Source organism: Daphnia pulicaria, chromosome 1 (assembly GCF_021234035.1).
Source record: "Daphnia pulicaria isolate SC F1-1A chromosome 1, SC_F0-13Bv2, whole genome shotgun sequence".
Lineage (NCBI taxonomy): Eukaryota > Metazoa > Arthropoda > Branchiopoda > Diplostraca > Daphniidae > Daphnia > Daphnia pulicaria.
Window position 1 is genome coordinate 35,842,885 of NC_060913.1, and position 131,763 is coordinate 35,974,647.

General features: G+C 40.6%; 8 protein-coding genes and 7 long non-coding RNA genes across 22 annotated transcripts; 8 read left to right on the forward strand and 7 right to left on the reverse strand.

The window, feature by feature from the left end:
• Positions 1-26,544: 26,544 nt before the first annotated feature.
• Positions 26,545-28,547, reverse strand: LOC124312302. The gene is made up of 10 exons (XR_006910465.1): positions 28,352-28,547; positions 28,166-28,285; positions 28,038-28,085; positions 27,907-27,968; positions 27,632-27,754; positions 27,436-27,572; positions 27,244-27,364; positions 27,116-27,184; positions 26,904-27,047; positions 26,545-26,828 (listed from the first exon to the last, which is right to left on the reverse strand). It is a non-coding gene; the product is annotated as an uncharacterized LOC124312302 (long non-coding RNA).
• Positions 28,548-28,639: 92 nt separating this feature from the next.
• On the reverse strand, positions 28,640-37,957 carry LOC124312329. Its single transcript, XR_006910471.1, has 3 exons — positions 37,948-37,957; positions 28,817-28,838; positions 28,640-28,744 (listed from the first exon to the last, which is right to left on the reverse strand). It is a non-coding gene; the product is annotated as an uncharacterized LOC124312329 (long non-coding RNA).
• LOC124312213 lies at positions 29,819-30,728 on the forward strand. The gene is made up of 4 exons (XR_006910396.1): positions 29,819-29,987; positions 30,048-30,306; positions 30,414-30,574; positions 30,638-30,728. It is a non-coding gene; the product is annotated as an uncharacterized LOC124312213 (long non-coding RNA).
• Positions 32,024-33,777, forward strand: LOC124312163. Its single transcript, XR_006910316.1, has 8 exons — positions 32,024-32,252; positions 32,308-32,475; positions 32,538-32,679; positions 32,742-32,935; positions 33,003-33,216; positions 33,284-33,347; positions 33,491-33,575; positions 33,664-33,777. It is a non-coding gene; the product is annotated as an uncharacterized LOC124312163 (long non-coding RNA).
• LOC124311847 lies at positions 33,816-35,962 on the forward strand. The gene is made up of 6 exons (XM_046776224.1): positions 33,816-33,958; positions 34,019-34,124; positions 34,193-34,226; positions 34,294-34,441; positions 34,506-35,100; positions 35,157-35,962. Exons 5-6 carry the CDS (start codon positions 34,518-34,520, stop codon positions 35,492-35,494), a joined length of 921 nt encoding a protein of 306 aa, XP_046632180.1. The 5' UTR covers positions 33,816-33,958; positions 34,019-34,124; positions 34,193-34,226; positions 34,294-34,441; positions 34,506-34,517; the 3' UTR covers positions 35,495-35,962.
• On the reverse strand, positions 35,492-37,341 carry LOC124311697 (sorbitol dehydrogenase-like). Of its 2 annotated transcripts, XM_046776101.1 has the most exons (8): positions 37,226-37,341; positions 37,070-37,136; positions 36,969-37,002; positions 36,687-36,851; positions 36,273-36,617; positions 36,027-36,202; positions 35,841-35,962; positions 35,492-35,781 (listed from the first exon to the last, which is right to left on the reverse strand). In XM_046776101.1, exons 2-8 carry the CDS (start codon positions 37,121-37,123, stop codon positions 35,625-35,627), a joined length of 1,053 nt encoding a protein of 350 aa, XP_046632057.1. In that variant the 5' UTR covers positions 37,124-37,136; positions 37,226-37,341; the 3' UTR covers positions 35,492-35,624. The 2 variants fall into 2 exon arrangements, with proteins under 2 accessions (XP_046632057.1, XP_046632058.1); XM_046776102.1 differs by lacking the exon at positions 37,226-37,341 and having other exon boundaries at positions 37,070-37,219.
• LOC124311879 (tubulin-specific chaperone D-like) lies at positions 37,829-42,055 on the forward strand. The gene is made up of 13 exons (XM_046776250.1): positions 37,829-38,343; positions 38,401-38,567; positions 38,630-38,768; positions 38,831-39,024; positions 39,092-39,557; positions 39,618-39,723; positions 39,792-39,978; positions 40,040-40,570; positions 40,640-40,767; positions 40,835-40,980; positions 41,045-41,231; positions 41,298-41,561; positions 41,640-42,055. Exons 10-13 carry the CDS (start codon positions 40,904-40,906, stop codon positions 41,943-41,945), a joined length of 834 nt encoding a protein of 277 aa, XP_046632206.1. The 5' UTR covers positions 37,829-38,343; positions 38,401-38,567; positions 38,630-38,768; positions 38,831-39,024; positions 39,092-39,557; positions 39,618-39,723; positions 39,792-39,978; positions 40,040-40,570; positions 40,640-40,767; positions 40,835-40,903; the 3' UTR covers positions 41,946-42,055.
• Positions 42,056-45,281: 3,226 nt separating this feature from the next.
• Positions 45,282-47,226, forward strand: LOC124312076 (tubulin-specific chaperone D-like). Its single transcript, XM_046776537.1, has 6 exons — positions 45,282-45,409; positions 45,470-45,575; positions 45,644-45,830; positions 45,892-46,583; positions 46,651-46,796; positions 46,861-47,226. Exons 3-4 carry the CDS (start codon positions 45,656-45,658, stop codon positions 46,215-46,217), a joined length of 501 nt encoding a protein of 166 aa, XP_046632493.1. The 5' UTR covers positions 45,282-45,409; positions 45,470-45,575; positions 45,644-45,655; the 3' UTR covers positions 46,218-46,583; positions 46,651-46,796; positions 46,861-47,226.
• LOC124323250 (tubulin-specific chaperone D-like) lies at positions 46,229-47,068 on the forward strand. Its single transcript, XM_046784323.1, has 4 exons — positions 46,229-46,385; positions 46,456-46,583; positions 46,660-46,796; positions 46,861-47,068. Exons 1-4 carry the CDS (start codon positions 46,229-46,231, stop codon positions 47,066-47,068), a joined length of 630 nt encoding a protein of 209 aa, XP_046640279.1.
• A 16,370-nt stretch (positions 47,227-63,596) lies between the features above and the next one.
• Positions 63,597-64,862, reverse strand: LOC124323281 (breast cancer type 1 susceptibility protein homolog). Its single transcript, XM_046784324.1, has 3 exons — positions 64,002-64,862; positions 63,689-63,944; positions 63,597-63,628 (listed from the first exon to the last, which is right to left on the reverse strand). The coding sequence occupies exons 1-3, from the start codon at positions 64,470-64,472 to the stop codon at positions 63,597-63,599; spliced, it is 759 nt and encodes a 252-aa protein (XP_046640280.1). The 5' UTR covers positions 64,473-64,862.
• Positions 64,863-68,786: 3,924 nt separating this feature from the next.
• On the forward strand, positions 68,787-82,615 carry LOC124312407. Its single transcript, XR_006910493.1, has 3 exons — positions 68,787-68,983; positions 71,725-71,729; positions 82,604-82,615. It is a non-coding gene; the product is annotated as an uncharacterized LOC124312407 (long non-coding RNA).
• LOC124312283 lies at positions 70,625-71,892 on the reverse strand. Its single transcript, XR_006910462.1, has 3 exons — positions 71,425-71,892; positions 71,128-71,360; positions 70,625-70,981 (listed from the first exon to the last, which is right to left on the reverse strand). It is a non-coding gene; the product is annotated as an uncharacterized LOC124312283 (long non-coding RNA).
• Positions 72,361-74,022, reverse strand: LOC124312247. 5 transcript variants are annotated; one of them, XR_006910454.1, is made up of 8 exons: positions 73,750-74,022; positions 73,569-73,664; positions 73,242-73,376; positions 73,079-73,151; positions 72,840-72,963; positions 72,662-72,774; positions 72,478-72,612; positions 72,361-72,410 (listed from the first exon to the last, which is right to left on the reverse strand). It is a non-coding gene; the product is annotated as an uncharacterized LOC124312247 (long non-coding RNA). The 5 variants fall into 5 exon arrangements; XR_006910457.1 differs by having other exon boundaries at positions 72,478-72,595; positions 73,735-74,022; XR_006910455.1 differs by having other exon boundaries at positions 72,361-72,393; positions 73,735-74,022.
• On the reverse strand, positions 74,328-77,519 carry LOC124311575 (putative inorganic phosphate cotransporter). 2 transcript variants are annotated; one of them, XM_046776089.1, is made up of 13 exons: positions 77,413-77,519; positions 76,880-77,045; positions 76,701-76,770; positions 76,390-76,604; positions 76,067-76,306; positions 75,909-75,996; positions 75,601-75,827; positions 75,396-75,545; positions 75,186-75,318; positions 75,014-75,087; positions 74,905-74,952; positions 74,719-74,838; positions 74,328-74,638 (listed from the first exon to the last, which is right to left on the reverse strand). In XM_046776089.1, the coding sequence occupies exons 4-13, from the start codon at positions 76,570-76,572 to the stop codon at positions 74,474-74,476; spliced, it is 1,428 nt and encodes a 475-aa protein (XP_046632045.1). In that variant the 5' UTR covers positions 76,573-76,604; positions 76,701-76,770; positions 76,880-77,045; positions 77,413-77,519; the 3' UTR covers positions 74,328-74,473. The 2 variants fall into 2 exon arrangements, with proteins under 2 accessions (XP_046632045.1, XP_046632044.1); XM_046776088.1 differs by having other exon boundaries at positions 77,405-77,515.
• A 37,524-nt stretch (positions 82,616-120,139) lies between the features above and the next one.
• LOC124312050 lies at positions 120,140-121,522 on the forward strand. Of its 2 annotated transcripts, none has more exons than XR_006910283.1 (4): positions 120,140-120,644; positions 120,705-120,906; positions 120,992-121,082; positions 121,147-121,522. XR_006910283.1 is itself a non-coding variant. In XM_046776480.1 (4 exons), exons 1-4 carry the CDS (start codon positions 120,560-120,562, stop codon positions 121,242-121,244), a joined length of 366 nt encoding a protein of 121 aa, XP_046632436.1. In that variant the 5' UTR covers positions 120,140-120,559; the 3' UTR covers positions 121,245-121,522. The 2 variants fall into 2 exon arrangements, 1 of the variants encoding a protein (XP_046632436.1); XM_046776480.1 differs by having other exon boundaries at positions 120,705-120,796.
• The last annotated feature ends 10,241 nt before the right edge of the window (positions 121,523-131,763 follow it).

Here is a 131,763-nt window from a genome sequence, read left to right on the forward strand (position 1 = left end):
TTACAGCCAGGATTACCGCAATGCGCCAACGAACAAACCGAGACAGTAAATACTACGCAAAAGTCGAATAATTTAAATACGCAATATAAACTTTTTTATGTACCAGTAAAGATAGATAATATTTTCACATATGCTTTAATAGACACAGTAGCTTCCGTTAGTGCAGTTTCAGAATATTTCTTTAATAGATTGAGAAAAGATGTAAAACAAAATAAAATAAATAATAATGATAACCTTCGCAGCATATGCGGTGACAGTATGGATATTTTAGGAGTATACAAATTAAATATTAGCTTAGATAACAACGCCGAAATAGTAGAGCAGAAATTTTACGTGGTACCCCAATTCACAGAAACGTGTACATTAGGCATCGATTTTATTACGGAAAATGCGCTTGTCCTTGACGGAGAAACCCGTCGGGTGAACTATAAAATAAAAGGGAGAACTTATTCGCTTATAGCAGATACTGGAAATTCAAATTACGCCTACTCGCCCCTTATTCAACTATTGAATGCTACTGTAGCAAACCCTATTAATAAAGGGGAAATTATTGCAGTTAAAGTTGAAACACCTGTATCCAAAGTAAAAATCGATGACGTAAATTCAGAAATGTATAGAAATAAAATAGACAAACTGTTAGAATTTAATAAGGATGTAATTGCAGATAAATTGTGCGAATTAGGCCAAGCCAAGCTAAAGATAAATACCCTATACCAATCGTCGACGAAACAAAAGATTATTTATTAGGCGCTCGTTATTTCTCAACAATCGACCTGATCAGCGGGTATTGGCAGATAGAAATCGAGGAAGCCGACAAGCACAAAACAGCTTTTACAACTAGCCAGGGTCATTATGAATTTAATCGTATGCCATTCGGATTGACGAATGCACCAGCAACGTTTCAGCGTTTAATGAATAATTTATTACAACCAGTTATTCACAAATTTGCACTAGTTTACTTGGACGACGTAATTATTTATTCCAAAACGATCAACGAGCACATCAAACACATTCAATGCGTACTAAATCTGTTAAGGGAGGGAGGATTGAAAATTAAATTATCGAAATGTTTATTCTTGCAAAAAGCAGTAAAATATTTGGGACATATTATATCAGAAGATGGCTTGTGGCCAGATCCGAAGTTAACGGAAGCAATCAAAAACTATCCGACGCCAGAGAATAAGAATCACGTGAAAAGTTTTTTAGGATTATCAGGATATTATCGAAAGTTTATATGGGATTACGCGAATAAAGCGAGAGCTCTGACGATTTTAACGAGACAGAAAGAAGAATTTAGATGGGGCCCCGAAGAAGAAAATACGTTTAAATTTTTAAAAACTTGCTTGTTAGAAAATCCGATTTTACGCTTCCCAGATTTCAACCTCGAGTTCATTGTCCAAACAGACGCATCGGGATTCGCAGTAGGATCAGTTCTAGCGCAACGAAAAATTGTAAATGGAGAAAAAGTAGAATATGCCGTAGCATACGCATCGCAGCAATTAGATGAAACACAAGAAAAGTGGCACACGACAGATAAAGAAGCATATGCAATATATCACGCGTTGAAGACATTTTATCATTATCTGTACGGTACGAAATTTACAGTAGAAACCGATCACGAAGCATTAAAAGGATTCCCCAAAATAACAAACAACATGTAAAGAAAAGTAATTAGATGGGCTTTGTTTGCCAATGAGTTTGTTTTCCAAACAGTTTTTAGGCCTGGTGTAGCTAACCAAAATGCCAACGGACTAAGTAAAATACCAGAACAAAAGGAAACGGTAACAATGTCTGGCCAGACACAAACTATAAAAGCCTTAACAACAGAAATGTTTTTACAAGAACAGGAAAAAGATGAATTTTGTAAGAAAGCGAAGAAAAAGTATGTAAAAAGACAGCAACGACGAATCAAATTCATGGAAGAATATTTAGTAGCTGTAGCCGACGGGAAAGAATATGAAAAGGAACGTAACGAAAACGAAAACAACGAATACGAGGACGACCTCGACGAAGACGAAAAAATAAAAGAATTTCAGAATGGCTTAATCGGCACGGCCGACGGGAAAATATTGGTACCAGAATCATTAACAAGCAATCCACCACTCAACCGCACCAAATCCATGGACCCCCCTATTTTTTCCCATTCCGCTATGGGACTTAAAAATCTGAAATAATTCAAGAATATTCAGTTTTTTGCTCCGGATTCGCCTGTGTTTGCAGAATTTAAATATTCCCTGCCGTTCGGGAGATATTTTATGTTAAAGTTTGGGTTTTTTCAAATTTTAACAATTTTGGGGTGTCTTTGGCATCGCTTTTTGGTTAAATGCTACCCTTTAAAAAAAAAAAAATTCTCACAAAAGTTTGCTCGGCCATCCCTCAATACCAATCCAAAAGGAATTTACATTCCGGATTAGATTGGCCGAGTTATTCCAAATCTAGTAAAGTGTAATTTTGACAAGTTTCCCACCCAGCCTAGTCGCCATTTTTTATCACTCTCCCTCGCGTTCCTGGCGGATGACAGCCGAAGCTACGCTTTCTTGGCCTTCACTTTAGACCGGGGGACATACTGTGGGGCCCTTTCATATAGTCTAGTGGCCAGCAATATGAAGCCCGAGGTGCAGAGAACTCGTATGCTTCGGCTGTCATCCGCCAGGAACGCGAGGGAGAGTGATAAAAAATGGCGACTAGGCTGGGTGGGAAACTTGTCAAAATTACACTTTACTAGATTTGGAATAACTCGGCCAATCTAATCCGGAATGTAAATTCCTTTTGGATTGGTATTGAGGGATGGCCGAGCAAACTTTTGTGAGAATTTGTTTTTTTTTAAAGGGTAGCATTTAACCAAAAAGCGATGCCAAAGACACCCCAAAATTGTTAAAATTTGAAAAAACCCAAACTTTAACATAAAATATCTCCCGAACGGCAGGGAATATTTAAATTCTGCAAACACAGGCGAATCCGGAGTAAAAAACTGCATACTCCTGAATTATTTCAGATTTTTAAGTCCTATAGCGGAATGGGAAAAAATAGGGGGGTCCATGGATTTGGTGCGGTTGAGTGGTGGATTGCTTGTTAAGAGAAAAAATATTAATAAGATTTCATGATAGCCCATTTGCGGGGCATTTTGGTGTTAAAAAGACAACAGCGAGAATTCAAAGACGTTTTAAATGGCCATTAATGGTAAAAGAAATTAGAGATTATATTCGAAAATGCGAATTGTGCGCAAAACGAAAAGTCGGCGGAGACAACAAGTCTCCTTTGAATCCGATTCCTCCCCCAGATCACGTATGGCAATTTATGGCTATGGATATTGTAGGCCCATTGACCCCATCAGGACCCGAAAATCATACGTATATTTTAGTTGTGGGCGAATATTTAACTAGATACAGTACCTACCAGAAGTTTGGAAACGCGCGAGAGAAGCGGAGAGAAGCTTATGTAAAAAGCCGATTTTCACCGCGTTCCCAAAAAATCGGGTTTTTGACCAAAGGTGTTGAAATTTTTTTATGAAGTAGCCATAATGGTTGGCTACTTCCTGAATTTTTTTCAGATTTTTATATCTAAGGGGAGGACAGCTACAAATGGATCTAAAAGTTTGGAAACGCGCTGTAGAAGCGTATTAAAAAGTGGCTACTTTGCTGCTCTCTTATTAGGGAAAAAATAACCCTACAAAGACGCCAAAAAAAGCAAAATAAAGAGCTTCGTTAGTTCAATGACAAGTGTCATTTTCAAATTTTTTGAGTTTCATTTAATATGATGATTTTTAAATTGAAAATGAGATTTCTCATTTTTGCCAATTTCTCCCCTTCTATCCCACCACGCGGTGTTGTCGCGATTTCTCCATTGTTTCATTTTCGGAGGTGGGAAATTTTCGCCTTTGCTCTAGTAGGCGATATTTACCTTTCCTAAGAGAAGCCATTCGAACGTCGGCCTACCGCCCTCAGTGCGACGGTATGGTCGAGCGTGCAAATCGAACATTTGCCGATATAATTTCTTGTTACGCTAAAGATAACCCCCATACATGGACAGACTTTTTAGATGTAGCAGCTTTTGTTTTTAATACCGCAGTCCATTCGAGCACGGGTTATAGTCCTTTTTATTTAATGTACGGAAGAGAGGTGCGAGAGCTAGACGATTTAATGCCGCACGCGCGCAACCGGAATTTAACAGATATTAATATGATTTTCTCACAGCAATGGTACGATGCGATTAAAATAGCAAAAGATAGATTAATCGAAGCGAAAGAAAAACAGAAACATCACTATGATAGAACAGCAAAAAGAGTTGATTTTAAAATAGGCGACAGAATTTTATTTAAACAATTGGCCATCGTGCTGGAAAATTTAACATGCGCTGGGAAGGACCATATACAGTGGTGGAAAAGAAAAGCAACGTAAGTTATAGGATAGGATCAGATGACGGGAAGAAACGAATGGTAGTACATGCCGATCGCATGAAAAAATGCCAAGGCCGAGAAAGCCCTCAGGCGACTAACATTGTAGCACCCGGCAGAGTGACAAAGTCCAAAGCGCGAGTTGCCCCACCGCATAACGTAGTACAACATAGATATAATTTAAGAGAAAAAATCAAAGCACCACAGAGATATAGTAATTAATGTATTGAAATGTTTTAGATTGACAGTAAACTCGCGCTGGGACTGCTGTCGACACTCGCTTTTGCCGCGGTAACAGGAGTAAATATTACTATTTGCGACTGCAAAAATCCTAAAGCAATCGGCTTGCTGGACGCGGAGCTCCCATCGTTTTGTCAAGAAAAAAATACCATCCAACCGATTTTCAAAAAGTACCAATTTTTTATTAAGGAAGAACCTCATGCACATTGGGAGAGATATGTATGTAGAACATGGGCGAAAACTAAAAAGATAGTAGGATATTTCTTTAGATCTTACGATACAACATTTACAACTTTTTCTCGGCCAGTGGCTGAAAAAGAATGTTGGGAAATGGCCCAATATAATCGTTGCGTGAATAACATAATGGAAGGATCAGCGGATTCGTTCTCTTTCACCGCGTCACCAGAAGGCGACGGTGTGTGGATGCAAACAAAAGAATACAGTGTAATTTATTGCATGCTCCTAAAGATAATCATTCGAAAAGACTGCCTATATTGCCCAATCACTTCCCCTTTTGGTCTATTAACTAACAGCTCCGAAGTGTCTTTTGTTCGCCGCCATGACTCTGTCATAGTATGGGACGCAACAATGGCTAATATTTCAGGACAATGTAATTTAAGAGAATTAAAAAGTGGATCAGGATTTGTCTCTGCATATCTAAGAATTATCGCGCAAGATTGGACCCATATTTCAAATGCGGAAACTAAACTTTGCCTAGATAATAATTTGGAAGAAGTAAAATGCACTAGCCAGAAAACACAGGAATTTGTCTTAGACAAAAACGAACTTGCATTAAATCTTACGCACCTAGCGAAAGCGAAAAAGAATTGTTTGATGCCAATTTGGCTACGGATTAGTAAATATCATGGAAAAAACGCAGGGAAAGGAGATGGATAACATACGATATTTTTACGTCATATCAACGGATTGCGAATAAAGCAAGATTTCCACTGGAACAGCGAAACATTCGAATTAACAGCCTACATGCCCAATAGGCGGGAAGGTTGCTTAACAGCAATAAAAGGCAGCCAACCTACCCTAAAAAATTGTACACAAGAGAAAAATCAGAAATTGATATTTTGCCCACCCAAAATTCCTATCAAACGGAAGGCGGAAGATAGCCAGCCTCTTTTACTTCAACACCATCAGTATATGGAACGTCAGGCGACGACCCATGAAAATGTGTTGGAAAAAGAAATAAAGAAAATTTATTGTGGAAACCTTCAAGTGCGTAAATATACATTAATGCTACTAGCGGAGCAAAACGGCCTGTTAGCCGCCCGCGCAAACAAACTTCCTATGTGTCAGCGACTTAAAAATGATGGTAAATATTTTATGGTGCAACAATGTACGGCAATAAACATTTCAGTTGGAATGAAAGAAACGAGATGTGGCCCTGAGCCTATTTACAAAGACTTTACAGTAGTGAAACGAAGCGTCGCTCCGCAACAGCTGAAGATGCTGCAACCTGACGCCGTCCGGCGCCAGTAATATTATAACCACTTTAGAACTAGAGCCACCCATAAATTGTATGTTAATGTGTTAGTTCCCATAGTGTTAGGCCTACCCCAGAATAATATTGACAAGTGATCGTTTCGCACGTCAACGTATTTGGGGGTACCCTTTACACAGGACGATTATTAGTGAATAATGTGCCTTTGTCGCTGGACCAGATGGGCCCAGCTGTATGCAAAGTTTCGTCGCAAATGTGCGACGAACAGTTAGTTAGTCTCGTTCGACTCTCCGATAAGTTCGTAGAGCTCTACCTAATTTCTGATTAGCTAGTTACTTATCGACTCCTTTCGCTTTCCCCATTCTTCTTTCAGTTAACCCAGTTCAGTGCCAATTACGAGTTATCTTTCCCATTTCTATTTCCCTACCTCCGTGTCTGTTTGTGTGCGCATTTTGCGCTTGCTGTGTCGTGTGTGTACGCACGCCTGCCGTCGTGAGATTATCATCTGTGTATTCTTTTGTGCCGTGTTCTCACTCTACTTCCTTTTCCTTTCCGTGTCAACCGCTTCCGGCAATATCGGTATCCGCGTTTAACTCTTTGTCTCGTTTATGTACTCTTAGCTTAGCAATCCAGAATACATTCAGCAATTGTGGGTTGCCCCGAGTGTTATTTATTCGCTTGTGTTATTGGTACGACCCGATCTCCGCGAGATGGAGTGGTCGTTACATAGTGGTGGCAGCGGTTTTTGAACTCTCCCACAATGGTTGATGCTGAAATATTCGGAGCTAAGCCTAAGATTTCCCGCACGCCTACCACCTCTTTTTCAAACCCCGCTTATGAACACCTCGCTACCGAATCTGATTTGCCCAACCCATCGTTGTTAGGCGACAATTTATTTGCCGAGTCTGTCCCCGTTATATCTCCCCGTAATTCAGCACAGGCCGCATAGCCAACCACAGATCTTTTCACAGAGCGCTACGGCGATATTGACGTCCGTTACGCTGCTGAATTTCCCACAGTCGCCAAAAATCCTATAACTAAAGCTAAAAATAGCATCTCGAGTAGACTACGTTCAAATCCGACCTATAAATTAGTTGATCAATTAGACAAAACCCCGCTGCGTAAATCTTGGTTTAAAAATAAAAGCAATCAGAGTGAGAAATCAGCCGCACAGTCTTTTCTCACGCGTTTAGTGTCACGTCTATCACCAACTCTGTCGTCATTTAGTAGCACACCTGTCGGCCGCCTTTCACAGTCGTTTACAAATTACCTTGATAAACGCTCCGCGGATGGGAAATCAAGTCGACGAGCAAATTCTCCGCTTATACCTCGACGTGAAAGAACCTTCGAACAAAATCCTCCCGGATTTGACCAGCCAATTTCCGTTTCTGAATCTTGCATTGCACACGCTGAAAGAGAGACGGAACGATTTCCAATCGGGGGAACGAAAAATTTGGAAACAGCTTCGTTTTACACACTACAGTGCCTGACCCATCCAGTGGAGAGCCAAACCACCCCGCTGACACCTATTATATCGAAGAAGAGCAAGACGATATTGCAGGAGACGAAGGAGATTTTTCTTACATACACGAGGAGGATCCTGACATTCCAGCTAGGGCAATATCTGAGCTTGCGCACTCTCGAAGAGTACGTTCCAAGTCCACCAGCCGAATTTTTGGGTTTCGTCAAGCGGGCAGATATAGCATATCGGGACGAAAGCGGGGACTATCACGAATTCTTACTAAATCAAATCGTGTTCATGTTCGATTTCTTACACGAAACATTCGACACATTTCAGAAGATATTTCTCGAGAACACACAGACTCTGATTCAGTTTCTGAAGAAGCTCCACAAAATCCAATCGATCAACAACTTTCAGCCGGAATTAATACGCCATACCGACTCGACAATCTCCCAAGAATCAACTGGCCGTGCGACAGAGAGGAGGTAGACAACAACAAAACACTACTGGCAAAGACGAAACGGGATCTTCAAATCGTCCTCGATTTCCTCCAAGCACCACCCCCACCGCGCCCATCACAAATAGTACGCCAGGAAGCAACCCCGTGCCACGCCCACTCCCAAACCCGCAGGGCCCAAAGATACCGCCAACCCCGCAGGCACCTTCCAGACGACCGAGTAAGGGAAGGACCGTCTCATTTCCAATCTTTCCGCCAATCAACCCCACTCAGACAAGTACACTATCCGGCAGTCGAAGACGACACTCGCCACAACCTCCTCCACATCAACGAACGGTTCAACCACGTCGTACGATTTTAAAAGTTTTGAAGCCAACTAAACCGTTGACGCCAACTATACCGTTGAAGCCAACTATACCATTGACGCCAACTATACCGTTGACGCCAACTATATCGTGGAAGCCAACTATACCGTTGACGCCAACTATACCGTTGAAGCCAACTAAACCATTGACGCCAACTATACCGTGGAAGCCAACTAAACCATTGACGCCAACTATACCGTTGAAGTCAACCACACTATTGACGTCAACCATACCTTTGACATCGACTACGAGCGCACTAGCGGGGAAAATGGCAACTAATAATTTACAGTCCTCCGCGTACCCAGCCCTTGCAGATTTTCAAAGGGACCTTCACATAAGGGCTAATTTACAGTCCTTACCGTCTTTTACTGGAAATCCACTTTCACGATTCGACACATGGTTAGAATCGTTTGAGTCAATTATATCTCGCTCAGATTTGTCAGAAGATGGCGTAATACTAGAATTACAAGGGAAACTAACCGATAAGGCACATAAAGTAATTAAATACATCGTTGCCAAACATCAAAATGATTACGACTCAATTAGGGAAAAACTTATTGGCCACTTTCATGGGGACGAAACGGTCGAGAAATACCTCAAGAATTTTAAAAAAAAGCTCACAGAAAACCAGGCGAAAAAATTTATGATTTTGCAATTAGATTACAAGAAATTTTTAAACATGCATATCCCGACGTATACACTGAGGACTCATTCAAAGTTATTTTAAAACAAAAATTCATTGACGGATTGGATGAAAAATTACAATTTAAAGTTAAATATAAGGAATTTGATACTTTTGACGAGCTAGTAGCAGCAACAAGAAAATATTTAGCACGAATGGAGGCCATAGAAAACACTAGAGAAAAACACGAATTCGTGAACGCTATCAATCAGACGAGCGAGTCACATAATTTAGAGCTGCAGGAAATGAAACAAATGATTGAGAAACAGAATGAAACTGTCAACGCAATTGCCTCAGGGTTCAGACAAGATAACAGACAGCCAGTAAATACGACCGATACTAACTCATTCTCCGCGTGCTTACAAGAACTAACGAAGGCAGTCAACATTCTACTTTGCCGTGAGAGGAAGTCTTCTGACCCCCCTATCCAGCAACAACAACAAAAAAGCCGTATCGTTTCCTACCCTTCAGCAAAATTTTTCTAACACCAATAATAACCCGCAGCAACCCTTTCAGCCTGCTACACAAAACACAGCAAGTAATTACCAATTCTCATACAATAAGCCCGCTGGACAGCAATTCTATGCACCGCCCTCTCAACCCCATTTCAAACCCCGCCCACCGCAGGTAGTCTGTGAATACTGCAACTATCGAGGCCACGTCAAAGATGAATGCAGGAAACTTAAACGCGACACACTAGATGGCGCCAGACCACCCGTATGTTATGCTTGCAGAGAAATTAGCCACAGATCGTATCAATGCCCGAATCCTCCTCCATCGCAATGGCCTAATAAACCAGGCCCACCACAGCAGCAGGAAAACCAGTAAATATCAACTGTGGCTTCGGGTCAGTTGATAGGGAGCCTCATAATAAATCCCGACAAATAGCTAGATTAACGACGCAAACTAATGAATCGACGCCAAGAATTCCTTTAACAAGCTTTCAGATACCTTTTCAAGCTCTTTTCGACACAGGTGCCGCTGGAGTATTATTCACGAGACATTATTCAAAAAATTACCTTTACAAAGCCGAGATACCTGCAGTACGCTCGACTTCAATTTATACGATGTTCACAACAAGAAATTAAACACATTGGGAAAAGTGATTTTACCTATCAGATACGGAAAGTCAACACTATTGCAAGAATTTATTATCACAGACGGCATTTCAGAAGATTGTATTCTAGGGTGGGACGCAATTCGTAAGCATGGGTTTACTATCGATGGAGAAACCAGCTGCATTTATTTAGCTAAAGAAACGCTTGGCCAAGCAAAATCCCGGGCACCAGACATATCCATTATTTTGCATAAATGGCGCGCTATCTGTCGTCGCACTGCGGTGGTAGTGGAAGCGAAAACGACAGGCTCGATTCCGTATGTCTCCCCGTTAGCTACTTTCATTTTTATCCCATCAGAAAAACTACCCAAGGGAATACACATCCAGCAGTTTATAGGAAGGATCTCAGCAAGTGGGAAATATGAGATCATTATAGAAAATCAGTCCTCGAACGATATTTTTTACCACGAGCTATACAATTAGGCACCATAGAGGTCGTATGCAATGTAATTGGACAGGTTACTTGCAAATCAACAGGGGAAGAAAACACAATAGATGACGAGCTCGATTTGACAATAATTCACGATGTCGACCCACAATTTCAGAAACCAGAATTACAAATTCTCACCGATTTTAAAAAGATGTTTGCAACGAAAAATACACAGCTGGGCAGCACGGATTTAATCAAACATTCAATAGACACGCAAGGGAGAGGCCCTATCAGGCAGCGTCCTTATCGACACCCGCGGAGCCACACAGCAGCGCTGCAGCGGCAGCTCTCAGAACTACAGAAAGCAGGAATAATAGTAGAATCGACCTCAGCTTGGGCCGCATCAGTAGTTTTGGTAGAAAAGAAAAATGGAGAATTACGGGTATGCATTGATTATAGAAAGTTAAACAGTATTACGATAAAAGATTCATTTCCAATGCCCCGTATCGACGAAACTTTGGATAAGTTGTACGGAAAGAAATTTTTCACGACACTCGATCTCGCCTCAGGGTATTATCAGATTGAGCTAGATGAGGATGCAAAAGAGAAAACGGCTTTTGTAGTCGAAAACAATCTTTATCATTTTACAAGAATGCCATTTGGTGTATGCAATGGCCCGCCCACTTTTCAACGATTAATGAACCATGTATTGAAAGACGTTTTGGGAACGAAAGCTTTAGTTTATCTAGACGATGTCATAATTTTCTCTGATTCATTAGAAGATCACATTAGAGATATTCGTGAAGTTTTTGAATAAATTAGTAAAGCGAAATTAAAATTAAAATTAGAAAAATGTCAATTCATGCAAAAATCTGTCAACTTTATGGGGCATGTTATCACTCCAGAGGGCATTCAACCCGACCCCGCGAAAATTGAGAAAATTGTTAATTACAAAGTCTCAGCCTCTGCAGACGAAGTGCGCTCTTTTTTGGGTCTAATTGGTTATTATCGAAGATTTGTTCAAAATTTTGGTTCAATCGCAAAACCGTTGACATTAAAAACACACAAAGACGTAGCAAAGAAGAAATTTGTTTGGACAGAAGAAGATCAGAAAGCATTTGAAAATTTAAGAAATCGATTAATAACGCCTCCGATACTTGCCTACCCGAATTTATTTACGGACGCATGTGACTACGGAATAGGGGCGGTCCTTTCGCAGGTACAAAATGGGGAGGAGCATCCCATTGCGTACGCAAGCAGGCAATTGAAGGACGCCGAAACAAGACATCACACGACGGAAAAAGAAGCACTGGCTATCGTATTTGCAATCGAGCATTTTAAACATTATTTACAAGACAAACCATTCGAAGTTATTACAGACCACGCCGCTTTACAATGGCTACAAAATCAAAAGACGGAAAAGGAAGATTAGGGCGATGGGCCATAGCATTGGCAGGCGTCCCCTATGAAATAAAATATCGACCAGGAAGGGTTCATCAAAATGCAGACTGTCTATCCAGACTGAAAGTGGCGCCCATTAACTTCCTACCAACGCCGGAAAAAGTTAAATTTATCTGTGAGAAACAAAAAGAAGACGAACTGTGTAAAGAAATAAGAAATTATTTAGAAAACGGAGAATTACATGAGAAGTATAGCAATAAAAAGCCAGACTGGGCAAAAGAAATTGGATATTTTGAAATTCAGGAAGGAGTGCTCTACCGGAGAGAGCTAGTAACAATAAAAAGCAGGAGAAATGAGATCAACCACCAGCTGGTTGTGCCCCTATCACTTCGCCCCCTGGTGTTGAAAGAAATGCACGACGGACCGATGGGTGGTCATCTTGCCTTTTTACGAACATATTTGAAAATTAAAAATAACAACTATTGGCCTAACATGAGGAAAGAAATTCATGAATATTGTAAAGCGTGTGAAATATGTACGGTCAATTCCAAATCAACGTTGAAAGCATATTTACATCCGCACGAGCTCGCCAAAGCTCCATTTCAAGTCATCGGGATCGATTTCTTAGGCCCGATAACTCCCGCTTCCAATCAAGGAAATAAACACATTCTCGTGATAACTGACTATTTTTCACGATGGGTGGAAGCAGTAGCGCTAAAAGATCAGAAAGCACTCACGACTGCCCAATGCGTATTTGACACTGTCGTGACACGACATGGAATGCCGACAGCAATTGTTTCTGACCGCGGGACCAACTTCACTTCGAATTTATTTCGATATTTCTGCCACAAGTTACAAATGAAACAGAAATTCACGACCTCGTATCATCCAGCAAGCAATGGCAAAACTGAACGATTCAACCGCACGCTCACGACAATGTTAAAAAAAAGAGCTGGTTGACGGCGCGCATTCAAATTGGGAGGATTTACTCGACCCCCTCCTTTTCGCCTATCGTTCTTCCATACATTCATCAACAAAGGAATCCCCCTACTACATTGTGCACGGAAGGGACCCTAACATACCAATAAATAAATTTCTCGAGGCAGCCCCCAAAACGGACAAATCCCCATCGGACTATGTGGGAGAACTGGTCAACCGCCTCCGCTATTCATTTCAGAGGGTGGCGGAAGAAAGCGGAAAGGCAAGAGAAAGACAAAGAGCGCAATACAACAAACGCGCAAACGAAAACGGATATAAAATAGGAGACAAAGTGTTGTTAGATATCCGTGTAGTAAAAATGGGTGATAGTAAAAAATTTACTTCAAAATATAAAGGCCTTTACAGAATCATTAAAGTGTATGCAAACAAGACAGTAGATATAGCCGATAGTTCATATGTAACCCAACGTGTTCACGTTAACCGTGTAAAACCATTATTCGAAACAATGCTCTGGCAACAAGAGCCATGTCCAGCATTTGAATCCACATTCGATGTCGGCAATTGGTATAGAGCAACTACAGAGACAGACACGCAGACCACGAAAGATCCAAATGAAAATGCGCAGCGCGCCAAAAACAACAGCAGCGCCACTTGCGTCACTAGCGGCGATAAAGAAAACGAATCAGATTGGGAGACTTGCAGCGACTGTAGCACAGACAGTGACAGCGAGACAAATAAAATCATGCGTGGGAAAGAAGATGTAAGAGAAGACGTCACGGAAACGTTACAAGAAAATACGAATGACGAAGAAACAATTCAACCTGCCGAAACCGGAGTCGAAACATCAACATCTGCGTCGCCCAATAAAGTCAAGAAAAAAGTTGGTCGCCCAAAAAAATCAGCCCACCCAGTTAACCCTTCCACCCCACCCGCTCACACAGAGCAGGTAGCCAGAAAGCTCACCCCACCCAACCCACCACCCACCAACGGGGACGACAAATGAAAACTCCAATGAAAATTCAACGCCGGGCAATGAAGCGGAACAGCTGGGAAAAAGAATCTGTCGTAGGCCTGTACGCTACGCCGACGGAGTGGACGAAAAACAGATGGAACAACTAGGAATAGACAAAAACGTGGCACGGCAACGCACCCCATTGGACAAGAAAAAAATGAAAAACCGTATAAAAGCAGGGTCAAGAAAGTAACAAGTACCATTCGTATCTTAACGCCCTCAGAAGATGTTTACCCCTAACACCGCCGCATTCTTTGCCAAGTATGCTCAAACGTTGATGGACAATAGAGCGGCTGGAAAGGTCGTATTCGAAGGTAATCTCCTCCGGGAGGACGGCACCGCCGATTTGCCGCTACTCACCGCGGCACGAGAGGAGTGGTGGAGACAACGGACGCTGCGAACCCCCGACGGACGAGTGGTCGAACTGCCGTCTGAATTGTCGGCGGAGGACTGCCAACAACCGTATGTCCGAGATTTCTACTCCACATACCCGAAAGCGACGTCTATCATCATCCAGCCGGGAGAGAGACCCAAGGACGCCCTGGCACGGCAGACGGAAGAGGTGAAAAACATGCAGACGCTTAACCTGTCAAGGAAACTTCAGCACGTCATCGAGATGCAAGACTGGGACTTCGCCAAGATCATCTTGGAGGAGATACTTGACATAGACCCGCTGTACCACCGAACGCCTTCCCCACCGCCAGAAAGCTGGAATTGCCCGCCAACGAGACCAGAAGAAGACCAAGCCGCGCCCGTCCGCCACGTCGCAGACCCGAATTTTGACTGGGGAACCGTCTAGTTCCCTATCTCCCCCACCATCTCAGATCGGCCAAATCTCTTTTATTTCCACAAGTTTTTTTTTCCTCTCTGTGTATTGCGATCCACATTTGACTATGTTTTTTTTATATGTGTTTCCCCTTCCCAATTTGCTCTCTCGCGCTATTCCTTCCCTTTCATTCTCCTTCAGCCCCTCCTTATCCATCCTTTAAGAAATCCCCGACTGGCCGAGGTAGTCCTCCAATAGATACAATAAAATAATAAGAAAAAAAAAACTTTGTATTTTCCTTTAAAAGTAACCGTATAAGAAAAAAATATAGCAATAAATAAATAACCGAAAGATAAAGTAAAAATAACAAGTCAAATAAAAGAGTAACTAATAAATAAAAATATGGCTGAAGGGGATTCCCACGACTGTGGAGGTTCCCCAGTTTTAAAAAAGGGATATCGCCAAAACAGGGAATTCCCTCCCCTATATAAAAAACACATGTAGTCGCCATTTACGCGCTCATACCAGCGACCATGCCGCAGGCAACTTGTCGCCTCCTCGGCCATTCCACCCACACCCCACACGACCCTAATCCCAAGCCCCCTCCCAGAATTCAAAAAGGACATTTAATTTAGTTTTGCGTTTTCCCCTCCGTCTCACTCAAAACCTAGTTCTATATTATTTTTGCGTTTTTTTATATACAACAAGCAATCATTGTAACTCTCTTTTCTCTCTTCGCCAAATCAAAACAAATAAGCGTGACTTGAAAAAAATAATAATAATAATAACTCCGAACATTCAGATACAAAAATAACAAAAAGAATAAAGAGCAGTATTAAAAACTGGCTCCCCCTCCAGAGAACAAACCCTCCTGCTCCACACGGCCGATAGTCGCCGCTACACAGCCAACTGGCGTATTGTCCTATCTCCCACCCCATACTATCGCTTATCCCCCCTCTTTCAACCCGTGCGCTATCATCCTTATGCTTGCCCCCTTTCCATATATTTTCCGTGCTTTTCCTTTCCATATATTTTCCGTGCTTTCCCTGTCCATATATTTTCCATGCTTTCCTTTCCATATATTTTCCATGCGTTTCCTTTCCATATATTTTCCGTGTTTTCCCTTTTCCTTATTGCTAGAGGCTAGAAATTAGTAAACAAACAAAAAAAAAAACAAACAAAAAACCCACATGCTGAATGCTTAATGTTCTCTTTCTTTTTTTTCTAAATGTTACCTATTCGTGTGTCGTCTTTACCATTACCATATTCCTAAGTTTTCCTCTTCCATCTGTACCGTGCCGCAGCATCATGTTGCTGGCCCAAATCCTTCTATTCTTAGGCCTATGCATACCGTCATCGCTGGCCCTGAATGCAACCGTGTGTGACTGCACCAAGCCATTACACATGGGAATTCTCCAATTCTCGGACGAAGATTGCAGACCAGAGGAAGATCATTCTTCCTCCCTCACGGTCAAATACTCCGTATACACCGAAAGACGAGCCGAGGCAAAATTCCCTGGACAATTATGTGCCCGATGGAAGATCCAAAAACACATATCAGTCGACTTTTTCGGATTAGTAGTGATAGTAATCGACAAAGTGGCGTTAGATACTTCATTCACAGAGTGCCAAATTATGTACGAAAGCCATCGGTGCAATGACCAATTGATGGTGTTAAAAGAAAACAAATATGTGTTCGACGAAGAGCCTAGTGAAAGTGGATATTGGCTGCAAACAATTATAACAGAAAAAGTGAATTGTGTCCTTGAAAAAGTGCTGCTATATCAACAAACGGAAGGCAGTGAATTCTCCACACCAATAGGAACGGCATCAGCGACAACTGGCGGCCTGATGCACAACCACCTGACACTCATATGGGACAAGACATACACGCAAACCTCGGACCCAAAAGCCCGCGTGCTAGAGACCGGAATTGCGGCATTAAAATATATCGGGATTCCCGGAAAATACCGTCTTACCGATGAAGACAACGAACTAGTGTTTCAACTAGTGCTCAACCCGAGGTGTATACCAACGCACCAGCATTGTGCACGAAAAACTGGAGCGTTCGACGTAATCGGTCAGCCGGACATTTACGTTGTGACGGTACCAGTCAAGCCGACCAACATCTCGCTGAAAGAAATCCACAAACATACTCCCGAAATAGACAAAGTGGACATCACAGCAAATCTCCAGTACATGCGTGACAAAATTATTGATCACGAAAACGAGCTCGCTCACGCAATCGCATCTCTTCAGTGCGACTCCCGGAAGGCGGCTCACGAACGAGCAATTTCGACTGCCCAGTACAACGGCTGGTTAGCCGCATCCCAACTCAACCTACCGGCATGTGCCAAACTAAACGCGTTCGGAAAAAACCGCTGTAATGACTACATGCACACCGCTTAACGTGACTTTCGATATCGAGATAACTTCGTGTGGCCCGCAGCCAAAATACCAAAACTTTACCATCAACTTAGACGGTTGGGAACTTGTCCCGTTCTCACCGTGTTATTGGATGAAAGGTTTCGTGAATTTCAACAACAAACCGTTCGGGTACCGCAACAATACCTGGGTTCCGATTGAAGCAAAAATAGTGCTCCCGCTGCAAACATTAGCCCACTCATTTCGATACGACGAAGTCAAATATTTCGACTACGCACATCAAAGCAACCCGGCGTACAGTGACACGATCATAGATCATATGAATATTATGGCCGACATCGCAGCGGCCATGAACGAGCATTCGGCCGGAAATTATTCACTCGCTCACATCCCGAGCACAGCAACAGTGCTAGGAACAGTGGCCGACGCCGCAGCTAAAACATCGTGGCTCGACCAGCTGACTAACTTTCTTTATATCGGAGCCGTTATCATAATAGCCGTCGTCTCAATCCGTGTCTGCATCGCTTGCGGATGCTGCGGCCTTATCTGGAAATTCTGCAGTCTTCTACGGATCCCGACAAGAGCCGCCAGTAACCACGACAACGACATTGAACTTGGCGCCAGTAATATTATAACCACTTTAGAATTAGAGCCACCCATAAATTGTGTGTTAATGTGTTAGTTCCCATAGTGTTAGGCCTACCCCAGAATAATATTGACAAGTGATCGTTTCACACGTCAACGTATTTGGGGGTACCCTTTACACAGGACGATTATTAGTGAATAATGTGCCTTTGTCGCTGGACCAGATGGGCCCAGCTGTATGCAAAGTTTCGTCGCAAATGTGCGATGAACAGTTAGTTAGTCTCGGTCGACTCTCCGACCGGTTCGTAGAACTCTTCCTAATTTCTGATTAGCTAGTTACTTATCGACTCCTTTCGCTTTCTCCCATTCTTCTTCAGTTAACCCAGTTCAGTGCCAATTACGAGTTATCTTTCCCATTCCTATTTCTCTACCTCCGTGTCTGTTTGTGGGCGCATTTGCGCTTATTGTGCCGTGTGTGTACGCACGTCTGCCGTCGTGCGATTATCATCCGTGTATTCTTTTGTGCCGTGTTCTCACTCTACTTCCTTTTCCTTTCCGTGTCAACAGCTTCCGGCAATATCGGTATGTCCCTCGTTTAACTCTTTGTCTCGTTTATGTACTCTTAGCTTAGAAATCCAGAATACATTCAGCAATTGTGGGTAGCCCCGAGTGTCATTTATTCGCTTGTGTTATTTGGACGACCCGATCTCCGCGAGATGGAGTGGTCGTTACAGTAATATTGGATTGCTGATGTTGATTTTTCTGACTTCGCATGGTTTTCAATGCAGAGATTTATACTTAGTTTCTTCTCAAGTATTTCCCAGGGTATTGTGTGAATTTTTGTATGCACTGTATAACATGTGATTTATGGCCGACCATCTGTTTGGTGGCAGTTTGCCCCTTGAGCTTGAAGAAATATTACTGTGTACTGGTATAGGAGGGTGGGAGGAGCTGTAATCCTCCGTTAGATTGCCACACCCATCGGAAAAAGGGGCTGGCCTCGCGACCCTAGTTCTGCATAACTTGAGGCTACTCCTCTTTCGCGATGGCCTTTCCTATTGGCTGAGGCTGGTAAATAGTTGTCGATATTTTGTTATTGGTCGAAATCTTTTTCCATGCTATTTTCTTCTTTCTTTCGTTGTTTGACACGTGAATTTATGCTTGTTTTTCCTGAAATTAAACCCCTTCCACTGCTCTATTAGTCTGCAGCTTAGAGCAAATTCTGTAAGTTCTTTTTGATGCTTTATTTGTTTCAGCCTGAAATAACACAGTGCTAGGCAGGCAAATGCGACTATGGGTACGATAACTGTGGCTGAAATCAAGCTTGTTTTCAAAGAGGTGGTCCAGTCACTTAGGCTCCAAAATCGAGACTCAGCGTGTTTGTTCAGTGTGAGCTCTGAAATTGAGTCGCCCCCTTCTTCATGTATTCTTGTTATGAGCTCGTTCAATACATTTTGCTGCTCAAATTCACTTGTTTCGTAGGCATTATGTTGAAGAAACTGATATTCCAACTCGTTATCGTCAATATTTGGAAACTTTTCTTGTAAATTTATCGTCGCCAGATGGTAAGTTGGGTGCACAAGTGTAAAGTTTTCTGTTGTTTCATTCCATGAATATGACTGACCATTAAGATTTATTATTTGATCTTTCCAAAAACATTCTTGAAATGGGTGGAGAGAAAAGCCGTCCCGGCCGATAGTATAAGAGTCGAATCGAGGCTCATAACCGCACTTTTTTTTCTCTCCTCCAACTGTAACGTTCATTTCTTTACACTGCTGCACAATCAGATGCACTCCATTGGGCTTCAATCGACTGCATCGAGGTAAGTTGTTAGCTATAGCCGCTTGTATCCCATTATTTTCTGCTAGCAATTGTGTAGTGTATTTCCTGTGTTGTAGATTTCCGCAGTAGATTTCTTTTATTTCACTGAGTAAGGCATTTTCTCTTTCAATATTTTTATCCTCTATATATTGATGATGCTGGGCCAATAGTGGGCCGATTTCTTCTCTTGAGCCAATCATTTGGCTTCTGTCTGGCTCAAACATCCATTGATGGTTTGTCTTTGAGTCAGAGCAGTTGACTACTTCTACCCTAAGGTCTTTATAAGCTTCTAGGCAGTGCATTCCGTTTGTTATTTGCTTTGTTTTGGGGTTCCAAACCAGTGGGATGGGCCATGGTTTGTAGTATGGGTATCTTTCCATTATACATTGCTTGCTGGTATGTTGTAATTCAGCCTCAATGAATCCCATGCAAGAAGATGGATATTTAAATGATAGTATGACCATCGTTTGAGAAAGTTTGTACCATTGCTCTTCAACCGGCTGGCACTGAACTAGTTTGAGCGTCTTATAGCTCAAACACATTCCGTGTTGACGATTGAACAAGAGCATAGCTTGTTGGTCAGCTATTTTGGGTAGCTCGATGTATGCATTTATCAGATTTGATAGTTTGAAAAACGTGTGATTGCAAAAATCATACGGTCTTTCTTCATATTGAAATTCTAGTTGATTTAGTTGGTCTATCATTTTGAATGATCCGTCCTCTTGTTTCGTTTTTACTCCAGTAGCACTGATCACTTTCTTTAATTTGCATTTTTCGTCTTTCTGTAGGATTGGGTCCTCCCACGTGATGGTTACGTCGCGTGTTATCACTGTTGTCACTTCTGTTTTGTTCGTTAACACACCAAATGGGGACATCACTAACAACGGCCCGCGTATTTCCAATTTTGTGGGAAACGAGCCTTACTCTACAGACCAAAGATCAGACGACAGCGACCGTAGCATACGTCGTACGGGATGAGGAGATAGGAGCAGCCATCATCATGGGGATGGATTCGATCATCGCACTTCAAGGTACCATTATAATAGACGGGGATGAACACACGAATCCCCTTTTTCCAGTGCCAGGCGACGAAAGAGAACTCTACCCAAAACCGGTGTGGGCCACCGGGCTCGAAGTCTCCCTTGCATCACCGACGTACGCATCCAAATGCGAAACATCGATCATACCGTACGAAGGGCCGGACCGCTATTTCGACTCCGTAACCAAAACAAGTTTCCCATCACAGGAAAAATAATCATCCCCCTCAACGGCAACCCACATTTTTGCGTATTGATCTCAAGAATAACTACACCAATAATTTTAGGCCTGGATTATATACGATGCGTAGATTTAAAATTAAAATTCCCGGAAATGTGCATCTCCTGGCCACGGACACTCGTAGTCCGTCCTTACCGCCCGCCCACAAGAGCACTAGCCGGCCCAACATGCCGACAAGCGGGCCACCTACGCTCGCAGTGCACGGGCCGGCCGCGCCCGGCAAAAAGAAGCCAAGGGGCAAAGATAATTGCCGCACGGCCCGGCCGCGCCCGGCAAAAAGAAGCCAAGGGGCAAAGATAATTGCCGCACGGCCCGAACAATAATGTTTGTTTATCATCTCTCCCATATTATTCCCCTTCGCCCCCTTAACACTTATTTTCTCGCAACTTAATGCAGTTCCTCTGATGTTTTTTTTTTTTTATTTTATTTTTAACTTAAGCGCAGGTTTGATAGTAAAAATTTATTTTTTCCTAAAACTAATTCAGTTCTAGTGCCATTCACCAACTCATTTGCTTGTTTGGCTGTTTACCTATCCAACATCCCCCAGTTTTACATTATCCAACGAAAGTGATGACCGAAGGGTCGAGTTCGAAGACGGGCGGGTAGTATACCTCCCGAACAATATGCCCGATGAAAGGGTTAGGGAATTGCGTAGCAGTCAGCAGGACCTAGAATTTTATCACCGCTACAACGCGGTAGACATTTGCCTAGGTCCAGGTGAGGACCACTGGGAGGCTCTAGGCCGCCGAAGTGAAAACTCAAAAAGATTAATTACAGCAGTGTACATGAACAGGCTCTCGGCGGCCGTCACAAACGACGATTGGGACAAAGTGAGGGAAAATATGAGGGCAATACTTGATGTGGATCCGGCCATGAGACGTTCACCACTGAACTGGAACGTACAGGATCAGGAGCAACATCACTTCCACTACGAGCCCGTTGGCGCGATAGATAGGGAAGTAGAACGAGAAGATACGAAGACTACGGAGTCCCGTTCGTGAGACGACGGGAAGAACGCATTCAAGATTTCAACGACGAACAAAGAGAAGAGAATGATGGCCACGTATCCCCGTTCGTGAGATGGAGACAAGAACAAGTTCAAGGTATCAACAATGGAGACGCATGGGGAGACGAACCAGATGCGTGGGCCATAGCATCACCCAGAAGAAGCCCAGTAGACCCACGCCCAGAAGAGTGGGGAATGTATTGGGACCCACCGACAGCGCCCCAGCTAATCGAAGATATTCCTAATTGGATTCAACAAGGAAAAGTAGGCATTTACAATCGGAGCGGGTTGCCTGCGGAGGACTGGGAGCGAGAAGAGGAAGGAAGTCCCGAAAATTAAAAAAAAAATTTGTTCTGCTTTTCAGCCATAATGTCTTTGTTTTCTTTTTTTGTTTTTTTTTAGCCAATGTAGGCCTGTGTAGTGCTTTTACATGCTTATTACGCATTTATATTCTCTGATATGCTTATCCCAGAAAAATATACTTAACCTTAATGAATCAAATATGAAAAATAAATAAATAAAAAAATAAAAAATAAATAGTTCAGTAAATATGCGAAAGAATGAGCAGTAGGAAATACAGGGAAGGGTGAAAAAAAAGAAAATTGAAGAACATAACAAAGAATGAAAAAAAAAGGGATTAGAAAGGAGCGAGAGAAAGAACGAGAAGGGGCATACTGCATATCGGTAGACTAAAAGGGAGAATAAGAGGGAGAATAAGAGAAAGTATGCTATGGGACATCGAAAATACTATTTTTGTAAGCCTAAGGACTAAGATTTCGGCCCGGGAGAAGCACTTTTAAAATATTTCCGTTGTGATGAAATGAAATACTTTTAATTTCTAAAAATATTCTTTTAACTTCAAAGTTGAAAAAATTCAATTAACTTGAGTTAAGTTTGATAAACTTTTTGAAACGAGTTTCAAGTTTGCTTGATCCTAAAATTTTTATTGCAAAATTTGTAGGAGAAAGCAAGTAATTCTGGCTTCAAAAAAGTTTACTAAACACTAAAAAAACAAGTCACTCAACTTTAAATGGACACAGTCTAAACATTTGAAGTATCGACACAATTAAACAGTGAAATGTGTATGTAGTGTCGTGGACGAAAGCTCAACACGAAATGTGAAACACAACTGAAAATCGTAGAACTTTTAGGAACTGCAAGAAAGGGGCGTTTCAATTTAGCAGAAACGGAGAAAATGTAAAATAGTCGAGTTGCTATTGGTAGGAGATTTATCGTGGATGCTTTGTGGGCGGGGAATGGTAACGGTTCTATGCCTGGCCAAATGATGTTGTCCTGAAAAGTGTTTAATATATGGCCAATATACTGGTGTACCCGAACAAAAGAAAGAAAAAAAACAGATGCTGGAAGCATGGCGCACATAAAGAAAATATAATGAAATGCTTCAAGCTGTTTGTGACGTAGTGGTAGGACTATAGATAGTCTCCACCGCTAATTGGGAAAAAATATAAAAACTTTTTTTTTTATATTTTTGCGTTTTTGTTTGCTAATGAAGTAAGATATTTGACAAATGTTATTGCACGTTATGATGGTAGCTCTATTTTGAATTTAAATGGATGATTAAAATCGTTACGTGAATTCTTGTTGAGGTGCGAGTCACGCGATATTCCATTATGTATATATGATCTTTGATAGGACTATAGTCTAAAGTTTATATATTTATACCAAGACACTTCGCGCATATTTAAGCAAATATCAAACTTGGTAGGCCCTACAAAATAAATATAAGATATTTGAGTTTTTTAACAAACATTCAATTAATTTGTTTGACGATAAAATACGACACGAAAAAGAAATAGGGAAGAACTATTGCCAAGTCTATTGTAATAAATTCACGCTCAAATTGTATTAAAGATCTGGGAGGTTTCCTATACTAATAGGCCTGTATGTTCGGACATATCCTGTTATGGTGATCACATATATGGCCAAATATATATAGGCCTACATGCTATTCGTGTCTGCTGATGCCAATATTATAATTGTAATATTCAAAATAAATATATTTTCAACTATATTTAGTTGAATTAATATTTCCGATGTATAATTTTGGGGCATTGTTGAGGGGTGGGTGGGTAAATGTACTGGTTGGTATTGGTGATGGTGCTAGCTATAGTCTATATAGATATATAGGCTATAGTAGATATTCTTATCGGTGATGGCCGCCTTTTTTTCGAATTTTTCCGATTTGTTACGTATCAAACCGTCGAACTTTTTTTTCAAATATGAAAACAATGGGCGAAAATGAAACTGTTGGTGCACAGGTGCTCGTCGCTATCGGGTTTTTATGTGTCGCTAGGGCTTTTCTTCTTTTTATAAAGGTGGTTTTTCTCTCATGAGATCTCACAAGAGACTGTCAAAGAGCTTTCCAGCACGTCAATAATAATGAAAATAAAAAGGCCAGTGTACCAATCCATTCAATCCAGCCTTATGGCCTATTGTTTTAGGTTGGCGATATTTCCGAGAAGTTAAAAGTGCGCGAGTGTTTTCTCTCCTGAGGTTTTACCTCTTGGGACAGCAGCAAAAAGATATTTTTAAAAACTTTACATGAATTAAATTCCCATGAGTGCAGAACTCCCTGCTGCGCAGAATACCCGCCCTTGGACCTTTACACTAAACAACCTTGTTGTGCCACTTTCTGTATACTTTAGTGTATCCAGGGGAAAACGAACTGAGGAAACCATACTCTTGCATGGGCTAGTGTTGGAATAAGCAAATGGAAGAAAAATGCAAAGCGTTTTCTAGAGCAAAGCTTAAATCATTTCATTCATTGAAAAACGTTAATTATAGCTGTACAAATCTATATCTCAAACAAAACGCACAAATTGGCTTGTTAGCTTTATTGGGTTTTAGAGCGCCGTGCCGATGTCAGCATCAGTTCGATTCTCTTACTAGCCGAAATTTCGAGCGCCAAATCTCTTGTTATTGTTATAAAAAGATTTGATTATTTTCAATATTTCCCCCCTAGGTGAACGTTTAAGTTTTCGTATTGTATTTACGACAGGCCTAGTAGGGCCTACTGAATTAAATCACTATTTCATCAATCGTTTAGATTGCGCAATTGTCTAAGTATATATAATATTCACAATGCGACCGATTTGAATTTCCTGTTATTCCAGATGCTCATGTGTGACTTGTTTACTTCCGAATCAGTGAAAACACAATTGACATAAAATTATATAAATTTATTTTATTTGGGATATAGAAAATGGCTTATAAGGAATCGCAAAGATAGGCATAATATTTAACACGGTGCTTCGTCCATCTGTAACATTAACGGCAATAACCCATTTTGGCATAATATAACAAACAATAAATTTGCTGCTGCGGATGATGGTGCTTATAGGGTGCTTATCGTCTCTCACGTTGATCATTCAATATTTCACGATTGTCGGATCGGAGATTGGAGAGAGAGATCGAAGAGAGAGATTGGAGATCGCTGTTCAATTTCCTCTTCTTCTTGTAAGTTTTTGGGGTGGGCAACCGAACCGAGTAGGACTATTTTAAAATGCCCCAAATATAAGCTGGTGTGGTTTAACTGTTTTCGTCTTGCTTTGGGTATTATATATCGCGCTTGAACGGCATCCTATCGTGTTTCTTTTTGCTAGTTGGCTGACAGAGGTTAAATTTTCCCTGCTATATGCGGATCGCATTGCAAGACAATATAAGTATAAAACTTTTAAAAAAGGAAGAGGGGAGCATTCAAATATTTTTACCACATCAATATCTTCAATAATCCAAGGGTAATAATAATTTGATGAAAAATGGCTCACGATGTACTCACGACTGAGCGGATGATGACTGATAGAAATGAACGAACGATGGGAACCAATAGGCCTATGCTACTGGAAACTTTGTTCAAGACAAACCTTTTTTTTTTTAATTCCAATGAAATAGGTCATATAGATTTCTGCCAGCATCTGGTTTTAACTCACAACAAACCTAATAAAAGTCGAAAAAACAACAACAATGTAATTTGAGAATCTTGGACACCGCTGCTGGATCTGGATGGCCGCCGAACCAGTATAACTTTATATATAAAGTAAAGCCTATATTTATTATATCTTGGAGGTGCTGGCAGCGCACCAGCAGCAGCACCAGCCATTGTGAGCAGCAACGACGATCCCTTGTCTTATTATAATACATGGACAAAGGAATAAATAAAACTACACCCTCAGTTACAATGCGGCAATAACACGATCAAAATTTCGTAAAAAATCTAACTAATAATTGAGAAAAAGAAACTATTTTGAAAGCACGACTCTGTCGACTGACAACATCATGCAGCCATCTGCCATCTATAGCTTATATATAGTCCATCAGACCATTATATATTGTCGTCGAATGAATCATTTAGGCTGTATAATGTCAATGTCGTTGTATTCTATAGTGAACACAGGCCTATACAACAGAAACAGTAATATAAAACAAATACAAAGCACCGAAAATAAAAATGTGAACAATTTACCAGTAATGTGCTGCATCAGTATACTACTATACTGCATAAGAGGACTTGCTTACAATACTTGCTATGCTACAATACTTGCTTTGCAATCTTGAATTGTTGATTTAATTGCAGGTAACTCGTGTGTATTTGGTCATTTGGTGGAACTTTGAATGGACGGTCGCGGTTGAAAAGGAAAAAAAAAACTTCAAACTTCAATGGCGGTTGAAAAATGTTAATCCACAGGGACACGGGCAAACTACAATTCAATCGTTCTTGATGCACTTCAGCTTATTCCAAATGAGACACGTACTCCGGAAACGGCTCGGGGAAACCCAGCGATCGGGCGTAAGTGGCTTGATCCGTCAGAGTAGCGAAAAGTCGCCCGTTTCGTCACTAATTAAGTCGCTGTCCTCGTCAGCACTGCCGACGGCTTCGCAAAGTTTCCAACACGGGCGGAGATCGCTGCTCAATTTCCTCTTCTTCTTGGCCGTTTTATGAGTCAGCTGGACGACCGAGTAATGCTCCAAAAAGGCTGGAACTTTGATTGTTTTCGTCTTGCTTCGAGTATATCGCGCTGAAACAGCATCCGGTCGTGTTTCTCCTGCCAGTTGGCTGGCAGGGGTTGGTTTATTGCCTGTGGGCATCGCATTACAATTTACAGTCAGACTTTTATTTTTTTAAAAGAAGTAAGCTTCAAATATGTTTATACCACGATATCTTCAAGAATCCAAGAGTATTTGATAAAAAAAGGCTCTCGGCTGGGCGGAAGACTGGAAATGGAGGAACCGAATGGTCGTTGTTGATGAATTGCTCTTCCATTTGCGGATTAAAATTCTGTTCTGTGAACATGTTCCTAATAAAAGCAAAATTCCTTTTAGCTTTATGTTTGAAATTGTTTTTCTAATTTTATCAAATACGGACACCAGACGATGTTTGGTGGAGCCTTGGGCATCCTTCATGTCAAATGTGATCAGTTCCATCTGGAGAAACCTGAAAAAAGAAAGAAAATGTTTTTGCTCATCAGCAGATTCCAATACTGAATTTCGAACCTCGAAATGGTTATGTGGTAGCTGGCGACATTTTCCACAGCCCACAAGAGTGGCGTTTCCTCGTTGTTGCGTTAGATGCAATTCTTGACGTGGAAAAAATCGAAAAAAGCTTCTCCATACTCTACAGAAACAAGGAGAAACTCAGATTCATTGTAAATAATAAAATATATTCCAGCGGTTCAATATACTGACCCAATTCAAGTCGCAGTGAATTAAGGGCGTAGTTGACGGCTCCGAGATTGTCGTGGAGTATGACGACGCAAAGAGAAGGTTGCCCTTTCTTGGACAGATGTCGATGGGTATAAATCTGGGTGAAGGAAGCTTTTCAGCTGTCGGAGAAACTGTTAAAGAATATTCTGGAAAATAGCTAGTGAAAAAAATAAAATACTTTTAAGGCCCAGTCGGAGCGAGGCTGAAGGAGGCCGTGGGATTATTCTGATGGTGAAACTGGCCCAGGGGAGGCAAAACAACGGCGTCTTTTGCATCATAACGGACATCGATTCATCGCCAACTATAGCAGCTCCACGCAATACGAAAAAAAATACTTTATTTTAATTAATAAATTAACAGTACCTAAATCAATTGGTGGTGTCTTTTGAAGGCAAAAGTTTTTAGAAAATTAATAAATACCTGGATTCATAATTAATAATTAATTAGTAATACCTGGAAAACGAACCATTTTCGCAGACCACACACTCCTCCACACCACAGATGGAGCAACTCACCTGTTGAAAAGGAATCAAGAAATTATTCTAAGCAATTCAATTTAATTCCAAATTAAATAAAGCGCTTACGTGAATATCGTCCTCGCCAATGCTGCAACTGGTTTCCAGAAGTTTATTCTGCATAAACAACAGAAAAAAAAAAAACAATTATTCAGCGCTCATAATTAATTGGGAAAAAGAGAATAGACTACTATCACTTTGCATTTGCGATTGCATAAACTTCCAAAGAAGAGCGGATGTTCCATACATACGGGCCCATAATTTCCAGATGACAACCGAGACAGAAGTAATCCATGTCCAAAGTTTCGGCCTTGATCCTGTCCACCACAACTGTTGGTTGAGTTTTCACGCAAAAATAAAAGATACAATAGACGAAGATTTACCAATGACGTAATCCCGCGGACCGTAAGTGAGATCATCTTCTCCGGAATGGTTTTTCTTCTTTTCCTTCTTGTTGTTGGTGCCCTGAAACACTGACAGGCTCTTTTTTCTTTTTAGCGATCCTCTTCAACTTGGTGTTGGTGTCTTTGATCCGGTGGTCGATGCTGGAACGTTGCAGCCATTCCGGGAACTCGTCCAAGACCAGCACTGGAATTATTTTAAAGACATACATATATGTTGTTAATAAAGGTTGACGTAGGCCTATTCCTAGAAAAATAATTAAGATCTCAACTGTTGTTGCTCTTTGACGACGCCAAGAGTTTGATAGCCCACGTCTTCAATTTGTCAGCCGTGCCTTTAACTAATTTCTTCTGATCTCTGTTAAAGGCGACTGCCTGTGGATTAAAAAAAAATTAAAAACGTTTGATGTCAAGAATTGGCAATAAAAATTTGTAGTCGTTTAAAACCCGCAGGGCTTCCAAGACTCCTCTTTCATAGAGACTGCTGCAAGCTTGATTTAACAGACTGACCAATCGGTCAACATCTGACACGGCTTAATGGCCGCCGAACCCAAAATATCCAGTAACTAGTCGGTTTTCTCGGAGGTAGCAGCCCACACTCCCACAGTCATTGTGAGTAACAACGATTCGTTTATGGTAATATCGACAAATGTGAATAAATAAAATAACACGAATAACATTATAAAAATGGCAAGACGATCAGAATTTCTCAAATGATAATTAAAAATTCCGAAAAAAACAAACAAAAAACAATTTAATATAAAGGTGTGACTTAAGTCCAGACGATTGTCCCCAGTCGAATACAAAGGAGTTCCAGCATTTACATTTTAACCTACCCTGATCGGTCATTGTTACAGCGCCATAATATTTGTCATATCGGTTCATTATATTCTTAATAATAAATAAAAGTGGGCTCTATCCCTTAATTATATACTTGAACCAACAACCACTCGATCCATCACAATTTCTTAAATTAATAGTAAACCTTGAGTCCATGACCTTCTCATTATATTAGCCTAAAACACGAATATAAACGACAAGGACTCAGAATTTTTATACACACGTTTTCCTTATGATTGGGATATATGAACAATTAGTATAATCTAAGCTGTAATGTATATGGACAGTTATGTTGCAATTATAGTAGCATAATTTTTTTTATCTACGTTATCAGTCTTTACGCGTCAGCCTTTGTTGCAACACAACAGAGGCAAACATCAGTGATTTGACTGTTATCAGTTAGTGGATTCATGTCGACATAATTGGTCACACAAAGAAAACTTTAAAATGTCATAAAAATAAAAAACCCGGGTAATTTTTTATTTTTGAATATCTTATTGATGAATTAGGCAATTTGAAATTTAAAAAAAATCGTATCGCTCACACGATACAAAGTTATATTCGATTTCCCTTATTGTCCTATATAGGCTAAATAGGATACAACCATCAATGAAAAATAACAGAACCTATTCGATCTTTCGTCGATACAGTGGCTAAGTCGTACCACACCGAGACACTCTTCGTCTTCGTCTGCGCTTTTTTGTCAAGCTTGACAAGTGGCCAACATCAAAATCACTTGCCGCAAACGAAAGACGACACTAATCTTCGTTTAGAATACGTATGAAATTTCGAAAAATAAAATTTTACATTTCTTTATTGTTTTGTTTTGCTTTTTTAGGAAACTTTGAAAACTCGATTCGAGAGCATCGAGATTCAATTTGACCGGCTGAGAGAGGAAGTCCGACTGCTAAAAACAAAGGCTAGCGAAAAAGATTTCCATACGGGTGATGTCGCCTCATCTAAAGGTGGAATTCCAAGATCTTGTCATGAAGCCCGATTGGCTGACCCTTCATTGTCCACCGGCGTTTACTGGATCGATCCCGACGGCCAGGGTGTTGGAGACGATCCCATTCAAGTAAATTGCGACATGTCTTCAGGTATGATATATATAGCCTATTACCTATATAATTGCTGACCGTTTTATATTTATCTTGGTATTTATGGTACACAATTTTCACTGTAAGCTGCGTTTTCTATTCGACAGGAATGACAATTATTGGACACGACACCGAAGCATCGACAAACGTCGGCCATTGCACAGATCCCGGCTGTTATAGGCCTACGAAACCAATCGTGTACCAAGCATCTCACTAAAACAGATCACTGATGATCACTGTGATTTTAGCAAAGCTTCAACCGACGCAGGTTTGTTCAGACTTGAATTGAATTGAATCAGCATGAAATAATATCAAAGGTTTTACGCAATAGGATTTGAAACGTGGATTGGCTTTGCTGATGTCAAGTCATCTTCTGTTTATTTTGATGTACAGAGGAATACGACTTACTCCACTATTAACTCTGTCATTCCATATGAAATCACAAGAACTAATGTGGGGAATGATATGGACCCTTCTACTGGAATATTCACAGCGCCGAGACCGGGGAAATATTTTTTCGATTATTCTGGTATTGCTGATGTCACTCAAGGAACCAGCAATGCTGCTCGCGTTGATTTTCAGTTGAATGGTGCTAGGATTGCACAAGGATATAGTCACACCACTTATGATACATTTGCACAGCAATCCACTTTGGAGCTTAAAGAAGGAGACCAAATAAGACTGTTCTTGGTAGCCGGAGCTATTAATGGTTATCATACTACTTTTATTGGCTGGTTAGTCGAAGAAGATGATGTGTTCATTGTATAGAGTGACAGCCGACGCGCAGAAGAACAAAAAACAAATTTTGATTTGATTTGGCATTTTGAAATACGTTTCGTGCGGTTTCTCCATGGTAAATTGAGTCGAAAGTTTGTGTCAAATATATAGTTCGCGATAGTTCGTTTAACTGCGTTTAACCATCCGATAAAAAAAAATTATGCAATAAATCAAGTGTTTCCGATGGTAAATTATTCTGATATTCGTCTGATATTTTTTTTTCATTATTGCAAAGAGCTAAGCAAAACTATAATGAGATTGCCCGTATTATCCGTGACTCTTTTGTCACTTGCAAACTCTCAGTTGTTGCTGGATGCGGGACTGGATATGATTTTTAAAAGAAATTGAATATCGTTAATAATAAGACAAATTTTATCCAGCTTATACTCCTTATTACATAGCCTACACTTGAATCGAAAAATACACCCGTTGCGATTGCTTTTGTATTAGGACGGACAGAAAAGAATTCGATTCAAAACGAAATGGAGGAAGACAGAAAAACAAATAACGACGTCATTCAGTTAGAAATGTTGGATTTCTACAGGAATATACCATTTAAGATGGCCGGATCGACTACACAATTGATGGGTAAACAATAACTGCCCACAAATTGATTTTGTTCTTAAAGTCGACGACGACACATAAACCGACGTCAACGTAAACGTATTAACCTATTTCATCAACACGGATGTCGCCAATTCGCCATGACGTGTGTAATACTAATAATCAACGTTCCAATTAAACTTCAACAAAGAACAAACAGCTCAAAGTCTCAAACGCAACACATTTTCAGCGAACCAAGCGGCTGAAAGCCGCAACTTGTCTTTTGCCTTTTGCGTCAGCATGGTGTCAGAAATCAGAAAATGTTTTGGTAATAAGAGTTTATGCCCTTCCGCCACCATGAGCGCTAGTTGTATAGGGTTGACGGTTGACAGCGAGAGAAAAAGTGGCGCAGCAGTCACGCAAACGTGTGCACAAGTGCAGCCCAATTTGAATCCCCAATTTGAAGCCCAATCGATTCACACCTCGATGGACTACTCACTAAAATCATCAACATCATTCGAGAGGAAGTGCTGGATTATGAGGTGAAACATGTGGCCTTCCGATGCCTCTACTTTATATCGAAAGTCAGGGGCTACAAAGTTGTAGCAAGACATCTTCCTCATGAGGTAATGTACTATAGTTTCCCTGTGATGTAATCGTCTAAATAAAAATTCTTTCTAGACTGCCGATCTGGAGCCTTTGCTACATTACTTGGAAAACCCAAGACCCTGGTGTGCAACTAAAATGGGAGACTCATTACGGCTTGCTTCTCTGGCTCAGCATTGCAGTTAAAATCCCATTCCACCTTCAGTGATTTGACACCAGTACTTCAGAGCCAATCATGGAAAGGTAAGAACAAAATTAAACAATATTGATGTCTTTTGAATTAAGATGATTAAAATTTCTTTCAGAATTCAGAATGTCTGTAAGAAATACCTGGCTGGGACAACAAAAGCTCAGGACATGGCCTTTTATGTATCGGCAATCTATCTTACAAGGCCTGATGTCAAAGATTCCTATCTAGTACTGGGATACATCAATTGGGCTCATGAGGTTTGCCCTTTTGTTTTCAACTTGAAAATAACTGTCAAGCTTACTGTTTTCATTTCCAACAGGCTCTTACCAAAGATAGTGCTCAGTTCAAAAAAGGAGTTCTTTCAACGTTGGCCGGCGTATTCAAATATGGGCAAAGAGAACAAATGATGGAGCATGCACATGCTGTGCTGCGTACCATCCTGACGATTAAATTCCAATCGTCAGAATTGCTTATACAGTTAAGAAACCGTTGGTGAAGCTGACGCAGCGATAGGTGAGCCCCTTTTTCGATTCATTTAGCTGGAAGTAATTAAAACGTTTCATGTATTTCTGAATGGCAGGTTTGATATTCTTGAAACCTCGAGTTGCCTCTTGGAGATACCAGCGGGGCAGCAGATCATTAGCTGCCAATCTGCAACAGAGCCAACCCATTGAGACTAAAGCAGCTATTTCGGTGAATGATGAAGATGACCACGATTACGACGTGCCGGAAGAAATCGAAGAAGTACTTAACGAGATCCTGCAAGCCCTCCGAGACAAGAACCGTGAAGTCCAGTACTGTATTTAAATCGCTTTCATTTTATAAAGCATTCCTTTGTCATGAAAATCTAATTTTTTACAGGTACTCTGCAGCAAAAGGCATTGGGCGGCTGACCAGTCACTTATCAAAGAACTTTGCCGACCAGGTTAGCTTATTATTAATATGAAGACGTAATAATAATCAGCTTTATTCATTGTTGTTGTGTGGCTTGCATTCAGTAATTCATGTATCTCTATAGAAAACACTGAACAATATTATTATTATTACAACGAATTAATTATTAATCAGGTAATTGAATCGATCATGGAACTTTTTTCACTCTGGGAGTCGGATATGGCCTGGCACGGAGGATGTTTGGCTTTGGCCGAATTAGGTTAAAATTGTCTTGAATGTTCAAGCTTATATCTGATTGTTAAAAAACAAATTGTCTCCCTCTTCTTCATTCTCGTCTTCATTTTTAGCCCGTCGTGGATTGCTGTTGCCCCAGCGATTGTCTTCTGTCTTGCCTTTTGTGGAGCAGGCCATGCTGTACGATGAGTTACGCGGTAACTTTCCCGTTGGCTCGGCTGTACGTGATGCCGTTAGGTATTGGCTAAAGCCATAGTCATCAGCCCCGTGTTCGATCGTGAGGTCAACTGCTGACGGGCTGCCGCTTCTGCCTTCACGTCGGTCGACAGGGCACTTTTCCTCACGGCATCGACATTCTGACTACCTGCGATTAGATCGCTTACGTAAAAATGCCTATCTCCAACTCAGGTGAGTTTCATTCTGTTTCAAATTCATTTCATTCTGATAACAATTCTCTTTTCTCTCCAGTCTTTTCGTGGCGCAATACGAAGAGTACCGGCCGCATCTCATCCAGCATTTAGTGGATCGTAAAGTCATCCATTGGGACACGGTTATTCGACAGCTAACATCTCAGGTATGGCATGGTGGTGCAATTGAACTTTGCTCATTTAACTTCAGTTGTTAATCAGAATTTTTGTTCAGGCCTTGCATCAAATGACGTTCCTCGATCCGGAGAGTATGAAACTGATTCTTTCTAAAGGTTTCACGTTATACAGCCATGAACCTTAAATGTTGTTTTTTAGGAACTTGCTTACAAGAGGTGATTGGCTTCCTCAAGAAAATGTTGCTGTGGTTGATAACAAAGTTGGTGGAGGCTGGGATATTTTTGGACACAACAGAAACGGCAAAACTTTTCTTCATCCAGAAGAAGCACTGTTCCTCATCGAAGTGGTAACATTTTTCTGTGGGACACCTAAAATGAACTCTTATTAATGATTGCCTTGTTTATTCACAGTCTAAATTAGAGATGTGCTACTCTGGTACCCCAGTCAGTGTTCAACAAGCATACCAACTTTTGCTTACAGAAAATTCATGTTCAATTCTCAAGTATCGCGTGTATTCTCACTTGTGCCGACAAGGCTATCGTCTAATTCGTACAGTCAATCCTCCTCCGGTTACTTCTTCAAAACGGAGTGGTGAATCTATGGAGAATTTGAATCCCAAAAGATTGAAGGTGGAAGACAAACAGCCTAATCTCATTGTTAACAGTGTAACAATTGTCGATATGGAAACAAAGGCTGTCAATTTGCCTACTGAAACTGTGAATAGCCCCGTAAAGTTGCGATTTCTGACTCCAGCGGCTGAACCAAGTGACTATGACTGCATTCCACATCTCTTAAGCCCTGGAACGGAAACAATTGAAATTAAGTTTCCTGATCAGCAACTTCTTCCTGAAAACACTCGCAACCGACAAAGTAGCTACGTCCTCAACAAAAGGGATTTCTACATTTTTTCAGAACTCGAAGAAATTCCGACTAATCTCAACTTTGCTTCAAACAATCCACTTTTCAGCGGGAAAACTAAACCTCTTCTATTGGGGAATTTCATTGGTAATTTCATCTCTAATATTTTAGAATTGTTTCTAACTTATCCGTTCCGAGTGCAGGGGATCCGTACTATGCCAATTATGGATTGTACAATCCATCCACAGAAGAATTGAATCAACACAACGATGACGATGAATTGAATCAACACAACGATGACGATGAATTGCAAGTTTGTTACGACGTCTATTCACCAGGTCGGCATTTCCGCAAGTCCAATCCTGGCCCACCGTGTTATATTTTGGCTATCGCTAAATGGACCTCAAAGCCACCTAGTCTGTCGTGTTTGGAACGATTCAAACGACGATGTAGTTCCGAAAGTGTGCCTTTAATCGCAGTCACAGGCGAAGGGTCTCAGGTGTCATTCTATCAGTTGAAAGGAGTTGTCAGTCCAATGTAAACAGTTAATATTTTTGTGTATTTCATCTTCATGTGTTTCCCCCCCCCCCCCCACCACCTCAGAGAATTAACCAAGAAAAAAACTACCACCCAAACAATTGGGTGAATGAACAAGGAACAAATAGTTCTTTTTAATCTGAACACGATATCATCACTTTAATTGCTCCGCCGGCACCAGTACGGGCTGTTTCAAAGGCTTTCACGGTTTCTTCCAGTTTGAACCGATGAGTGATTAATGGTTTAACGTTGACACGTCCACTAGCTACCAGCTCCAATGCTGTTGGATAGCTGTAATTTTTAAACCGTTATAGATGATAATTTACCAATCAAGTTATTCAAGGATTTACCAATTGGCGTAACGGAAAATCCCCCTAATATCAACTTCACGGACGGCTGCATTAACAATTGGCAATTTGATTTCTGCTGGTCCACGTCCAACCAAAGCGACAACTCCTCCACTTTTAGTTCCCTATAAAGGTAACATTTCCTTAAATTAATTGAAAAATAAGTTGTGCTTTGATCCAATAACTTACAAAAATGGCAAGCCTAATGCTAGATTCAGCACCGCTACACTCGATGGTAACGTCAGAAGGTCCACCAAGTTTTCCAGCAACTTGTTTGCCCAATGTTTCCGCATCCTCTCCACCCACCAGCAAAGTATGGTCAGCTCCCAGACTTTTAGCAACTTCCAATCGGCTTTCAGATATGTCTGTCGTTCAATTTTAAGTTTATTTTAACAATCTTGATGCACACATTTTTTAAAACTATTGTTATATTACCAGTAATAATGACGGATGATGCTCCCATAGCTTTAGCGGTGAGGAGACAGACAAGACCAATCGGTCCAGCTCCACAAATTAGGATTTTCTGTCCGATAGTGACTCCAGCTCTGCGGCAAGCGTAAACGGCGACTGAAAGAGGTTCCAAAAGAGCTCCTTCTTCCATGGTCATATGATCCGGAAGTTTGTAACAAAAATCAGCAGCGTGCGTATAATAACGAGCCAAGTTGCCATCATAGGGCGGGGTAGCACAGAAAACAATGTCCAGGCATAGATTATAACGACCACCTTTGCAGTAATCGCAGGATCGGCATGGAACTCCTGGTTCGATCGCCACTCTATCGCCTTATGTAAGTAGAAAAAATCATGTACAACAGCAATTAATCTTATAAACTAAATATTTGCAGTTTCTACCTGGTTTCAAATGTGTTACACCTTCTCCAACTTCATGCACCACTCCAGCAGCTTCATGGCCTAAAACCATTGGTTTGGTCACAACAAAATCACCAATTCTTCCATTCACCCAGTAGTGGACATCAGATCCACATATTCCAACTTTATCCATTCGCAACAAAACCTCTGGTATGTACAAAAATTATTATTTAGTTTATTTTTGTTTCCTAGAAAAGAATTATGAGCAATGGTGCACAGGGACATTTTCCCTAGTGCTTCCATTCATTGATTTATTATCATTACCATTCTTTTGAGCCTTAGGGGTAGTCCGATTTTCCTGAATAATTATAATAATAGGCTAGATGAGGGAAAACAGAATTAATTGCATTGATAATAGTTGTTACCAATCGAATATCGTTGACAGAGTAAAGGACAGCTGAGAGATTTTCGGTAGTCATGATGAAAGCAATTCTGGGAAAGGAATCCGAATTAGGAAGAAATGGACATTGAAATACGAGAAAGGCAAATTGAATACTGCGTAGCGTAGAAAAGTTACGTACCCAAATCGTCGTTATCTCAGCTCCCCTAGACGATTGACACCTGGAACTTGTTGGGAGGCATTGTTATGATCCGAGTTTAAAAATTTTATCGCTAGAGGTGCTCAAGGTTGAAAAAGTCAAAAGTTTAAACCGCCCGCGAATTCTACTGCTTTTTAAGGACGTGTCGTAAAGTTTTTAAACCCAGATTTGATTGAACTCGCGAGTATAGAGAATTAATTAATTCAATAGAAGGTATAAATTAAACACAAAAGTTTTTATTCCTCTAGGACAACATCGTGCCATTCGTGCGAACATCAGCAAAAAGTTGTTTCCCGAAGGGATTTAGGGCGAGGCGAGGATTTGGGGTTGGTGGGGTTGGAGGAAAAAATGGAAACGAATGAAATTCGCCTGCTAAGCTCAATAGATGGCTTTGGAGATGAATGAAATTCGCCTGCCAAGCGCAATAGATGGCTTTGGAGATGATGAAATTCGCCTGCCAAGCGCAATAGATGGATTTTGAGTTTTCTTAAGTTACATAGAACTAATTGGGGAAAGAATTTTAAGGATTAATAATTACGGATAAAAATGTTCTGCTAACGTTTTTATGCCATAGCATTCCATTTGTCGTAATTATTAAATTATTTAAAAAATGAAAAAGAAATAAACGGCAGCCACAAATTCAACTTGGTAAAATAAAAACAAAGCAGACGACTTAATCTCATACCTTCTTCTTCTTTGACAACTTTTTTGAGATATCAAAATGACTAGAAGTTGCAGATGAGTGCACCGAAAAAGAAATCTATGTCATTTGACTTGGGTGCTCAAAAGAATCATTTACTGAGCACTCGGAGGTTGAAAAACTCATTGACGAACTGAGGACGTCAGCCCAACATCAGACAAACCAAACGGATATTCGTTTAGTGGAGAGAAACTGGCAAAGGTTTTCGTTCATTCTAGATCAATACCAAGAGCAACCACATTTGATCGATTCACACCTCGATGGACTACTCACTAAAATCATCAACATCATTCGAGAGGAAGTGCTGGATTATGAGGTGAAACATGTAGCCTTCCGATGCCTCTACTTTATATCGAAAGTCAGGGGCTACAAAGTTGTAGCAAGACATCTTCCTCATGAGGTAATGTACTATAGAGTTTCCCTGTGATCTAATAGTCTAAATCAAAATTCTTTCTAGACTGCCGATCTGGAGCCTTTGCTACATTACTTGGAAAACCAAGACCCTGGTGTGCAACTAAAATGGGAGACTCATTACGGCTTGCTTCTCTGGCTCAGCATTGTAGTTAAAATCCCATTCCACCTTCAGTGATTTGACACCAGTACTTCAGAGCCAATCATGGAAAGGTAAGAACAAAATTAAACAATATTGATGTCTTTTGAATTAAGATGATTAAAATTTCTTTCAGAATTCAGAATGTCTGTAAGAAATACCTGGCTGGGACAACAAAAGCTCAGGACATGGCCTTTTATGTATCGGCAATCTATCTTACAAGGCCTGATGTCAAAGATTCCTATCTACCGTGATTCATCAATTGGGCTCATGAGGTTTGCCCTTTTGTTTTCAACTTGAAAATAACTGTCAAGCTTACTGTTTTCATTTCCAACAGGCTCTTACCAAAGATAGTGCTCAGTTCAAAAAAGGAGTTCTTTCAACGTTGGCCGGCGTATTCAAACATGGGCAAAGAGAACAAATGATGGAGCATGCACATGCTGTGCTGCGTACCATCCTGGCGATTAAATTCCAACCGTCAGAATTGCTTATACAGTTAAGAAACCGTTGGTGAAGCTGACGCAGCGATAGGTGAGCCCCTTTTTCGATTCATTTAGCTGGAAGTAATTAAAACGTTTCATGTATTTCTGAATGGCAGGTTTGATATTCTTGAAACCTCGAGTTGCGGGAGAGGAACAGACCTGGAGATACCAGACTTGGAGATACCAGCGGGGCAGCAGATCATTAGCTGCCAATCTGCAACAGAGCCAACCCGTTGAGACTAAAGCAGCTATTTCGGTGAATGATGAAGATGACCACGATTACGACGTGCCGGAAGAAATCGAAGAAGTACTTAACGAGATCCTGCAAGCGTGATGCCGCTTGTTATCTCTGCTGGGCTCTTGCCCGATCCTAAGACCCGTCTCTGCTCCAGCCATTCGTCCATCAGTTGGCTAAAGCCATAGTCATCACCACCGTGTTCGATCGTGAGGTCAACTGCTGACGGGCTGCCGCTTCTGCCTTCCAGGAACACGTCGGTCGACAGGGCACTTTTCCTCACGGCATCGACATTCTGACCACCTGCGATTAGTTCGCTTACGTAAAAATGCCTATCTCCAACTCAAGTGAGTTTCATTCTGTTTCAAATTCATTTCATTCTGATAACAATTCTCTTTTCTCTCCAGTCTTTTCGTGGCGCAATACGAAGAGTACCGGCCGCATCTCATCCAGCATTTAGTGGATCGTAAAGTCATCCATTGGGACACGGTTATTCGACAGCTAACATCTCAGGTATGGCATGGTGGTGCAATTGAACTTTGCTCATTTAACTTCAGTTGTTAATTAGAATTTTCGTTCAGGCCTTACATCAAATGACGTTCCTCGATCCGGAAAGTATGAAACTGATTCTTTCTACTCAGATCCTTCCTCGCTGCACAAATCCTGAACTTTATTTACGGCACGGAAGCATTTTGGCCAGTGGCAAAGTCATCAGCGCTCTTTGTCAAGTGGCAAAAGACCATCAACGTCGTCTGCCAGATGAACTTGGTCAGTTACCGCTGGTCATTTCTCACTGAATTATTTCTACAATGTTTTCACGATCCTTTAGGTGATGCCGCGATAGAATCCATTACCCAAACTTGTATCGACATCCTGGAGGAGCGTATCTGACGGAGTTTCGGCGGCGATCCAATGCGCATAGCCGTTTGCCATTTCATCCAAGATCTTAGTTCGAGGGGTTTCCTGTTGCTGGACGCTGTAGTCGACCGTTGGTTGAAGGCGTTACGAGAGTGTCTCGCTTCAGCCGATTCAAATGTCCAGCAATCGGCCATCAGCGCCGTCACCGCTTTCATTGGCGAATACTTCCGGCATCAGCCAGTGGAGAAACTCACTGCCTTGTTGAACCGTTTCCTACCCGAGGTGACGAGCAACAACCAACAGGCGAGAGTAGGAAACGCACTAGCCCTAGGCTCAATGCCTCGCTTCCTCCTCACCGTTTCCTTGCCGGAAGTCATCCAACAGTTGTGCACCTGCGCTCTCATCACCGACAAGACTCTCCAATGGGCCGAATCTCGAAAAAATGCTCTGACAGCTCTTTCTCTCGTCTGCACAACCGTTGGGATCGCCCCATCCAGTCCAGGTAAAATGACAGACGACCTCATTTGCATTTATTTTGAGATGAGTCTCAATTTTATTTATTATTTCACAGGTGGGGTTGATCAAGTGACACTGGCCGGAATATTCCGCACATTTATCGACGGCCTTGAAGATTACACGGTGGATAGCCGTGGAGATATTGGAGCTATCGTCCGTGAATCCGCAATGTATTCTATTCAGGTTCCGTTTAGAATTATTTTATTTCAAATAAAATAAATCGAAAGAAAACATTTGAATATTTCTACAGGTTGATTAGGTCAACACCTCGCAACCAGACCTACTTGAAGCTGACCTGATCCGCTCCGTATTGCATGCGATGGCTAAACAATCGACGGAACAAATCCGTCGTAACCGGTTGTTGGCCCCCAACTTATTTTCTTCTCTCGTCTACTGGTACTTACAGAAAACAACTTAATTCTTAACTTTAATACCTATAACGAATTGATGTTTGTTTTAGTGATCCCACCATTCCTCACATTGAGCAGTTGGAAGAATTGCGTTCCATCATTCCACCGCCTCCGCTGAACATTTCGACCGAGAAGGAATGTTTCGATTTGTGGATGAAGGTGATGCGACTCGACACTTACCGCAAAGCCGTCATCACCGGACTTGTTTCCAGCATCGGCAGTCTCACGGAGAGTTTGGTATGCATTTGCATTTATTAAACAACACCTCGAGTATTGCTTATGACCTAACTTGTTGTCTCGCAGGTTAAAAGTTCTAGCGCTCCATTCATGAGTTACCTCCGCCAGTTGGTGGCCGAGAACAAATTGGATGAACTGAATTTGGTCACCCGGGATATTCTAAACGTGTTTCAAGAGAATTTGAATAGTGTCCGACTGATGCCGTACATTTTCAACTTCCTGGGCCATCTCTTGTCGTCCGGATGTTTGGATTCCGTTTTCAAATCCATGTCACTGTCGCTGTTGACCTTGATCCGCACTGAGATGACCAACGGCGGTAAACCGTTAAAAGTATTCATTTAAATTAAATTATGAATTTAAATATTTAGAAATATAATTTAGACTGTTGATTATCATCTTTTTTTACAGTTGTTGATATCGTCGGTGGATTTGTACTGTCACCTACTCAGAGGTGAACAAGTGACGTTCGATAAATCAATCATTCACCTGTTAAATCTGCTAGTGAATCGGTTCGCTCGCGTTCGTAAAATCACGGCCACCAAGTTGTACGAGACGCTGCTGACTCTGACAGATATTAGCCCGTCATTGGCCAATCACCAAGACGACATCTTGGCCATTCCCAGCGACACTGACTGGGACGAAGACGTCGAAGCTTTGAAGCCCGTCAAGACTCAGCTTCGCTCACTTTTCATTCCACCGACTTTGAATCCTTGACATTCTTAGCCTTTCATTCAAATTATTTGCTTATTTAAAATTAAATAACCACCCGAAATTGTGTCATTAGTTTATGGGAAATACAATTTCGATTGTTTGGCTGCACTAAACCGACTAAAGCCGCCTTTTTTGGCGAATCGCAAGTCTTGCCGAGCGGGGCTTACTGATCAAGCGTGATAGCGGTTTCCTCCGAACACCCAGCAATTAAACATTTCAGGTTTTGAAACCAAGGACATCAACTCCCGATGAAATTATGCGTCCTCTATCGGGAAACTCGCGCGCACAGCAAGAGATCGGAATTACTAACACAACCATACAACAATATTTACAAATGACATTTTACACAACTCAAACGGCTCTTCCATCTATCCTCTACGAGTAAATCTCATCAAAGCTCACCATTCGACGCTTCTAAATATTGTAAATGTGAGTTTGATTGAATGCGCCGTTTTTTTTTTCTTTACACCTTTACTACAAAACCAGATTTTACAAAAAAAAAAAAGCCCTTCGGGAACCTCTCCAAGGAGCAAAGCGCATTGGTAGAAGTTTTGAATTTCCCGAAGGGATTTAGGGCGAGGCATTTTGGGGTTGGTGGGGTTGGAGTGGGTGGGTGGGTGTTGTTGGAGGAAAAAATGGAAACGAATGAAATTCGCCTGCTAAGCTCAATAGATGGCTTTGGAGATGAATGAAATTCGCCTGCCAAGCGCAATAGATGGATTTTGAGTTTTCTTAAGTTACATAGAACTAATTCGGGAAAGAATTTTAAGGATTAATAATTACGGATAAAAATGTTCTGTTAACGTTTTCATGCCATAGCATTCCATTTGTCGTAATTATTAAATTATTTAAAAAATGAAAAAGAAATAAACGGCAGCCACAATTTCAACTTGGTAAAATAAAAACAAAGCAGACGACTTAATCTCATACCTTCTTCTTCTTTGACAACCTTTTTGAGAAATCAAAATGACTCTAGAAGTTGCAGATGAGTGCACCCAAAAAGAAATCGATGTCATTTGACTTGGGTGCTCAAAAGAATCATTTACTGAGCACTCGTAGGTTGAAAAAGAAAAACTCATTGACGAACTGAGGACGTCAGCCCAACATCAGACAAACCAAACGGACATTCGTTTAGTGGAGAGAAACTGGCAAAGGTTTTCGTTCATTCTAGAATCTAGAATGATGACTCATCATGGAGAGGGCGAAATTCCCAGCGGCGAGATCGTCCAAATAAAAGGACAATTGACGGGCGGCCGATATGCAATAACTGCGAGGATTCCGGGCACGTAGCGCACGGTTGTTCAAAGGAGAAAGGATGCTTTGATTGTGGGGATCCTGGGCATTACTCACGGGAATGTCCCAATCGTCGACAAGATCGTGACGCAAAGTAAAAAGCGGGCTGTTGTGAACGAGTTGTGAATTATGAAACTCTAACTATTATCTTTAGTGAATGTTGGTGAAGTTGTTTTAGGTTGGCGAAATCCGGGCCTTGTGTAGCACCATCACCGAAAATTATGGCGAATCGTGGAACCATTGTACAGAAGAAGGAAGAAAACTCCGATTGTGCTCATGTGTCTCGTCGAATTCCGGATTGTGTTCATCAGTCTCGTCGAAAGCCGCTAAGGCAAAAAAAACGTTGAGTGAAAAGCGGGTGTGTAATCGCCTGTTGCCAAATCGCCCGTTGCAGTTATCGGAAGATATCGGAGAAGCAACGAGTGAACGAAAAGACGCCTAGTGCAGTGGAGTGATCAGCAATCTTGAGCTGTGGTGCGGATGCAGCATTGCGACAAATACGCTTTCTTGCCGACTGGATTTAGTGATGAACGAGTGAGCGAGCATGCCCTCCGCCCTCGACGATGATTGAAGTCCCCGATACGTCTGGATTTGAAATTGTGTGATTTGTTGTGTGACTGAACGTTTGAGTTTGTCACTGGTTTTATTGTGTGCATTTGGCTCGATTGATTTATGTTGTTTTGAGGTTGTGAAGAGGATTGCCTTCATTGTGTTGAAGAGGTGTACCTTCACGAGAGAGGTTGTGAAGAGGAGTGCCTTCAATGTGTTGAAGAGGTGTACCTTCACGACAGAGTGAAAAGGAGTGCCTTCGTTGTAACGGAGAGGTGTGCTTTCACTGGGTGTGCGGAAGCTTCCGGGGAAGACGTGTCTTCCTTGTGTGTGTGAGTTAAGTTAGAGTGCACTTAGTTGTAGTTTTTTGCTAAGTTAGAGTAGAGTAAAAGCTAAGAATAAGACTAAGGCTAAGAGTAGTATAAGGGCTAAGACTAGACGATTTGATTTTGGTTTGAATGTTGTGTGTGTATGCCTGTATGGTGCTTAATTAATACATTTGTTGTTTCGTGTTAATGTTCGGGACGATCACTCTCCGTGGAGGGGAGAAATGTCACGTTCCGTCTGTTCACTAATGCTATTGTTTGTAGGGCGAGCGCTAGATGGCCTCGCGTCGACCTGACTTCCCTTCTTTAACCCCTTTTTCCAAGCAGATCTTGGCTACCTGTTGCGTCGGACAGTCGCATTTACTCTCCTGTCTGTGTTCGTTCTGTTCCCCGTGTGATGCTCGCATGTAAGCTGATGACCACGATTACGACGTGCCGGAAGAAATCGAAGAAGTACTTAACGAGATCCTGCAAGCCCTCCGAGACAAGAACCGTGAAGTCCAGTACTGAATTAAAAACGCTTTCAGTTTTTAAAGCATTCCTTTGTCATGAAAATCTTATTATTTACAGGTACTCTGCAGCAAAAGGCATTGGGCGGCTGACCAGTCACTTATCAAAGAACTTTGCCGACCAGGTTAGCTTAATATTAATATGAAGACGTAATAATAATCAGCCTTATTCATTGTTGTTGTGTGGCTTACATTCAGTAATTCATGTATCTCTATAGAAAACACTGAACAATATTATTATTATTACAACGAATTAATTATTAATCAGGTAATTGAATCGATCATGGAACTTTTTTCACTCTGGGAGTCGGATATGGCCTGGCACGGAGGATGTTTGGCTTTGGCCGAATTAGGTAAAATTGTCTTGAATGTTCAAGCTTATATCTGATTGTTAAAAAAAAATTGTCTTCCTCTTCTTCATTTTTAGCCCGTCGTGGATTGCTGTTGCCCCAGCGATTGTCTTCTGTCTTGCCTTTTGTGGAGCAGGCCATGCTGTACGATGAGTTACGCGGTAACTTTTCCGTTGGCTCGGCTGTACGTGATGCCGCTTGTTACCTCTGCTGGGCTCTTGCCCGATCCTATGACCCGTCTCTGCTCCAGCCATTCGTCCATCGGTTAGCTAAAGCCCTAGTCATCACCACCGTGTTCGATCGTGAGGTTAACTGCCGACGGGCTGCCGCTTCTGCCTTCCAGGAACACGTCGGTCGACAGGGCACTTTTCCTCACGGCATCGACATTCTGACCACCTGCGATTAGATCGCTTACGTAAAAATGCCTATCTTCAACTCAGGTGAGTTTCATTCTGTTTCAAATTCATTTCATTCTGATAACAATTCTCTTTTCTCTCCAGTCTTTTCGTGGCGCAATACGAAGAGTACCGGCCGCATCTCATCCAGCATTTAGTGGATCGTAAAGTCATCCATTGGGACACGGTTATTCGACAGCTAACATCTCAGGTATGGCATGGTGGTGCAATTGAACTTTGCTCATTTAACTTCAGTTGTTAATCAGAATTTTTGTTCAGGCCTTGCATCAAATGACGTTCCTCGATCCGGAAAGTATGAAACTGATTCTTTCTACTCAGATCCCTCCTCGTTGCACAAACCCTGAACTCTATTTACGGCACGGAAGCATTTTGGCCAGTGGCAAAGTCATCAGCGCTCTTTGTCAAGTGGCAAAAGACCATCAACGTCGTCTGCCAGATGAACTTGGTCAGTTACCGCTGGTCATTTCTTACTGAATTTTTTCTACAATGTTTTCACGATCCTTTAGGTGATGCCGCGATGGAATCCATTACCCAAACTTGTATCGACATCCTGGAGGAGCGTTTCTGGCGGAGTTTCGGCGGCGATCCAATGCGCGTAGCCGTTTGCCATTTCATCCAAGATCTTAGTTCTCGGGGGGGTTTCCCGTTGCTGGACGTTGTAGTCGACCGTTGGTTGAAGGCGTTGCGAGAGTGTCTCGCTTCAGCCGATTCAAATGTCCAGCAATCGGCCATCAGCGCCGTCACCGCTTTGATTGGCGAATACTTCCGGCATCAGCCAGTGGAGAAACTCACTGCCTTGTTGAACCATTTCCTACCCGAGGAAACGCACTAGCCCTGGGCTCAATGCCTCGCTTCCTCCTCACCGTTTCTTTGCCGAAAGTCATCCAACAGTTGTGCACCTGCGCTCTCATCACCGACAAGACTCTCCAATGGGCCGAATCTCGAAAAAATGCTCTGACAGCTCTTTCGCTCGTCTGCACAACCGTTGGGATCCAGCCCAGTTAAAATGACAGACGGCCTAATTTTCATTTATTTTGAGATTACTCTCAATTTTATTTATTATTACACAGGTGGGGTTGATCAAGTGACACTGGCCGGAATATTCCGCACATTCATCGATGGCTTTGAAGATTACACGGTGGATAGCCGTGGAGATATTGGAGCTATCGTCCGTGAATCCGCAATGTATTCTATTCAGGTTCCGTTTAGAATTATTTTATTTCAAATAAAATAAATCGAAAGAAAACATTTGAATATTTCTACAGGTTGATTAGGTCAACACCTCGCAACCAGACCTACTTGAAGCTGACCTGATCCGCTCCGTATTGCATGCGGTGGCTAAACAATCGACGGAACAAGTCCGTCGTAACCGGTTGTTGGCCCCCAACTTCTTTTCTTCTCTCGTCTACTGGTACTTACAGAAAACAACTTAATTCTTAACTTTAATACCTCTAACGAATTTATGTTTGTTTTAGTGATCATACCATTCCTCACATTGAGCAGTTGGAAGAATTGCGTTCCATCATTCCACCGCCTCCGCTGGACATTTCGACCGAGAAGGAATGTTTCGATTTGTGGATGAAGATGATGCGACTCGACACTTACCGCAAAGCCGTCATCACCGGACTTGTTTCCAGCATCGGCAGTCTCACGGAGAGTTTCCGATGCATTTGCATTTATTAAACAACACCTCGAGTATTGCTTATGACCTAACTTGTTGTCTCGCAGGTTAAAAGTTCCAGCGCTTCATCAAAGCTCACCATTGCACGCTTCTAAATATTGTAAATGTGAGTTTGATTGAATGCGCCGTTTTTTTCTTTCTTTACACCTTTACTACAAAACCAGATTTTACACAAAAAAAGCCCTTCGGGAACCTCTCCAAGGAGCAAAGCGCATTGGTAGAAATAATTTATAATTTTCCCGAAGGGATTTTTAGGGCGAGGCATTTTGGGTTTTGGGGTTGGTGGGGTTGGAGGAAAAAAACGAATGAAATTCGCCTGCTAAGTTCGCCTGCTAAGCTCAATAGATGGATTTGGAGATGAATGAAATTCGCCTGCCAAGCGCAATAGATGGATTTTGAGTTTTCTTAAGTTACATAGAACTAATTCGGGAAAGAATTTTAAGGATTAATAATTACGGATAAAAATGTTCTGTTAACGTTTTCATGCCATAGCATTCCATTTGTCGTAATTATTAAATTATTTAAAAAATGAAAAAGAAATAAACGGCAGCCACAATTTCAACTTGGTAAAATAAAAACAAAGCAGACGACTTAATCTCATACCTTCTTCTTCTTTGACAACCTTTTTGAGAAATCAAAATGACTCTAGAAGTTGCAGATGAGTGCACCCAAAAAGAAATCGATGTCATTGGACTTGGGTGCTGAAAAGAATCATTTACTGAGCACTCGGAGGTTGAAAAACTCATTGACGAACTGAGGACGTCAGCCCAACATCAGACAAACCAAACGGATATTCGTTTAGTGGAGGGAAACTGGAAAAGGTTTTCGTTCATTCTAGAATCTAGAATGATGACTCATCATGGAGAGGGCGAAATTCCCAGCGGCGAGATCGTCCAAATAAAAGGACAATTGACGGGCGGCCGATATGCAATAACTGCGAGGATTCCGGGCACGTAGCGCACGGTTGTTCAAAGGAGAAAGGATGCTTTGATTGTGGGGATCCTGGGCATTACTCACGGGAATGTCCCAATCGTCGACAAGATCGTGACGCAAAGTAAAAAGCGGGCTGTTGTGAACGAGTTGTGAATTATGAAACTCTAACTATTATCTTTAGTGAATGTTGGTGAAGTTGTTTTAGGTTGGCGAAATCCGGGCCTTGTGTAGCACCATCACCGAAAATTATGGCGAATCGTGGAACCATTGTACAGAAGAAGGAAGAAAACTCCGATTGTGCTCATGTGTCTCGTCGAATTCCGGATTGTGTTCATCAGTCTCGTCGAAAGCCGCTAAGGCAAAAAAAACGTTGAGTGAAAAGCGGGTGTGTAATCGCCTGTTGCCAAATCGCCCGTTGCAGTTATCGGAAGATATCGGAGAAGCAACGAGTGAACGAAAAGACGCCTAGTGCAGTGGAGTGATCAGCAATCTTGAGCTGTGGTGCGGATGCAGCATTGCGACAAATACGCTTTCTTGCCGACTGGATTTAGTGATGAACGAGTGAGCGAGCATGCCCTCCGCCCTCGACGATGATTGAAGTCCCTGATACGTCTGGATTTGAAATTGTGTGATTTGTTGTGTGACTGAACGTTTGAGTTTGTCACTGGTTTTATTGTGTGCATTTGGCTCGATTGATTTATGTTGTTTTGAGGTTGTGAAGAGGATTGCCTTCATTGTGTTGAAGAGGTGTACCTTCACGAGAGAGGTTGTGAAGAGGAGTGCCTTCAATGTGTTGAAGAGGTGTACCTTCACGACAGAGTGAAAAGGAGTGCCTTCGTTGTAACGGAGAGGTGTGCTTTCACTGGGTGTGCGGAAGCTTCCGGGGAAGACGTGTCTTCCTTGTGTGTGTGAGTTAAGTTAGAGTGCACTTAGTTGTAGTTTTTTGCTAAGTTAGAGTAGAGTAAAAGCTAAGAATAAGACTAAGGCTAAGAGTAGTATAAGGGCTAAGACTAGACGATTTGATTTTGGTTTGAATGTTGTGTGTGTATGCCTGTATGGTGCTTAATTAATACATTTGTTGTTTCGTGTTAATGTTCGGGACGATCACTCTCCGTGGAGGGGAGAAATGTCACGTTCCGTCTGTTCACTAATGCTATTGTTTGTAGGGCGAGCGCTAGATGGCCTCGCGTCGACCTGACTTCCCTTCTTTAACCCCTTTTTCCAAGCAGATCTTGGCTACCTGTTGCGTCGGACAGTCGCATTTACTCTCCTGTCTGTGTTCGTTCTGTTCCCCGTGTGATGCTCGCATGTAAGCTGTTTTAGAGTGCTTGTGTGCGTAAGTTAGCGTTAGACCCATTAGGGGCATCATTGGCATAGATTAAGTGTAATTAGTGTAGGGCCAATGGTGAAAGTCACCCAGTCGAACTGTGCCGGTGTCGTTGGCCAGCGGTTTGGTGGCTTTTATTGATTGTGTTCAAACGACAAGTGTGCCGAACTGATTGCCCGTGACAATATACTCGTCCTGCTTTATGTAATCTTCGTTCTTTTTGCGGTATTGAGGAACATACATTCTAGTTTCTTCGAAGTAGGAATCTTGTATTTTTTTCTAAGGTTTTCCATACAAATATTGAAAAAATGATGTGTTTTGCAATGGCTCGGTGCGGTAATAAACTAATTGTTTATTATTACTATTATAAACATACCAATTTGGCCCAGGCTTTCTCAAATTGTTTTCTGATGACGACGTGGTCTGCTTCCCCCGTTTGTCCTACTTCCATTACCCCACCATCAGGAACATCGGGTTCATTGGAACCCTAGAATATGTTGTAATAGATCAACACCGGTAACGAGATCATCCTAGATAAGACCTTTTACTTCTAGATCACGGAGCTTAATCTTGGCTTTCACGGTCATTGGAACTGCTGTACCTAATAGATCAAAGAGTTTATACTACCTTAGATAATAATCCAACACTTGTGTAAGTAGCATAGGCAATCTTAGTGCAAAATCACACCATATCACTGGAAGGTGTTATGAAGACAAGTGTGTCTGTGTAACTGCTTTGTATTGTCTGCTGCATCTCTCTTTATAGGCCAGCCACTCTGGCGGCCAGATCTTCAACATCTCCCTTCTGCCCATGGACAAAACACATTGACGGACATAGGGAAAAACGACGGGCATAGGCAAATGACAGGCATAAGGAAAAAGAAGAAGATTGACGGGTATGCAGCAAGACAACACGAACAAATTAACAAAAAGAAATGAACGTTAGGAGTTTAAGGTTTGAGATAGGGACGGCCAGAACGAGTGAAACCACGAACAGGCGTGATAGCCACGACAGGAGTTGGCTGATTAGTTGAGCTGGCTACCGGAGGAGCTGGACCGCTCACGGTCACGGCTGGAGACTCAACGGAACGACGTGACGGCGTAGACTCCTCGGGAGCACGAGTAGACGGCAGCGCTTCCATCATTCCTCCTCGCGATGCAAAACTTGGGGTGGCCGGAACAGCTGCAACTTGTGGTGCTACACCACGCGGGCGAGCGGTGATCAGAGTGTCACGGAAGTTGCTAGGCAGACGAATTCCAAACCCGGCGGTTGTGGAATTGTCAATATTAATGTCTCGACGAGTTCGGCGAAACACCCGACCATCAGACAGGGCGACCACGTACGAGTCCGGTTCCTTGCATACTGACAGTATCGACCCTGGTAGCCAGGCACCATACACCAGTGCTCGAACCCTCTGTCCCACCAACAGGGCTGATCCGCGAATGTCCGGTCGGCCGCCATGATGAAATGCCGCCTTTGCCTGGCGCTTCTGAAGTTGTTCGTGGACAAGGGCTGCTGGTACAAATTGGGGAACGAGTCGATTAGGCAGAAACGGAAGAACACCACGCAGATTCCGACCCTGGAGAAGAACTGCCGGAGACGGAAGGTCAGACGACACGGGTGTTGACCGGATAGCCGCCAACGCCTCCCATAGTGACCGACCGTCACTGAACATTTTAAGAATGGTCCGCTTGACTGTTTGTATGTGGCGTTCCACCAGGCCATTTGATTGTGGATAACACGGGCTGGACGAGACGGACCGGACGTTACGAGTGACACAGTAGGCTCGGAACTCGGCACAATCAAACTGTGATCCGTTGTCTGTCATCACCTCCTCTGGATATCCGAAGTCACTGAAGATTCTTTCCATTTCTGCAATGCTGGCGGCGCAAGACAGAGAGCGAAGGGGAACAGCAGCCGGCCACTTGCTGTAGGCGTCTACAACTAAAATGTAGTTGACTCCATTGAAGAAAAATAAATCGGCTGACACTAGCTGAAAAGCATGAGTCGGCAATTTTACTGGATGCAGTGGTTGAGCTGGATTTTTATGACGGTGTTCTTGGCACGTTGAGCAGCTTGCCACCATGTTTCGTATCTGCTCGTCACATCCAGGCCAATACACAGCAGACCTGGCTCGCAGAACGCATTTGACTTCCCCAAAATGTCCGTCGTGGATTCCTTTTAGTATTTCCTGCCGTAGGGACAGTGGAATTACTAGTCTCTCCCCGTTGAGTAACAGGCCGTCTACTTCAGCCAGGTTGTGTCGAACCGCCCAAAACGGCTTTGCTGCTACTGGACACTGTGTTTTGTGCTCCGGCCAACCACGAACAAGAACTTCTTTGACTAACATCAGTGTAGGGTCAGCCGCTGTTGCTGCTGCAAATTTTTCTCGAGTTGTAGAATGAGGAATGACACAATCCAGTACTGCATGCACTTGCTCTTCACAGCCCTGCGTAGTGTCGTCTTGAAAAAGATGAGGTGACGGAGCCCGGCTCAGCGTATCTGCTATAAATAAGTCTTTCCCTGGCTTGTACACAAGCTTAAAATCGAAACGCTGTAATTGGAGCCGCATTCTTTGAATCCTCGGAGAGCAGGACGCTATTGGTTTGTCTAACAGACCCACTAACGGCTTGTGGTCAGTTTCAACAATCACCGACTGGCCATACACGTACTGCCAAAATCTCATTAAGCCGAACTGGACGGCTAGCAGCTCTTTCTCGTTTTGAAAATACCGCTTTTGAGTGACGGTGAGGGACGTGGACGAGTATGCTATCGGTTGACCGCTCTGTAGAAGCACAGCTCCAATACCGATGGGTGACGCGTCGACTGACACAACAACAGGCAGCGAATGGTTAAACAACCGTAGAACAGGAAGCGATGAAAGAGCTACTTTTAAACCAGCTAGGGACTTCTTTTGTGGTTCTTCCCAAACCCACGCTGCATCCGCCTTTAGAAGGTCTCGTAACGGTCTGGTTAAGCCGGCCAGGTCCTTGCAAAACTTATCAAGATAAGTTACCATGCCCAACAGCCTGATGAGATCTGCCGGCCCGGAAGGATCGGGCATGTCCACTATGGCGTCTATTTTGCACGGATCTGGTTTCAGCGTTCCTTGTCCAATAATATGGCCCAGCCATGGCAACTCCTGCAGAAAGAAACGACACTTCTTTAGTTGTAGCTTTAAGTTGTGTAGGCGACAACGTACCAGAACCGCTCGTAGATTCACTTGAAGTTCTTCTTTGGTCTCCCCCGTCACCAGGAAGTCGTCAAAGTATATAAACACGCCATTCAAATCTCCAAAGAAGTCGGACATAGTTTGTAGATAAACTTCAGGGGCCGACTTTAGCCCAAACGGCAGCCTGAGGTACCTGTAACGACCTTTTGGTGTTGCCATTGTGCAAAGATAAGACGCTTCATTAGTCAAGGGAATTTGGTAGAACCCGGAAGCAGCATCCAGGCTGCAAAAATAGCGAGCTTTACTTAGTTTGCTGAACAGCTGTTCAACAGTGGGGACCGAAAAATGCTGGCGTTGTATTGCTTTGTTAAGCTCCGACGGGTCCAAACAGATCCGGACATCTCCATCCGGTTTTCCAACCACCATCATTCTGCTTACCCATTCTGTGGGTTCTTGAACAGGCGTTATTATTCCTTCAGTTACCATTTCTTCCAGCTTCTTGTAGACTCGTTCTTCCAATTTAAACGGAAGCCGCCCTGCCGCACAGACAACTGGGTCAATTTTGTTAGCTCCTGACAATAACTTAATGTCATATTCAACAGGTAATTTACCTAGGCCAGTGAAGACATCTAAGAACTCGTGCACTATAGGTGGCTGTTGTGTGGAGACCGCAGAATGCAGTGAATCAATCCGTTGAATGAGCTTGAGTTCTTCACACGTTCGTAAGCCCAAGATTGCTGGCTGGCCCGGCTCTTCGACAACAACAAAGTCGGTGACGAAAACAGTGCTTCGATGTTCTACCTTTGCCGTGTGCAGACCCAGTACTTTGAGAAATCCACCTTTTGCTCCGTAGCTGCGGACAGTTGGACCAGGGCGTAGACGTTGGCACTGTTTAGGCAGACGACTGTAGAACTCGTAGGGCAGAATGTTGCACGTCGCTCCAGAATCTAGTTTAAAGTTGACTTCCACGCCATCCAGCGACAATTTTTGATACCACTCGCTCCCTTTTACACTTGACTTGAGCATATGATTCACAAAGTAATCTTCTCCAAACAGGGGAGGATGGGGTGGTGGATATGGCGGATATGGTGGATATACCATGGCTGTACCGCCTTGTTCAACATTACCAATCCACTGCTGTTGTTCTTCAAGTGTGTGTACTCTGCCTGGGGGAGGTGGCTGTGAAGACGCGTTGTTCTGAGGTGCCACCTGACGTGCGTTTCTGGAAGGACAACGGTTTGCGTAATGGCCCATTGCACCGCAACGAAAACACTCAACGCTGTCCACACGGCATTGACCTTTTTTATGTCGCCTTCCACAATCACTGCACGAAATAAACTGACTTTCTGACGAATAATTAGCTGCCGATTGTCTTTGATTTGCTGGAACGCGTTGTTCGGATGTACCACCTGCTGATGATTGTGAACCCGGTCTTCGATCTGGCTTCCGGCCGGATTGTCGAGATTGGACAGCATGGGCAGACTCTACTGCCGGAGTGTTGATCTGTGTTTGTTGCAACTTTGCTGACTCACACGCTCGAACGATTTCACACGCTTTGACGATCAGCAAGTCTTTTTCAAAAAGCAATTTTTCACGAATCAACGGATCAGCAATCCCCAACACAATCTGGTCACGTAATACTGAATCAGTACCATCGCCGTACCCACACGTCCTAACCAGTCCTCGTAATTCAGTTAGCCACGTGTCAAACGTTTCACTAGCAAGTTGATGGCGTCTCAAAAATTTAAACCTCTCAAACACCTCACTGCGACACGGTTCAAAATGATCTGTGAATTTGGCCAGCACAGGAGCGATTTTTCTAGCATCAGTTTCTGGTGTGAAGGCAAAGGTGTCGTAAATCTTCAGACCCTCGCTGCCAAGTAAAGTAATTAGGACACCCACCAACGTTTCTTCATCAGGTGGATTAGCAGGCGAGTTCGTTGCTACAACATACCACTTAAATTGCCGTACCCACACGCTCCACTGAGCAGCCAAGTCAGTGGCACTAAACGAAAAAGGCTCCGGTGCTTTTAATGACGACGCCATTGTCAGTCTAAGCACAAATAAAGTAACTTCACTCTCACACACCACAGGATGCAAAAGATAAAGGCAGATAAACAAGAGTTACTGTCCTGACAAAATGGAGCAACCACGCTACTCTCGGTTCACACTTTGCAGACGACCCACTTCTGACACCATGTTATGAAGACAAGTGTGTCTGTGTAACTGCTTTGTATTGTCTGCTGCATCTCTCTTTATAGGCCAGCCACTCTGGCGGCCAGATCTTCAACAGAAGGTTTCCAAATGATACCCAGCACCATCTCAAGCTCGTGCTGTGCTGCGCCGCGTTCCTTCCGTTCTCTCCCAAACCATACCCGTACCCACAACCCTACCCCAACCTAAACCTCTCCCCTTGTTAGCTTAATTGGTGAATTAAGGGTCAGCCATTTGCTAAATTTTCCCTCTGTGGTGACTGAGGAAGTTGACGAAGTCGGAGATGATGGACACATAATAAAGGGAGTTTACCTTGCTGAGCCGACCGCAGAGGATGGCCTCTTTAGTGTGGTTGTGGACGTTGACGATTAACCTTGAGAAAAAACATGGGGAGTTGGTACTGGAGAACCGTCAATATTCAAATATTGTGCTATAGAGTTGGATTGATTTAATAGGTTTCGTAGGAACATCACTGGTTTTGTCGTAGAAGTTGGACGTACCAGGTGATTCAAGTATGTTGTTGAGAACATCAGACGCTGCTCTTCAAACCTTAATCCTTGGTTAAATTCTTGCTATAATTTTTTCGAAGGGGCAGTTCACGTTTGATGTGACTGACTTTTTGGCAATTTTTTACCCCCTTTAATTTAAATTGAAATTGTAAGTATAAAACTTAAAGGTTGTGCAGCCGCAGGTGCATGTGGATCATCATCTTCAGAATCCAAACTTGAATCGGAGAATACTCTCTGAAGATGGTAAATTTCTTGTTCTATTTCTTGTTTCTTTTTCTTTCAATCGTCTTTAAACCATTTTTTAGTATCGCTATGGGTTCTTTCTTCTTCTTAATCACAACTCGTGAGATTCTGCGAGACAAATAGCATCGGGAAAAAGTATGATTCAGTTTTTTATCATTCCGGAACCTTGAAATCTTCACTAGTTTGAGAAATAGGCAGTGTTGGTTGGTAAAATATTCTTCCTTAGTGGATTCCAAAAGGTTTATGAGATAAGATCATTTAATTCATCCCTCAACTGAGCCATTTTTCTTTCGACGCGGTTGAAAGCACTTCTTATATTGGCATTTGTAGCCACAAAAAGACCAGTAAGGTCATAATTAACTTAATTATGGATTTCAATCTCTAACTTTTTAATATCGGGGGTTTTCGTCGGATCCTCCGTGTACAGTAAAAATCACAATTGGTTTCACTAGCTGATCGAGAACACAGCTGATATTCGGCAAATTCTTCGAGATTCAAACGTTTTTCGAAGTCAATTGCGTGACTTAATGCTGTGGTTGATGAGTGATTTCCTTACCGAACTGCAATGTATGTTGGGCCGAAATTACTGACGCATTCTTTATTTCCGAATTCTAATAGCAATTTAAAATATATTTAAACTCCTGAAAAGTTTTAATTCATAAATATTTAGTTAACCGTTCCGAGGAATTTGGATTCCAGTGTAAATTGAGGGAATTGTTGTATATCTCGGCAACAACCCAATAATAAGGCAGACTAAAACGGTGTTTCATATGCATGAGTAGAGGGCTCTATTTATTTGTCGCAGTAAAACACATTGAGACGAGACATTTGTCATCTTGACTTACGTAGCAGACTTCTTGGGGCCAATAAATGAGGTCAATTTTTCTAGATATTTAATGGTGGTTGTACAAAATGGCCCATCATAATGTTTAGCATGACGGTAGTTTTTGGGCTCATATGATTTCCACGGGGATGGTTACAACATGGTGCCAGCCATTAAGAGAAGCAACTCTTTTTGGCAAAAGTGTATGATAAACCCCGCTCCTAATTATCTTGAATCCACCTTTATTAAATTTCTCAGTAAGTTCGTCCATTGAGTTTTGATGGTTTGATACACGTCGCTCTGTCTTTTTAAATGAAAAGCGGAACCGTGCACGCTCAATGCAATAATAGTTTTCAAAAGGCAGATTTTAACTCACAATTCATCTCGAAGATTTTTTCTATTGCTACTTCTTGAAGTTTTTTCTTTTCGTTTCTTTCTTTTTGAGATCTTTGTGTGTCAGTCCTCTTCTTATCTTAAGTGTCTCCTCTTATTATTTTTTTTTAAATTTTTGACTAAGTTCTTTCTCTTGAACATCAGACAACAGTCTTTTTTTGTTTTCAAATTTCAGCATGCAAACTTCTGAGTTCATACAATCACAATCTTTTTGCAATTGTAGCTGAATATGAGGGACATATCCATTAGAATTTTGAACTGGTGAATCAATAGGCTTGGTCCTGATGCCTTCACAAACAGTTTCAACATCATCGTTGGGTTCAATGTCCATTGCTTTAGCTCAAATTTGCACAAATACACCTTCAGCTTTCATTGAAACCGCTCGATATTCTTTAAAGAAAATGGCAATTTTCCCAGGAAAAATCTACATCGTTTTTATTTCGTTCCATTACTTTATGACTTGTTCTTGGCAAGACTTTCTACTATTTGTTCTCTCAAAAGCTCTTAAATAGCCTTTGAAAACAGACTGATATAGTTCGTTTTGGTTCATTATGCATAGTTGTTAAATTAGTCGAGCCAACATGATGCCGACGATCACATTATTGTGACGATCTAGAAAAAAACTAAGTCTTTGGGGTAGTTGCCAACATATCCATGGTGTACCGAGTGTTTTTGACGTCTTTGTGACGTACCATTGTGAATACCCCAACAACCCCCTTCGTCACAATTCGTCACAGTGGTCAGAAAACCATCGACCTCAGACCGTGACGTCATATGTGAACGGCTCCAAACAGATAATCAACAGATTGGATATTTAGTTTCTTCAGCGAATTGTTTTAAAGGAATCTGCAAGATGGGGCAGAAGTGTGTAGTCGCGACATCCTAACCGACCTCTTTGTTTTTTTTATGTATATAGGACTTAGCGAAATGGCCATCACATCCATCGATAGTAAGTGGTTTCCAGTTAAAGTCCCAAAGTGCTCCACTTCTTGGAGCTATTGTTGTTAATGGCTAAATTTTATGAAACCCAAGAACCCACCTTATAAATGTTCGAGTCAATGTTTTTTGTTAGAGTAGATCGTGAAACCTGAGAAAAAAATTAGTTAAACTGAACAAAATGTTTACACCACTTTCTTAATTTGGTTGAAGTAATTTTATTACAGTTTTTTGTATGCATTCATTTGTAGTAATAACGATTCCAAATTTTGCAACAGAAGCTGTATGAATTCTTACTTGTGTGTTACAAATGAATCCTTGTCTGGCTAGAAAACTGAAACTTCATCTTAATCCAAGCATAACTCCAACAACAAAACAACTGAATGTTTTGAAGCAACATTTGTGATAGCTTTCTCTAAATTAGTCAAAGTTTACTTTTTTGATAAAATGTTCGTGGAATAGGTATCATCTCCTGTGAAAGAAAAAAATCGTGAATGCATAGTGTATCCGTAAATCATGAACATAAGCGGAACTACTGGCATGTCTTTAAATTCAGTTTGCATATGTTTAAAATCGCAATCCTGAGTATTTGATTCAAGTAAATACCGTAGTCTTCTTTAAACGGAACTATTGTTCATCGGATTCTTCACCAAAATATCGGATGAGCATTCGATATGTGAATTTTTGAGCAATTTCTCGCAATTTTTCGTTCAAATGGGTCGATTAAAACATTTCTCTTCTCTTTCTGCGACTTAAAGTAATATTTATTTCGTGTTAATCCCGACTTACTTGTTATGTACTAAGTTGGAGTGGCACCTTGGATCCAGTAAAATTCAACATTTCGCCAGTTTTTTTAATTAACATTTGTGACTATTAAAAAATATGTAAAAAAACACATTTTGGTAAAAGAGGGTTTTTGGTGAGAACCTAGACACCTCTCATAGTGGTTCAAAAAACTTCAAAATACCATCTAAGTTTTAATCTAACGAAATTTTGTAAGGAACTTCACTTTTTATACGTTAAAGATTCACACGAACACAACACGAAACACTTGAGATCAAACAGACAAAACTGATGTTATAAACTCGATAGAACTAACATTTCGGCCTCCACATTAAACTTCTTTTACCCTATGAAAACATCGTCTCATCCCTTCTAAACCAATTTCAGCACCGATAACAGCGACCTCTAAATAATTTAAGATTATGGAATATTTTGTTTATTCTACACTAAGCATATATTTCCAAATTTACATCTGGAAAAAAATATAGTTTGAATTAACGTTATAATGTGCATTTTTTTTTAAATGGCAGTGAAATTCAAAGAAATTTAAAAAAGTGTAAATTCAAAGAATTCAACGGAATATCTGAAGCATACTGTGGCAGCTAAAATAACCATTTCATCAACATGTTTTAAACTCGTTTTCAATCTTACCTCGAAATCCAGACATGTTAAAAAAGTTTGATTTGCATATTTTAGGTAGCGAACATTCGTCTGATGCATGGAAAGTATGGGGATTTGATGACTTCTACAGTTTTCGACCGAAATCCACATTTTAGAATTCCATTTTGCACCCTGCTTATCAAAGACATTGCAACACTTGGCTTCCCCAGCATCCTTTTTTCTTTAAACTCAAACTACTAAAATCAGCTCAAAACTGCACCAACATGGATAGTATCCCCAAACACACCTCTTTGGTTCCGAATGAAAAAATCCGATGCAACTGCCATCGGATACACAAACGGAGCAGCCAACACAGAAGCTGCGTCCTTCGCTTATACTTTACCTGTTTAACAAAAAAGAGGCATGCACCTCATCACATATCCAACATCCAACCTGCCAAACTACAAGGGATCAAAAGGCCCTCAAAGTTATCAGCAAAACAAAACGAGCTGTTCATCTTCAGTTATTCCAAAGCGGACATTCAAACAATAGACGAAACTATCAATATATAAAAAAACTCGGCCCTGCTAGACATCTGGAACATCCTACTCTCCTCAAAACATCCGGTAACCAAACATAAATGATGATGATGGTCCACTGGAAACGAGTCAGTAGACCAATTGGCAAAAAATGCGGATGGAATGCCATTTCAAAATCGAATTCAAAAATCCTCTCACGGGCAATGTAGAAAAGAATGGTCAACAACAATAACTCTTAATAATCAGAAAGAATGTGGCAATTGGTGTGTGACTTTCAAAGCCAGGCTAGCCATCGTCGTTTTATGCCATTTGGTTCCCTATTTATAGACCGGCAAAGTAGCCTGATTTTGATAAGCTCCTTCCGCGTGTTCCTAAACTTTTGCATCCATTTATTGATGTCCTGCCCTTAACAAAGAAAGTCTGAAAAAAATCAGGAAGTAGCTAACCTCATGGCTACTTAAAAAAATATTCGTTGTCCCCCGTCAAAAATTCAATTTTTGGAAACGCCGCAAAAATCACCCTTTTAGATAAGGTTCTCTCACGCGTTCCCAAACTTTCGGTAGCTTCTGTAGGTCATTTCAACAACGTTTAATGTATGGAAAAGTCTGTCAAAAGAAATATCTTATAGTTCTATAACAGCAGTTCAGTCTAAATAGATTCATTTTTTGGAAAATTTTGATCTCATTCTTTGTACACGAATTGCAACCTTCACGCGGATCTCGAATAAGGGGTATTGTTAGATCTACCAGGTTTTAAAAATGTGCGTTAAAGTATCTGTACTATTAAAAATTAATTTTTTTAATAAATTGATTTTAAATCTTAACATACACGAATTTTATATTACATTTTCTGATTTTTATGGCAATTTCGCAAACATATCAATTGTTGGATCATAATGTTACATCTTATCAGTAAGTGGACAAGAATAACTCCACAAATTTTTTGCTACCTACTTCGTGGTAAGGTATAGCCACAACTAGAATAATATAATAACATTAAATTTGTTTATTTCGTAACTATTTTTTGAAAATCGAGTTACACATCAGCAAAAAAAAATTTCGAACAAATCAGAATTTCAATAATTGTTCAAAACAACCACAACTAGTGATAACAAATCACAATTAGTGGAATATACACCATAAAAAATAACGACGAACACATTTCATTTTTTGCTCTTGTAATGTAGGTAATAAAAATTGGTGCACATCATCCTATACATCTTTTTACAATTTGAAAATGGGAATTATTAAAAAACCAAATTTAAATTGGAATATAGGGATTTGATATTAATCGAAAAATCACTTTCAATGAACAATTTTTCAAAACTTGGATAAAGTTACGTTTATATAACGTACAGGCAATTTTATTTACGGATAGGTTCATTGAGTGTACAACAGGAAAATTACATAGTTAAGTACTGTCATCCTTATGTGTGTTATTACATCACTGCCACTGTTGTAACGAATGCAGCCAGGAACTGATGTCAATGCAGTAAATTCATAGGCGGCCACCTCTGAATAAACTCCTGGCGTGGTTACGTAGTGACCAAAGTACTTTTTCCATGAGAGATTTTTAAAATTCTTACTTTAAAAAGCCGAAGGCTTACCGCACTTTAAGACCGAGAGATTTGAAGAAACAAAAGTTCCGACAGCCCTCCAAATACTATTGACCTGAGAGGTCCCTGGGGAATTGGGCGGGGGGTTACGAAAACAGTTTTCGAGACTTTGACGCTCTCGTGGTAATCTGATCACGATGTGACCTATCTCATTCGACGTAGAATTATTTTTACATAATAGTTGACTAATATTTACAAATATTAACGAAATTAACGGGGTGATAGGGGTGGAAAAGCACGAAAAAAAGGAAATACTTCTAAATTATAGGAAAAATTTTGCTTCTAAATTTAGAGCGTGCCGCATCACTCGAAAGAAAGAACAGCTTTTCTTCTTTGACATATAAAAAAATAAGGGACTTAATATTTTTTGTTCGTGAAATATCTTTGGTTGAAAAACACCCCCAAATGCAAAACTCGGGTGGAGCGTCAAATCAAAAGAGACGAACGTTTATGTAGTCTGCTATCATAACTTCTTGTTTACTTCTTCAAAAAGACTGCTCTTCTTAGGTATCACTAAAACTTAGCGGTAGGGGAAGTAAAACTTGGGAAATGCACTCGGGTTCGTCATTTTGTCGTCTGCTATAAAAGCTTGAACGAATTGGCCACCAAAAATTCTTCGTTTTTATGGACGCAAATTGCACAAACAATCTTGTGGAGGCGAGCCATAGAGCATTCAACGACCTTATAGAAACCGCCCATATTCTAACCCATGGATCTTAATGATTACATATTTTCAAGAAAATGCCAAATCACACAAATAACCTTGCAAATTTTCTGTTTTTTAAGATCGGCTTCAAGAGAATGAACACGATATACATCTATCTGGCTGCCAGGGATGGGGCCCCTCTGAGAGATCGACGGAGGAAAGAATACGTTAATAGAGATTGGGAAATTTTGGCTCTACAGAGCAATTTACAGAATGGCCGGATCACGATACGTGCATTCCTCATGGCGGCTGCCTACCACTTCAATCCTGTTGAATTTGAATTTGGCGATCAGGATATTGAAGTTATGAATCGCCACCTCAACGAGGTACGTGCGGCCTTTGAAGCCTTATTAGAAGATCCAGTTGCCGTTCCAGTCGCCGCAGAAGCGCCCGTCCCAGTCGCTGCAAGAAGTGGCCGTCCCAGTCGCAGCAGAAGCGGCTATACCAGTCGCCGTGGTTGCAGCAGAAGGGGTCAACCCAGCAGCAGTTGTCGCTGTTGAAAATAATCCGGTGGTTTCAGCCATAATAGGTCGAGGACGAGGACGGCCACCTTTGAATAGCCGAGCCCCAAGACATTGGGGAAATAGAGTGTGAAATCATGATCCGGTAGCTGCCGGACCACCAACAGAAGTAAGGGGAAGACCCCGTGGCTGCCCTCCTGAACAAGGGGCTCGGGCGCGTGGTCCGGCTCGTGGGGCTCAGCCGCCTAGCCCGGCTGGTGTTGTGGATCAGTCACCAATCCCAAGGGGACGACACCGTGGCCACCCTCCTGGAAAAGGGGCTCGTGTGCGTTGTCCGGCTCGTGGGGCTCAGCTGCCCACCCCAGGCCGTGTTGTGGATCAGCCTCCCAGACCAGCTCGTATTGTGGATCAGCCGCCCGTCCCAGCTCGTGTTGTGGATCAGCAGCCTGGCCCGACTCGTGTTGTGGATCCCGAATAGCCATAGCCCAAATAGCGCATTTTCTGGATTCAGATGGTCCCGGCGATGGAGGTGTCGGAAACAGATTTTAAAGGTTTTTAGCTCTTCAAGAATCGAACTTTATCAATCGACGTGCTAACATCAGAGCAAGATATCAAGAAAACCGCCGACTACGCCAGGACGACGATTCCGAAGATGACTTGGAGGAAGAAGCAGATGAGGATCAGGAAGTCCCTTGTCAAGAACTCCCAGAAGTAAATCACGGGGGCCTCTGTCCAGTGTGTTGGGTAGAATTTTTAACACAATATTGACAGCTTTCGGCCATATTGCACGCTGGCACTGATTCTATGATATATCTAGAAATCAGTATCATTATCACCAACACAACCGTGGGTCACTGCTCTGCAACTCTTCTATTGACTAGATTCAACCTGATTTCTTCATGGCGGAAAAGCTATCCGGTCAGAGTTCTTCTGATTCCAAAAATAAGTTTGTAAATTTATTTAACTATTTACTATTTCTTATTGAATTAATTCTTATCTATTAGGGGACGAAAAATTGTGAGCCGAATACCCTGAAGTCTACAAAATTATCAACGAGAAATTTAAGAAATTGCTCAGTCTCCCACTTTCCTATCCGTGGACATAGACCTGTTCCACAAAACGATCTCGATGCCGCTAACGTCTTGTTGGATTTGGGTAATCAACCCTAGAGGTTAAACAATTCTTTCCATATCTGCCCCTAACCTGATGATCTAAACTACTGATTGAATTATTAAGAGCGTTTGATTGGCTTAGTCATGTCAAATTTCTTAATTTTTTACGCGAAGACATTCAACTGACAAATAAGTGCTGTAAATAATCACAAGAATAAATATCGGATTTGGCGAAGTAGTGTAGCAAAAATTATACTGTGAGGGGTAGACACAATAGTGCTCATTCGCGGTTCTTCGTCGATCAATCTGGTTTCACGAATGCACTGATGAATCCAATCGATTCCAACGATCCACTTGCCGCTGGCGACTCCGTAAAAGAACTTCAGGGTGCGCTGAGCACAGTTTTCTTCGTCCACCTGAACGATGATGTGGGTCACGGCCGAACTGTACGTCAAGGAAATTTCAGCCCCTACGCGCCGAGCCCAATCTTCTACCATCTTCACCTGCGGACGCTGCATTGTGGGAAAAAAATTAGAATACATATTTGGCGGACTAAAATTTAACATTACCGGAAGCCCGGAACATGTAAGAACTTTTTTTTTGCATGGTACAGGCTTTGGAGTAGGTGGGTGTGGTGGGGTCGCTACCAGAACGTCATCCTCATCTGGATCGCTCTCCATCACAACAGTTTTGCTAGCTAAATCCGCACTCGCTTGTTGTGGGAATAGTCGCTGGGGTACGTTCGCAGTAGTTGCTCCATCCGCAGAATGAGACATCGAAGAAATCGGACCGTCTGTATCGACGGATTTCACGGAAGGGCAGGGCTTCTTCCTCTTGGTTTCCATCTTATCATCATCACTGTCACTCGAAGACAAAACTCTGGCTCTTTTGAATGGCTCAGCAGACATGAACAAATCTTCGCTGTATTCATCCGGTTCTCCCACCAAAATGTTTTCATCCCGTAATTGCGCGTCGAGTGATTTCAGTACACTGTCGATAGAAGGGGCTTTGTCCGGAACTATTAATCTCTGATTATTCATTAACGGATGGTCTGTATTCGATTCCTTGTTTAAGGTCACTGATGCTTCAACTGGTTCCGTCTGGGTGGAAACTAAAGAAAAAGACAGAGGCGATGGTGGAAAGGTTTGAGTTTCTTTATCTTCAAAACATTTTTGAGTGTGAACGGGCGGATGCACCGAAACCGGAGGACATTCCGGGGGAAGGTCAAGAAAAGAAACCAATTTCCCCAATCGAGTGAAAACGATTTGTTGTTTCTTGAATGAACTGATGGGCTTCCCCGGAACGATCCGACCTTTATGGAAAAAATTCACGTTGCGCCTTCCAGTGCCAGATCGCAGCTCTTCTGAAATGGAGTGACGTCGAAAATCCTTATCAGATGTTTGAAGATCATGTATATAGCAGATCCCAAGGAATTTCAAACTCTGGGCCGAGAAACCGGTGTCAAGTGATTAGCTGTCGAGGGAACACTGACGGGCTTGTCAAGTTGAGGACTTGGGGCTGATACTGTTTGCAATACATGAATGTTTGATCTGTCCGCCAGAACTGATTCAAATGGTCGTGGTGTGATACATCGAACATCTGAAACACAGTTCAGATAGGGTTCGCACACGTCAACTAGTCGAGCAGAAGTGTCTGAAGATTTTTTCGGAGCTTCATTGGTTGGTAGGGGAAGAATTTCCAATAAGAATGAGAATTTCCAATACTTATAGAAATATTCCTTTCTTCCTCCCCAACGTGACTACTGTTTTCGTTCCGGGAATCTATGAATAATAAATAACACGTAAGAAAATCAATTGTCATTTTAATATAAATTGGGTGTACCTTTTGATCGTTCGATTCTGCTAGGAATTTCAATGGGGGGCTTTGACGAACGCGTCAAAGGAGTGATGGTGGTTGCGATTGACGGCGCTTTAGATGCAGTTGTGTTGCCTAATTCTGGTGAGGAATCCGGCTCTCCTTTGGGTGTTGTAGATGTCGTTGGTTTAGTTTCTGGTGTGTTACCGGCCGACCGTCCGCGTTTCTTGGCTGGAGGTTCACCAGAACTAATCGGTAGGGCATTCTTTCTTGTGCGACCTCTTCCCCGACCACGTCCACCTCGTCTTCGTTTCATCTGATGAATAATTTTAAATATATTATTAAAAAACCAAAAAAATAATGAATTGCTTTTATTTCCTGTTGTGGTATTTCCCTGGAAGGTGGTGGACTGGGAGCTGAAACGATATCATGCGACGATTCTTTGCCAGTACTAGACGAAATATCCACGGGCGAAAAAACTAGTTTAGACGTAGTTTTTGATTCAAAGGAAAGTGCTTTGGAAAGTCCTGGAGCTTTTAATGCTAGGATTTTCACCATTCTCTTCACTGAAGACAGCTAGTCCCAGACAGCACGGTTCCGTATTTAAGACGTCTTTTAGTCCATCAGAGGGGACCATGCATACCGCATTAAAGACGTCTCGAAGGGGGCGAGTAGGTGGTCCGTTATGGTTTTTATGTCCCCACTGACGGGGATATTTCAAGTCTAATATGTGGTTTTTATTGGGCGCTTAACTGGTTCATATAAAGGATATTACAGGACTCATGTTCGTTTTCTTTTGGGCTTTGATTGGGTTCATAAAAGGACCTAACTGGGATAATAGTCGTTCTACTTTGAGCACATGAGGGACATAACTGGGCTAGTGCTGGAGGAAAAAATATTTAATGGAATTTTTTTTTTTAAATAAAAAAAATGTCTCAAAAGTTGCAATCATCTTGGTTTATTACATCAATTTGGCAATTAAAGAATATACAACTGTATAGGCTTGAGATTGGTTAAGGTTAACAAGTATATATAGAGAGATAAATTGGAATGTCCATTTGTTTCTTCTGGCTTTCGATTTTCGGTGACTGAATGTTGGAGACCCCCAGCAGTGTGCTTCTGATGGCTCGGTCCAACCTCTTGGATATCAGCTATAGCTGATTGTTGGTGAGCTGTAAACAAAAAATTTAAGGTGTTAATGGACGTACTGTAATTACATGAAAGAAGTATTCTCACCAGGTGGTAGAAGCTTCCTTCCTTCAGTGCGTTAACCTCCCCAGGTAGCACACAGAGTTGTTACAGACTCCTGTAACCGATCTGTTTCACATACGTGTGAAACAGATCCGTATCAGGCTTGTTACATATCTGTTTTACAGGAAATTTGTCTGGAATTTCTCTGTTTTAAAGGATTTGGTTAAAGTTTGTTTCACAGATCTGGAACAGATATGTTATCTTTCTGTAATACATATAACTGGTTTTTAACCGTACTATAGACCTGTTACAGATCTGTTTTTTACTTGAGAAAATTGTTTCTGATTTAGCTATGTTTCCCATGTTTGTCATTTGTCTGTTTTTACTCTGTAGAAAGACATTCTTTTTTTCTTCTGTATTACAGGTATGTCACATGCATGTTTTTACTCTGTATTACCGAGTACAATATGTTTCTGTTCTGTGTCTGTACTCCAGGTCTGGTACGGGTCTGTATTTCCCTTGTAAGACATGAGTCAGTAATAATCTGTTCTGAGTCTGTACCCCAGGTATGGTACAGGTCTGTATTTTCTATGCAAAACTTAGTTCAGTGATTATCTGTTCTGTGTTTGTGCCCCGGGTGTGTACGGGTCTGTATTTCCCTTGTAACACCTATAAGTCAGTAATCATCTTATCTGTGTCTGTATCCCAAGTATGGTACATGTTTGGATTCCCAATGGAAAACTGAATTAAACGTTTTCTTATATGTGTAATATCACTGCAATACCATGCAGTAAGAAGTTACACTCTAATAGTCAATGCAGGCCTAATGGCTATGAGTTTAGTTTAGTAGGCCTACTCGAACAACAACAATAGCTGTTTATCCACCGGACGGAGAAGTATCACCTAAATAGGTATAATAAAGACTTGTAATTGGTGTGGGGCCAATCTTGGTCTTGTTACTATTGGAAGAGACCAGTGGTAGTCATATGTAGCAATGAGTTTCGTAAGAGAGACATGTCAGACTGTTTGCTGAATGTACAAGTGTAAAACTGTGAAATATAGATCATTATGAAATATATCTAATATTAATTATCGAATTACGGTATAGTGCTTAGTGTACTGGCTTGTGAACTCAGAGGTTGATGGTTCGGTACCGGGGGTAGGCAAATCTTAATTTTTCTTGAAAATCTGTTTTTGGTCTGTAAATGGTGATCCCATTTTACGGATCTGTCACAGACCTGGGGCCGTATTCTAGCCTTGACTTAAGCACGGAATTTTTTCTTAACTTACTGTTTTTTGCTTAAAAATCCAATTTATGCTTGTATTTTCCTAAAACCGTATTCTAGCTTTTTTCAACTCACCTTTTTTGCTTAAGAAATATTTTTAACTTGTCTTTTTAAGCTTAAGTTAGCAAATTTTTGTAATCCAACTATTTGTTGGATTACAGCGGTTATTTTCTTAAAATTCCGTGCTCAAGCTATTGCTTACAGCTATTGTTGTCCTAGTTTTTAGTATTTTCAAGTGTCATTTCCCTATATATTTCCCTAAACATTGCTCGAACAACTAACTCTTCACTAACTTATTAACTAAAAATAACTAACTTATTATTTAACAAAGTTTTGAAAGTGACAAAATAATTACAATAAATCAATTATCATGTTAGTTATGGGTTATAGTTTATTGAAAAATATCTTTTTTACATACACACTATTTTAAACTTGAAATTTCACTGCGTAACTAAAGCTTAAATTTTAGAACTGTCTTGAAGAGCCAGCTTTTGTTTTTCCATGGAGCGTTAAACATTTTGAAAAGCAATGGCCTTAGTTTCACTGTTCTGTGAGCCACCACCTACCAAAAAAATTAGTTAACGTAAAGCTAGAATACCTGTCTTTGTCACACTTCGCATAGATTCAGCAACACTTGTGTTACCAATTAACATGCTGTGATATTTTCACTATTTTGTATCCGGTCTTCAAGACAATGAATTAAACATAGTCCTAGACCAATTACAAGCAATAATTAAGTTATAAATACGTAATTAAAACACAATTCTAGTTACCTATCTTGCAATACATTTCTGAAACTAAATCTATCGGTCATGACAGCTTTATCTTTTGCTGCTAGGGCAATAATGCACGCAAGATGTTCACTGGGACAATAAAACACTAATTAAAAGTTCAAATTCCTATTAATTTTCATAAAAAAGTCTTGTTTACTTTCAAACAAAATTCTAGCAGACTTTGTAAATTTCCTTATGAAACTAAACAGCATCTATTATTGTACGCAATGTCATGAAACGGCTTATCTTATTGGCTGCGATAAGCCCCGACCTCTAAGAAAATAAAAAATTCTATGCTTGAAAAATCTGATCTTATGATTCGAACTTATACTAAGTTCAGAAATAAAAGTAAGAAAATTTAAGCTAGAATACGTGTTTATTGAAAAGACGAACTTACATTTTTTCCTAGCTTACGTGAGAAAATTTTTTAAGAAATTTTAGTAAGTTTAAGACCAGAATTTAAGCCAAGGCTAGAATACGGCCCCTGTATGACAGTCTGTAAAAGTGTGACACTACAAACAATTTACAGACTCTCAGAAACAGATCTGTAACAGACCTAAAACAGAGTCTGTGTGCTACCTGGGTCTTCCTCTTTTTTCTATATCAGTGCTAACCACCTGTTCACCATCGATTGCACTCTTCAATTGGTCTTGTGCTCCTTTGTAAGTGTCTGCAAATAAATTAAAATAAGGATCAATTTCTAAAAAAAAGGAAGTCGTAAAGAAAGAAACTTAAAAAAAGGATGACTATCTCAAAAGGTTATTCATAAAGAAAGAAGCTTGCTAAATAAGGATAAATTTCTCAAAAAGTTTACGTAAAAAAATAAACTTGAAAAATATGGATAAATTTCTCAAAAAGTTTACGTAAAGAAATAAACTTGAAAAAGATGGATCCATTTCTCAAAAAGTTTATGTAAAGAAATAAACTTGAAAAATATGGCATTTCTCAAAAAGTTTACGTAAAGAAATAAACTTGGAAAATATGGATAAATTTCAAAAAAAAATTTTCGTAAAGAAAGAAACTTACCTAACTTAGCTATTATTGTTACATTCAATACCGTCCAATTTTCTTTATCAACAACAGCTCTCTTATTTGTTATCAAATTTACCAATGCAGTAACATTCTCTGCTACATCTTCATTTGGCCAATAACATGTGGATTTATTCCCCGTCTTCTTGATCCACTCCAAAGGGGCATATCAAGCTGACTCGTGTCAGCAGGTAAATGAAATTTGACTGTGGCAAAAGACTACGAGATGAATTAGTGAAAATTAAACAATGAAAAAATCAACTTATTACTTACGTTTGTTGTGGCAAGAGTTGAAGGCAAACCACGCTACTTTGATGCCATCACTTATCAGATAACTTTGGGAATTCGACCGGACACAGATTGTAAAAGATAGGGAATAAAGGCACACAAAACGACTTGGTAAAAGAGTAGCACCACCACGATATAACAGTTTCGTAACAATAAAACACTTATTCCAATTTTTAGTTGTGGCTCTCATAACGTTGTCTTCCATCTTTTGTTTCCATACCTCTGCTGCTATTTAAGCGTTGCCACCAGGTTGCCACATGCCAGATCGCGAGAATTAGTCTTCTCATAAGCGGGAAAATTGCAAAGTCGTTTATTGAAGAATAGGGAATGCCAAAGACTTTACATATGATTTCTGTTATGGGCCATGATTTTTGAGAGGATAAACTCAAAATTTTCACTGTATAAATGCCGAGTCGTGAAGATTGAAGGATAAAAAAATCAAATTTTTCACGAAGCACCGACATTAAAGTTTAGGCCTACAAACGATGAGACTACTACGACAAAACTTAAGTTGCCAAGTCTATTATTGCTGTTGTTTTTCATATATAATTTGTCATAAAAAAAGAAAAAAAAGTTTTTCTATGAATATACAATTTGCGACGAGCCAGTTATCTAATTTAAAAATTAAAGACCAATTAAAGGCGCTTATAATACCGTAACAATCGGTAAAATAAAGCACAGATTAAGACCGGAAAAAGCCATCTATTTGATGGCTTTTTTTGGTAATTCCCAATACCAAGTTTTCACTCACAGTAAAAAATACCCGAAGTCCCCAAAAAAAATAATTGGCCATTTTAAAGACGTGTTTTAAACAGGTTGTATTATGAAAGGGGAAGACCAGTATGCAATCGAGAATAAGCCGTCTTTCTCCGGGTGTTTTCAACGGTTTTGTGCTGACGTCTTTAGTCCCAAAATAAAACGCGGAGTGTTGTCTGGGGTGGATCTACATTCGGATTGGTCATCAGCCATTGATGTACTTTGTGTTCTGGTTCAAGTGTACTCTGATGAGCCAGTTCAGAGGAAGATGAACTGCAAATAATAACAGAACCACTGCCTTCTTCAATATCAGCTGCTGTTGTACTACAGTTTTCTCAGACTTCCCTTCTAAATTTAAGGGTAGTGATCTTGAAATTGGTTGACCATTTGCAGAACTACTCAACAAAGTATCTGGAAAACAAAACAAAAGGATAATTGTAAGTGCTTAAACTCAGGCACAATACAATATAATTATTGGCTAAAGGTTTACCAAAGAATTCAATTAGGAAGTCAGACAATAGCAATAACAATCTAAAGTCTAGTGAACTTGTTTATACCAATTTTCCATCCTCCCTCTCTACAAAAATCTTGTAAAAAGTGCTGCAGGGAAGAGGTAATTTTGCTCATCTTGGGATTTAGCTCTTTCAAGTCATCTTTGCAGACTATAGTTTGACACACGCCACACAAAAAGGTTGGTTCGCCAGTTGAGTTTCTTGGTAGCCCAGTAATGCAGCCTCGACAAAAGTAATGTCAACATTTTGCTTCCACTGGGTCAAGTAGCAAACTGGTGCTAGAATAATAAGAATAACATTATTAAACTTAAATGTAAACAGAAAACTTTTGTGGTGACATACCATTTGGAACATTCACTTAAATCACGAGTTTGTCCTATGAAGGTTCTCATTACCGACTCCTCTGCTTCACTCTTCATGTTAGAAACTGATTTTCTTACAAGATTTTCAACTGTTGGTAAACAAAACGAATAAAACATTTGAGGTTTCAATTTTTAATCAAACCCAGTGGAATATTTTTCTTAACTACCTGGATCCCTTACAAAATTCTGCTTACTTCCCTAACTCTTTTGGGCGCCAAAAACACACGTGATTGCCGACGCCATCTAGCGCCGACTAATCGCGTTGGTTGTTAAACTGTAGGCAGCGTAGGGTAAGGTACCCGAAGGGGATGTTAAGGGTATACTAGTTGGTATAGTAGTATTGGTATAGTTTTATAAAGGCAGAGCTATAGAATAGTTATAGAATAATAATAATATTCTGTTATAAAGGTAGGCCTATTATTAAGATTAATTAATAACACTAAAAAAAATGTATGCCCTTAGTTTCCGGAAGATGTAATATGCAGAAATCAAGAAAGAGATTAAAAGAATATTTCCGCATGTTTCTATCCAAACATTAAATAAAAATTCAATTAATAAAACCTAATATGATATGGCGCGGCGTAAAGGTAAGGCGTGACTTTGGTGCGGCGGAGGCTTCGCCCCGCCACCCCACGTCACACCGGATCTTGTTAAAATTCAATTTAAGTAACTACCTATCAGCACTTCTTTTACTGGAGATTGATAGCGTTCGGTGATAACATACAGTGACTTCTATTCTATCATACAATATTACTTCAACAGGATGATAATTTTGAAAAAAAAAAATATAAGACAGGCTAGAGATGGTCCAACAATCAAAGTCAGTACTCTACGCTTTTTCTTCAATCCTGGGTCATTCTGGTCATATTCAATAGAGACGATGCTGTCTCCTACGGGAGTATTAGAACTAAAAATGTTTCTCGTCATATTCTATAGAGACGCTGCTGTCCTAAAGGAGTTCCAGAACTAAAAGTGTTATTAATTACAATAAGTAGAATATCCGGCTGGATGCCTTATCATTTGTCTTGTTAACCTGTGACTATCTTCAATCGATGCTGTGGGTGTTCTAGTCGAATAAGCTTCAATATTCGATAGGCAAGCTACAGATAGCCCAACAATCTCATCATATTCAATAGAGACACTACTGCTTTCTACAGAAGTATCAGAACTAAAAATAAGAGTTAAAAAAGTTCGTGACTTATTGATTGTCAAATTACCTTCTAGCTTCTACTGGTTTCAGTGACTAATGTAGGTTTTTACACGTTCTCCCATAAGTCCGTTTAACTTATGAAAGCGTCAGCTGTGAAACGCCAGCTGGGAGTGGGAGATCCTGTTGAAATCGTTTGACACGATAATTAGAAAAATTATTATTGGAAAACAAATAACTAGAAATACCCAATCGTCTTTCAAATCTCTTAAACGCTGAGACCTTTTTTGCAGAACTAGGTAGTGAGTTCATAATTGAAGTAGGGAACTTGAAATATTTTGCTGTGTCAACAATGTGGATGTTTGGCCAAAACTAGTAAAGAAATGAATTTATTACATAGAATTGATCATGAATCCCTAAACTAGATGAGAACCCAAATAAACACAATGTAAGGCAGTTTAAAGAAATTGAAATAACTCGTCCTCACTTCTTTAACTGAAGATTGATTGTGTTTGTCAATAACAGCACACAGTGACATCTATCATTCAATGATCCTTTATCTAGATTATATTTTAGACATGAAAATAAACATACAATTAAAAAGAAGCACTGCTTTTCAAGCAGTAATATATGAAATAAATCACACTCACGTTTTTAACTTTAGAGTGATGGTGGAAATTAGTGCAGTCGTGCTGGTAACAAAGTCTAGTTAACAGCACTAGTCGATAAGATCCCAGGGACTTAAATGAAGGATTGGAGTTATTGCCCACACTATATGCAGCTACCTAGATGAGAACGAGATCGCAATGCAATAAACATATTGGTTTTGAAATAACTTGGACTCACTAAGATCGTTTAAGTCTCAAGAGTTTGTTTAAGTAATTATGATGGATTGATAAAGTGTTGTCAGCCGAGATGAGAACAAAAGACAACCATATGATGCAGTTGAAAAAAGAATAGAAATAACTCACACTCACCTAAAATGGAGATTGATGGTGTTTTTTTGAAAACACCCAGTGAACGACTTATAGTTCTATCGTTGAATCATGAATATTTCTCCATATAGATGATAACTTAATACAAAAAAGTACCATACAATTCAAATCGAGCATTACTTAGTGATTACGAAATAATAACACTCACGTTTTGAACTCTTACCGACATAGAACACAGCACTAATACTTTGACTACAATTTTATTTTATCATACGGGCTTCAAGTCGATTGCCACATAACGTTTATATCCCTGTCACAAAAGTGTCACTTGTCTCTGTATTATCGTCTGCTGTAACAGCTATTGAAATTCTGTCAAAAAGTACCAAGAACTCCGTTTGATCAAATGCCTGAATCGATTACAGCCAAATTTTCAGAATGGATGTAAAAAATTGTAAGCTACCGATTACTGCCATTGAAATGCAATAAAATTGTTGATTACAATCAATAATTGCCAAAAACTAGTGCATCCATCTATGTAGTGTTACAATAACTGCAAAAAGCCATCTGTGTAGTGTTACGAGAACTGAGGGTGCCCAATGTAAACCATACTGCAAACGAAACTTTGACCAGTAACCCTTCGGGTAATTAAACAAAGCGGGAAAAAAACAAAATAGGTGGGAATGAAAATAAAAATAAAGGAATAATGTCATGAAAATAAAGGAATAATGTCATGAAAATCTGTATACGGAAATAAAAGGCTTTGAATTGGATTGATCCAAACGAAAATAAAATATCGTTGGGTAAAACATCAAAACTTTTGTTTATTAAAATTTTATTTTTTCATTTTTAAGTAAGTGTTGTGAAGGAGTCAAAAGCTATTCAAGAAATTTGTTGAAATCGCGGGTATCACTTCGATTTGCTAGATTGGTCAGAGCTTGATGATGATGTCATTGAGGAAAGCGATTCATTTTTCTTTGTTCCAATATCGGGTCGCGGTTAATTTGATTCCAAGGCTGCTCTACGCCGGTGCCAAAGACAACGTAGAATAAATTCGTAGCAGCGTAAATACCTGCCGAGAGGAAGAACACTGTTTGCCATTGATCTAACGATCCCTGTAGGAACCAAAAAAATTGTTTAATATTCAAAATAAATTTCTAGATAACATATTGGTTATGAAGGTTGAAGCTATTACCGACTCAGTCACGATAAGATTGACTATATAGGGTGCCAGAAATCCACAAATGTTTGCCACGCAGCTAGTAACGCCCATCATTGTGCCGGCAAAATTGGAAGCAATATCGATGTGATTAGCCTGCAAGCGTTAGTATTTCGTTTTAGAAAAAATAATCATGATTTATGTGCAGAATGAAGCTCATACCAAAAATCCGGAATAAATGGCTCCGTTAAATCCGCATGACACGGTGAGCTGAAAAATAAAAATAAAATTTACTGCCTAGATACTTAATTGCTATGTTAACTTAAGTTACCAAAGTGATAGTGGCGACTCGGTCGCAGCCTGTATAGCTCACTCCAATAAGTCCGAAAGCGGGTAACAAGAGTCCTGTAATAAAACAGACGTATTAGTTGGCTCGCGATGTAATAATAATATAAATTGGATACGTAAAGTTAATCAAAACTCTAGAAATATAATTATGTTACCGATGGTAGTGAAGACCTTCCTAGTGTAGGTGGTGTTTAATATCTTGTTTTTCCTGATCGCGTCAGCGGTCACACTGAAGGCGATCGAAAAGACCCACATGGCTAAATATGGAAGGGCCGATAGCGCTCCATTCTATCGAAAAATTTGGCAACATTGAATCGCGATGAATTTAATTTTTTTTAACAGGATGGTTTAAAATGTTATCGTACGGCTTTCAAGTCGAAATGCAAGACTGTCTTCATGTAGGTAGGCAATTCAGTGAGCAACATGCAAAAGCCCCAGCTGTGTCCCAAATGAGCCACCAAAATAGCCCACAGATGTATAGAAGTCAAAATGGTTTTCCAGGGAGTCTCTGACATCTAACAGTTAACTTAATTAAGATTCCGGACATCATAAAAAAATGGATTGACAGACCTGAATTGGCTTCTTAATCCCCGTAGAAGCGAGAATGTAACGTTTCTCGTCCTCGGCAATTCGTGGATGGACAGACGGACTATCGAAAACCAAGAAAACCCAGAAGGTGAACCAAATAACTCCAATGATGCCGGGAACGTAAAAAGCCAAAGGCCAGCCATTGTCAAACTCGAGAGAACACAACCAACCCGATAAGGGCATAATAATCACAGTCCCAAACGTAGTTCCTATTTGTGACCACAAATTAAAATGATTTATTAAATCATCAAATTACGCTAATAGCCTGCGTCACATCCTTTTGCATTTACCTGCCAAAACGAAGGCGCCAATAGTCGTCCTCTCAAAAGTAGGAACCCATTTGGAAATCATACTGTTGGCCGCAGGAAACGACACTCCCTTGAAGCAAACATGCCAGTTGTTGAGTCAAAAGTTTTGATATTAATATTTCGCGTGACTTGAATGATACCTCAGCCAGTCCGGTTAAAACTCGCATAACTATAACTGCATTGGCTCCACCTTGTCGTGCAGCCAGTGGGGTCAGCACGCAGAAAAAATCTGTCAGTAGGATGCCAAGACCCAACACGTATTTGCCGCCGTATTTCTCGGCCAATATTCCACCGGGAATTTGCGTCACCATGAGGCCCCAGAAAAATGCCCCCAGAATCAGCGCTTGGGTTTCACCATCCCAATCGAATTCGCCGTTGCTCTGTTGGACATTTGGTTCAAAAACAAATGATGAGAAATATTAATAACTAATCGAATTGATTGAGTACATACGATTATACGTACTTCACTGCTTCCGGAGTCTTCGTCGTACTTGCAGTGTTCGGTACTGTTACTCGTGCTCGTACCTCCGCTTCTGCCGAAGAAGGACGTGGCGTTGTCGACGGGCGGAGTTCTTACCATGTCGACGATGGCCACTGACAAATTGATTCGCATCATATAAACCGATGCCAAACCAAGAAAACCCATAAAAGCGAAAACATGGCGAGATCAAAAAAAATCTGAGTGATAAGTAGATTCAAATAAACTATTACAGCATTAAATAAAGAATGCATTGGAGCCTATATTTAGCAATAACCTTGAATTATACGACTGACCTTTAGGTTTGTCGACTATCTGGCTATCACCATTTTCAAGCGAGTGGCCATGCTGTATGGCGTCTTGAACCTACGCACAATTCGGCATGGCAATCAAATTTATTTCCAATAGACTTATACGCTTAAGGTATATTGCGTATGTTGGTGATTGCGCAAAATTTTATTTTTCCCTTTTATACCGCGGACTCAATGGCGCCTTCCTGGACGCTCTTTGTGGCCTTATCTAAGGGTTGTTGGTGGTCATTAGTGGCAATGACGAAGATTGCGTCTGACGGTAGCGGTTGTTTGCTCTCCTTTTCATCCTCGTTGACTTTACTTGGCGTGTCTGTCATGTTATTGTTGTGACTAGTATTGGGACAGATAAAAACAAATTCTTTCTATCAGGGTAAATCCATTTACATCTATGATAAGAGGATTATAAGGTGTCACGTGTACAGTCTACGCCAGTCCATGGTCATTTTTATAGACTGCAATAAAATTATTTTTCGTTCAAACATAAACTCGTGATCATAAATTTGAGATACAATTTAGTAGCATTAACGAAAATTGATAGTTTGTTTGAATGTTTAAAAATAAAATTTATCTTTATTTAATATAATAGGACAAAATCAATTGCAAATTTTATTTTAATGAGATAATTTTTTTGCGTAAAAATTCAAATAAAACAATTAAAAAAACAAGAATTCAGTTGTTATTAGACTTACTCTTTTACCTGCAATTAAATAGGTCTTAATTGTTTTCTTACAAGGACAGACACTTTGACAGGTTGACATCTAGCAACGCTATAATTGATCTGCCTTTCATCGACTTGAATTCGAGTTGTGTTGAGCTATTCAGATCATGGATAAATTACATATATCGTTATCGTAACAAATCACCGCCTAGTTTATGAGCTTATCTTATGATTGTCTGACAGTGTAAAATACGTTGGTTTGTTGACCAAAAAATAATCTTGCATCCTGGATTACTGAATATAATGAGAGGTACGATTCATTTTTAACACTGAGTCCACCACTCAATGAGGCCAAAATCGGGGGTTTTGGGGGTTTACAATTTTCGGAAAAGGGTGACGAAGGCATCGCAGTCAGTCCCCGTATAAATCATTTTGTGCAGAATTTTACGGAAAATACAATGGTGAAATCCATAATGTTCTAGCTAGCATAGTTAATAAGTTATTAAATGAAAACTAAGGGACCCCCCCTGAAATTGTAGCGTTTTTACTGATTTTTGACATCAGTTTTTGGGCAAACCAGACCTTTAATAAAAAATCTAATTTTTTAGAATGAAAGATTTCCCCCCCTCTAGAAACATCTCGCCCCGTTTTTATTTTGAACGGTTATTAGCAGAGATATTGGCAATTGAAAATCTTGAAAATTTTTCGTCATTTTCTGAAGATTTTCGCCATTGACAGACGTCATTTCACCACGCCATCTCGCGGCCGATTTTCAAAAAAGCAAGGGAGATCTATTCTTCTGGCCATTAATTTTTGATTGATTGAATGATTGAATAATTGAGAAAAGAATGGAATCGATGTAAAAAGCTGGGCTTGGTTGACTATCGATAGTTGGAGTTCGAAAAAAAAAATCCGTAAAAATAAAGCATTTTGGACTGGCTTAGCCCCGTTAAATGAGTCGTGAAGTAGTAAGCGACGGAAGATCTACATTTCCCATCCAATCCAACGACGTAGAACACTAATATTTGAGTAGCAAGAAGTTGATGATCTGTTTCTCGACTTGATTGTTTATCATCAGGAAAATCTGTGAATCCCAAATATTTCTTTAATTGGGGATCGTAGCATAACGCCTTCTTAATGGACATCTCATCCACACTCAAAGTTACATCTTTCCCGTGTTTTCCGTCTGCGATGTCTTTTTGTATTTGGGATAATGCGTTTCTTAAAATTCCGGAATTACAACCAACTGGCGCAAGGTAGCGCCGAAGACTCCGGATAGATGGCAAGGTAAAAACCGATCTAGTTTTTTTCATATGCGGTGTTGGAATAATAACTTAGGTTTATTGCCAGGTCACAGATGAACTTCGAGTATCTGCGTTTCTCCTTTTTCTTTCCAGAATTTAACTTCTCGTTAACATAGAGTTGGTAAGCGGTTTCGGACAGGTTGGTTTTCTTGATAGTGTTTTTGTTAGCTTTCTTAAGATCTTCACATTGCATTTTTGACTTCTTCAACTGCTGCTTCAATATTTAAATTTTACCCTCTTTGACGTTTAGTTCAATGTGGCTCTAGCGCTCACGGGATGCCATTGCGGCCAATTTTCTCTTTTTACCAACATTCACTTGCTTGACGTAGTCTATTTCACAATGTGCTTCGCATCTAGTTCACGAATTTCTCTCTTTAGACGGTCTATGTGCTCTTCGTATTCCTGCCTTATACGATTGTTTTCTTCTGTAAGTCTGTTTATGTCATCAATACAGCTATTTCTGTTCGGCGAAAAGTAATCTCTGTCATGTAATGAAGCTTTTTCTGTTGAGTTGATGAAACTCGCAGCACCGTCCACAGCTTCATCAAATTCATAATCTTTTTCAATTGGACTGGTACACTTCCTAGGTGGTGTTTCGGGTATTTCACAGTTTTTATCTAATATTGCTCTTTTAATTGGAGTCGTAGATTCAGTGATGAGTTGCCTCCGAACAGAGTGAGAAGAGACCGAGGGGGATGTGTTATGTTGACTGTGAGATTCTGTAACCTTGACTGGTGTGTCGAAATTAACGATTTCTAAATCGTCTAGAGGTTCCGCTGCTTCGGGGTTTGCGTCCAGATCAATAGGATTAAGTATGCTGTTTCTTAATCTATTCGATTTGCGCCGAGGTGTCCATGTCATCAAAGACGGATCAAAATGAAGTGAACACAACACAGAATGTTTGGATGGCTTGAAACCAGGCACACAATATTTCAGCCATATAGCAAGTCGCAAAGCGTCACTTGGAAAAGTATGGAATGAAACTGATTTGTCACTTCTCTTTGATTGTCACTTAACAGCACTACAATTTGGAGCCATTATGACTTTGTGAATACAGAGCGAATATGAAACATAACTTCTTGAGCTACGGAGCACAACTGGTAACTGAAGCTGTCTATTTCACAAGGTTTTCTTCGTTAAAAAGTACACCAGGGACCTGTGGGAAATAACCCCTCGATTCCTCGAATTGGCTTCACATAAACTCCGTGAATTATGAGTCACATGGTCTACTCTGCCTATACCAGAGCGAGTCCTTATCCGGCTATTCCTCACGAAATTCAAATCATCCGCCTTACACATTTTGAGAATTCGTCCGCTAAAGATGAAGGGAGGGCATTAGCCGCTAGATGGCGCGCCGAAAAGTGTCATTCCCTAATGTGTGTCCCATCTCCTTATCTCTGGTTCAAGCTTGAACAAACACTCAAAAAGACAATATTCAATGGAATTTGAGAATTCTTTTTCGAAACATAATTCCATAGCGACGAAATTGGCTACGCCTGACATCCAAGAAGCATTGCGCTTGATGAAATCTACCGTTTTTGGGATAGAGCAATTCGAAGTTTTATTGGATCCAGAACTGTTAGTATACATGTCATCAATTATTTTTATTTTTTATAACAATTCAACAGCTAACGATTCTTTTATTTCCCTACCTAAATTTGCACCTTCGCAGAATGGAAACCAACAAACACGAAACATCTACTTTTAGAGTAAAATACCAGAGAAGGTTATTCTCAGTTGTTACCCTCGAATACATTGTGTCTTTCTCTCCTGATTATCATAGGAGGTAAATGAGATTCAGAAGCCAAAGACTAGTTTTCATTTTGACACGTAGAATTATATTTGGAATTTGGACGAATATACTTATATGTCCGACTCCTCTACTTTAAATGTTGCTAATTTTTTAATGTTTTCCTCCTTCAGGACCTCCGCACGAAAACCATGCATGCCAAAGTCTGATGCTGTAGAGGTACATCCGATTCATCTTTTTGCCCAGCCTGTCGAAGAAGTGGATAGCTTGAAGGACGTAACGAAAGGTAGGTAGCCGGGGCAGCGGCTCGAAGGGCTCGCACAACCCAGTCGGAGGAAAAGGACGAGCTCCAACTCTGCTGGACCGGCTTGGACGAATCAGAAGACGAAGACTCCAGCTCGACAGACGAGGACAAACGCAGATTCTACCGGGATTTGGAGCGGAATCCAGCATTCGCCGCAGCTTACGCCAGAAACGAAGAGGCAAGAGCAGCACGTCTCCACTTCAATGCTCGACCAGGACCAGGAGGTACACCAGGGGGAGAGAAACGAGGTTGGCGAACGAGTAATTGCCAACATTGTATTCTTAGGTTATGGCAGCAAAAAAACTGCTAAATACAATTGGTAAAAACTAAAATGCATTCTTAGAACGGATCGTTACTCTTCGACTGCATGTGAATAGGTTTATCTGTGTGTCAACCGATAGGGCACTTACTGATGTAACTGTTTTTACTTGTTAAAGGTATTAGTGTTCATGTACACGAACATCCTGCAAACATTTTAAAAAGATAAAAATAAAGAATTGGCAGGTGCGAAAGCAAAAAATATAGAGCTGCAAAGGAAAAAGGGAGATTTTACTACATTTTTCAGGAGTGGCAGCTTTACTACTAAAACCGCATATAATTAGATGGTCTTTAGCTCTCGTCATTGCAACGTAGAGTAGTCTTACATAAATTAACTACTATTATCATAAATGTTAATAAATACCAATTATTTAATTTTCTTTCACAAAACTCAAATAAACCAAAATAATAAAAAATAAAAAATAATGCGTTCTTTAGATAAGAATAAAGATTTATTAATTCTAAAAAATGCAAAGGCCGAAAATAAAGAAAAATATAAAATTTTTTTTTTAATTGTAAAAATAATGAAAGTTGAAATCAAAGAGTTATTTGATCTTTCTGAAATTCCTGAAAGAATTGAGATTTACGATAATAAAAATTTAAGCTTGGATCTCAGTTATTTTTATATAGTTTTAGCTATATTCGTTATAGTGTATCATTATTTAAGGTAAGAAGAAAGGCTTGTTTATTATTTTTCCATACATTTAATATTTTTAGTAACTTCTGTATCAATATTGAAGTTATTTTTCTAATAAATTTTAATTAGTAATTAAATAGCTTTTTTAGCGAAAATTTATAAGATTTTTTAGGAATAGTTATTCATATTTCAAAAAAATCTTGAACAATACGCCCTTCATAAAATAACGGTACGATTATATATTGAGCCATATTTAGATTTTATCATTAAAGATAAAGACTTATTACGTGAAATTTAGGGAATATATAATGAGAATAGAACCCGACTCTAAAAAATTATATCAGCATAAAATTTCTTTATTGGAGATTGAATCCGCAATAAAAGAACAAAATAAAGATTATGGAATCAAATTAGATTTTTAGAAAATTTTATTTATTCTATTACTTATTTCATTTACAAAATTTGGAAAATCAGATTCTTGTAATTCTTTCTTATAACTATCGTTTGCTAAAATTTAAGAATTTAGGACTAACATTCCAAGGAGCGGTAGAACATAATTTTAAAGAGAAAACCCAGAGGAGTTGATTAACAATAGCATGATGCAAGATGTGTTTACTCAATGCGATATTAATGTTGAGGCTTTACTTGACTTAATTCACCTTTAACCCATTCATATAAAGATTTTTAAAAAATTGGATTAACTATTTCTTCAAAAATCTTTTTTAAAAATAGGATTAACTATTTCTTCAAAAATCTTATTAATTTTCGTTAAAAAATCTCTTTAATTATCCATTAAAACTATTTCGTTAACAGTGCCTTGGCCTGATCTTTTAACAAATCAGACACATTATTCGAAATTTGATTTTGCACGTGTCATTGCTTAGCTCCTAATTAAATTAATTTATACCATACGATAGAAAATATTTTTTAAATATTATATCCGTGAAAAAACGAAGAGCTCCAAAAGACGAAGAGCTGAGGGCGCTCTAAAGGAAAATGGATGATTTGTGTCTAAGATGTTAGAGGGGGGTGTAGATTTGAGTGTGTGAGTTACAGGAAGTGTTGAACAATTTGTTTTTAAAATTGAAAAGAATTGTCCTGGTTGGTACACGCTTCATTTTCTTTTCTTTCATTGTGCCAGTGTGATGCACCATCAAACGAATGTTATTTATCGTATAAAGACCCACGAAGTTTGAATCGCCATATCAAGGATAAAAATCGTAATATCAATCCGGCAATCATCAATCCCGTTGCAGAAATTATGCTTTCTAAAAAAATTTCGTCCCGGAAGGTCCCCACAAAATTTCCTTCCTCAAAATCTTCTCCCAGCAAGATTTTTTAAAATAATTTTTTATAACATTAAGTCACGCAGCAGGTATAGTGAAAATTACTAACCAATCTTATTTGTCCCTCCGCAGATCTGAACGAGTTTCTATCTAACCCATCTAACGGCTCATCCATTGAACCGTCCAGAGAAATCTGGTAGAGAATTGTCCCTGATAATTCTACATACTATAATTTTCATTGTAGTCTAGGATCATTGATGACAATTCCAACGAACCATTGAGGGATCTTAGTCACAAATTTTGAACGAAAGTTAGGTGAATTACAAATTAAAGAGTTCGCTCTCATAAAAATGAAAATGTTCCTTTTGAAAAAATGAGCTTATTAAATGAGAAATTAAGGCGAGAGAAAGCGAGAGACAGCGACCTGTCGATGAGAGAGTGGGTCGTGTTCTGCCGATTCTAGAACAAAGAAAGAGGGGTGTTGAAATTCGGGATTGAGAGAAGACAACAAATAAATTAGGGGGTGCAACATTGCCACATAAATTTGGGAGAAAAATGAGAATATAGGGATATACGACATATTTTTTTACATTTGTTTCTATCTGTCAACTGAGCCGTCGTTGAAACTTATCATCTGCTAGAGAGCCTCAGGCATTTGCCTCACTTTGTCTTGGTGGGTTTTGGATGGAGGTGGGTGGTGAGAGTATTTGATTGGTCAGTTTGGATGGTCAGACAAAACGGGAGGCAATGCCTGAAGCTCTCTAGCAGATGATAAGTTCCTGCATCAATTTTAACTTAAATTTTTTTCAAATCAAATATGATCATTTTTTTCACTTTTTAAATTTCTCGCCACCAAGAGGCGCAACCTACGATTTTGTCGCTCTTGGTCTTAAAAAATAGTTGTTTTCTTATCGCAACATGTTCTGATAGATAATTCAGCCAATCAACGCATTTCAATATGCTAAAAAAAATTTATGAACATACAGTCAAGCGGACTTTTAAAAAATTCAAACAGTCGCGCCAGGCGAACGTGCCAATTTTTTTGAAAATCACTCTAGGAAATCTTTTTATTATTTCAATTAATTTAATTATAATTAATATTATTCAATTAATTTTTATTATTATGCAATCAAATCGTGAGATGGTCGCCACAGGTTTTGGTCGTTTACATATGGAATCACCCATAGGTTTTTTTTTTGCGTAAACCTTAAAAACGCGCAAGTGTAGCCTACACTTAAGCTTCACGTATAGAAACGTGCAGCCGCGACTATATATGAGTCTTTCGCCCGTACCTTTACTACAACTATATTTCTGATAAAAATAATTTTTTTTCTAGAATTATTGAATTCACTTAAGGTGATGTAAATTTCTTGCATTTTATGGAAAGAATGTATACTTCAATATTTATCACATAATCAATTATATATCCATAATTCGATGTGCTAATTTCTTTTGGAGTAATAGCCTTTATTTTTATTTGAGTCCAAGGAACTCTTCTTTGTATTTTTAATAAGTTTTCTATACAAAACGACGTTTAATTCACAATATTTCCATAGCTTTATTCTGAAATTGATTTGATATTCCCTCAGGCAACCAACAGATTTCGCCAAAATATGCTAGAGTTGGAGCCAATTATTGTGGCTGCTGCACATTTAATGAAGAACATACAAATCGACACATTGCTCAAAGCTCCCCGCTTTGATAAAATCAAGGAAGATTTCAGTAAAAGCAGAATTTACTCATTCTTAAATTAAACCAAACTAATTTCAGTAATTTTTTCCTTTACAAACACTCAGTCACGAGCAGCTTGCGAGTTTCTCATTTTAGTTACCTGGAACGGATAAGAGCGTAGTCATTTTTTATACTACAGAGAGGTGCGACACTGAATATTTTCCTCTTTCTGTGCTCTTTTCTGTTGTCTCTTAACTGTTATTATTTTTTTAAATAGAAATATGCCGACCGTACGCAATCGATTGCTTTCAAAGTGTAAGAAATGCATCAGCTCACTCTTTCTTGGAAAAATATCCTCTCCTCCTCTTTCTTGAAACAAGTCATTTCCTTTCCATCCTTTCATTACGCTCACCTTGCGTTGGTGATCGCGTTGACTTTGTTTGTCGTATAAAACCCCATCAATTGCAGTACTTTCTTTAGTCAACGCTGGGCTGTTCACCCAGTCTAGTGTTGATTCACCCTTTCGCGAGTCAAGTGTCAGGCCGTTTATTCGACCTGCTACTGGCCTGCTCGTTCCCCGTTTTTTAACTTGTCGTATTTGTGTCTTTCTTGTGCTTGACGCTGGCTATACTGCTCCGGCTGTGTGAATGCCTCCAACCTTTTGAGGCATATATCGTCTTGTTATTTAAATTATGTTGACGTTGTACGGGAATATACCATCGAACGAAGACTGCAGCTTCCCTGTGAGAAAGGTTCTCACAATAGATATACAAACATCCCCATTTATCTTCAGCCATGGAAAAGCACTGCATCTCGCCATCGATAAGCAACATTGGTTACAGATAGAAGGACCCGCATCAGATGCGGTTCTAATTTTGCTCGCTGCTTATTACCACGTTTTGGATCACATTTGTGACATAATACACACAGATGTTTAGGGCCCATCACAAGCCTTGGTGGTACTAAATATTTCATGTTATTTAAGGACGACTTTACCGACACTTAACCGCATATTTTACCATAAAATATGATTTTATGAAAAAATGAAACATCCCAAACGAGCGTACCCTTTTTCGCCTCTACGAAGCCATGGTCCTCGACCAAATTGAAAATAAAATTCGTGTACTCTGGAGTTATGGTGGTGGAGAATATTTTGGAAAAAAGTTTAAAGATTACCTTGAAACTAAAGGAATTAGACATGAAAGCAGTATAATCCAGCCCAAAATGATGTTTATTGGTCGACAAAAGACGATAAGGGAATAATATTGAAGAAAAATGGGGGGGGGGTCGATCATAAAGATGCCAAGTCGCCACACACAGGGGAAACATTTCCAACAACCGTATGAGCATCTCCGATTCAACGGGTACTTTTCAAACGCCAACATAACCCTTTTCTGTTACAGTTCAGCCTTCAACTTCAATGTGTAACATTGTGCAGCCAGTAAGCTGTGGAATGAGTGCCTCAAAACGACTCCTCAGTAAACGTGTAGGTTCCGAGCCTTTAAATAGCGATAGTATTTTGCATAAATATGCCCGTTCGAACAGTGTGACAGGAATTGTCGAAGAAGTAACCAAGTGCGACATCAATATTAAAAACATTAGACTGGAGACACCGTTAACTGTTGAACTGCCAAGCACTCTGCCTGCCGTGTCGTCGCCTTGTCCAACTAGGAGCCGAAGTAAATTAACGCGATAATCAAGCCAATCCACCCTGTGGTTGACCACTTTCATGTCGAAATGGCACTGTCGACACCTGCAGCTGCCCAGTCGATATCATAAGTCATCGTAAGGGCGGAAAACAGCAAAAAAAAATTTACTTTATTCTCTCTAAAATAATCCCAAAAGACGGACGCAAGCCATCACGGCTTAGCCGTGGTGGCGAATAAAAGAAAATTAAGGTGGATGTAACTTGGTTTAAAGCAATTGGAGGGTGGAAGTGAAGAATAGAAATAAGAAAATGTGAGGAAACGGGAGAAGAAAACATAGGAAATATCAAGTGCTACCTGGGAAATACAGTTCTGCCGGAGAGTTCGAGATGTCATCTCGCAGGAAAGTAAAAAAAAATTAAAAAACGGGAAGGGAATACAAGTAAAGCAATACTTTTCAACCGCCGGAAAACGAGAGACCCACCCTAGTGACGAATCCCCACTCCGGCGGTTTCATCCAAAGCACCGGAACGACCTGATTCATTCTGATGATTCAGTAAGTCGGTTTTGACCCCTAGATTTCTCCTCAGTAGAGAGATGCACCACCAACAAATTACCCATTTGATATCGACATCTTCCATTGTTCTCATCGATTCCCTTAGAGACATTACCCTGTCGACGTCCATATCTTCAATCGCCATCAACAATCCGGTGCAGTAAATCTGAGTAGCACCTGCAGATCTAAAAAAAACAATCAAACAAATTGTTCCTACTATCCCAACTCCAGCGGATTCCTCCGCTAAATGCCGATCTGTCGACAGAAAATATATTACCCTCATTATTGCACAAATAATGACGACATCCAGAGTACTCCAAATTTTTAACATTCTTGAAATCAGTCTCCAATCAGAGCACCCCTCATGAAACTTTCCAAATTCTCCCCGTCGCTTTTGAGAGGTACAAGGAACAAGCCTTACCTATTAGAACACAAATTGTCTTAACGAGTTTGAATTTGAAGTCGAATCAGAAAATTTGGCTGGGAAGCTCCCAATCAACGACAATTTACCCCGTTTAACAACCAGTCTGCCAAATGGGTTCAAATTGCGGGAAAAGTTCGCAGCATTCAGCCAAACTTATTCCAATGATTTAGCGAGTCGGTTTTACTTTCTTGATTAATTTATTCAAAACTTAAAAAAACGAAAATTCCCTGTTGACTTCGTTTCTGCCCTCACAGGATTATTTTCCTTCTCTTCTGTTATCTCTCTCTTCTTTTTCCACTACACCTGGGATTGATTTTCCAAATAATTCCGTGATATATTGCAAAACTGAAACGGAACGGGCGAATATTCAATTGTAAAACCTGATCCATTTAACACATGCCTGAATTCCTAAACCATTTTTTCTAAATCAATTGCTTTCTTCCTTGACCCCACCAGATGTTTTTTTCTCTTTCTTTCATCGCATTTTTTAAGGATGTTTTTTTCTCCCAGTTTCTTTTTCCTTTGCACGTTTTTCCCTCTCTCAACAAGTGTGAAGCAAAAAGGAACGAGAAATAAGGATCAGATTTTAAAAAGGGAGGAGGAGGGGGCCCGATAAGATGCCAATAAGTTGCCCCACACAATATAGTCATTCCCAGAAGCTTTAGGAGCATCTCCAATTTAACAGGGACTACTCGTTTTTCTCGAAATGATCCAACAAGGGCCTGCTCACTTTCCGTTAGGCAACAATCTCGTCAAATGAGATTGTTCGAATCCGGGGTAAGTCGACTTCAAACTTCAACCCTAGCAGTTAGAATGGAAAACAGAGTAAAAAAGCAACTGGTGTTTAACAACGTGGCAGTGACCACGTATTTCTCCACAGGGTTAGCCATCTCGCTCATTCGCGAGTCAATAACAAAGTGTTTACAGTGTGTGTTATTACCGGTGAAAGGCCCGGACACGGTTTTTACCGACCCAGTGAGAGCACGCCCACACGGCACAGCTCCCTCCGTGGACCCTCCCAAGAAACACTCAGGCGACAGCAAGATGTACTGAGGATCATAACGTGAAGGTAACTGCAATTTTGTTTTGTATCGCCGTGTGCTTATTCGTGTGTTGCGTTTAATGATGTATTCAGGAGGGCCATAGGAAATAATAAATTGAAATTGTGTTCCTCGAGTTTGTTTACTTTTTATTGAACATACGAAAGCTTCAAAAGAAAAAAAGAATAGAAAGGGAATAGAAAATGTGAAATTGGCGGTGAAATTTTGCTCTTTCACCAGCATGATGAGGTATGGGTATGGTTGACACCATTTGGCAATCTTCTTGATTTCTTGCGTGTCAAATTAGTGTTTTGTGTCGGCGGCATAAAAAGACCACGATGGTGATTTAGCCTAAGATTAGCAGTGCTACGGCTCCGACAATGATGAGCGATGCTGTGCTGATGACATTGTTCGAAACTTTGTATGAAAAAACAAAGTATATTAAATGGATTTGATTTCTTGTATATAACTGTTACTGTTACTTGGTGTTGCTGCAGCACAATTCGTTTCTTCTGAAAATTGTATTGATCCACAGTAGACATGTCACGCAAGGACCATTGCGTTTGGTAGGCTTAAAAAAGTAAAAAATTGATATTTTCATTTCTGAGAAACCGTTCACTTTAGCGTTTGTCTTTATGTGAAAAAAATGATTTTATTTTTGAAAGTTTAATGGTAATTATAGTGGTTAAAAATACTTGAAAAAAAGTTCTCCTCTCGTTTCATCTCACAGCAGCGGTGAACCATTAAGTCAGTAAGGTTTTTCACTTTTTAAAAGTGCAGAAACTCGAGCACTTGTATTTGCATCGGTAGAGGGGGGAGACGCGTTCAAGACTAAACCACTTATCGAGCTACGGAAGAAATTAACGCAAAGCAAGCACGAAAATTTGTTAATTTTTAAAATTTACGATAGTTGTGAAGCGAAAACAACATTTAAAAAAATTTACTTTATAGTTAAGGCCAAGAGGATAATGTTCACTAAAAAATTAAGACGGAAATCGGCTAACTTACATATGAAAAACGAGACGGCACTATGCGAATTTCAATCTCATGGTTTGAGCTTCGGCAAAGTATATAATGGGGTGATTGTGGTGAACAATTCGATTGGATAAATTCAATAAACCGACTCATTCTCTTAATGAGATAACAGGTTGAAATTTTATTTTGAAAATTATTGCAAAGTTCTATATAGAACTTTTCAAATTATATAAGAGGAAATTGTTAATTATTAATCGGGGTCATTAGGACTATTCTATATTATAGGTCATTTGGACCTGCATAGTTTTATGTGCTGGTTGATACAAACACAATTTTGAAATTAGGTACGTACAAGTAGCCTGATGTGCAATGCTTCCTGTTCCTGACCGTTGCAAACTTTAGGTCATTAATGGCTGAGGCGACTACCATCTCACCTGAAAAAATATTTGGATTATTTTGGATTAATTAAAGAAATGGTAAACCAAGAAGCCCGTAAACAAAGCATCATTTTTAAGCTCGCATACAGTACCTTGACAGTTATCTTGGAAATAGTAAAGGCAATACTGCATAAGAAATACAGATGAAATCAGGTATCTGAAAGAAAAAATTTTCAATTATTTCGTTGTTTGAGTTATAACATTCAAACTATTTCCAAAAAGGGAATAATGAAATTACAATGAACATTTTCGAAAATTTGTAATTTGTGTTTAGGGAATGAGGAAGTGTTTACGGAACTCAAGTTGATACACCATTACAAGAATTAGGCCCTTCGTCAGCTGGATTCCTCATTCTCTCGCCAACTTGTATACGTGAATTAATACATTATCGGGAAATATCTACATATAATTTTATTGGAATCTCGTTCTTCGTTCTTTCGTTCTTCGTCATCTTCGTCTAGTTGTTTGGATTCACTTTTGACAAACTAAAAGGTAATTTTTTTATGCTCAAAATTTCTGATCAACTTTATTGTCCATTATATAATGCGTCACAGGTGCAGACCAATGTTACTCCCCCACGCCATTTTTTATATAATTATTTGAATTTCTGTCATCGCCGTCTAGTTGTTTGAATTCCCTTTTGACAAACTGAAAAGTTTTTTTTGGCCTAATAAATTTGTCAATTTAAACGGAGAACCACATATGTGGAAAGACGGCGAGTGGAGCCCAATGCAGCCATCGACTCATTTTTCTACCCTTTGCCTTACAGCAAAATTTGAAGAATTGGAAGATAACGAAACTCAATATTTAATCAACTCCCACGACATTTTTGATAGACCGGAGTATGAAGCAATAATTTCAGTGAACGAAATAGTCAGCAGAATCCACGAAACAAATTCAAAAAGCTTGTCAGCGATAATAGTGAACGAGCATGAGAAGTCTCGTCACTGGAACCTCCAGGAATGGACATCGAAACTCCAGGCATCATTAATCTCAGTCATTGCCGCGTCTCTATTCTCCATAATTGCACTTAGTATAATTTGGTAATATAAGTCACGTATAATTGGACTGAGAGAAATCCTAGAACATCTTGCCATTCGGCTGCAAGAAAGACGGCGCCAGCAAGCCAATATGCTGACCGAGTAAAGCGAACGGAAATAGGGTGTCGGTTGGCGCTAGTACAGTGTCCTTTACGCAGCTGTCAATCGTCCATCAAAAAATTAACAGACAAGTTTTTTTTTCCCACGCGCACCCACAACCCCTTTTATGTCAGTACAGCTTTGACTTCAACGTATAACAGTGCCCAATTTTTTGTGTCGCGGACAAGTAGTGAAATGAGTGACCGAAGTAAACTTCTGACCAATAGGCGTTGTGGTACCGAACCACTGAACGGCGAAAGCGTGTTTCATAACTGCGCCCGTACAAATAGTGCAAATGGAACCGACAACGCCGTGTCAACTGGCCCCGAGAACGTTACAATCAATCGACAGGAGACAGCGTTGATCTTCGCCGCACAGCACACAGCCTGCCGCGCGATGGCCGCGTTGTTCCGGCTAGGAGCGGAAATCAATCTACAGTATGGTCCAAAAAAATCCGAACACCGATTTTATTTTGAAAGCCACCTACCCACATTGCGGGAAACTATGTTTCACTTTTGGTCCTAATTTTGGGGGGCTAGGAACAAAGCGAAAGGTGGGAAGAAGGGAAAAGGAGTAATAGGCTCATTCAGCCACCGGTCATGCCTTTCCCCCCAAAAAAATCATGAATGAAACCAGACAGGCTGTCTGGAATTTCCTTTGCGGGTAAAAACGAATAACCGCATAGCAATAGCCTTAGGCCTTAGGCCCTAGGCTCACCGTCAATATTTCGACAAGTGACAAGAAAAGGAAAAAGCTGTCCAAATCCTGCACCATAAAGCGGGAAAAATTCAAAGTTATCGTAATGTTGCTTTGAATCACGTTTCATGCAATTCAATTTTGACCGAATGTCGTGATGTCAATGAAATCATGGCTTACGCGAATCCTACACGTTGAAAACTGTTTTTCATACAGACAAGAATAAATTAATTTAAGTTGAATCGGAAAAATAACCCCCAAGTTTAGCAAATTTTGTTTGTTTGTTTGTTTTCGCTCCTAAAGTATTTGTAGCTCCGGGAGTTATCTCGTCCTGCGGTACATTTAAAGAAACCGAAAACTGCACCTGGGGGTAGATCGGCAGTCGTTGGCAAGGCCAGCCGATTTGCCCCACCTTTCTGTGTTTATTTTTTCTTTTCTGCCAGTTAAAACATTTTTTCCCCTTCGTATTATTATGCGTACTTGTATTATGCGAAGCTTTTCGTTTTTTTACGGAAAAAGTGACATATTTCATTTCTTCGAGAGTTTTTAGGGTTAATTGTGTTGCGAATGGTTTCCTGATGTGGCCGACGATGATCACTGGTCACGATTTTTTTTCCAATAACGCTCCTCCGAAAAGGATCAATTCACCCCAGTTTAACTATTATTTTTCTCTCTCTCTTACTCGCTAGAACGATTACGTTTCATCCCCCCCTCCCATCAAGCACTGGTAGCTCCAGTGCTAATTGGCCTTTCAGTACATTTTAATAAGTAATTATTTGCGGTATTTTTCGGATAACCTTCAGAGCCGTCAGCATTACAGGGAATTCCCAAAAATCTATCTAAAATTGGGGGCTTGGGAAGACAGTCATTAGGAAACTCGTTCCCCTCACTACGTATAGAGTGATTAGTGCGGACGTTGACGGTGCGTTTTCCGTATTGATATCCATGCAACTTTCGGTTTACGCATTGCAAATGTGTGACCAATTTTTCGCGGTTATATGGGGGATATGCAGCGTTTGTGTCTGTGGGTGTTAATAAACCCGACCGATCTTTAAGTTTTTCAATCACCAGAAAAAAAAAGGTTTTTTTTTTCCCAGTAGTCGTTCGGCCTACAGGCCCCTAGTTTATTATTCCCTCCAGTTAATTGCATAGAGTCTCTTAGGCGTTAAATACTTCGCTTACGCCCGTTAAAAATCATTTTTTGCTTGCTTGAATTTTGCGAGGACGTGAAATAAAAACTTCGACCTGTTGATGATTAATGGTATCAACCTGTCAGCAGTAACGATGAACGGCGTGCAGACGCAAACATCGGTTGAATTTTTCGTGCCACGTGTGAGAAAAATAAAATCAAACGGAAAATACCACGTTAACACGTGACGGCGTTATCATTACCGTATAACTATTAGTGTGATGTAATCTTAAATGCCATTTTACATGCCTTTATTTCGGCCACTCGGTTGATCGAAAAAAAACAGTTTAGATTATCCAGCTCACCTACGAAGTCAGTTGGAAAATGACGAAAAACCGTCGGCAAAATGATCATTTAGGCGTTTGGGATTTAAATAGTTGAAGCATCAGACAGATGTATTGACATCCGGTCAATAATGTCACGAGGAACTAGGGCTTACGGCCGGTTCTTCGTACAGGACACTTCTCATTAGGTTTCACTTGTAACTAGTGCACGAGGAACTAGGGCTCACGGCCGGTTCCTCGTATACCCCTCATAGGGTTTCCTTCCCAGCTAGAAAGGTTATCAGACGTAGGCCTAAACAGACATGTGTATGGCCTGGCCGTCAGGGAACCATAACTGTAGCAGTGTTCTTTGTGGGTTTGGGTAGTTGGTCGCTATCCCTTAAATAGACGGAGAAAGTGTGCCTTATCTCTCTCTTTCTCTCTCTCTTTCTGCTTCTAGACGTGTTCAGTTGTAGTGCTTACCAAATACACGCCTGTCAAAGTGACATTGTCAATTGGTGGAGACGCAGGACGAAAACCTAACTTTTCGTACGTGTCGTTTTTCTTTTTCCCATACTTATTTTCTCTTGCCTTTGATTTCATTGATTATTAGTTCTTCTTCGTTTTTACTCTACGTGTTTGGTACGTTATATTTTTCTTTTTACTTCGTTTTCAATTGGCAACATTAGTTCCTTCCTAGTATAACTCTATTTCTTTTTATATCCTTATTTGTTCAGTCGACTATTCGAACTTCTATTTTTGACCGCATTTGTGTTCTCTCTCTCTTTTCCCCTCGTTGGTTTTCTTCTTTTTTTTCATTGCATACTATATTAGTTTCTATTTTTTTTGGGGGGGGGGTTTAATTTGATTGTTTCTTATTTTAATTCTCGTTCAAACGCATCGCGTCACGTCGTCTTTTATATCGGATAGTTCATTGTTTTTACGGGCTCGTTTTTTTTCCGTAATTCGTTCGATTTTTGGGAAGACAATCAAATACGTTTCGTTTTCGCCTCTATGGTTGGTAGTTACATTTTTTTCTTTCACTTATCGCGCTCGATTTTGCGTGTATTTTTTCTTGGTATTTTTCTTTTTTTTAAATTTTACTTTCAGCTTTCTCTTTTCTTCTTGCCAACCTCTCTGTTTGGTTCTTTCTTTGATCTGTTCCAATTTCGGTAGTCGGTGAAATAGGACTGAAACGAAATAGGACTGGTAGAAATAGGACTACGTTTTAGGACTAGTCAAATTAGGACTGGTCGAAATAGGACTTATTTTTGCAACTCATTATTGCCAGTCCTATTTCTCCTTACGAGCAGTCCTATTTCTACCATCCACTAGTCCTATTTCTATCTGTCCTATTTCAATAGATAAAAGATATGGCATCCTTGTTGGATTTACCAATAGACGATTGAACCGTAGATCCGGCACCGTTCATATACTATTCAGCCAATTAAACTATGTTAGTAATAGTCCAGTTCGTTTTTCATTTGTAACTTGTATATTTCAAAACTTTTTTAACTTTTTTTTTTATAAAAAGGTTGAATACAATCATGTTAATAAAGCCCATTTGTTAGAAATATCAATTTGATATGCAATTTAAGGTTTATTCGGAAATAAGATATTGTGTTAAAAGTTTCGATTTTTACGGGACTGACGCGCAGCCCAAGCCGTCCAGAAGGGGGGTCGGACGGGGGGGGGATTGCACGTACCCATGGGAGAGGGGTAAGAGAAGGGGGGTTTACCTGGGCCATACCATACGGCACCATCTTTTCCCTATTGCTAAAACGTCAACGGTGATATAATGGTTAGCAATCCGTTCTATCATTCTAATTGATGATTGAGGATCGAAGTTCGATTCTCGGACAAGGCGAGATAAATGAAAATTTAATTTTGAAAATTTTAAATTACAACAGCTTCAGGTACTGTAATATCAATCGATCACATATTGCATTATATAAATCAATATCTATGGTAATGAATAGCAAATATAATAGAAAAAAAAACTCAAATTGACTTAACTAAAATGGAGTCTACTACTCCTGCAAAAGGCTCCAATGGCGTCGAAGCTGCAGCAGGTACATCGTCAAAAAACATTTGGATTTCTTCCAGTGAGAGACTAAGTTGGTTCGACATATTTCCTTGGAATATTTGCCGTAACTAATCTTGTTACAATTCCGCTTTCCATAAGTAAACTATTTTTGATTTAGAAAACTGCCGTTATGTGTGTGATTGTTGCGTGATTGCGTGGTTGCTGGAAGCTTTTGGACGATTTTTATTTTTCAAATATTCGAAACTCAAATTGATTAACAATACACCATTGCTGATTTGAGAGGAAGGAAATAAATTGTTCAAATGGTAATTTGCTATTCATTACCATAGATATTGATTTATATATGCAATTTGTGATCGATTGATATTACAGTACCTGAGGCTGTTGTTATTTAATATTTTCAAAATTAAATTTTTACTTATCTCGCCTTGACTGATAATCAGAACCTCGATCCTCAGTCCATTGGCATGATAGAACGGATTGCTAACCATTATATCACCGTTGACGTTTTAGCAATAGGGAAAAGATGGTGCCGTATGGTATGGCCCAGGTAAACCCCCCTTCTCTTACCCCTCTCCCATGGGTACGTGCAATCCCCCCCCCCCCCCGTCTGACCCCCCTTCTGGACGGCTTGGGCTGCGCGTCAGTCCCGTAAAAATCGAAACTTTTAACACAATATCTTATTTCCGAATAAACCTTAAATTGCATATCAAATTGATATTTCTAACAAATGGGCTTTATTAACATGATTGTATTCAACCTTTTTATAAAAAAAAAAGTTAAAAAAGTTTTGAAATATACAAGTTACAAATGAAAAACGAACTGGACTATTACTAACATAGTTTAATTGGCTGAATAGTATATGAACGGTGCCGGATCTACGGTTCAATCGTCTTTTGGCAAATCCGACAAGAATGCCAGATCTTTTATCTGTTGAAATAGGACAGGTAGAAATAGGACTAGTGGATGGTAGAAATAGGACTGCTCATAAGGAGAAATAGGACTGGCAATAATGAGTTGCAACAAGTAATCCTATTTCGACCAGTACTATTTCTACTTAGTCCTAAAACGTAGTCCTATTTCTACCAGTCCTATTTGGTTTAGTCCTAAATCACCGCCAATCCCAATTTCACCGTGAACATACTAAAGCTTTATTATCAATGGTGTCCAAGTCTAGACATTATCAAGCTTTGATAGTGACATTTATTACTCGTGCGCTGTAAACATCCTTAAATTCATAGTTTAACTGAGTAATCGTGACGATTTAGTGACGTTGCGACACAACAACTACCTTTTATGCACAGTTTAAGTTCATGACTACGAAACGAAAATTTTTGCCTAGATACCCGTCGTGCGGTAGGACACCAAGCCGTCGGTTACACCCTGAACTTTTTCTCCCTTCAGAAGAAGTAGTGGCAGCTTCCAAAGTTGCAACAAGCAGCGACATTTCAAGTACGCCTCCTACACCAGTGAACTTAGCCGCTTCCAGTATACAAGTAAACGATACTAAAAACAACGATAATATTTCTACTTCCTCCAGTTCGGCAGAAGATAGCAACTCCGATTCATCCGTAGGAACGGTTCAGCGCGTCCCGCAACTCCCTATTGTCGTACCAACAATGGCAGAGAGAGTACAAAAATTTATTGCTCCTCCTATTTTTGCGGCCCTTTCTTCTGATGATGTTTTGGATTGGTTGGAACGATACGAAGTGGCAGCAGTTTAAAATCGCTGGTCAAACGACGATTGGGCTCACAATTTTCCTATGTACCTTGATGGGGCGGCACGGAAGTGGTTTTAGTTCATAATCATCCAAACTATTGGGAAAATCTACCAATAAGACCAAATCCGGCAGATCCTACGTTGCCCCAGCTACCAGCCGCGACGGGATTGAAAGATCAATTTACTGTGGCATTTAAGCAAACCAATTTTTCTTTAGTCCAGGAAAGCAGGATTAGACAAAGGGAACAGGGACACGAGGAAGATGTTGTCTCCTACTTTTATGGCATTGTGAATATGTGTCGTATGGTTATTAACCCTGCTATGTCGCAAGAGCAACAGCTTCAGTATCTCTACCGTGGGTTAAAGCCAACATTGTTTGCAAAAATCTATCCACTTCAACCACCGACAACAGCTGAATTTTTATGTTTAGCGAAACTACATGCGGAAACTTCAATTTTGCTGAACAACAAAGGTTTGTCACAGTCGCTATTAGTGGTTTCTCAGGAACAACCCCACACTGCTTCTCAGACACCTACACTCACTGATTCTGCTCAGACTAATCTAGTTACACAATTCGCGGAAATTTTAAATCAACTTAATCAAACTATTCAAGGTCTTCAACGACCACAAAATTTCATCCCTCACGGATCACATTCGCCGTAGCAGTGGGATATATGACGTCGCAGACGACGTTCCAGCTGTACGTCGTTTGGAACCCATACGTGCCTCCTGTGCATCTCTCTGAAGAATTCCGTTATTTTGTGTTTGGTTTCTTGTGTTTGGATACTTCAATTATCTTTCGTTTCTTTTCTTTTCTGGTCTTCTTTATTGTTTTCTATTATTTTATTTTGTGCCTGTATATATTTTTTGTTGTTGTTGTTTGTTTGTGGGGTGAGAATGTCATGGTCAATCGGGGCGATTGACTTCAACAGGGGGATCTGTCAAGAGGAACTAGGGTTTACGGCCGGTTCTTCGTACAGGACACCCGTCATTGGGTTTCACTTGTAACTAGTGCACGAGGAACTAGGGCTCACGGCCGGTTCCTCGTATACCCCTCGTAGGGTTTCCTTTCCAGCTAGAAAGGTTATCAGACGTGTTAGGCCTTAACAGACATGTGTATGGCCTGGCCGTCAGGGAACCATGTAACTGTAGCAGTGTTCTTTGTGGGTTTGGGTAGTTGGTCGCTTTCCCTTAAATAGACGGGGAAAGTGTGCCTTCTCTCTCTCTTTCTCCTTCTCTTTCTGCTTCTAGACGTGTTTAGTTGTAGTTCTTTCCAAATACACGCCTGTCAAAGTGACATTGTCACAATAAAAATATTTAAAACAGAAGGATTCACAAGGCTTGCTGTGAAACAGTAGCTTAGAAGAGTCGGAAGTAAAATATGACGACGGTATTATTTTTCCGTACGAAAGGTAACGTCCCATGGTTTTACACGCTGATATGCAGGCTTTGATTTCCGCCACCTGGTTGGTCGGAAGACCGGTTTGATTTTTTCCAGCTCGGCTATGGAGATAAAATGTAAGGCTGTGCTTACAAGGGTTAAAGATAAGGCAACTTGCGGCTGCGAATTGTTGTGGAACCCATCTTGCTATCTTCTTATTACATCAGATAGAGGCAACTAGTATAAGCAAGGAAAATTGGGAACAAAGGAAACAGTACAGGAGTACTAGACAAAAGGGAAAAAATGGGCCTAAGAAAAAGTGAAGAAAGGAAGCCCACGGTGAGGCTCCGCTCTACGGGGAGAAATGTGATGGCAAAACGAAACCACAGAAAACATTTTTTGGTTAATTTTGTAAAACAAATCACGTTAACCAATCGTAGGGAACGGTTTACAAAGAGATAAGGGGGAGTTGACCGGAATACTCGGTACAGACGAGTTCGCTTTAAAAAAAGAAGGAAAAGGGAAGTAGTAACAAACTACCTCGAAAAGATTTTTTTATTGTGACGGAAGTCATAACGACTTACTTAAAAGATGTTCGGATTGTAAAAATAGTTGACTAGACTAAAACAATTTTTCCTCTCTTTTTCCTTCCTCTCGTCGGAAACGGAATTTAAAAGAGTGTACCGTTAACACCGTCGAACGTTTGGACGGACGGGAACCGGAAGATAAGATAGAAGACACGCCTCACCGACCTTGGTATGGTGGTTTGGGCAGGCCGATAAAATGTGAAACCGATTTGTAAGATTATTTTTTTACGGGGGAAAGCGTAACATAAAAGTGGGTTTGGGAAATCCAGCGACCGGGAAGACCTGATGATCCGTCAGAGCAGGGATGTAATCCGTTCACCACCGTGCCGCGACGAAAATTAGACTGTGTGTAAAGTTATTTGTTTTTTTGGAATGGGAAAAGCCTTTCGTCCCCCCCCCCTACAACAAATTTTTCTTTTTTTATCATTTATATACAGTCATCCGTGAAAGTTTCTTAAACAGGCAAATGGCTCTCTATGTTTTAAGTTTAATTTGACGGAAGGGATACTACGGTGCCTACCGTACCCCCGATATTTTACGCCCTTTTCTCCTTTTCTTTATATTCTTCTCTTCCTTTACCCACGAAAGAAAAAGAGAAAAAGGCGCAAAATACTGGGGGTACGGTAGGCACCGTACTATCCCTTCCGTCAAATTAAACTTAAAACATAGAGAGCCATTTGCCTGTTCAAGAAACTTTCACGGATGACTGTACATATTCCACCGCCAAAGCTAAGGCGCTGTTATAAGCCAAAGGCGGAGTGTGTCAAGGCGCTATATAAAACAAAAAGAGAAATATTAAATTCAAAATCTGCGGGAAAGAGGGAAAGAGTGGATTAAATATCACGGAAGGGGGGAGAAAATTGTCACTCTTGGCATGTGAAAAGTTCTAGTCAGTTCATAGTTCAATAGTTCAATAGTTTCATCAATTTAAATGGAAAACTATATATTTGGAAAGACAATGAATGGAGTGCAATACATCCAACGGCTCATCTCTCTACGCTCAAACTTACATCAAAGTTTACAGAGCTAGAATAACGACATTATTACACATTATTACAGAGAAGATAACGAAGCTCAGTATTTGTTAAATTCCCACGATATTTTTGAGAGACCGGAATACGAACAAATTAATGCTGTCAACGAAATCGTAAATAAGATCCACGAATCTAATACAAGAAGCTTGTCAGCGATTTTAGTTAACGAAAAAGAGGAATCGCGTTTCTGGAGTTTCAGCAGTTGGGCAGCGAAAATCAAGGCATCGTTAAATACAGTAGTTTCAGTTGTCATCCTCACCATCTGTGTGATTTTTCTTTCTTCTATGTAAGTATAAATCAAGAATAGAAGGGCTGCAAGAAATTTTGACCCATTTCGCTGTGGGGGTGCAAGAACGCAGACGACGACAAAATAATGTGCTGACAGAGTAGCCACCCAAGAAAAAGAAAAATTTGAAACACAGCAATATACTGCCCCCAATTGAACAAAACACATTTCGAAATTGATATCGCATTCCTCCCTCCTCAGCAAACTATTAAACAATTAACAAAAAGCTGTTCAATAGTTCTCGACAGACTTTGTCAGTGTGCCCCAAGACTTCATCGAGTTCAGTGTTCGTGAAAGTTGTCCCTAATTAATCCATCCCTGTGCTGTGCCATGAGTGATTCACGTAGAGCTAACGAAGTCCGTGCCAATTGTGAACCGTTAAACGGCGATAGAGTGCTCCACCGTTTGGCCAGACAAAATAACTACAAAGAGTTAGCAAAATCGTCGCCGGACCTGGGGGTAAATTGACGGAACAATCATTTGGAGACTGCATTGATTGTGGTGGCACAAGCTAGCGCAAGCCGCGCCATCTCATCCTTAACCGCTCTGGGAGTTGATGTCGACGCGCAAGACGCCCAAGGTAACACAGCTTTGCATTACGCGGTTCTAAATTCATCAGAGAGTGCTATTGATTCTCTCGCGTACGTGTAAGCGAATTTAAATATTCCCAACTCTGTTGTACGAACCGCAATGCATATGCTGTCAATTAGTAATAGTCCTAAGTTGGCAAAACGATTAAGTCGCGATGTGTTCAGAATAGATATGGAGATTACTGATCGGGATAGCAACACCCCATTCATAGCTGCTGTCAGATATGACAGCAGTCGGATGGTTCAGTATTTTCTCCAAGTTGGTTATAGACCAGAAAAGAAAGAGAAAGATGGCAACACGCCGTTGTACATCGCAGTGAGATCAATGAATTTTGCAACAATTAAACTATCGGCCCAACGGCCTCACTGAAACGTTACTAATGACGATGGCCGCAGCCCGTTGGCTGCAGCGGTCGCCATTGGCAACGAAATAGCAACATATATTTTATAGCGCCAGGATGCCGACCCCATATAGTAGACAAGGCTGGTAACACTTTGTTACTCCTTGCTTGCGCAAGCCCGTCAATTTTAATTTTGAAGCAAATCCTGGAACATTGCTCGGAGGTCAGGATGCACAATGTAGCCGGTGACACAGCGCTACATTTGGCATCCATGGCCAAAGGGCCTAATGTGATTTTCAAACTATGCAAAAGGGGGGCCACTGTCACAGCACAAGATTGTCGCGGAAGAACACATTTGATGATAGTCATAATGTAGAATAATCGATAAGCTGCAGCGGTCCAGTTAGAATGGCAATTCGCCAGAGGGACAGATTTACTTGTGAAAGTAGATTCAGTGGGGCTAAACGCGTCGCAATATTGCGATCTATTTGCAGATCAAGAAACAAAACAAAATATTCGAAAAACTAGAAACTGCATTAAAAATGGCCCAACAAATTCCAATCCAAACTAGAACGATCTATTTTAACGCAGCGACGAAAATGACTGATTTAGATAACAAAAATGACCATCCCCTCGAATATAGTTCCGACGAAAATTCGAAGTAAAAATTATTTTTGGGGATTATGGTAAACTCAAAAAGAAAAGTGTGATGTCGCCAATTTTCCATCAACTCTTCTTGTACTGGGGAAAACAATTGTAAAGAGTAGACTTCTTCACAGGTGTAAGGAAGAAGGGTAAAAACGGTACATAAACAAAAGGGAAAGGTAATAAAATTTCCGTGATCCAATGGTTTGCCCTCGTTTCTAAAAAAGAAAAATCGAGTTGCACATCGAGGGATGGCAAGAAAAGAAAAAAATTAAGGATCAAAAACTTCCACAGCGGGGAGGTTTTACGAATAATGAAATGAAACTGGGATGGGAATATCACAAGAAGTTAAATAAGATCAATCGTCGAAGAAAACAACCCGGTTATTTCAACGGATGTTGACAAAATCCCGTGGATAAAATTCCAAAGCCAGGTCTAAAAGGTTAATAGACACCCAATTTCCCTCTGCATGCGTCTTGCTGTAATAGAATGTCGACCGCGGTTTCGATTCCGCGTCAGGTCAGCATATTAGCTTGCTTGTGAACCAGTATCCGGGCACCGGAACGTGCCCTACCTTCTTGTTTTTTTTCCATTGCAAATCGTTTTTTTGTCTCCTTTATTATTAAAATGGGGTGAATAAGCGTAAGTCGATTCTCCCGGTTATTTTTGTGGGGGGGGGAGGGGGATCCCAATAAAATCAAATTCGCTCGCGAATAAGGCAAAAAAAACTTTAACGGCAAAGAAGGTATGCATGGATTCGATCCAATGAGTTGCCAAGAAGGGAAGGGAACTCATTGCGGTCGATTAAATTCATTTTTTTAAGGGGCAATTTTATATACCCCTAACGCTCTATTTAAAAAAAGAGGGGAAGGGTAACAAGGAATGGAGGGAACAGAGAGGGCTATTGATTCTCTCGCGTACGTGTACGCGAATTTCAATATTCCCAACTCTGGCTAATAAAATTATAAGGCCGTCAGTTTCCCCATGGGCGGCACCCGTAGTTTTAGTAAAGAAGAAGAACGGGGGGATAAGGCTTTGCATGGATTATCGGAAATTAAATAAAATCACGAAAAAAGATTCATTCCCATTGCCGAGAATTTATGACGTTTTAGACATGCTCCATGGCCAGCAATATTTTTCGACGCTTGATTTAGCGTCAGGATACTGGCAAATTGAAATGGACGACAGCTCCAAAGAAAAGACTGCCTTTATTGTGTAAGGCTCGCTCCAGCCTTACTTTACTTGTACAAATTAGTAACGCGACAATTTGTAAGAGGATGACGTTTTGTATTGAAATACACAAGATTGAACATAAGATACACGAATGCGACTATTCAATGTTAGAACAATAAGGGAGAAAGAGAGTTTACCAGCGTGAAGGCCTGCTCGGGGAAGACTGGTTATACAAGGGAAACAAGGGGGCTTTTATACTGGTGAAGGCGGAAGTCAGCGTTGGAGATTGATCTCATTATTGCTGTTATTGCCGTGTTGGGATTGATACTCTGGCTGATGTCGATATCACGGTGTTGGGACTGGATACCTCCCGTGTGTCGACATCAGGGTGTCGGCAATGGATACTTCTCGTGAGTCAGCCTCACGGTGTCGGGACTGGATACTTCCCGTGAGTCAGCCTTACGGTGTCGGGACTGTATACTTCCCGTGAGTCAGCCTCACGGTGTCGGGACTGGATACTTCCCGTGAGTCAGCATCACGGTGTCCGTGAGCGGATCCTATTTGCTCAACGCACTCGTTTGCACATACGCCTTTTGAATTGCGCGCTTATGGCTGTTGGTGCTATAGCTGCGCCGCTTGTTTGCTGGTTACGGGTGCCCTCCCGTGGCTGGGTTCGGGTACTACTCTCTGCCAGAGCGGTGAGTTAACCCGATCCTTACACACTCTCCCCTTTAAATTTGCACTCCTGGGCAAATAAAATATTAAGCTAAGTAAGGATCGGCTAATAAAAATGCATTGAAAGAAACATTTAGACAGGAAATGTATGATAATTTCACAGCTTTTACGGCGCTGTACAATACATATGCATGGGGTGGCCTTGAAACTTTCATCGGAATTTATCTGCCCGCCGGCTACTGCAGTGTTACGTATGCGCGACTGGTACGCTTTGGTTACACTGGCTCGGCGTTGGCTCTTTTGTTTCTTTTTCTTGCGCGTTTTGGCGAGATACGTCCAGAATTTGGTTTCAATACTTCGCCTTTTTGATTAAATGACATCGCCCTTTTTTTTTTGTTCCTTCACCTTTGATGGCTTAAGGATTTTTCGACTTCCTATAATGGCATCATGGGACATAATATGGTCATGATGGGACATAACATGGTCATAATGGGAAATAGGTCCATTATTGAAGCTAAAATGTAGTGTAATATGTATTTAGCGTAAACAATTTGAAATACAATGTGCTCTATATTGTCATCCTCTTTGATTAATATTTCTACTTTCTTAAGCTCTGTAGTAGGACAAAATACATTTTTTTAAGCATTGTGTTACATGTTATTGGTGTGCGTTCTTTTTCTTGAATATATATGAGGAACCTACGTGATATGTTTTCTTTTCTTTTTTTGTTTTTGTTTCTGTATTTATACGATCTTTTAGCTATTTGAAACGAGAATTTGGTGGGTGTCCTTACATGCTGACGAGGGGTTAACGGGTGGTCCTTTATTTTCGTTGTGCATTTCTCTATATTTGTTCATTGTCTGTTTTGCCTCGGCCTAGTTCATACGTTTCGCCCTTTTTCTTTTGAAGTTAACTGTTTCCCTTCTCTGTTAAAAATGCCTCGCCCTAAACGTGATTACAAGCGTGTCGTCTACGCTGAATCTTCTTCTAGCTCTACCTCTGCTAATCCCCAGGTGCCTTCGGTATCGGTAGTTCCTCCCCTCGTTATTCGGGTTCGTCCCGAATCGCCGCGTTTTTTTCCGGCCGCTGGCCGTTCCGGCTTCGTTCGGCCGCCGTCCCGGAGGCAAGCTGGCTCCGTAGTGCCTCCGGTGGCTGGCCGTTCTGGCCCCGTTCGGCCGGCGGCTCGAAACAAAGCTGGTGTTGGAGTACCTCTGCGTGTTCCGGTGGGTGGCCGTTCCGGCCCCTTTGTCGTAGAATCGTTCGTGCGGCCATCCAGCCCGGTTCGCTCAGCATTCCGCCCGTTTGTATCTACCGTGGTGCCTCAGCCCCCGCCCGCGTCGCCGTCAGAAAGGGGACAAACCGTAGGCAGTATGCCGGCGCTCGCCCCTATCTGGCCGCCGACTTTGGTGGCCGGCCGTTCTTCAGATGATGGCTTCAGGTCGCCACTGGTTTCGTCGCAGGGTTCGTCGAGCCTTTCTGAGCCGTACGACTTCGAGACTCAGCATTCCCTTGAAGCAAATTATTTGGCAACTCTGCTAACGAGTAAGAATCCTAATCGTTTTATTGTCTTTTCTGTATTTTTTCTTTTTTTTTGTGATATATATTGCTTTACTACTTTTCTTTCTTTTTTTAGGCTATACTACGCAGGAGCGTATAGCTGGTTATTATACTTTTCGGAGAGACATGGACGAAGAAAATAACTTATATGATTGGAACCGTCTAGCATTCGGTTTAACCAACGCGCCTGGTACCTTCCAGCGCCTGATGAATTTTGTTTTGCACTCAGTGATTGGTAAAAACTGCTTGGTGTACCTCGATGACATAATTGTGTTTTCGAGATCAAAAGAAGAACATTTGACAAATTTAGAACAAATATTTAACCTTTTAAAAGAGGCCAATTTGAAACTTGGCCTCTCCAAATGCAAGTTTGTGTGTGAGTCCGTGCAATATCTAGGGCACGTGATTTCAGTAAATGGCATCTTACCAGACCCTGGCAAAGTGGAGTTCCTGAAAAATGTCAAACGTCCCACAACCATCACAGAAATCCAATCCTTTTTAGGGCTGGCATCCTACTACCGGCGTATTATTCGAAACTTCGCCAACATTGCCCATCCACTGATTGAACTTACAAGAAAAAAAGAAAGTTAAACTGGATAAAAAAGACAAGAAAAAGGGTCTGATTATGAAGGAAGACAGAAACAGTACCGACGCATTCATTTGGGGTTACAAGGAACAGGCCGCTTTTGAGATTCTTCGCAAATGTCTCATCACGCCGCCTGTCGTCGCCTTTCCCGATTTTAATAAAGAATTTATCATTTTTAATTCAACCATTTTTTAATTCAACCAAATCCTCCAGCATACAAATCAGCATTAACCTGTATACGAGAAGTCATCGTCGACGACAAACAGACCAACCGCCCAGCAGAACCAGAGCCAACCGAAGATGGAATAATCGACGTAAAAGTCGAGGTAATTGCAGAAAAAAATCATCAGCGATTGGAGACAGCTGCATCAATCACTGATGCACACGTCACCTTCATCGCCGGAAGAGCGCGGACGAGAGGAGGAGCCTACCCAAGGACACGCGCTTCCTCCTATCCGAATGAATAAGCGGTCGGCTTATACAACTGACCCAGAAGTTGAAGAGATAAGGAAATATCCAAGCAGCTGGGACATTGTGGACGCCGAACCAGCAGAGAAAAAATCCAGAAAAAGTAAGAGCAAGGATTCCAAGCGTCATCTCGAGGGACCGTTCGACGTGGAAGACAGCCTGCCAGGGCACTTAAAAGAGCTCCGGCGTACTCTTACACGTCTTCGGAAGACCGCAAAACAGGCCAGGCGAAACTTGGACCAAGTTCGCCGCTTAGCATAAAACGCTGACCTCATCCATATCGGCATCCAACAACTTGTAGGCGAGAGGATGATGGAAAGGGATCCAGATGGAATAAAAAGAGGATGACCAGTATTATGAATATTATGTCTTTGAATTATGCATCTTTATTTGTCCTGCACCTCAGCCGGCATGCCGAGTCTTCCCCCCCCCTATATAAACCGCTTGTATGCATGTTCCTCTCTCTCTTACCCCGCTGCTCTCTTGCACTGTGCTCCCACTGCTCCCAGTTCGCCACTTGCCAATAAATACAGTAGTCACGTTGAATTAGTCTCTAGCTTTATTCCCCCGGTAATCGTGCCTTACACCCAGAAGAGTGGGAAATGTATTGGGACCCACCGGCAGCGCCCCAGCTAATCGAAGATATTCCTAATTGGATTCAACAAGGAAACGTAGGCCGTTACAATCGGAGCGGGTTGCCTGCGGAGGACTGGGAGCGAGAAGAGGAAGGAAGTCCCGAAAATTAAAAAAAATTTCGTTCTGCTTTTCAGCCATAATGTCTTTGTTTTGTTTTTGTTTTTTAGCCAATGTAGGCCTGTGTAATGCTTTTACATGCTTATTACACATTTATATTCTCTGATATGCTTATCCCAGAAAAATATACTTAACCTTAATGAATCAAATAAGAAAAATAAAAAATAAATAAATAAATAAAAAATAGTTCAGTAAATATTCGAAAGAAAGAAAGAATGAGCAGTAGGAAATACAGGGAAGGGTGAGAAAGAAAAAGAAAATTGAAGAACATAACAAAGAATGAAAAAAAGGAGTATAGAAATGTAATGCCCCGGCGGCAGCCCCGCCTTCTTCAAGATGGCCGCCGCCACCGACGTCACGTCCCGACGTCACGACCCGACGTCACGACCAGCACCACTGACGTCACCCCCACAGCGTCACCCCCGACGTCACGCGGGAACTACAGAACAACTCATCTTCCCGAGTCATCTCGGGATAGTGCGGACAGTCATTCCAGGTTGGCGCGGACAGTCGGAACGACTTGCCGTGGCAAGCCGTTCCCGGTTGATGCAGCAAGTCATTCCCGGTCTGCAGGTGCTGATCGGGCACCTCTCCCCATATATAAACCCTCTGTATACACCGCTGCTTTCTCTCTCTTGCTGTACTCCCCCTGTCAATAGGACACGCAATACAAGCGCTTCACCTTTGGCTATTCGTCTCCGTGTACTCTCCATCTTCTCCGTAGGCACTCCAGCCGGGCCTTACAATTGGCGACCTTGCCTTTTTCGGCACCTGGAATCTCAACAGGGTAAGAACGGATGAATCCGAATTTAGACCACTCCAAGTATTATGTTAGTACACTAGACGACAACGGTGAACGACCAGTTATTGGCCCTAATTTTAAATACTTGAACAAGGCTCAATTAGATTACTGTATAAAGAAAGTAGCAGTAAAATTATTACAGTTAAATTTTGCACGAAATAAGATAATTACATTAATACAAGACGCTAGGGCGACAACAGGTCACGCAAGACGATGCTTGCAAACGAAAGGAGATAAATTAACTAGGGAAATAAGAATATTAGAAACTAAATTCGACGAACTTTCGACCCCCAATTTTCCTATCTGTAGATTATCTCGTAAGGTTCGAATTGGAAGAGTTACTTTACCAGCAGGGGTTACAGTCTATTTAACAAAACTTCAGAAAACAAAGTCAGCCCCCCATACACCAATAGAGCCCGATTTACTTGCAGAGGCAACAGGTGGGATACCACCGATTCCGAGAGTTACTGAGGAAATTAAGTGGAGACCAACGGTAGAGACAGAAACACATACTAGCATTTTTGATAACGTCGATGAATTTATTCGAATACCGGTAGATGATATAATTAAACGCTTGCAAGAAGAACGGATAAGCGGCTCACCGGACTTAAGAAATAGAGCTAAAGTACTAGACCAATTGTGGAAAGCAGATTTATCACCAGAATTTGATTGGAACAATTATTCCGGGGAATTAAACAAAGCAACAGACTTTAGAGGGTGGGAAAGTGACGACGATACCCTTAGTACTTTGATATTGATTTAATATACCCAACCGATGAGATGGCTTTAACACAGGCAGCAATTGACACACTAGAGGTTGCAGGAGAAAATAATACGGCAGCACTAGTAACAGGCATGCGTAACTTAGCGGCACAAAGAAAACTAGAAAATATCCCGATCTTTTCAGGCGAAAGTAATTGCCCGTTAGTCATAGAAGAATGGTTTAAAATAGCAGAAAGAACAGCCAGATTAGCGGGATGGGATGAAGAACAACAGATAGCATTTTTCCAAGAGAAATTAACCAAATCAGCATTCAATTTTAACGATTCATTGACAGCCCAGCAAAGAGAAGAGTACGATGACTGGAAAGCGTTACTTATAGCAGGGCTACATGATAACACGACAAAAGCCATTAAAAAAGGAGAATTAAAAGATTTAAAGCAAGAACCAGGCGAAAGAGTCAGAGATTTCCAAACACGGATAGACGACATGTATCGGATAGCTTATGGAGCAGGTCCGGCAAATAGCAACGACGCCAACGTAGTATTAGTCCGAGACGACATGAAAAAAGGAATTCTCTTGTCAGGCCTACGCAGGGAAATTGCCACATTAGTTTGGAATAGAGTAGAAGCCGATGCGACATACGCCAATACAGTAGCTACAGCAATAGAATGCGAAAAAGTAACTGAAGTTAAAAAGATAGCACAGAATAAAGATATAACTTCTGCAGTTTCAGTCATTTCCCAAGAAAACGAGAAAAACGCGGCAAAGATAAAAGAATTGGAAGGGCTGATTCACAAACTGTCGACGAAACCGGTCTCACCTCCGACGGCATCAACACCAGTCGATTTGGGAGACCCAGCAGTAATCGCAGCCTTCAACACGTACAACAACGCGCAAACAAATTATCCAAAAACAGTCCGTTTCCCGGAAAATAACAGAAGCCGCAGCGTAAGTCCATTCACGTATAACAGACCCACAAAGCCAGAAGAAGGAGCCAGAGCTCAGACGCCAGTTAGAAATAATAATAGCAGTCAGGATACTCGTATTACTTGTTATAACTGCGGAAAGAAAGGGCATATTAGTAGAGAATGTTGGTCCGGACGAGGACAACAACAACAACAGCTAGGCCGTCGTCGCGACGATCAAAGATTCTCGCGAGACGTAAGACAAAATTCAGAGCGATCGGGACAAAATTGGAGGCCGAATGGAGGGCCACAAACCCAGATAGCACAGTGCAGTCCCATAGACGTCCAAAATACGTCACTTTGAGACGTCTGAGATGTACTTGGCACATAGCAGATTCCCAAGTTTACATTCCTAGGACGTCTTTTACGTATGGCCAATGTCCGCTTCGCCGAGATCTCATAGCGGTCCTTATCCCGTCCCATTGGATGGACTTTAGACGTACTTGGGACGGAAAAAGGATCTCAAGAAGTCATTAATAATAAATCTTTTTCTGGACTCTGAATTTCGTTCCTTTTTTCTTTCCTCTTCTTTTTCTTATGAGTAGCTGTGCCGACATTTTTTCACGAATGCTGATCCGGATATCCGGACGACAAGTTTTTTTTTCAAAGTATGCAACCGGGCACACTACATAAATCGACTGCGTACTACCAGCATTGTTTGAGAAATATAGAATCTGAACCGGGGATCGAACCCGGATCGTCGTGGTGAGAAGCCAGTACTATATAGATGAGCCACGAATTCATGTTTATAAATTTAAAGATAAAGGTAATAATAAGATTTTAGAATCAAACTTTGCCGCGAAAAGACAAAGACAGTTTCTCCGAAATTTTCTAAGTGTCGAGAAGGAGCCAAAAAATAAAAACGGGACGCATCAGAGACTTCTACGAGAGGGAGTAAAAAATGACGTATCTGACAAGATGAAAAATGAGTATAACGTATTCAAATGAGGGCTCGCAATGGGACATCTTAAGGATTCCCCTGTGCCCACCGCACCAGCCGCACGGCTTTGGTCCCGCCTTGGGACAAAAATTCCTATCTGGGAAGCAATTATCGAGCTCGCAGCAACGAAAGATACGATCGCAGCAACAGTACATATGGCAGACCATTCAACCAAGAGAGGAATCAAAACGGCAATCGATACAGCCAGGATTATCGCAATGCGCCACCGAACGAGCCGAGACAGTAAATACGACGCAGAAATCGAATAATGTAAATACGCAATATAAACTTTTTTATGTACCAGTAAGAATAGATAATGTTTTCACATACGCTTTAATAGACACAGGAGCTTCAGTTAGTGCAGTTTCAGAATATTTTTTCAACCGATTAAGAAAAGGGGTAAAACAAAATAAAGTAAATAACAATGATAACCTTCGCAGCATATGTGGTGACAGTATGGATATTGTAGGAGTATACAAATTAAATATTAGCTTAGATGATAACGCTGAAATAGTAGAACAGAAATTTTTCGTTGTACCCCAATTGACAGAAACGTGTATATTAGGCATCGATTTTATTACGGAAAATGCGCTTGTCCTTGACGGAGAAACCGGTCGGGTAAATTATAAAATAAAAGGGAAAACTTTTTCGCTTATAGCAGAGACGGGAAATTCAAGTTATGCCTATTCACCCATTATCCAACTATTGAACGCCACTGTACCAACAACTAGCGAAAAGGGGAGCAATACTGCATTAAAAGTTGAAACCCCCGTCTCTAAGGTAATAATCGACGACGTAAATTCAGAAATGCATAGAAATAAAATAGACAAACTGTTAGAATTAAATAAAGACGTAATAGCAGATAAATTGTGTGAGCTAGGCCAAGCTAACGGTATTACACATCACATTGAGACGACAGGAAAAGTTATATATATGCGACCTAGACGACAGGCAAGAACAAACCTAGCCATTATAGAAAAAGAGGTGAACGAGATGTTAAAATATAATATAATTAGGCCGAGCGCAAGTCCATATAGTTCACCGGTCCATTTGACTGACAAGAAAGATGGCACTAAACGCTTTTGTATTGACTTCCGCAATTTGAACACGGAAACGATAAAGGATAAATACCCTATACCAATCGTCGACGAAACAAAAGATTATTTGTTAGGCGCTCGTTATTTCTCAACACTCGACCTGATCAGCGGGTATTGGCAGATAGAAATTGAGGAAGCCGACAAACACAAAACAGCTTTTACAACAAGCCAGGGTCATTATGAATTCAATCGTATGCCATTCGGATTGACGAATGCACCAGCAACTTTTCAGCGTTTAATGAATAACTTATTACAACCAGTCATTCACAAATTTGCACTAGTTTACTTGGACGACGTAATTATTTATTCTAAAACAATCGAAGATCACATCAAACACATTCAATGCGTACTAAACCTGTTAAGGGAGGGAGGTTTAAAGATTAAATTATCGAAATGTTTATTTTTACAGAAATCAGTTAAATATTTGGGACACATTATATCAGAAGATGGCTTGAGACCAGATCCGAAGTTAACAGAAGCAATCAGAAATTACCCAAAGCCGCAAAACAAAAATCATGTAAAAAGTTTTTTAGGATTATCAGGTTATTATAGAAAATTCATTTGGGATTATGCGAATAAAGCAAGAGCGTTAACAATTCTAACGAGACAGAAAGAAGAATTTAGATGGGGCCCCGAAGAAGAAAAGACGTTCCAATTTTTAAAAACTTGTTTGTTAGAAAATCCGATTTTACGCTTCCCAGATTTCGACCTCGAGTTCATTGTCCAAACAGACGCATCGGGATTTGCCGTAGGATCAGTTCTAGCGCAACGAAAAATTGTAAATGGAGAAAAAGTAGAATATGCCGTAGCATACGCATCGCAGCAATTAGATGAGACACAAGAAAAATGGCACACGACAGATAAAGAAGCATATGCAATATATCACGCGCTAAAGACATTTTACCATTATTTGTACGGTACGAAATTTACGGTAGAAACCGACCACGAAGCATTAAAAAACTTTCCCAAAATAACAGAAAATATGTCGAGAAAAGTAATTAGATGGGCTTTGTTTGCCAATGAGTTCGATTTTCAAACAGTTTTTAGGCCTGGCGTAGCTAACCAAAATGCCGACGGGCTGAGTAGAATACCAGAACAAAAGGAGGCAATAACAACGTCTGGCCAGACACAAAGTATAAAAGCCCTAACAACAGAAATGTTTTTGCAAGAACAGGAAAAAGACGAATTTTGTAAGAAAGCGAAGAAAAAGTTTATAAAAGAACAGCAAAGACGGACCAAATTCATGGAAGAATATTTAGCAGCTGAAACCGACGGGAAAGAATATGATAGGGAACATAGAGAAGAAGAAAACAACGAATACAAAAACGACCTCGACGAAGAGGAACAATTAAAAGAATTTAATAATGGCTTAATCGGCACAGCCGACGGAAAAATATTGGTACCAGAATCACTAAGAGAGAAAATATTGATTAGATTTCATGATAGCCCATTCGCGGGGCATCTAGGCGTGAAAAAGACAACGGCGAGAATTCAAAGACGTTTTAAATGGCCATTTATGGTAAAAGAAATTAGAGATTATATAAGAAAATGCGAATTGTGCGCCAAACGGAAAGTTGGCGGAGATAAAAAATCCCCTTTAAACCCAATACAACCCCCAGACCACGTATGGCAATTTATGGCTATGGATATTGTAGGCCCATTGACCCCGTCAGGACCCGAAAATCATACACAAATTTTAGTAATGGGTGAATATTTAACTAGATATATAACAGTTGCATCAATGCCAGATGCCACAGCCGAATCAATAGCTAAAGCTTTTTACAGAAATATTATAACGCAACACGGTGTGCCAGAAATGGTACTGACCGATCAAGGCCAAAATTTCTTATCAAAAGTAATGGAATGTTTGTATAAACAATGCGGCGTCGAAGCCATTCGAACGTCGGCCTACCGCCCTCAGTGCGACGGCATGGTCGAGCGTGCAAATCGAACCCTTGCAGATATAATTTCTTGTTATGTTAAAGATAATCCCCATACATGGACAGATTTTTTAGATGTAGCAGCTTTTGTTTATAATACCGCAGTCCATTCGAGCACGGGTTATAGTCCTTTTTATTTAATGTACGGAAGAGAGGCGCGAGAGCCGGACGATTTAATGCCGCCCGCGCGAAACCGAAATTTATCTGATGTTAATATGCTTTTCTCACAACAATGGTACGATGCAATTAAAATAGCAAAGGAGAGACTGATTGAGTCAAAAGAGAAACAAAAATATTACTACGATAGAACAGCAAAACGAGTCGATTTTAAAATAGGCGACAGAATTTTATTTAAACAGTTGGCCATCGTGCCCGGAAAATTTAACATGCGCTGGGAAGGACCATATACAGTGGTGGAAAAGAAAAGCAACGTAAGCCACAAAATCATATCAGATGACGGGAAAAAACAGATGGTAGTGTATGCCGATCGCATGAAAAAATTCCAAGGCCGAGAAAGCCCTCAGGCCACTAACATAGTAGCGCCAGGCAGAGTGACAAAGTCCAAAGCGCGAGTTGCCCAAAAACAGAATGTAGTACAACATAGATACAATTTAAGAGAAACAATAAAAGCACCAAAAAGATATAGTAATTAATGTATAGAAATGTTTTAGATGGACGGTAAACTCGCGCTGGGACTGCTGTCGACTCTCGCTTTTGCCACGGTAACAGGAGTAAATATTACTATTTGCGACTGCAAAACTCCCAAGGCAATCGGCTTGCTGGACGCGGAGCTCCCATCGTTTTGTCAAGAAAAAGATACCATCCAACCAATTTTCAAAAAGTACCAATTTTTTATTAAGGAAGAACCTCATGCGCATTGGGAGGGATATGTATGTAGATCATGGGCGAAAACTAAAAAGATAGTAGGATATTTCTTCGGATCGTACGATACAACATTTACAACTTTTTCGCGGCCGGTGGCCGAAAAAGAATGTTGGGAAATGGCCCAATTTAACCGTTGCGTAAATAACATAATGGAAGGATCAGCAGATTCTTTCTCTTTTACCGCGTCACCAGAAGGCGACGGTGTGTGGATGCAAACAAAGGAATACAGCGTAATTAATTGCATGCTTCAAAAGATAATTATTAGAAAAGACTGTTTATACTGCCCAATAACTTCCCCTTTTGGTCTATTAACTAACAGCTCTGAAGTGTCTTTTGTTCGCCATCATGACTCTGTCATCATATGGGACGCAACAAAGGCTAATATTTCAGGACAATGTAATTTAAGAGAATTAAAAAGCGGATCAGGATTTGTACACAAAGTAGACAGTAATTCGGTAAAATTGATAGACGACAACGCTCAATTGGAATATTTTTATTACGAAAACGTAGAAGCAATTTGCGGCAAAGCGCTCCACAAATTAAAAAATCTAGACTCTGCATACCTACGAATTATCGCGCAGGATTGGACCCGTATTTCAAATGCGGAATCAAAACTTTGCCTAAATGACGAATTAGAAGAAGTAATATGCACCAGCCAGAAAACACAGGAATTTGTTTTAGACAAAAATGAACTCGCACTAAATCTTACACACCTAGCGAAAGTAAAAAAGAATTGCTTGACGCCAATGTGGCTACGCGAATTATATAATAACATGGAAAAAATGCAGGGAAAAGAGAGGGAAAACGTACGATATTTTTACGTCATATCAACGGATTGCGATAGAAAGCAAAATTTTCGCTGGAATAGCGAAACGTTTGAAATAATGGCCTACATGCCCAATAGGCGAGAAGGTTGCTTAACGGCAATCAAAGGTAGCCAACCTACCCTTAAAAATTGTACACAAGAAAAAAATCAAAAATGGATATTTGGCCCACCCGAGATTCCTATCAAACGGAAGACGGAAGATAGCCAACCCCTTTTGCTTCAACACCACCAGTATATGGAACGTCAAGCGACAGTTCATGAAAATGTGTTGGAAAAAGAAATACAGAAAATATATTGTGGAAACCTTCAAGTGCGTAAATATACATTGATGCTACTGGCGGAGCAAAACGGCCTGTTAGCCGCCCGCGCAAACAAACTTCCTATGTGTCAACGACTTAAAGCTTATGGTGAATATTTTATGGTGCAACAATGTACAGCAATAAACATTTCAGTTGGAATGAAAGAAACGAGATGCGGCCCTGAGCCTATTTACAAAGACTTTACAGTAGGCAAAGACGGATTTTCGTTACACCCTTTCGAAGAGTGTTTTTGGCCCAATAAACTTGTCAATCTAAATGGAAAACCCCATATATGGAAAGACGGAGAGTGGACACCAATGCAGCCATCGTCTCATCTTTCGACCCTTCGTCTTACAGCGAAATTCGAAGAATTGGAGGATAACGAAGCCCAATATGTGATCAATTCCCACGACATTTCTTACAGACACGAGTATGAAGCAATAAATTCAGTGAACGAAATAGTCGGTCGAATCCACGAATCAAATTCAAAAAGCCTGTCAGCAATAATAGTGAACGAGCATGAAGAATCGCGTCACTGGGACCTCCGGAGATGGACATCGAAACTCCAGACATCATTAATCTCAGTCATTGCCGCGTCCATATTCTCCGTAATTGTACTTGGTATAATTTGGAAATATAAGTCACGGATAATGGGACTGAGAGACATACTGGAACAGCTCGCCGTCCACATGCAAGAAAGACGGCGCCAGAGAGTCAATATGCTGACAGAGTAAAAACAAAAAGAAAAAAAAATATACATGTATCGGGTATCGATGGGCGTCGATACAGAGTAGTTAACACAGCTGTCAATCGTCCATCAAACAATTAAAGGACCAAAAGTTTTTTGGTCCACGCAACCACAACCCATTTTTGTCAGTGCAGCTTTGACTTCGGTGGCAAACAGTGCCTAAAAACTTTTTGTGTCGCGGAAAAGTAACGAGGTGAGTGCCTCACAACGAATCATCAAGAAGAATGTGGGCTCCGAGCCGTTGAATGGTGATAGTGTTTTGCACAAATGTGCACGGGCCAACAGTGCGAGTGGAATCGAATGTGCAGCATCAACTAGCCACATGAACGGGAAAAACAACCGGCAGGAGACGGCATTGATCGTCGCCGCGCAGAACTCAGCCTGCCGTGCGATGACCGCACTGATCCGGCAAGGAGCAGAGGTAGATCATCAAGACGGAAACGGTAACACTGCCCTACATTATTCTATTCTAACCGTATCCGAAAAAGCGGTGGAGATTCTCTCCACCGCCGCAGCAGATTTTAACATCCCAAATGCAGAGGGACAAACGGCAATGCACTTGCTAGCCCTATCAAATAACTTTAAATTAGCCAAACTAATATGTAGAAAGTTGCCCTTATTGAAAATGGATGTAATTGACCAAAACGGATACAATCCGTTCATTGCGGCTGTCGTACACGGCAGCCTCAGAATGGTCCATTACTTCCTCCACTTAGGTTACGATCCAACGACAAGAACGCGCTTGAATAAGACACCCTTACACATCGCCATAGAATTAAATAATTTTGCAATGATTAAATTACTCGCCAAAACACCGAATATCAATGATATTGACGACAACGGCCACAGCGCCTTAACAATTGCCGTCGGTCGCGGAATCGAAACCGCGGTGGACGTTCTCTTGCAGCAAGACGCGGATATTTCACAGTTAGACAAAACGGGAAATTCTATGTTACACATTGCATGTACGGGGAAATCAGCGAATATTCTACGACATATGTTTGAACATTTCTCAGATTTAAATATTCGTAACTCATCAGGTGAAACCCCACTACACCTAGCTTGTGCACTTAATAACACAACCGTAGTCAGCGAGTTATGTGCGCGTAGGGCAAATATTACAGCGCAGGACAATAGCAAGCGGACACCGCTGATGACAGCAATTATGTCAGGAAGTCAACGGTCCGCACTCGTCTTGTTAGAATGGGAATTTATCAGGGAAACGAACCTAATTGAATTATCAGACGAAAATGACATGAACGCACTCCAATATTGTATTTTATTTAATGATCAATCAACAGCGACCAGGATTAGAGCGGTCGAGTTGGCGCTGCTTAACGCTCAGCAGGCTACTCCACCAACGCAAACCCTTTATCTTAATACAGGCGACACTTCCCCGCCAATTTACATAACAGACGACCCACTAGAAATCATAGTAGACGAATAAACACGATCGATTTTACTTTACGTTGACTTAACGTTAACAAACGAGTGCTATTGCTGTTCGCGCCGGTTCAACTGTCTTTTAAATTGCGTACCCTATATAATATTTTTCTCTTTGTATGTTTTTTTTTTATCATTGTCGCGGGTTCTCTCACTTTACTTAAATATTCACCGTAATACGCCGATCAAGAAATTTTTTTTTGGTCCTCCCTTTCCCAAATTACATTTTTTTTCTTCACCTACGCGGTACTCAAAGCCGCGACAATTATTTGTTTCGAGTAAATTTAATTAAAACAAGGAACCACAGGTGGGGTAAACCGGCACCGGCCCACCAAGGCCGGCCGAGTTGGCCATTTGATCTTGATCACTACTTACATAATTCTTGTCGCACTCTTGCTTGAGCATTTTTATCCAAAATTAGCGCAACCAAACCCCCGTCACTCCCGGACAGGCCGTTTCAACGCGCAAATTTTCTAGTTAAAGAAAACAAGATAAACAAAGGCATTTTTGTGCTTCTTTGGTAGTCGTTAGGCCTACAAGCCCCAGTTTATTTCCCCAATTTAATTACATTATGGCCCTTAGGCGGTACATACTTATTCACATACATACGCCAACTATCGTTTGCTCACGTTGTTTTCTTCATGTTTTAGCACTTTGCAGAACCGCAAAGTAACTAGCTAGGCCTAGTGAGGTAACGAATTTACCCTTTCCCAGTTAGGATTACCCCCGGGCGCGAAAATGCCGGCGCCGACAGGGAACCGATGAAAAGGGCGAACAAACGCGACATGCGTTTTAAATTTCCTTTTCATGTTGTACGCTCACGCTTAATTCCACCTAAACATTTTCTAGAGCGAACCCATCCCACTCGCATTAATTTTTTTTTTCCCTCTCTCTCAAAGGCATGAAAGATTTTCTGCAATAGGGAATCGGTGATGCGATTTTACACGCTAATTTACATGGCCTTTTTATTTCGGCCACTTGATCGTTCAACTAAAGCCGATTGGCCGTTGACAACGGCACCGGCAGTAAAAACCCCAAACAATTTTTTTTTTCCCCCTCTCTTTCTCTTTCTCCACGGCACGGTCCAGAAAAATATGCATCGCCGTGTTACCATTAGCGTCCTGGGGACGATACAAGTAGCGACAGGCCCCAGGTTGGTGTTTCATTCAAGTAAGTAGTTAAATAGTAAACGTCAACAAAGAACCGTCGAAAGATTATTACTGGATTTAACATCCAAGTCGTCCGTCTCACCGGGAGATCCCACATGTCCTCCACTCGATTCGGACGAAACAGTTAGCGACAGAACCCGGGTTTTGTTTCATTCAATTAATTCAAACTAGAAAAGTGTCAGAAAGCAGGCCGTCAGAAAATTATTACTGGATTTAAAATCCGAGTCATCCGTCTGACCGGAAAATTGCACGTCCACGTACAGGAAATCAAATCTAATTCATAAAAATATACTAGGATCATTGTTTCATTTTTTTTAAATTCCGACCAGTGCATTATCCGTGAAGCAAACTCTAAAACAGTTCGTAACAATCCGCCACCCGATTGGGACGAAACAGTTAACTGCGGTTGAAAGCGGTTCCGTCGTTTTTAGCCCACCGTAGAGAAATGGCGCGCCCGAGGAAATGTTTCGTTCCTTCGTTTTTTTTTCGTTAGTGTTCTCATCCTTATCGGTATTCTTTTTCTGCCCTTATTTTCGCTTCGTCTTTTGAACAAAAAACTACATTCTTAATTTATCGCGGATGTTTTAGTAACCAAAGTTTCGTGTCTGGCAAAACATTGAGACTACTTTAATTATGTGCGAGAAGACTTATCTTTTTAATATTTACGGTTCCCTTCTCTATCCGTCGCGCCATTCAAACCTCATGCATTGCGGATAGTATTGACTTGCCCCCAAGTTTTTTTTCTACCCCCAATCAATTCAACAGAATTAGCTGGGAAAACGTTAAGAATAGAACCGAAGAAGAAGAAAAGCCGTCGGCAAAATGTGCATCGACGGCTAGGCCAGCCACCAGGCATCTTTACACGCTAATTTACAGGGTTTTTTTTTATTTATTTTCGGTCACCCAGTCGTTCAGCTAAAGTTAGTTGGTCGCAGAAAATGAATATAAAAAAAAAGGAGAACAAAACAGAAACAAAAAACGAGCCTTCAGCACATCTTCGAGGTGGGCGAAAAAGAAAGACTGGGGCGCAGAAGAAAGAAAAGAAAGGGTGACAAAATAGTGAATTTTTTTTTTTAGGCTAAGTGGTTTCCCTTCGCATCCCTTTTTCTCACGGCAATTGTAGCCGTCGAATAACGCGCTAGGATATACTCTCTTAGAAAAATGTTCACACTGGACTATGAACATATATTTTCGTCACGAAATCGAAAATATATTTCATGAAATCGTGTACAAATTTTTCACAATTTTTGAATATAAGTCTTCGTAAAAATTGCAAGTGAAGTTTTATTTCACATTTGATGAAGTGTGAACATATATTTCACACTAAAGGAGCGTTTTTATATGGGATGGACGAAACACTTTGTCTATGTTGGCGCAATCTCTTCCCACTCTTCCCACCCTGCGCAATCCCACCACGAAAAATAAAAAAAAATGAAGGGCGTCTCTTTCTTTTCTTCTTTCTTCTTATATTTCTTTATCTTTCTTTCTTTTCCTTATGCTATTTTCCATTATTTCTATATGCCCGCTGCCGTCAGTAAGCCTTTGTAATCAAAAGAGGCAAAGTCAAATGTTAACAAAGAAATAAACCCGAAAACAACCCTCATATTGCTACAGCGTTTGAAAATCGCTTGAAAGCAAGATGTTCAAATTCGTTATTTCAAAGGTATGCATCGCGAAGCTGTCAAATGTTTGCACTACATATATTTCCCTACCTTATTTGTAAAAATTATCTTCCCCTACCCGTCGGCAGTATAGCTCCAAGACCTTGAAAACACCCCTTTGTCTACATTGAATTTCCCCCGAATTTCATTCCAGTAAAATCTTGTCACACACAGTTGAGCTTCATTCTTATAGTTTTCCACATTTCAAAAATGGTCTTGTGTCGTGTTTCTTATTTGATGACTGGTAAAAAGAGTTTGTGCGAGTGTTCGTCTATGGATGACATGCTTGATCAAGGTATGTAACACATTCTTAAATTTATTTACTGCCAGTAATATTGTTGAATTCTATCGATAGCTTCGTCGAAGTGTCTCGTCGATAAAGTTCTGTTGATTTTGGAGACGGCTGATGGATTTGAAGTTGAAGACGAACTCTCTTTCAGTGTCTATGTGAGTAACACTGAGGAACCTTCTTTCTTTGTAAAAAAAAATGTGATATAACAGAGCCGCATCCAACACCAAGTGTCGAAAATTCTCCGTCGGATGGAGCCAAGGAGAAGGTTATACAACATTTATGAATAACGATTAATGTCATTCGGTATTTTCTGATTTGTATTTCATTGGCTGTTCCTTTCATATTTTTAGGGCTTATTTGACGACTTGAGAAAAATAATCGAAACGTCAGGAAGGCCCTCAACGGGAAGAACGGGAGTTGCAACATATTCAATTTTTTCCGGTTGGTTTCATTTCAGCTTAGTTGTCCATGTCTCTTAGATAATTATTTCTAATTTTGTTTAAAGGAGGACACAAATTTGAATTCTGCCATTGTAGCCGATGCATCCCGCGGGATGAAACAACCAGGACTGATTATACTTGGAGTGGACCAATTCTACCTTAAATTAGATGAGCATGCAGTCAAACTTGGAGTTGGTTGCGTGTCAGAGGCCATGGGATATGTTTTGGGGGCTTATTTTGTGTTTAATTGCTCATATCCGCCTCTGTGGCACATGGTTTTTTGTTTTTTTGGAAGAAGTTGTAAATATTCCTAAAGAACTTAGGAGCGTAATATCTTCAATCACCATTAGAAATTTCGTGTCAAAACTTTCCAAAGTATCTAATTAGTTAGCAATGTATTAAGTTGGAACTGGGAAAATACAATGTCTTTGAGTAAATTCATTTTTTATCGTTTTTTAATTAAACCTTATGCAATAGTACTACAAACAATTGAATCAATGAATATAGCATGTTACTGTCTACTATTCTATCAGAATATGTTTATGAATTCTAATATTAATATTGCATATATTGTTATATCATTATCTTGATAACATTTTTTTTTTTTTTTTTTTTTAAATGAGGTGTTTATTCGCCGAAGGCGAATGTTACCAATTTATTGTCATAGGCATGGTAAAATACAAGAGTCACATTATTATGAAGAAGAGATAAAATAAGGATAAGAGAGGAGGATGGGAGAAGAGAGAGGGAACCGGGAAGAAAGATTAGGCAGAAGATTAAAAGTAAAACTTGAATTCTGGAAAGTGAAGCGGAGCGGCACGCGAATGAAAAACTGAGTAAAAAGAATAAGAAGACTAAAAAGAATAAAAAGACGCCGCTGCCGACCCCCCAGATAGTCCGGTGCGACGAGATGCTGATTTGGATGTCACCAGCACCGCGAAGCAACGGACGACTCTTACGGCCACGGTCCGGTTAAGGCGCCCGCTAGAGCCTGGGGATGAAAGCAGGGTTAAAAGCGCCAGAAATTAGGGCACGAGAGACTCATGCAAAACAAAAGATAACTTGATAACATAACAATGCAGTATCGGTAACAGTTTTGTTATTTAAAACTTTTCTTTCCGATGACCTTGAATTGTTCATCGTGAAAACCTTGAATTGTTCCTGTAGACGACCTTGAATTATTCCGAAAAACTTAATCCAGGTCCTTAACCTTGGATCCAAGGTTTTTGCATCTTAGAAACAAATGCTTGACGAAATGAATATTATTGTTCACACTGCTGCAGTCTTAAATGAACTTTATTTTTCACTCCTGAAACGATAAAATATTTTCACGAAATTTGCGAACATATATGTTCCGATGCCATTTTACGAACATATATGTTCGCTAAAACGCGAACATTTTTCTTAGAGAGTAGGTCCAAAGAAGGTGTAACATTCAAAATGCCATAAGTATTTTACCCCTCTCCCTTCATTTTGCGCCCACATAAAAAAAAACAAAATGAATCAATGCAGTGTTACCTGCAGCTTCCTGCAGCCGATGAGACCACATGAGTTCCCCCGTTAATTAAAAAATAAAAAAGAGTGGCCAATGGTAACGACAAGCTTTACAGGAAAAGGACACAGGCTATTGAAGCGGTAAGAGACTGTAGGTGAAGCGCACACTGGGTCAGTGAGAACACAGTAGCCGCATTGAATTAAAGAGATGTCAGGGCAGTTCCGATTATTATTTTTTTTCTGCTTCTCCCCGACCAGAGCCCAGAAGCTGACTTGATAGGTGTGTTTCGTTTGGAACTTGCATTATCAAAACCCAATTTCGAATAGCGCCAGGTCCCAAAGAAAAGTGCAAATGTCTAAGTTATACATTTTTTTTTAAGCAGGACAAGCAAAACGGGGACGAAATTATTATTATTACTCTTTGCTTCTTCCCAAAATCTTGCATTCTGATAAGCAAGCTGTAATTTCCGCCACTTGGTTGGTCGGACGACCCACCGTATCTTTCCCACCAAGGCCACAGAGCTACGGCATTTATTTTATTTATGTTTACATTTTTTCTTAATTTTTAAAGAAAGACGAGACAGCCTACGGCTGCAAAGTGTCATAAAACCCATATTTCCGTCTACTACTGGCACCAAAGAAGCAACCAGTATGAACATAAAAAATGGGGACATAAAAGGGTGTGTGATAAAGGGATGAATGGGCCGGACTAATCGTACCCTTGCAAATGGTTGGTCAAAGAAGAAAGGAAGAAAAAATATCCGTGTGGTGACGGAACGAAGATCACGTTTTGTGTTTAAATCAAGAGGTTAGAAATAGAGGATACGGAACAAGCTAGGGAGTGAAAGCAATAGGTTGCAGCTTTATTTTTCCGCGTTTCCCTACAGTAATGCCGCATGATTGGCGGACAATTTTTGCGAATGAATGGCTCCGGAAAATTTGGGTTTCCGTTAGCGGAAGCCATTATGAAAAAACAATACTTCAATATCTTAGTGTGACGGGGACTAGTGGCCGCGGTATTTTACGTTGATATTCTTTTCAAATTTCACCCGTCTAAAAAAAAAAATCCAATTTTACAAAGAAATAATTAAATATCGTCAACGTGAAAGGGAGCTCCTTTTCCAGCCAGTTCACAAGGATATTGATAGGATTTCAACTACAAAAATTCGAGAGATAAATCAAATTCACGCACACGTGAAGAAAAAAAAAGTTTCAAAATTGTAATGGAGAAAAGCCATATACCGAATCACTTTTCCGCTAAGTTCAAAACTAAAAAGCCGATTTTTTTCCTAAAACCGCGTGTGAGAAAGGGACTTGAACACGAAATTCAAAAATAGTAACAAGCAAACCCCGATAGCTTTTTGTTAATTTCGACAAGAAAAGAATGTGTCAGGATTGTAAAAATCGTTAACGGATATGCAGCAATTCTTCGTTTTTTTCCTCCGCCTTGACAAAAGCGAGGTTAAAAAGCCCACCGTTAACACCGTCGGACGAAAATGAAAGACGGACAGAGAAACGAAAATAAGATAGACGAAACGCTCCACCTCCTTTTAATTGAGAATTATGTGGCGGGCCCTCACTAAAAAAAAAAAAAAACCCTTGATTTTGTCGTACTTGGTCTCTAAAAAAAAAGAAAAAATAGTTGATAGGGAAACCTAGGTAACCTTTCCGATTGCTATATTGGAATAAACGCATTCGAACCAGCGGAGGTCTCCACTGAACGACGCGCTTAAAACATTTAGGGCAAGCCATTTGTAGGTCAAAAACAGAAAGGGGCAACTTTTCACTACACTAAGAGAAGATCTAATTCTGTCCGCTTTAAAAATTTCATGTTTACGTGGTAGCAGGAGATGTATTGCGTGCAGTAAAATGGGCGAAACGTACGCACTAAGACGAGGCGACGCAGGCAATAAATTGCCTTAACCAAGCACAAAAGTCGCAAGTCATACAACCTTTGCCTCCCAATTTTCGGCAATGAGCTCAGTTCCTTCACGCGTTTCCCCTTTTCAATCGAGCGGTGAAGGAATCTGTGTCGCGGGACCGTTGTACGACGACGTAAATCGAAAAAGTCTCTAACTACCACCAAAAATGGTCTATTTTTCACCAACCGCTCCCAAATACTTTACCGATGCTTGGCAAAGACAAACACTCCAATCATTGGAGAATTAAGAAAATGCCGAAAAGGCAAATTAGAAACTGAAATTTTCTTTTGACGATGAGTTCCCACTGTTGGCTGACCGCCCGACGCGTGCCCACTTTAACAGCGGATTAGCCAAGGCAATCACCGTCGAAGCTAGGGCGCTTTCAAAAGCCACGCGGCGGGGTGTGTCGAGACGACATACAAAGAAAAAAAAAAAATATATATATATTGAATTCAACCTGTGGGATAGCAAAAACATTTCATGTTAACAACTGTACCGGTCTGCTGTTTTTAAATTTAAATTGACGGTAAAAGATGAACGTTCAATGCGAACGTACTATGAGGAATGAACACCAATCGGTTACACCGTTAATCAGTGTACGAATGGCGACGTTGGTAGATCTTCGACATACAAAGATTAATGTGAAACGTCAAGCCAAATTTGGGTCCCCAAAGGAAGAAGCCAAATCACGAACGGCGGTTCTTTCCAAAAGAAAATAACGGAAAACACTATACAGCACTGTCTGTGGGGCGAGATTTCACCTCGCAGGGAAAGGATCTAGAATTAAGAAAGAAACGGGAAGGGACAACACACAACCCCCAAATCCATACTTTTGACAAAACAGTGTCGACCAACACAAAGGTCGCTTTAGTTTTCGTATTCGTCGTCTTCGTTTCCCCTACGTTAAAACTTCCGTATTTCTTTCGCTTCGATTAATCTGTCTTTCGCTATTTTTTTTTTCTTCCTCTCCGTATTCGTTTCCTCCACCACTGCTATTAAACATTCTCCCATACAATTTAATTACGCCCGAACAAAAGAATTTCTTGTTCACACCACTATTCGATGTCGACCATCGCGTTCGGCAATTCCCCCCACAGGACACTTCCTGTCCAATTGTAAGGAGGGGTTCCTTACGGAGACAAGGATGAAGCCGACGTAGCGTGGAGGAGTAAAGAGTACTTGTATATGTCATCGTCATCAATCGCCACCAGCTTTGTGGCATCGACACCTGCAAACCTACAAAAAAAACCGCGGGAATTAATTTTGAATCAAAGCCTCCCGTTGAAACCCCCTTAGCAACCCCAATTTTGAGCGGCGACAAACTATTCGTCCGCAAAGGTGTGGTCAATGTCCCCGACAAAACCACGAATTTTTTTTCCGCGGGCTGGATTGATCCAATCGTTCCTATATTTTGTTGTTCGCAACAGTTATCCCCAAAAGTCACTAGACGCCCCTCACACTTTTCTCCTTTGATGATTTTGAATGTTTTCCACCTCGTACTCCATATAAACTTCCCAAATCACTATTTTTTTTTGTTTTCCTTCTTTCCCCCTTCGAAACGATTCCCACTTTCCCTCATATTTTGAAAAAAAAAAAAAAAAAAACCCGAAACTTAAGACTATATGTTTTTGGGACCCACTCTCAAACCCAAGTCCCCACCAGATGTTTTTTTTTAAGACACAAGTTCGACGGTGAAAAGCAATTTTTTTCAGACCAAAAGACAGTTTATTATCCCCACTCCCTGCGCAGACCCGCTCAACATGTATAGCAATTGCATAAAAGGGACGAAAGATCAAATTAAAGGAAGGGGGGAGGGGGGCCCCGATAATAAAGATGTCGCCCAACAACACAAAGCACGTAGGGGCATCTCCAATAAGACACAGGGCCCGCCGTCTTCGAAAAAATAAAGAAACGTCAAAACGAAAACACTGCAGACGGCGACCATTAGCCAGTCAAGAACAAACCACCAACGAGTGAAATGGCACAACAATCCTCCGTCAGAATGGTAGTGAACGACAGCAACATTATCGCCACCTTCGCAACCAACCTGGCGATAACCCTCATCCGCCGTTCAACGGTGGAAACACTGGGGTGCCCAACCCGCCCAGTGTACGGGCCGGACACGTCATTTACAGACCCGGCAACGTCAAGAGTCTACCAAATCGAAAGTGAAGCCAGTTTAACACTGGAGTACGCGGGACAACAAAAAATCATCACCGCGTACGTCGTCCAAAGTGACGAAATCGGCGCCCCATTAGTGCTGGGAATGGATTCCATCCTAACACTACAGGGCAGGCTCACCAACCGTGACGGAAACGAGGAGATGATCCTGCACTACCCCATCCCCGGGGAAGAGGAACTAACCGCACCCCGTCCCATATACGCCACAGGACTAACGGTGTCCATGGCATCAATCACCTGGCAGCGACAATCAGAATACAATATGGAACCCGGTCAAGACGGTGAGTACCACCTCGACCCGATCACAAAAACCAGGTTCCCCATATTAGGAAGAATAAACCTTCAACTGAGATCAAGCGGTGAACATTTCTGCGTGTTGATTACAAGAATCAACACACAGTTCATGCTAGGCCTCGACTACTTACAAATATTGGAATTCAGACTCGAATTCCCCGGCGCCACAATCCGGTGGCCACGGACCCTTGCGGTCCGCCCAGTACGTCGCCGCGCGGTCGCAGCAAACGGCCCAACATGTCCTAGATGCCGTCAAACGGGCCACCTGCGCTCACAGTACACGGGCCGACCACGCCCGGCGGAAAAGAGCCAGAGAGCCAGGGCTATAGACCCACGGCAACAACAGTAACTCCCACCCTAATGCCGCTCTAATTCTTTTTAACATGTTACCTGTTTTTTTTAAATATCATCTGCTAATTTTTTTTTGACCCTATCGATCCCATTACATCTTTTCCCATATTTTTTTTTCTCTCTCTTCGTACACATTCATTTTGCAGCCACAACCAATCTCTACCTTTACCATATTCCCCCTTAACACGTCTACATGCCTAGCTACAGATTCATCCCATTACATTTTTTTTCCACCCTGTGACTTTCATAGACTCCCGCCTTCCACCCCAGTTTCCCATAACAGTTTTTTTTTGCCATATATGACTCATGATATTTCAGTTCCCCATTCACCTTCCCCCCTATTGATTTTACACAACAGTATACCATCTATTTCACCATTTTTCTCAACATGCTAATTTCCCCAACTATATTTCCTAGAGTATTTTCCTCCAAACATACCCGCCCCAGGTATCACCGTCAATAACGTTTTTCTCAAATCCGCCTTCCTCCCCAGTTTCCCCCTGCAGCCATGACATATTTTTTTTCTCTTCTCTTTTTTCCCACCTTGATTTTTTTTCCGTTCAAAAAACCATTCCCCTATTTTGTTCTTTTTCTCTGGTTTTTCTATTCCATTAACATGTTTACCAACCCCCGATTTCCCACCCGTGCGTCTTATTTTCTTACTCCTCAGTCCCCAATTTTTGTTCTTATATTCCGTTTTTATAATTTTTTTTTTTCACATTGATATCAAGGCAACTGGGATACATCTCTTCAAATATATCCTTTGTTTTTTTTTCCCCCGCCCTCTCTATTTTTCTCCCATTTCAATTTTTCGCCACCTCCACAACCCCCGGTTCCCCATTGTATTTGTGTACCTTGCTGATTGTTTTTTTGCCGACTCCGAGAGTCGTCTCTAAAGGAGACGGCTCTGTAATGCCCCGGCGGCAGCCCCGCCTTCTTCAAGATGGCCGCCGCCACCGACGTCACGTCCCGACGTCACGACCCGACGTCACGACCAGCACCACTGACGTCACCCCCACAGCGTCACCCCCGACGTCACGCGGGAACTACAGGACAACTCATCTTCCCGAGTCATCTCGGGATAGTGCGGACAGTCATTCCAGGTTGGCGCGGACAGTCGGAACGACTTGCCGTGGCAAGCCGTTCCCGGTTGATGCAGCAAGTCATTCCCGGTCTGCAGGTGCTGATCGGGCACCTCTCCCCATATATAAACCCTCTGTATACACCGCTGCTTTCTCTCTCTTGCTGTACTCCCCCTGTCAATAGGACACGCAATACAAGCGCTTCACCTTTGGCTATTCGTCTCCGTGTACTCTCCATCTTCTCCGTAAGCACTCCAGCCGGGCCTTACAGAAAGGAGCGAGAGAAAGAACGAGAAGGGGCATACTGCATATCGGTAGACTAAAAGGGAGAATAAGAGGGAGAATAAGAGAAAGTATGCTATGGGACATCGAAAATACTATTTGTGTAAGCCTAAGGACTAAGATTTCGGCCCGGGAGAAGCACTTTTAAAATATTTCCGTTATGATGAAATGAAATACTTTTAATTTCTAAAAATATTCTTTTAACTTCAAAGTTAACAAAATTCAATAAACTTGAGTTAAGTTTGATAAACTTTTTGAAACGAGTTTCAAGTTTGCTTGATCCTAAAATTTTTATTGAAAAATTCGTAGGAGAAAGCAAGTAATTCTGGCTTCAAAAAAGTTTACTAAACACTAAAAAAACAAGTCACTCAACTTTATTAAATGGACACAGTCTAACCATTTTAAGTATCGACCCAATTAAACAGTGAAATGTGTATGTAGTGTCGTGGACGAAAGCTCAACACGAAATGTGAAACACAACTGAAAATCGTAGAACTTTTTGGAACTGCAAGAAAGGGGCGTTTCAATTCAGCAGAAACGGAGAAAATGTAAAATAGTCGAGTTGCTATTGGTAGGAGATTTATCGTGGATGCTTTGTGGGCGGGGAATGGTAACAGTTCTATGCCTGACCAACTGATGTTGTCCTGAAAAGTGTAGGTCTTAATATATGGCCAATATACTGGTGTACCCGAACAAAAGGAAGAAAAAAAAAACATGCTGGAAGCATGGCGCACATAAAGAAATTATAATGAAATGCTTCAAGCTGTTTGTGACGTAGTGGTAGGACTATAGATAGTCTGCACCGCTAATTGGGAAAAAATGTAAAAACTTTTTTTTTTTATATTTTTGCGTTTTTGTTTGCTAATAAAGTAAGATATTTGACAAATGTTATTGCACGTTATGACGGTAGCCCTATTTTGAATTTAAATTGATGATTTAAATCGCTACGTGAATTCTTGTTGAGGTGCGAGTCACGCGATATTCCATTATGTATATATGATCTTTGATATGACTATAATAGTCTTAAAGTTTATATATTTTATACCAAGACACTTCGCGAATATTTAAGCAAATATCAAACTTGGTAGGCCCTACAAAATAAATATAAGATATTTGAGTTTTTTAACAAACATTCAATTAATTTGTTTGACGATAAAATACGACACGAAAAAGAAATAGGGAAGAACTATTGCCAAGTCTATTGTAATAAATTCACGCTCAAATTGTATTAAAGATCTGGGAGGTTTCCTATACTAATAGGCCTGTATGTTCGGGCATATCCTGCTATGGTTATCACATGGTCAAATATATACATAGGCCTACATGCTATTTGTGTCTGCTGATGCCAATATTATAATTATAATATTGAAAATAAATATATTTTCAATTATATTTAGTTGAATTAATATTTCCGATGCATAATTTTGGGACATTGTTGAGGGGTGGGTGGGTAAATGTACTGATTGGTACTGGTGATGGTGCTAGCTATAGTCTATATAGATATATAGGCTATAGTAGATATCTTATCGGTGATGGCCGCCTTTTTTTCGAATTTTTCCGATTTGTTACGTATCAAACCGTCGAACTATTTTTTCAAATATGAAAACAATGGGCGAAAACGAAACTGTTGGTGCACAGGTGCTCGTCGCTATCGCTTTTTTTATGTGTTGCTAGGGCTTTTCTTCTTTTTATAAAGGTGCTGGTTCTTCTCTCATGAGATCTCACAAGAGACTGTAAAAGAGCTTTCCAGCACGTCAATAATAATGAAAATAAAAAGGCCAATGTACCAATCCATTCAATCCAGCCTTATGGCCTATTGTTTTAGGTTGGCGATATTTCCGAGAAGTTAAAAGTGCGCGAGTGTTTTCTCTCCTGAGGTTTTACCTCTTGGGACAGCAGCAAAAAGATATTTTTAAAAACTTTACATGAATTAAATTCCCATGAGTGCAGAACTCCCTGCTGCGCAGAATACCCGCCCTTGGACCTTTACACTAAACAACCTTGTTGTGCCACTTTCTGTATACTTTAGTGTATCCAGGGGAAAACGAACTGAGGAAACCATACTCTTGCATGGGCTAGTGTTGGAATAAGCAAATGGAAGAAAAATGCAAAGCGTTTTCTAGAGCAAAGCTTAAATCATTTCATTCATTGAAAAACGTTAATTATAGCTGTACAAATCTATATCTCAAACAAAACGCACAAATTGGCTTGTTAGCTTTATTGGGTTTTAGAGCGCCGTGCCGATGTCAGCATGAGTTCGATTCTCTTACTAGCCGAAATCTCGAGCGCCAAATCTCTTGTTATTGTTATAAAAAGATTTAATTATTTTGAATATTTCCCCCCTAGGTGAACGTTTAAGTTTTCGTATTGTATTTAAGACAGGCCTAGTACTGAATTAAATCACTATTTCATCAATCGTTTAGATTGCGCAATGGTCTAAATATATATAATATTCGCAATGCGACCGATTTGAATTTCCTGTTATTCCAGATGCTCATGTGTGACTTGTTTGCTTCCGAATCAGTGAAAACACAATTTACATTAAATTATATAAATTTATTTTATTTCGGATATAGAAAATTGCTTATAAGGAATCGCAAAGATAGGCATAATATTTAACACGGTGCTTCGTCCATCTGTAACATTAACGGCAATAACCCATTTTGGCATAATATAACAAACAATAAATTTGCTGCTGCGGATGATGGTGCTTAGGGTGCTTATCGTCTCTCACGTTGATCATTCAATTTTCACGATTGTCGGATCGGAGATTGGAGATCGCTGTTCAATTTCCTCTTCTTCTTGTAAGTTTTTGGGGTGGACAACCGAACCGAGTAGGCCTATTATAAAATGCCCCAAATATTAGCTGGCGTGGTTTAACTGTTTTCGTCTTGCTTTGGGTATTATATATCGCGCTAGAATAGCATCCTATCGAGTTTCTTTTTGCTAATTGGCTGACAGAGGTTAAATTTTTCCTGCTACGCGCATCACATTGCAAGACAGTATAAGTATAAGACTTAAAAAAAAGGAAGGGGGGAGCATTCAAATATGTTTACCACATTAATATCTTCAATAG

What these genes read in the sequence shown, in the direction of transcription:
- LOC124311575 (XM_046776089.1), bottom strand. Translation starts at nt 76,572, where the DNA reads ATGGGTTTTCTTGGTTTGGCATCGGTTTATATGATGCGAATCAATTTG. An exon ending in AAGACTCCGGAAGCAGTGAA is followed by an intron (nt 76,307 to 76,389) that starts GTACGTATAATC and finishes AATGTCCAACAG; the next exon opens with AGCAACGGCGAATTCGATTG. An exon ending in GAAGGTCTTCACTACCATCG is followed by an intron (nt 75,088 to 75,185) that starts GTAACATAATTA and finishes GTTTTATTACAG; the next exon opens with GACTCTTGTTACCCGCTTTC.
- LOC124311847 (XM_046776224.1), top strand. Translation starts at nt 34,518, where the DNA reads ATGTGCTACTCTGGTACCCCAGTCAGTGTTCAACAAGCATACCAACTT. An exon ending in TCTATTGGGGAATTTCATTG is followed by an intron (nt 35,101 to 35,156) that starts GTAATTTCATCT and finishes TTCCGAGTGCAG; the next exon opens with GGGATCCGTACTATGCCAAT.
- LOC124312050 (XM_046776480.1), top strand. Translation starts at nt 120,560, where the DNA reads ATGGTCTTGTGTCGTGTTTCTTATTTGATGACTGGTAAAAAGAGTTTG. An exon ending in AACTCTCTTTCAGTGTCTAT is followed by an intron (nt 120,797 to 120,991) that starts GTGAGTAACACT and finishes TCATATTTTTAG; the next exon opens with GGCTTATTTGACGACTTGAG. An exon ending in AACATATTCAATTTTTTCCG is followed by an intron (nt 121,083 to 121,146) that starts GTTGGTTTCATT and finishes TTTTGTTTAAAG; the next exon opens with GAGGACACAAATTTGAATTC.
- LOC124312076 (XM_046776537.1), top strand. Translation starts at nt 45,656, where the DNA reads ATGACGTTCCTCGATCCGGAAAGTATGAAACTGATTCTTTCTACTCAG. An exon ending in TCGTCTGCCAGATGAACTTG is followed by an intron (nt 45,831 to 45,891) that starts GTCAGTTACCGC and finishes ACGATCCTTTAG; the next exon opens with GTGATGCCGCGATGGAATCC.
- LOC124323250 (XM_046784323.1), top strand. Translation starts at nt 46,229, where the DNA reads ATGCCTCGCTTCCTCCTCACCGTTTCTTTGCCGAAAGTCATCCAACAG. An exon ending in AACCGTTGGGATCCAGCCCA is followed by an intron (nt 46,386 to 46,455) that starts GTTAAAATGACA and finishes ATTATTACACAG; the next exon opens with GTGGGGTTGATCAAGTGACA. An exon ending in CCGCAATGTATTCTATTCAG is followed by an intron (nt 46,584 to 46,659) that starts GTTCCGTTTAGA and finishes CAGGTTGATTAG; the next exon opens with GTCAACACCTCGCAACCAGA.
- LOC124311879 (XM_046776250.1), top strand. Translation starts at nt 40,904, where the DNA reads ATGGCTAAACAATCGACGGAACAAATCCGTCGTAACCGGTTGTTGGCC. An exon ending in TTTTCTTCTCTCGTCTACTG is followed by an intron (nt 40,981 to 41,044) that starts GTACTTACAGAA and finishes TGTTTGTTTTAG; the next exon opens with TGATCCCACCATTCCTCACA. An exon ending in GCAGTCTCACGGAGAGTTTG is followed by an intron (nt 41,232 to 41,297) that starts GTATGCATTTGC and finishes GTTGTCTCGCAG; the next exon opens with GTTAAAAGTTCTAGCGCTCC.
- LOC124311697 (XM_046776101.1), bottom strand. Translation starts at nt 37,123, where the DNA reads ATGACTACCGAAAATCTCTCAGCTGTCCTTTACTCTGTCAACGATATT. An exon ending in GCATTAGGCTTGCCATTTTT is followed by an intron (nt 35,963 to 36,026) that starts GTAAGTTATTGG and finishes TTACCTTTATAG; the next exon opens with GGAACTAAAAGTGGAGGAGT. An exon ending in ATTTTCCGTTACGCCAATTG is followed by an intron (nt 35,782 to 35,840) that starts GTAAATCCTTGA and finishes TAAAAATTACAG; the next exon opens with CTATCCAACAGCATTGGAGC.
- LOC124323281 (XM_046784324.1), bottom strand. Translation starts at nt 64,472, where the DNA reads ATGAATAATCAGAGATTAATAGTTCCGGACAAAGCCCCTTCTATCGAC. An exon ending in TTACATGTTCCGGGCTTCCG is followed by an intron (nt 63,945 to 64,001) that starts GTAATGTTAAAT and finishes CCCACAATGCAG; the next exon opens with CGTCCGCAGGTGAAGATGGT. An exon ending in TATTGTGTCTACCCCTCACA is followed by an intron (nt 63,629 to 63,688) that starts GTATAATTTTTG and finishes GATTATTTACAG; the next exon opens with CACTTATTTGTCAGTTGAAT.